This window comes from Hyaena hyaena, unplaced genomic scaffold, assembly GCF_003009895.1.
Source record: "Hyaena hyaena isolate Hyena2069 unplaced genomic scaffold, ASM300989v1 scaffold_243, whole genome shotgun sequence".
Lineage (NCBI taxonomy): Eukaryota > Metazoa > Chordata > Mammalia > Carnivora > Hyaenidae > Hyaena > Hyaena hyaena.
The window spans coordinates 1,940,974-2,064,176 of record NW_024080872.1 but is presented as its reverse complement, the minus strand read 5'-3'; the positions used below and the strand labels follow the sequence as shown (position 1 = coordinate 2,064,176).

The 123,203-nt window shown below is 41.2% G+C and overlaps 1 protein-coding gene across 3 annotated transcripts; it reads right to left on the bottom strand.

The window, feature by feature from the left end:
- Positions 1 to 1,554: 1,554 nt before the first annotated feature.
- On the bottom strand, positions 1,555 to 86,836 carry WDR44 (WD repeat domain 44). Of its 3 annotated transcripts, none has more exons than XM_039244399.1 (20): positions 86,379 to 86,836; positions 53,362 to 53,395; positions 46,691 to 46,765; positions 41,149 to 41,785; positions 40,309 to 40,439; positions 38,893 to 38,988; positions 36,861 to 36,997; positions 35,512 to 35,595; positions 32,480 to 32,586; positions 31,574 to 31,725; positions 28,973 to 29,111; positions 27,542 to 27,606; positions 16,729 to 16,842; positions 12,734 to 12,856; positions 8,459 to 8,650; positions 8,173 to 8,274; positions 7,838 to 7,953; positions 6,875 to 7,002; positions 5,713 to 5,847; positions 1,555 to 2,669 (listed from the first exon to the last, which is right to left on the bottom strand). In XM_039244399.1, exons 1-20 carry the CDS (start codon positions 86,453 to 86,455, stop codon positions 2,575 to 2,577), a joined length of 2,739 nt encoding a protein of 912 aa, XP_039100330.1. In that variant the 5' UTR covers positions 86,456 to 86,836; the 3' UTR covers positions 1,555 to 2,574. The 3 variants fall into 3 exon arrangements, with proteins under 3 accessions (XP_039100330.1, XP_039100331.1, XP_039100332.1); XM_039244400.1 differs by lacking the exon at positions 86,379 to 86,836 and adding an exon at positions 85,399 to 85,421; XM_039244401.1 differs by lacking the exon at positions 46,691 to 46,765.
- Positions 86,837 to 123,203: the final 36,367 nt, after the last annotated feature.

The window sequence follows — 123,203 nt, the reverse complement described above, 5'->3', positions numbered from 1 at the left end:
CACTTATTATAGTGAGTTTCTAACCCTCATTTTAGGGACAAATATTGTTCAGTTTTTTTCTTGTATTTTTTAAACAAAAAAATTTTTTTTTACTGTTTATTTATCGAGAGAGTGGGCACGAGTAGGGGAAAGGCAGTGAGAGAGAGGGAGGGAGCCTGAATTCGAAGCAGGCTTCACATTCTGAGCTGTCAACACAGAGCCTGATGCGGGTCTTGAACTCATGAACTGTGAGATGATGACCGGAGCTGAAGTCAGACACTCAACGGACTGAGGCACCCAGGCACCCCAACCAAAAAACTGTTAACTTATTTATTTTTCAGAGAGAGAGAGAGGCAGAAGAGTGAGAGGGGAGGGGCAGAGAGAGAGAGGGAAACAAAGGATCCCAACCAGGCTCTGTGCTGCTAAACCGAAGCCTGAAATGGGGCTCGAACTCAAAAACAGTGGATCATGACCTGAGCCAAAACCAAGAGTCGGACGCTCAACCGAATGAGCCACCCAGATGCCTCTCTTTGTATATGTCTTGATTCTATGTTTTCAAATTCACTTTGTGATTTGTAAATTTGCAGTGTATTTATGCAGTGACAGCAAACATTTTAAAAACTAAATTGAGATACATCAGTGTTACTCTCTGAAACTTGCATCCCATGGGGCGCCTGGGTAGCTTAGTCGGTTAAGCGTCTGACTTTCGCTCGGGTCATGATCTCACGGTTCGTGGGTTCGAGCCCCGCGTCGGGCTCTGTGCTGAATGCCAGCTCAGAGCCTGGAGCCTGTTTCAGTCTGTGACTCCCTCTCTCTCTGACCCTCCCCTGCTCACACTGTCTCTCTCTCTCTCCTAGAAATAAATTAAAAAAACATTAAAAAAAAAAAAAAAAAAAAAGAAACTTGCATCCCAGCTATTTTTTGCCTTTTTGATTCAGAAACCACAGAAACCTATCAGGAAATCTTCATACGGCAACATGCCTATTATCCGCAGTTTTAATGATCAGCACCACAGCAGACTACAGGTCTTCAGGCAGAAGTCACGGAGAGCCAAGCTGTCTTGAAGAGTGGAAGACATCAAGCTCTTTGAGACACTAGACGGTCCCACGGCCACCTAGATCTTGAGACTAAAGAAACTGGTGAGCAAGCCGACGGGCTAACAGCTCCGTGTGCCCGGCAGCGTATGGAAGAGTGAACAGAGAGGGGCGGGAAGGAGGAGAGCATAGCACCGCAGAGAGGCAGGCAGCACGGGGGTGAAGCCAAGGCAAACAGCATGTACTGAACTAGAATATGCAGCACGCTCTAACACCAAGCTGATTAATAAGGGCACGATTGTGGCTCCCCGGCTTCTCACTTAGATACCGAAACCAAACGCAGTAAAGAACACACAGATGTTCAGATGAACTCAGAAATAGAAAAAAATCGTTTCTTAAAGGTATGTAGCTAATGCATTATAACTTAGGGGTATAAAATCTGGTCTTCTGCTTGCTCAAAATCAAAATCAAGACTTTGTTTTTCTTACATGGCTCAGTTTACCAAAGTCATCGGAAAATAAAGTCACATATTTAACAAGTGTCTGGCGACCAACTTTTAATATACATATTTAATTTTCAGAAACATATGCTCACCATCAACAACATGCTCGGGGTCCCATTGCCCCAGATGTTATTTCATTGGTACATCAATATTTACAAAGGCTTTCAAATTCAACAACACAAAACAAAACAGCTTAAGTTTTAAAACTACAATGCTTTAAAAAAATGTAAACAGTTCATTTTTACATTATTGTAAAAAAGAAGACTCACTCCTTAATGTGGCTTAATTTTTTTAAGTGAGCAAAGCCTGGTGCTCATGGATAAAGAATGAGAAAAATTCTTTACATAGAAACATTGTGCTCCAGTGTGGCGGAAAAAAAAAAAGAAAGAAAAAAGAAAAGAAAAAGAAAGAGAAGAAAAGAAAGAAAAGAGAAAAATGATATATATACAAAGAAAAGAATCTTAAGTCCACAATTTAGACCACAAAAAAAATCTTGTCTCCAAATTGAGAAATTTATAAAAGCCATTCACACATGGTTGTTGACCTATTGAAAACCTGTATAACATTTTCCAAACAGTAACTCAGTCAATACCACTTTTCTGAAAAATGAAATTTTGTGCAAAAGAAATCGTTTAAGCTGGAAACAAGACTCCCCCCCTCCCTGTAAGGGGCCAAAAGGGCCATTGAAATAATTTAACTCTGTTAGATTTAGTGCATGTAACCAAAAGGCACACACATGTGATTAATATATTAATATATTTTCATGCAGAAACCTGTGCGTGTTCACAATTATATAACAAAAACACAAATATAACAAAACGTAAAGCCTAACGTTTGGCAATGTTATTCTAGCCACATTTCATTCTAATCTATCAGTCCAGGGTTTATAGCGCATTAACACCACCTCTCAAAAAATATATTATATTTGAACAACTTCCAATACAAATTAAAAAAAAAAAAAAAAAAAAAAAATGTTAGCCTGAAACACTATAATATCTTTTTTCAGTTCTGATACACATAGAAACTTACTGATATGTTTATTTTAGATGTCATTTCAGATTACGACATAATTTTCCTTTTGTTAATAAACACTTTGATAGCTCCAGTGAAGTCAGCAGAAAGAAGAACTTCTGTATTATCTGTCTTCAGAATACCTGAAAAGCATAAAAAAAAAGATTTTAGTTGATTTTAAAGGCATATAAAGCCTGTCGTTATAAGTGTCACATGACCATGACCCCACACCTTTTTCCGTTTTTAGCCTCTCTTATTTTTTCCCCTCTCAAGAGTTTCTTTTTAAGAAATCTCTTCACCCAATGTGGGGCTCGAACTCACAACGAACTCACAACCCCGAGGATCAAGAGTCACATGCTCTACCGACTGAGCCAGCCGGGTGCCCCGGGGTCTCGCTCCCAGCTCGCTCCTGTAACCCTTTCACTCTCCTGTACTCTCCTCCTCTGTGAGGCTCACTTCCCCCTACCGGATCTTAGCTGATCTTTCCCTGGACGCCCAGGCCTCGAAACTGCCCAGTGCCTCACTCCATGGCAAGAGGCCAGTGTGCGATTCAGCGCCAGGAACAGCATGCTGGCAGCATGGGATCCGCTGGGCAAGTGTGTCACTAACGGGGGTCTCTAAGGAGGTGGACAGTGAGGTTCCTTGTCCAGCAGACACACTGACACGGCCAAGAGATGAAGTGCATACGATCGCTCTGGGAATGCACACAGCCACTTCTGCCTCCGCGGTTTGCACTGCAGAGCCTAGCAGCTATGCTCAATGGCAAAATGCTTATCACCTCTTCAACATTTGCCAGTGAAAAGCTTTTAACAAACAAAATTCTCAACGCTATTACACACAGGCAAAAACTGTAGATTTATGAAGGACTGATCAACAAGGAAGAAAATAATCTAAACTTTAATTGGAAAGTTGTGTACGGAACGAGTTAAGACAAAATGGCTTCACTTAAGATTTGCTAAAAACATGTCCTGAGCCTGCGAATGTTCCTTCCCGGCCTTTGGCATAACTCAAAGCTATGCGGCGGCAGCAGCAGCAGCAAAGGACTTGAGATATGAGACATGAGAAAGGCTAGAGAAGAAAATAATTCATCGTGTACAGATAACTGCTTTCTAAGATACGACGATGATGAAGACGATGTCTCCTACACACCAAGCACTTTGCTAGATACTTTATATAGTCTCTTTACCTCTTATCACAACCTTATAAACCAGGTTTATCACTATTTTCTAAAGGAGAAAAAAATGAAGTGTAAATTGCCAACTATGTCAGAAATGGGGCAATCAGATGTATTTTATGATTTCATACCATGAGTTTCAGAGTTTATTGTTAGATATTACCTCAATAGGGACAAAACAGCAAACACTAATCTGAGTATGACCCATTAGAAGCTGTGCCTCTTTAAAAAGGACACAGTAAGTTAACTGAACCTATTAATATGGTGGAGATTTTTTTTTTTTTAAGTTGGCTTCATGCCCAGCACGGAGCCCAATGAACTCACGACCCTGAGAGGTCAAGACCTGAGCTAAGATCAATAGTAGGACTCTTATACCGACTGAGCAACCCGGGCGTCCTAATATAGTGCAGTTTTGAAAAGGTTTTTAAAAACCTTTTTGGGGGGTGCCTGGTAGTGGCTCAGTCAGTTAAGTGTCGGACTCTTGTTCTGGGATCAGGTCATGATCTCATAGTTCAGGAGTTCAAGTCCCATGTCGGGCTCTGTGCCGACAGTGCGGAGCTTGCTTGGGATTCTCTCTCTCTCTCAACAAATAAACATTTAAAAAAAAAAAAAACAAAAGGCCAGAAAAATCAGTGAAATGTGTACAAGAGTTATATAGAGTTTATATAAAAAGGTATCACTGGGAGAGAAAAAAAAAAAAAAAAGTAGAAAAACCCTGAATGACTCACAAGAGAACACCAGATCTGATTCAGAGGAAAAAGAAAAGAAATATTTCCAAACAGGCATGTAGTAAAGGTAATGGTGACTTGGTTCCTTTTTAAATCTTGTGGCCGAAGGGAGCACGAGACGAAGTCCATCCCCGCTCTCAGCCAGGAGAGGTCACGTGCTCCGTGCAGTGCGCGGGGCACCACCACACAAGGGAGATCACTTGAGATGCAATGAAGTAAAAATACTTGAGAACTCTGAAGTATTCATATACTTTTAGAAGCCCCGTTTGTGCACTGTATCTTTTGTTGTGGCTTTAAAACTCTCTAAAAGGCCTAGTTGTAGGGCGTAGAATGACCAAGAGCATTTAATAAACTATTCTGGAACTCGTTTGAAAAATACAGATTTGTTAACAACTGGTCCAAATTTATACGGTCTCACCATACTCTTAATGACTAGCAGGGACCGTTTTTATATAATTGGCACTCGATACTACTTGTTTGTGCTTTCTTTATCCTTCCTAAGCTGATCATTTTATATAACTGGAATTACTCCGCATTTCTCTAGGCGATTGCTGCAAATCGCAGGAAAGCACATGCTTGTAAACAGCTACGTATCTGAGAAGTTACAAAGCTATAGATTTGTGGCCAGTGGAAAAAACACTGCTTTCATTTTGGTTTAGTTCATTTGTTCAACACACGCTTCTTAGGACTGAGCGGAAGCAGGTGAGCACTGCGCCGGCCCCGGCAGTCCGTCAACACGCAGGCTGTAACGAATCTCCACCAGAAGAGACAGGGGATAGAGTAAGTTTGTATTTGTATGTCTTGTTTGCATGTCTCCAAGGAAAACAACTGCCCTTAAAAAAATTACAGGGGCGCCTGGGGGGCTTAGTTAAGTGTCGACTTCGGCTCAGGTCATGATCTCACGGTTTGTGGGTTTGAGCCCCACGTCGGGCTCTGTGCTGACAGCCAGCTCAGAGCCTGGAGCCTGCTTCAGATTCTTTGTCTCCCTCTCTCTCTGACCCTCCCCTGCTTGCTTGCTCTCTCTCTCTCTCAGAAATAAATAAACATTAAAAAAAAAATTACAAACTTTCAGAATTTTCATTTTTAATTCCCAGATAAATTTAAATGGAGTAACACTTGTAAGAATTAGGTTACTGAAACAGTCAGAAAGGGCTACTCACAACCATTATGTTGTAAACAATATTCTTTATACTCATGAAAACCTCCTAATACCCAGCGTAGGTCCCCGAGGCTACTGAGTGCTAGCTAGAGAAAACGTAGGGCAAATAAAAGAGGAGTCCCTACCAGAGGGCATGGTATCCAAAACTTCAGCATCTTCACCTTTTTCGTTCCCTTCTGGTTTTTCAGACTGCATGTCCAAACACAACATCAAACTTGGGTTTGGAGCAAAGATGGCTGACGTAACAACTGCATTATGTGCTGGGGGAAAAAAATGTACTTCAGGATAACTCATAAATTTTATTCAAAACCTCAAGACAAAAAGTCTCATATGCAAAAAATACAATGGCGTATGTTATGCTAATATCCTTTAATATAAAATATCACAAAAGCAGGGGCACCTGGGTGGCTCCGTCAGTTAAGCAGCTGACTCTTGATTTCAGATCAGGTCATGATCCCACAGTTCAAGGGATCAAGCCCTGCATCAGGCTCTGTGCGGACAGTGTGAAGTCTACTTGGGATATTCTTTCTTTCTCTCTCTGCCTCTGGCCCACTTGTGTGTGCGCGCTCTCTCTCAAAATAAATAAACATTAAAAAAAAAACAACCAAAAGTATATTCCCCCCTAAAAAATACATCATACAAGCATACCTCAGATATACTGCAGGTTTGTTTCAGACCATCGGGATAAAGCGAATATCCCAATAAAGCAAGTCAAATGAATTTTTTGGTTTCCCAAAGCATATAAAAAATTACACTACACTAAGTGCCTTTAGTCTATTAATGTACAGAATTAGGTTTATAAAAACACCATATATACCTTAATTAAAAAATACTTAATGCTAAAAAATAGTAACCATTATCTGAACTTTCAGTGAGTCATAATCACCGATCATTTCACCATAGCAAATATAAAAAAAGTCTGAAATATTCATGAATGTCCAAAATGTGACCGAAAGACACAAAGTGAGCAAATGCTATTGAAAAAATGGTGTTGACAGACTCACTGCACGCAGGGTTGCCTTCCAATTTGTAAAAAACTGCAGTACTGGCGAAGCACAAGAAAATGAGGTATGCCTGTACAAATTCTCAGATTCCATGACCTCCCACATTTTAGACAAGCACAGGTTCCTTCTTGGTGTAGAGAACTCAAACAAAGCCGAATACAAAGCAAAGGCGGTTACAGCTGCCGAACTGACTGGGAAACAGTGCCGACACAGAGTTGCTGGTAATACACCTCCACTTTAACTTTGTTCGCTTCGAAGACACACAAAGTAGGCACTTACTTACCTTTAATGCCTTCCCAAAAGTCATTACGGTCCCTCCTGACTGAAGTAAACTTGCTGAGGTCATGGTAAGTACTCCAGATATAAACATACTTATCTTCTGAGCCACTAACAAGGTAACTAAAATCATGGCTAGATTTGGGAAAGAAAGAAAAAAAAGCCTCAGTTTTGCGGTTTCTTTAGGTTTCCCTCTATCGGTGCTTCCTCCCTGAAAACACCTAAGCAAACAGCCAAGAGAGCTTGTTGAAATACAGACTCCCAGTCTCCCTCCAGAGGCTCTGAACGTGCGGGTTTGACACGGAGGCCAGAGGCGTGAGGACTGTCATTAAAGCTCTATGTGCCTGTGCTGCTAGTTAAGCCACACTGGGAGAACCGCCTATGTGCGAGACGGAAGAGAGAAGGAGGACACTTTACCAATTAAATTTCTCGGAAAAGGAGAACCGTTAAGAAAAGAGCGGAAAGGAAGAGGCCCTAAGGAAGAAGAGGCAGTTCTTTCGGGAGAGTCTCCAGACCCCAGATTAAGAGCTCAAACAATCATGTCCTGCAAATGCGTAAATATAGGGTACTGTACTTCAGGCTGTTAAAATGCTTTATTAGCCTCGCGACCTAAAAGGATAAAGACCATGGGTGGGTGGCAGACAAACTTCCTCTTAAAAAGCTTACATAATAAAGTACAAAAGCACCAATTCCGGAGCTGGGAGTCTTCTAATCCTAGCGCTGCAACTAATCAGTGACTTGAGACAAATTACTTAAGTTTCTGAGTCTGGCTTTCTTTGACTGTAGAATAGGGGCAATTCCAACGTTACCTACTAAACAGGAGGATAAGATAAGTACTGGAATGATAACAATAAGAGATATCAGTTGTAAAAGTGCAAAGAAACTAAACATAAGGCACAGATCAAGGAAAATATGGCAGCAGAGGAGAGATATTCTGATGTCTTTGGGGTCTTTCTCATTGCCGATTTACCTGAAACTTGCTTTGATCTGGCTGCTACTGTTGACGTAACCCTTATACTTCATGGACAGTGACAAATCTCTAAGATCATATAGTCTGATTCTGGAGTCATTTGAGGTTACCAGTATCTAAAATAAATTAAAGGACAAGTTAAAGATATCATCTTTTTATCTACATTAAGGTATAACCAAAAACGGTATTATATACACATATATAGCGAGAATATACCTCAAAACTAGATAATACTGTATTTCACATGAGAGAAAATATATTCTTAAGCCAAGATAGTAAGAATTTTCAGGAGCCTATATATAATGTGAAGAGAGATGGTTTTGAATACTTGTTACCTTATTTTCTCCGGGTAAAGGTTCAATGCCAGTAATTTTTCTTCCCACTTTGTTGCGTCCTCTGGTAGATCGGACATGTATTTGTGTGTGGTATTTCAAATGCTAAAAAAAAAAAATCACAAATTTAAGATATGAGAATAAGAAATAATCTCAAAGATCATCTGATCCAACTCGTAGACAGACATGGTATTATTTGCCCCAACTGATAAAACCCAGAGAGGATACACCAAGTTTATATAAACCACTAAGTATTCCATTTTGTAATTTATACAAGATAATCATTTACCTCGGTATCATAGAAAATACACCTGCCATCATATGTCCCGATCACTGCGTATTTGCCATTCTGACAGAAATTCGCAGCTGTGATCAATTTTGTTTGACCATCTACTTCATTCCACAAAGCCACTTTCTTGTCAGGTATGTTCCAAAGGCGAAGCTTTCCATCCAATGACCCACTCAGAAAATACCTGTCATCCTAAAAATGTGGCAAGAGAAAGCTTTCATTTTACCAGATCAAGAAAAATTCACTAGCGATTCAAAACATAATGTCTATTAGAAATAACGTTTAAAATGGGGCGCCTGGGTGGCTTAGTCGGTTAAGCGTCCGACTTTCACTTGGGTCATGATCTCGCGGTTCGTGGGTTTGAGCCCCGCGTCGGGCTCTGTGCTGACTGCCAGCTCAGAGCCTGGAGCCTGTTTCAGTCTGTGACTCCCTCTCTCTCTGACCCTCCCCTGCTCATGCTGTCTCTCTCTCTCCTAGAAATAAAAATTTAAAAAAAAAAGAAAAAAAAAAGAAATAACGTTTAAAATCCGTATATCCCATTGAAAAAATATTATTCTTCAAGCATTATTATTTTTTTAAGATTTTATTTTTAAGTAATCTCTACAGTCAATGTGGGGCCTGAATTCAAACCTTGAGGAGGCCAAGAGGGCTTGGCTGGTTGAGGGGCACCTGGGTGGCTCATTTGGTTGAATGTTTGACTCTTGATTTTGGCTCAGTTCGAGATCTCACCGTTTGTGGGTTTGGGCCCAGCAACAGGTTCTGTGCTGATGGTGCAGAGCTTGCTTGGGATTCTCTCCCTCTCCCTCTCTGGCCCTCCCCCACTCACACTCTCTCTCTCAAAATAAATAAACTTAAAAAAAAAAAAGGCTCAATTGGTTGAGGATCTAACTTAAAAATTTTTTTTGAATATTTATTTTTGAGAGAGAGAAAGAGAGACAGTGTGAACAGGGGAGGGACAGAGAGAGAGAGGAGAGAGAGAGACAGAGAGAGACAGAGAGAGAGAGAGAGAGAAACACAGAGGGTCTGAGCTTATCAGCACAGAGCCTGGTGCAGGTCTTGAACTCATGAGCCTTCAAGCTGTGAGATCATGCCCTGAGCCGAAGTCAGCCGCTTAACTGACTGAGCCACCAAGGTGCCCCAAGGATCCAACTCTTGATATCAGCTCAGGTCAGAATCCCAGGGTTGTGGGATCGGGCTCAGCATGGAACCTGCTTCTCTCTCTTTCTCTCTGCCCCTCTCCTTTGCTTGCTCTTAAAAAAAAAAAAAAAAAAAGCCACACAGTCCACCGACTGAGCCAGCCAGGTGCTCCCAAGCAAGCATTATTTTATTCACTGAAAATAACAATTAGAAACTTTAGTATTCGCTTTGGAGATTGGGCTTTCTAATCACTTTATCATATCTTTAAACTGTTGTCCCCAAGGTATAGATGTTACTGGATAATGTGTTGGGAGTGTATATTGTGTAGGAGAAGTAGTTCAAGTAAGTTTGAGAAATTCTGGGTTTCAGAAAGTTAAAGAGGATTCTCAGTTACCATGCATTCTCAGTCTCCAAAGGAGGGAGAAAGTATGCAGTGTTTTCCGGTTTATCTAACCAGGGACTTCTCTGGTGGGGGTGCTGGCTGGGATGAGGGAGTCAGGTAGGGACTCCAAGGAGCAGGCGCGGGTAAAACCCATCCTGTAATGATAAGTTTGTTCCCATCCCCCTTCTCTGGGACACACGTGTGTAAATACTTGGGTAGAAGAGTCATGCCAGTTAGCTCAGTTAGAATCAGTTATCTATGTGGGACCTTCGACACCGTACCAGTAGGAAATCCCTTCGGTATTCAAATTCTCAGTCTCAAAGCAGGGGTTCTCAACCTGGGCAACATGGTCCCACAGGGGACATCAAGCAATGTCTGGAGACGTTTTTGACTGTCACAACTTGGGGGGGCGGTGGTTACTGGCCCCTAGTGGGTAGAGGTTAAACGGTCTGCAGTGCACAGGACACACCGTCTTCCCTCTCCAACAAAGAATTATCCGGCTCACAGTGTCAGCAGTGCCAAGGGTGAGAAGCCCTGTTCTAAACTAAACCAGGCCTACCAACAAACTCAACTGGTCCAATTTTTTAGTGAGGTATCACTGACAATGTTGTATTAGTTTTAGGCATATAACATAATGATTCAATATTTGTATATGTTGCAAAATGATCACCTAAGCTGGTCTTATTTTTGATAACGTAAGAATTGAGAGTAAAATCATTGGGATGCCAAAACAAGAAACTGTCCCTTCTCTGCTCAAGGTTATTATTCTTACTCACCCTGGAGCCTGTCAAGACAGATCTACGCAGACCGGACATCTTTATGGCTATGGTATAGTACGATGTCTACCAGTAGAAGAGCTGAACAAGTATAAAACTTCATCTTGGTCTTACAATTCAGAATTTTATTTACATACACGCATACATAAATATGTGTGTGCACATGTGTGCGCGTGTGCATGTATTATCTTCAGTTTGCGATTTCTTTTGTAATTCTGCCACCCTCTTTTCAGGTAACATTACATAAGAGAGCCCTATTTCCTAAGAAAATGTCAACACCACACCATCCTTCCCTACCCCTCTTAAAAATCCTTCAAATCTGTAGATTTTTAGAATTAGGGCTTTTCAGTTTCCAAAATAAAACCAAATAAAACAATAGAAAACTTACTGGCTAAAGAGGAACCTTAATAAAAAGTATTACAAAGATAACCGTCACCACCACCATACCTTTCTCTTTCCATCCTGACACTTTATACTTAGAAGTGAGGGAAGGAGTTTGCTCACAGTTGCTGATAGAAGGAATAAAGCCATTCTTTTGTTGCACCCTTGCATGACAGGATGGGGGTGCTATTCCAAAAGAAGCCTCAAAAAGCTTGATGGTTGGGTGTCTGGGTGGCTCAGTCGGTTAAGTGTCTGACTTCGGCTCAGGTCATGAGTTCACGGTTCATGGGTTCGAGCCCCGCATCGGGCTCTGTGCTGACAGCTAGCTCAGAGCCTGGAGCCTGTTTCAGATTCTGTATCTCCCTCTCTGACCCTCCCCCCCTGCTCACGCTGTCTCTCTCTCAGAAATAAATAAAACATTAAAAAACAAAAAAAGCTTGATGGTCAAAACTGATAAGGTATCAAGAGAGACTAAGCATTTCTAATTTGCCAAAGGTCTTTACCAAAGTCTTCTAAGGGCTCAAAATTATTACTGTCTCCATATCATAAGCCTGCCCAGGGAGGGAAATTATACTGAGGAATAAAAAAAGTCATTCTCTCCTAATCTGGGGAAAAAGGGGAAGAAATGTGAATATAACTGAAATGTTGCATTCAGATGGCAATGGGTGTTAAACATAGAGATGAGGACATGAAAAGAAATGCTGACTGATACATCAATGTAGGGGAGGGAAAATGAGGTCAGCTCAAGTCTTCCATTTATTTCAGTCTAGCTAGTGGAGCAGCACCAGTATGGGACTCCCCTTGTGCTTCTAGTTGCAAAGAGCAAAACTCATTCGGTGGCTCTTTCCTACAAGAGCATAAGAGAGGTCAGCAATTCCATGATGAATTTTCCTCCTTTTATTAAAATCATATGAAATACTTCCTTTTCAAAAAGAAAGATAGTGAGGGATTTTCTACATTGAAAATGAATAAGGCTGGATCTCAAGGTTAACAATATTTCTAGGGGCGCCTGGCTGGCTCAGTCGGTAGAGCAATGTGACTCTTGATCTCGGGGTCATGAGTTCAAGCCCCACATTGGGCGTAGAGCATACTAAAAAAATAAAAAACAAAACAAACCACGAACTCCTCCTGCAAACACACACACACATTTCCAGACATTACACAGGAATTCAGTATATCTATAATGAATTCTGGTCTTTGCCTCTTTGTCTCTTCCCACCCCCCACCCCCCACTATTCTTGCCTGTATGCTTCCCTATCTTACTTATTCACCTGCTGTCTCCTCTTCTTCCTCTACCTCTAATCTCTCTTGCCTTTAATAGGATACTTTATTTCTTTTTTTATACCTTGCATGTCTCATTAAAGATTAAGGATGACTTTTCATTCTTGTAGCTAGACTATAACACTTCCAGTTCTTCTAATACAGATGAACAAAATATTTCCTCTCTCATTTTTAAAACAAAATGAAACACTAAATTAAGTTGTCCTTAACTATGTGGCTATTCATAATTTTTTTCCTGCAGTCTAACTGTCCTTCAGAGAAACCAGGTTCCCTCACCTTCCTTATAGTACAACAAAAAATATATAAACAGTTACTTACTCTTGGATGGAAAGCTATGGCAGTCACAAAATCTATATGCTGAAAGCAGCAAAGGCATTCTCTTCTGGAAATATGCCATAACCTGACCGTTTTATCCATCGAAGAAGAAAGCAGGAAGTAGTTCTATGGAGAAATTGACATTGATCATTTCATCATCCTATGAAAAAATACTATGTACACAACAAAAGCAAACTTTCGGTTTTATCTATCTCAATAATTTTGTTATATTATTGTTATATCTAGCATCAGAAAGAACAGAAAGATGATCCACTTCATTTGGAAGATCCCATTTTTTCCAGTTAAATACCATATTCTTTTGATTCTAAGACTTTTTTATATTACCTGCTCTTGAAATTACAATCTTATGAAGAGACCTGCTAAGCACTAAGAGAGGACTAAGGTGTGCCTTAATTATAATCCGTACACGGAAACTTAGCTATGAATACAAGGCATCTATTCATTTGATTGTCACTTCAGTTTAGTTACCCTGACATTGGCAACACTGGTGAATTTTAACTCCCAAGAATTCCCTAACTGTCACTTAAAATGCCTTCAAAATGATTACCCTATAATGCAGAATGCAAATGAAAAGTTATTGTGCATCCATCACACGCTAGGCAAGAAAATGAGAGGAGAGAAATCGTTAAACGTCTCAGAATAGATCATGGAATTTTCAAAGCTAGAAGAGGGTAGTGTAACTGCTTTAGGCACTGTGATGGCCCATCACCTGGGAACCAGACATCTGTCTGCCAAAAGCTTTAGCTGGCAGAAGGTCTTTAACTTTTCAACATAATCTATTTAAGGAGAGAACTAGGAGTTATACTGTATGAGGAAACCCAAATGGGACCCTAGTATTCTTTGGTACTAAATACCTCAAGGTGCTAAAGAAATCAAAGTAATGATGACTTTTATTGAGTACTTGCAATGTGCTAAAGACTGTTTTTAACACTATATTATGAGGTAGGTGCAGGACTGTGCCCTTATACACATGAGGACACTGAGGCACAGAGATGTTAAATAATTTGTCTAAGACTACACAGCTCATCAGTGGCAAAACAGATTTAAACCTAGGTAGTCTGCCGTTAGGTCTAGGCTCTAACCACTACACTCTTCTGCAGAGTGCTTAAGTAGAACACATGTTAAAAAAAGCAACAAGATGGTCCATCATTTGCTAAAAGTAATGTAAAGAATCCTTAATCTTTGAATGTAAAAAGACTACGTGCCAATACGGATTTGGATAGGTCTCTGCAATGATAAATACATGCAATTTGGGGCTAGTTTTAAAAGTGTACACTTTGTGTAGTATGCCTGGTTTTTTAAATGTTTATTTTTGAGACAGAGACAGAGAGAGACAGAGACAGGCAGGGAGACAGGGCACGAGTGGGGGAGGAGCAGAGACACTGAATCCGAAGCAGGCTCCAGACTTGGAGCTGTCAGCAGAGTCTGACGCAGGGCTCCAACGCATGAACCCTGAGATCATGACCTGAGTAGAAGTTGGATGCTTGACTAACTGAGCCACCCAGGAGCCCCCAGTATGCCGGTTTTTAAATAGATCATGTAAGGTACAATTAAATAATTGGATTTTGAGGGGTGCCTGGGTGGCTCAGTCAGTTAAGCATCCAACTCTTCATTTTGGCTCAGGTCATGATCTCACGGTTCCTAAGTTGAAGCCCAGATGACGGCGTGGAGTCTGCTTAGGATCCTCTGTCTCCCTCTCTTTCTGCCCCTCTCCTTCATGCATGCTCTCTCTCTCTCTTAAAATAAATAAACTTTAAAAAATTAGACAAACTCAAGTTCTACCTATAACTAGTTTTGTGGTCTCAGGTGGGTCAGAGACCCAGGCTCCTCATCTACAAAATGAAATATCGTCGGGGTTCCTGGGTGGCTCAGTTGGTCAAAGGTCTGACTTTGGCTCAGGTCATGATCTCACGGTTTGTGGGTCTGAACCCTGCACTGGGCTCTGTGCTGACAGCTCAGAGCCTGGAGCCTGCTTTGGATTCCGTGTTTCCCTCTCTCTCTGCCCCTCCCCCACTCATATTCTTTCTCGCTCTCTCTCTCAAGTAAACATTAAACAAAATTTTAAAAACGAAATACCATCTACCTCACAGGTTACTGTAAGAATTAACAAGGTAATTCTCATTACCTGGCACAAAGTAAGTCTTCAACACATAGAAAACCCACTGTAAATACTGATCACACTAGATTCTGAAGAGAAACAACAGTAATATAAAATCTGGTCTCTACTCTGGAAAGTCTTAGAATCTTGTTACAAATAATATCTAGAAAAGTACATCAGCAAACAGGTAAAAAAGAAAGTTAAAGAGAAGAATATCCAGACAGACAGATGAAGGCCTTAAGAACAAAACGTTTCCTGGAGAAGAAATCCCGCCGTAAGACTCCAGAGTGACTCCTGCTGAATTTCTACCTGCCGGACTGCCCTACAGATTTCAACTTGGCCGCACCCACAGTTGAGCGATCCAGTTCCCTAAAATAAGTCTCCTGATGCACGTGTGCCCGCTTGACTGCGTTACTCTGGAGAACCCTGACGGAGAAGTGGGCAGTGGAGATCTAATTTCTTCTAGTCAGCGTTACTGGACGCCGTAAAAAGGAAAATATATTGAGTTGCTTTTAGAAAATAAAAGGACTGCACAGTTCCCAAGCATGGGCTCTGTACTTCTTATCCCAGATGAATATGGTTATCAGATTAAGGACACTGCAGATTTCCAGCTCTGCCAACTCAGATGTCCCACAGGGGTGGGGAGGAGTGTAAAGACACGATTAGGGCTCAGTTTAAAACCAGACTGCTGGGTGAGGTCCAAGCTTCTTCCAAGTTAGAGAAAGACGTTATGACAGATGGTTTTTGAAAAGCATCCAGAATATGTAAGCAAGTGTGACGGGAGCAGTAGTTTGTAAGTGGAGTGACTCAAAGCTGGGGCTCCGCGAGAGCCTGACCTGCCTACGGACACCAGCAGCAGCTTCGTGCTACGTGAGGCCCCCCGACACTCACAGTGAGACTGTGTGGGCGACATTGGTACCTCTGATAGTATTCTCTTCACTCTGTTGACTTTTCTCAGTTTAAGGCTTTTAAATATTATTTTGTCCCCCAAATTCTAAATATATTGTAGATCCTGACTACTGACAAATGTTAATACAAAGGAAATACAAGGTAGTATGCAAAAAGTCCAAACACTGTTTCATGCTCCAAACATGCTCAATATAATTTAAAGTATCTCTTTAAATTTCTGCAAAACTGCTAACATATATGTTCAGTGGGAAAACAGGCCATCTACTTGTGAAATAATTTTGCTCTAAGGAAAAAAAAACACATAAAATGATGACTTGTCAAAGATTCATATACTTGTAAATTTAATGGCTTAATAAATATAGCAGATTAGTCAAAGCAATCTTGATCAGATAAATCAGACTTCACCTCTGCAGCTGAAGTCAAGTCCATTTTGCTGAGAATAGTTACTTTGCAAAATTACCTTATTTTTTTAAAAAATGTTTTCATGTTTTATTTATTTTTGAGAGAGGAACAGAGACAGCGTGAGCAGGGAAAGGGTCAGAGAGAGAGAGGGAGACACAGAATTAGAAGCAGGCTCCAGGCTCTGAGCTGGCAGTCAGCACAGAGCCCGACGTGGGGCCCAAACGCACGAACCATGAGATCATGACCTGAGCTGAAGTCGGACGCTTAACCGACTGAGTCACTCAGGCGCCCCCAAAATTACTTTATAAAAGAAGCAAAAAGTACAATTATATAGACAGATCCAGACAGAAGCTGCTAAGTAATATAAACATTTTCTTATTTGCCTAATCTGATGTTTCTCTTTTTTTGGAGGTTTCTCCTCTTTTGACCGATTATTCTGTAGGTAACTTCCATGAAGTATACATAACCAAACACCGAGAGTGTGACAATCGTACCGAAAAACATTTGTTTTTATCCTAAAGTCATAGTTGCATAGAATTCATACACACTTCAACTAAGAATTTCTTACTTTAGACCATGAAAGATCAAGGAGATCAGCAGTGTGTCCTTTGTATTTGCAAAACGGCCGCTGCCGAAACGGCGCGTTTTTATCATCAGGGTCTTCGTCAGCTCCGCCGCACACCTATTTAGACGTAAAGACAAATGTTAAAGGTGGAAAAACAAAAGCTTCGTACTCGTCCCACCCCATCCATCATTTTGTATGCTGCTGACCGAAACCTCCATCTACCAAAAACAGAGTCCCCTTTCCGCTGAATGTACGTACTACTTATCACTCAGTCACCACCTCCCTGTCCTAATCGGACGGGATCGGCCCTGAAGACACTGCTATCACCGCCTTTCCCTCCCTAACAGAGCCCCTGCCTTGTCCTCTTCTGAGCATCTGCTCCTTCAGGAGAGGTGGGAGCCAGCACCAGGGCGTGAATCGTGCTTGGTCTGAGCCAATCACGGTGAGCTCATTCCCTTTCTCAGTGATGACTGGTTTGCGCATGGGCACAGGCTACAATTTTTGTTAAACGACACGAGGGTGAGCTTACTGGGGAGTGAGGGGGGAACACAGGGGAGGCTTCTGGAAAGATTTCCTCCCTCTTAAAAAAAGGGGCGCGCTAAAGGGGCTCTCCTTCCTCTGAACGCTGCTGTCTGTGCGACGCCTGACACTGTCGTTGCCGCCTTACCACCACGAGGGGAGCAGACCCAAGAACGGCCGAGCGAGAAGAGCAAAGCAGGAGTGTGGCAGAGCCCTGTGTCCCTGACGACATTTCTGAGCTGTGCAATGAACCAACCCTGGAACCGCCTTACCTCCAGACTTGCTTCCTCATTGTTTAAGCCATTTTCAGTTGGATTTCTGTTATTTGAAGTCAAAAGCATCCTGACAGAGGTAGGTAGAAAATAATGCCATACGTGTGTGCCACACATTTAGTTTACAACATGCTTTTGTATTCATTACCTGAGTGAATCCTAACGACTCTGTCAGGGAGGTATATTGACATTATGAAGATGAAGAAATTAAGAAAAAAACCTGAGGCTCAGGTCAAAATAACATATTAAAGGTCACACAGCCACCTGTAAACAGCAGAACCAAAGCCGAAATACAACTGTTAAGTCCAAAGACTGTCCCTCAAATGTTTTAGGGGATGTAGCAGGAGCCAAAATACGGAGCTCTTAGCCAATAAGCTGTGCATACTCAGGGAAGGGGGGGGATGACGGGGAAGGAGGAAGAGTGAGTGCAGATATGGCATGGGATGAGAGCGGAAAGGTACTCTGGGAGCAGGATGTAAAGAGCCTTGTATTTGTGGCTTAAAAGTTCAGACATTCTAAGGCGATGGAGAGCCAGCACAGGTTTCCGAAAAGAAAAAAGTAACATGACGTAACTGCCGCTTTAGAGCGAGGAAGCTGGGCGAGAAGGTAAAAGATGGTATGGGGAAAGGGCGGGGGCAGGAAAGGCAGTGGGTAAAGTGTGCAGAAGATCAACGAAGGCCTGAACTAGGATGGTGGCCATGGGAACAGATAAAAACTACCACTCCTGTGTGTCTAGAACTTTATGGTGTATAGAAACATCTTCCTATCTGCCGTGGAGGTACCGTCAGGCACCCCCACTCCTGCCGACTCCAGCCGCGCCCTCAAATACGGAACACTCGACAGCCTGCCCTATTGCATACAATTCAGCATTCTGCTTAATTATCATTTCCACTTCATGAACATCTCGGCAGAATTCCTCTAGCAGTGACTCCAGATCTTATTTTTCTCCTCAAACGTCCACTTTCTTCTCCTTATACCCTGTATGGTTTTTCCAAACGACTTAAGTAAGTTTTTTGATTAAGACATGCCCAATGTAGACGATGCAGAAAGCACAGGAAGTAGAAAAACTAAAAACAACAATCTGCTAACATTCTGATTGCCTTCATCTTTCAGTTGTAAAAAACATTCACTGAAATCAGTGCACACACCATCCAGTGTCTTCTTTTTATATCGCGAGCATCTTCAGTATTTCACTCTCTGAAAACATTTACTAGCTGCATATACATGTGCAATAATTTAATCATTCTCCGATTTGTTGGTCATTAAGACATTTCCAGCTTTTTGCTAGCATAAGCAGTGATTCAATGAATATCCTGGAACATAAATCTTTATCCTGATTCTATTATTTATCCTAATACAAAAGGTATGAATGGCCGAAAGGTTTAAACCTGAGACTTTTACAGTACTTTCTGTTGTTTTATTAAAAGCAGGTCTATTCACTAAAAAATTTTTTAGAAATACAGAAAGTATAAGGAATCAAATAAAAATGACCTAAAATCCTATCACCTAGAGATGACAACCAGTAATGTTTTGGCATATTTCTTTTTTTTTTCCCCCCAAAGATTTTATTTGTAAGTAATCTCTACGCTTAATGTGGGGCTTGAACTCGCAGCCCCCAGATCAAGAGTCATATGTTCTACCCACTGAGCCAGCCAGGCGCCCCAAATTTAGTGTATTTCTTTGAAAATTTTATCTGTAAATATTTAGATATTTTAGTCAAGTTGGGACAACATTGTATTCAATTTTTCCTTCTGCTTTTTTCACTTCACATTTTGAATATTTTTTAATGTTATTAAATAGACTTTCAAAACAATCTAAGGACTGCATAGTATTCTACTTTAAGGATTATATCATAGTTTTTATTTTCCAACTGTTAAAGGTTTAAGTTGTTCAAGTTTCTGCTATTAGAATACTAAGATGAAATCCTTTTATTTATATCCTTGAGCCTATCTGATTACTTCCTTTTTTCTTTTCAAAGTAAGCTCTAGGCCCAGTGTGGGGTTTAAACTCGTGACGCTGAGATCAAACATCACATGCTCTACTGACTGAGCCAGCCAGGTGACCCTATCTGATTATTTCTTTCTGATAGGTTTTTAAAGGTAGAATTATTAACAGCAGAATCACCAAGTAAAATGTATTTTATCTATATGTATACATCTCTATAGATACCTACAGTTAGAGAGAGATTTAGACCTCTAAATCACTATATATTCATGTTCCTATATAAACATATATGAAACTTTATTATGACCATTTCAAATATACACTGAGCCAGAATAATGTACGAAATGGTATAGCGAACCCACACATCCATCACTTGCTTTGATGATCACCAGTATTTTACTCCTGTTGTTTTATCACTCCCACTTTGAAGTTTTATTTTTGCTGAAGCACTTAAAGCAAGACCTAAACTCCTCTGTTACCAGTAAATGCTCATGCTCTTTATGTATTTCCAACTAATAAGCCCTCTTTTAAATATAACTACCACGTCATTATCACACCTCAAAAATACCATTCATATCATCTAATGTCTAACCCACATTCAAATATTCTAGTGATCTAAGCATGTCATTTTAAAGCTGGACTGCTATGAAAACCTGTAGGCCTTTTGATATTTATTACGCTGACTACGTAGCAGATACCGTGTGAATTATCTGAGATAAAATAAGACACTTCTTATCTTCTTATAATCTAGTCTCAGTATTTAAAAGCCAGATATCAGGGGCGCCTGGGTGGCTTAGTCGGTTAAGCGTCTGACTTTCGCTTAGGTCATGATCTCGCGGTTCGTGTGTTCGTGCCCCGTGTCGGGCTCTGTGCTGTTTGTCAGCTCAGAGCCTGGAGCCTGTTTCAGTCTGTGACTCCCTCTCTCTCTGACCCTCCCCTGCTCACGCTGTCTCTCTCTCTCCTAGAAATAAATAAAACATTAAAAAATAAATAAATAAATAAAAGCCAGATATCAGATTATGTCATTCTCTGTTCAAAGACCCTCCGCTGGCTTCCATGTCTCTCCAAGTAAAAGCCGAAGTCCTCGCATTGGCTGGCACATCGACTGCCCCATCCACACCTTTCTGACTTCATTTTCTACTACGTTCCCCATCGCTCACCAGCTCTGGCTACCCAGGCTACTCAGGCTTCAGTGCTCTTGGGTTTTGTTTGCTTATTTATTTATTTATTTTTGTTTAAGTTTTTACTTTCATTCCAGTTAGTTAACATACTTTGTTATATTCGTTTCAGGTGCACGATAGAAATGATTCACCACCTCCTGACATAATCCGGTGCTCATCACAACAAGCACGCTCCTTCACCTCCATCGCCTATTTCACCCGTCCCCCCGCCCCCCAACAGTGCTATTTCCTGAACACACCAGAAGTCGTTTGCCATTCCCTCTACCTGGAATGCATGTCTCCTTCAGACAGCCATGATCACTCCCTCACTTCTTTCAGATTCTGCTCAAATGACCACTTGTGGGTGAAGCTCTGCTCACCCACCTTATTTATTCCTTGTTATTCCACTTCACCTGCTTTATTTTTAATCCATGAAACTTGTCACTTCCTAATAATTACAAAACTACTTATTTTGTTTCTGTCTCCCACCACTAAAATTTAAGCTTCATAAGAGGTACTCTTTTCTCTTTTGTTCACTACTATATATCCTCAATTTCCTAAACACTGATTAATACATAGGAAGCACTCAATAAATATTGGTGGACTAAATGAAGACATAGTGCTAGACCTTACAGTGACAATTAGTGGAGCATAATGGTTAACAGCATAAGTTTTTCCAAAGACAGGTCAGAGCTGGGTTCTAATTCTGACGCTGTATCTACCAACTGTGTGAAATCGGTGAGTTGCTTCACATCTTTAAGCCTTCTTCATCTGTAAAACAGGACTCTTAACAGTACCTCACAACAGTACCAGGGCTACTGTGAGGTTAAACGAGGCAAGGTATAAACCACTCAGCAAAGTACAGGGCACAGAATAAGGGCTCATCAATCATTAGTTGTTGCTATAGAAATTGCTATAGTATATAGTGAGTGCCTTTAACAAAAATCTGAGCAAAGTACCAAGGGGACAGTGAGCAAGCATAGGAATACTTATGCACTGGGTAAAGCAAGAAATGCTCAAGCAAGGAGACTTGGGTCTTAAACGAATTGGCCAGGCAGGGCGCGTAGTGAATATATGCCATCAACCAAGGGGTTGACAGTTTTGTTGGGGCAACAATGAACAACCGAGTGGTTCCGAACATAAGGTTTGGGAGAGGCAAGGGTGAAAAATACGAATGAGAGATGAGGTCAGGCTGATCTCTGAAAGACTGAGGCAAGCTAAGGAATTTGGACTTAAAGCTATAGGAAAAAAAGAGAGAACTAAAAGCAGTATTTAAACAGGAAAGGAACACGATCAGATGTGTTTTATAGGAAAGTCATTCTGTTAGCAATGAGGATGAAAGACTGAAATCTGGGAGAATAACTATTTTGGTCCAAGTAAGAGATAAAGGCCCAGATTATAGCAGTGGAAATGAAAGGAATGGCTAGATTCCAAAGACATTTCTGAGATCAAGAGGGCGGAATTTGATGAACGAGCAAACGTTGTAGGGAGAGAAGAATAAAAAGTGATCACAGTTTCGAACTCAGGGGATGGTACGGGTGTTAATTAACTGACATCAAGCGCACCGTCAAAGGAGGGGCTATCTAGGGAAAATGATACCTAATTCTGCTTTGGACATATATTGTTACCATTGTGCTGGGTTTTCCCATGAACTGTCCATTGCATCTTTATAGTTTCAGTGCCTAACACATTGCAGAAAAGAATTGTTGTTGATGGAACCAAATCTAAACCAATGCATATTTTTTAAATAAAATGTTACACATGTACAGTTTCACAAAAATTACCTTTCACTCCCCCTTAATCCAAGTTTTATGTCCAAATGATCTTGAAGGAGATCAGATTGTGTGACCCCAAAATACTCCCTTTGCATAAGGATTATTTTCTGCTGAAGGCAACAGAGAAGAAACAGACACAAGAAAAGGTCCCTGCCCTCCCCGCCTCTACCTGAAAGCATAGCATGAAATCCTCTTTGCGAAGGTGTCTCCCCTTCACCTCTTCTTTGCCAGGAATGGCAGAATAAAGCTTACCTCTGGAGACAGTACTAAATAATCTTCATCTTCCGTTAGTTTCCCCCAATATTTTTACCTGGTCACAATTTACTGTCCCTAACGCCCAACCCCTCAGCCCCTTCTTTTGTCCTCTCACTTCTCCACAAACTCACTGCTTTTGTCAAAATGCTGTATGAGCCCCGGGGTCTAACTGTTTCTTTAGGTGTTCGCTGTTTTTCTAGGAAGGCCTCCATATGCATATATAATAAACTGTTTGTCCTTCGAATCTGCCTTTTGTCAGGTTATTCATGGATCCTAGCTGCAAAATCCTGGCTGTAGAGGCTCAGAGAGTAGAGCGAGTTTTTCCCTCCCCTATAATCTCTGAAAACTTCAAAGCAGCGGTTAAATGCTATAACACCCATATTGATGTTCCACTAATCAAATACACCAAACACAGAATGAACCCAAGAAAAGCACCCATCTCTAGGTAAACCGCATAGTTACAGCTTCTAGTGTTAAGGGGACATTTTACAAAATCGCCAGCATCATGAGGCAAACTAGGCATGCGCTCTCCCTTTCTTCCTTACATGAACTGAGCTACTTTTGAAAATCACCAGGAACGGAGAGCACAAGAGGCAGAATGCTAGGCTCGGCAGGACCAACGCGTAGACGAGCGACGCTGGGCGTGTCGCTCTGCGTGCCCGACTGCACAGCAGGTGCTCTCAGGTAGTCTATGTTACGTGGATGCTAACAAAAACAAGGATGCAGTTGAAGAGATAAATATTATCACTATCATGAGAAAAGAAAAAAGAACGCACACATCAGGAAAATAAATAAATGAATAAACTACGCCTTGTGTACTGCCTTGTGCTGCAGCTAAGGCTAAGTTCAAAGATAATACCAGACACCACACTCCAAAGGCCTATGAAGTAGAAGCTCCTTCTAACTGTCCCCAAATAGAATGACCAAAGTGAAGGAACACCAATCTCTTCCTATTCAACTACCACAGGAAAAAAGCACAGTACTCCAGGGGGGTCACTACTTTTTGAGTCAAAGGACTACTGCACTCTTCATTTAAAAGGCCTGTGTTCAAACACGATTGGGGGTTACTCAGGTTTTGGGGGTTGGGGTGGGGGGGATGACGTAGTTAAGAAAGTCAGTAGGGTTGTTGAAATAAGCATAACACAAGATGGTGCAAATAGTTCCCATTTTTAATAGTAATCAATGTCTGGAAACTTTATGGGGAATTAAACTGATAAAAGCAAACCCTTTTCCCTAAAGCAAAGTGGTTAAAGTTTGTACCTCTACATCAGTCAGGGAAAGCTTTCTGAAGGAAGTGGACCTTCGAGAATGGGCAGGCTTTGAACAGAAAGAAGGGAGAAGCGCAGGCATCCAGATAAAGGACAGGAACAAAGGCACAGAAGCAGGAATCCAACACCGATTCGGGCCCACCGCAGTAAGGCCCTGGGTCAGGTTCCAAGGACACTAATCTGTGAAGTACAGCGTTTTGCCTTCATTCAGCCTGGAGTCTAACCGGTGAGACAAACTGCCCAAGACCTGGTAAGCAGTAACAGTGTCGAAGCACCTGTGATGTTCTCTTGGAACACAAATGAGGGACAATTCTGCCTGCTTGACTCAGGGAAAAGAATAAGAGAAGAAGATACTTGAACTGAATCTGTGTGTGTGTGTGTGTGTGTGTGAACTGAATCCTGAGGGATGAGTCGGGCTCTGCCCCGTGAAGAAAGGGGCCAAGGGAGGGCACTGCCGGCAAAGCAGACAGTGCAGGTGAAGGAGCAAGAGTGACAGAAAGGTTAGGGTACAGACAGACCCATGTCCAGCACGGCACGGCGAGCAGGATGCATAGGCACCAGGGAAGTAGAACCGAGTTAAAAAGGTAAGACGAGGCAAGATCAGGAAGGACCTTATTCTGTAGGTGACAAGGAGCCATCAGAAGATTTTAATCCGCAAAATCCCATCAGATCTATTATTTTGAAAAAAAGCTGGGGACAGTAGAGAAAGTCAACTGGGTACAGACCAGAGACAGAAAAGCAATTAGGAGCCTACGGCAAACATTTAAATGGGTGTTCAGGGCCTAGATAACGCGAGTGACAATGGGGAACGAGGGAACGGATTCCCCATTTGTGGGTGGAGGCAGAGTGGATAGAAATTTATAACTAATTTGTTATGTGGGCAAGGAAAAACAAAAAAGTAATGGAGTATTTTGTGAATGAATTAAAAAAGAACTTATGGATGGTGATACCATTAAAGAAGGCTCAAAAGGGGCACCTGGGGGGCTCAGTTGGTTAAGTGTCAGACTTCGGCTCAGGTCATGCTCTCACAGTTCGTGGGTTCGAGCCCTGTGTCGGGCTCTGTGCTGACAGCGGAGAGCCTGCTTGGGATTCTATCTCTCCCCCTCTCAAAAATAAACTTAAAAAAAAAAAAAAAAAGAAAAGAAACAAAGACGAAAAATAAAAGAATAAAAAAAAAGAAAAAAGAAAAGGCAGCTCAAAAGAGAGAAACAGGGCCGTAGGTAGGTAATGCAGGTATTTCCATGGGCGACCGTCCTAGCCAGTTATTCAAGCCAGACAGCTGGCACTCATCTTCAGCTACCATCTGCCTCCCCAGCTAGTCTGTCACCTAGTGCCACAAGTCTGACTTCTTTCACGTCTCTCAAATTCAGCTCATCTTTATGGTTTCTACATCCAGTGCTTCATAATCGAAGTCCCGTTCCTCTCTTGGGTGGTCTCCCTGTCTCTAGCCTGGAGCCCCGATCTAATCAGTCCTTTCCAGTGCTTCCAGAATGCTCTTCCTGAAACAAAATCATTTTTAAAAAATGTTTACTTATTTTTGAGAGAGAGAGAGACAGAGTGTGAGCAGGGGAAGTGCAGAGAGAGGGAGACACAGAATCCGAAGTAGGCTCCCGGCTCTGAGCTGTCAGCACAGAGCCCAGTGTGGGGCTCGAACTCACAAACTGTGGGATCATGACCAAAGCCGAAGTCAGATGCTTAACCGACCGAGTCACCCAGGTGCCCCTCAAATCTGAACATTTTAATTATGCTCCTGATCGAAATCACTCAAACCCCTCTTTCCCCAGCAGCCTGCAGGACAAAGTCCAAATGTCATTAACACACAAAAGGCCATGGGAAATCCTAACCCTGCCTGCCTCTCCAACTGTCACACAGGCCCACTGCTGCAGCCGCACGGAGCTTCTGGTAGCAGCGTTCACATGCCGTGCCGTTTCAGCCTCCAGGCCTTTGCACTCACTGTTCACTCGGATGCACCCCTTCCTTCCTTCTCTTACACGGCTAACTCCTGGCTCCCACGCAAAGCCTCCAGGAAGCTTTGTCTCACGCGCTGATTCGTAAGGATACCTCCCATACTTGTGTAGTGCCCTCCGCGGGGTATTACGGTCCAATACTAGAACTGTGGGTATACACCTATTTCACGAGTCGCCACAGTCCTTGAGGCCAAAGACTAGGCCTCATTTGATTTGCAGAATCTAGCAGCGTCTGGCACACGTAACAGGCACTCAAACAACATTTGCTGAGGGAGTTCAGTCTTAATCTATTCATCGATGTGCTTGGTGAATATGCTGGAGAGATTCTCTCTCTATATATTGTTACGTGAAAAGGGCAGCATGCCCAATAAGATCTCATTCTTGTTTAAAAACCATACAGCTATTAGAAGGAAACAGGAATTATGAAGGTAAAGCCAGTTCAGGACTGGAGGCAATGAATGTCAAATAAGGATAGCTAAGGACATGACCCTAAGAAACAGCAACACTTAAGAGGGAGGAAGACGAAGAGACAGCAAGGGTATAGGAAGAGACCGAGGAAAAACAGAACGAGAGCAAGTGGAGAAGAGTAGGTTTAGAGTGGGGAATTAACTAGTGTCAAACACTACAGAGCCAGTGAAACCCCAGGAAAATACCGCTGAGCAGGTGGACATTTAAGTTCTTTGCTTGTATCTTTCCTGTCTAGACCAATACACACAAAGCACAGGGCAGAGCTCAGGATAATACTTCCATTCTGCTTTTTAGGTTTAAAATTGGTTATATTTAACCTTCCAGCTCTGAGACCAAATGAAAATCATTATATTTTTAAAGCACCTGAAACTGTGACAAAGCATTTATTAAAGCAAAAAGGTAGAAAAATTTAAATAGTTCAGTATCTTTTTTTCTTTTCTTTATCAAACCTTATTCAGTATCCATTATTTTTAAAAATTCTAACATGGATTTGAGGGGAGGGGATTTTGGTTTTTTTGTTGTTGTTGTTGTTTGTTTTCAATTTTATTATTTATTTATTTATTTATTTTTACAAATAGTTTATTGTCAAATTAGTTTCCACATAACACTCAGTGCTCATCCCCACGAGTGCCCTCCTCCATGCCCACCCCCCCTCCCCCCCACATCCATCAGTCCTCAGTTTTTGTCAGCATTCAAGAGTCTCTCATGGTTTGCCTCTCTCCCTTTCCCCCACCATTTCCCCCCTTCTTCTCCCCCTTGGTCCTCCATCAAGTTCCTCCTAATCCTCCTATATGTGCAAACATATGATATTTGTCCTTCTCTGCCTGACTTATTTCGCTCAGCATAACACCCTCAAGGTCCATCCATGTTGCTACACATGGCCAGATTTCATTCTTTCTCATTGCCATGTAGTATTCCATGGTATAGATAAACCGAGGGGATTTTGTTTTATTTAAGTTTGCATTCGCAGTTTGGTAGCTCGAGTAGTATCATTCACTGTATGACAACTTTAAATATCACAATTTTTCATTTACTAATTCCAATAGAAGAAACTTTAGTTTCTAACATATCTTAATTTTAAATTAAGTGCTTTCATGAACTACAATTTCTGACAGACAATAAGGTACTTCATGGTAAACAATCAAATCATAGTATTTAACGTCAGTAACTATTAAATAAAGAACGTACCCCTGTATCTGTGTCAGACTTTGATGAATTCAGACTTTCCTGAGAAGGTGACGGTGACACACGTCCTAAAAACATAATTTTAAAAAGACATATATGCATACACACACACAAAACATCAGAAATAATGACACAGTAACACCTAATTAATAGTCGTAGAATGTAACATTCTGAAAAAACACATTTTTAAAAAATAGGCTCCACACCCAATGTGGGTCTTGAATTCTCAACCCTGAGATAAAGAGTTGCAGGCTCTACTGAATGAGCCAGCCAGGTGCCCCCCAAAAATACATTTTCGAAATAAATGAAGCCTGGACTCTTTGGGCACCAAAATACTAGTTTTTTTTTTTTTTTAAACCTCTTTGAATTATAAAATCTTTATAAATCATATTCCCAATTTAATAAAATACTGGTAAACCCGCAATATTCATAGTGAACAAATAAGATGAACAATAAAGGGGCACAAAGGTTCTGGACTAGTAGAAGTCTCAAGGGCCGCTTAAAATAGTCTTTCTGTTCCAGGCAGGGCAAGAAAAGGCATGTATTGTAAACATAGCTTAACTTTTTATCAACCTATTATCTTCAATTATGTACTATAACATAATGCAAGCAATACCCACAGGGCTGCTAAAGTATACAGGGCCTTGCTGGCCAGTTAAGTGGCTCTCCCTAGGTTTCTATGGTCCTCAAATTGGTGCTTCAAATGTACTCTATACTCCAGCCCATGGCCACCAAGTCTCCTTTCTCCCATCCCTTAACTTCTCGTTTCAGCCTTGGTTGACTGGGGTAAGGACGGGAGTGGAAGGGAGGGGTGTGTGGAGAAAATGTACTGCAGTTAAATAATTACAAGAAAAGAATCCCATAAACGTAAAGCTTCTATTTACATCGATCCTACATACTTTCCTGGTAAGTTACCAATATACACAAATATTTCACAGGTGTGATCATTGTGTACACACATCGTGTTCTGAGGTTTCTCTTTTCCACTTAACCTTTTCTCACAGACCCTCTGACGTACTGACAAATCACATTTACTTTTCACGGCTATGTCTCATATCTTCCTTTACTTATTGGATGGATATTATTACTCTCATTCTTTTCCTAGAGTTATCAGGTATTTCATTTTAACCCAGGATAGAACTAAAGACTGTCAGAGGGAGAAACCAAGTAACCTTGTTCTCAATAGTTGATGAAATAAATAAATCCTGCACTACACCTTAAAAGGGATCAAGTCAAAAGCTTTGTGGTAGCATTTTTCAGAGGATTTAGATGATTTGTTGGTGTTGGCTTCTGTCCTACTTTTAGGTTTGTGGCCATTATGAAAAGTAGTGATTGCTTCAAATGCTTGCCAGTTAAGAGGGCATTATTATACCTAAAATGTAAAAATACCAGATGTCTCTAGAGTTTTAAAGCCCACAAATAAGTGAAAAATACCTTCAGTATTGTATTTCATTCGCATATTGTTGAAATAGTCAAAAGCATTTTTTAAAGCCCATATTCTCACTACATTGTCTTGTCCAGCTGAGGCAAGTAATCGGCCACAGTGAGAAAATTTCATGGTCCAAACAGCTCCCTATGAAAAGAAAGGAAGGCTCAAAGTTATTACTTTAAAAGTTGAAACATATTTTTTTTTGAGATTTTTTTTTTTTAAGTTTATTTTGAGAGTGAGAAAAAGGGAGGGGTGGGCAGAGAGAAGAGGGAGACAGAGAATCCCAAGCAGGCTCCACACTGTTAGCACACAGCCAGATGTGGGGCTCAATCCCACGACCTGATCATGGGTCTCACTCACCCATGGAGTGAGATCATGATCTGAGCCAAAACCAAGAGTTAGACACTTAACTGACCAAGACATCCAAGCACTCCTCAGATTTTACTTTTAAGTAATCTCTACACCCAACATGGGGCTTGAACTTACAAACTTGAGATCAATGTATGCTCTACCAACTGAGCCAGCCACAGGCCCCTAAGAGCTGAAACATATTTTTAAGCCAAAGTAAAGCATAAGGCTAAATTACACATACTAAGGTAATGTTCACATTTCTAATGCCACTTAAGGCCATTAGTCCAGTGATGCCACAGAAGCACAAAGAGGAACTTTTAGGAGAAAGGCAGGATAAGATAGTAATTTACCATAACCTAAACTAACAACTTCAAAACCCCAAGCCATGTCCACATATTAACGGAAATGGAGCTCTGAGGTGGCCAGAAATCACTGTAAAAACAAATCCTGGGGCGCCTGGGTGGCTCGGTCGGTTAAGCGTTTGACTTCATCTCAGGTCATGATCTCACAGTTAGTTCACTAGTTCGAGCCCAGCATTAGGCTCTGTGCTGACAGCTCAGGGCCTGGAGCCTGACTCAGATTCTGTGTCTCCCCCTCTCTCTGCCCCATTCATGCTCATGCTCTATCTCTGTTTCTCAATAATAGATAAATGTTAAAAAAAAATTTAAAAAAACCACACACACACAACAAAAACAAATCCTGGGGTGCCTGGGTGGCTCACTCGGTTAAACGTCTGACTCTTGACTTTGGCTCAGGTCATGATCTCATAGTTCATAAGATCGAGCCCTGTGTTGGGCTCTGCACTCTCAGCGCAGACCCCACTTGGGATTCTCTCTCTCTCTCTCTCTCTCAATAAATAAACATTAAAAAATCCCTACAAATCTTAGTTTGGATCTGTCTCCTAGCTGAACTTAAGGGGGAGAGTGGGATCGGAAGAGGCAGAGCACTCAGGATAGCACTAACACTCCTGTTCAAGGCTGAGGGAAATATAAGGGTCACCTTAGCAGGGACCTTCATGGCATTGGGCATTTATAAGTATTGGAATGCTGTGGTCTCATTCCTGTTTTTTTCCCCCCGAAACAAGGTTTCAGAGTATATGGCTAGAATTCCTAGATACTGCTAACAATAGCGGAGTGTGTGTGTGTATATATGTGTGCATGTGGTGGGGGGTAGTTAAAGAATATAAACCCTTAAATTGGAAAAGCCAAATGCTATTACAAGAAATACTGTTATAATTACTATTACAACACGTATCTATACAGATCAAAAAGATTATTCAAGTTATGGGGCGCCTGGCTGGCTCAGATGGGAGAGCACGTGACTCTTGGTCTCGGGATCGTGAGTTCAAGCCCTCTGTCGGGTATACAGATCACTTAATAATAAAGAAACTTAAAAAAAAAAAAAAAAAGATTTTCCAAGTTAAGAGGCAACAGCTCATTTACTGGAATGATACTGATTTCCACAAAATTCAAGTATATTAAGAAATTTGTTATTTGGAGCCTACTACAATAAGATTTTACTTAAAACTGGAAATAATGAAAGTTAATCAAAACAGTACAAGGAAATTCCTTAAGCACATTACTATATTCAGGTCAAACATTTCATATGTAGCACCAAAGTTTAAATTTCAATCTGGCTGCCATCTGATAGGCTTAAGGTTGCTTCCTTCCAGTTGAGCCAAATTTTGGATTTAAAATCTAAATAGATAGGTAGATTCCCTAATAAAGGAGCCATAGCATCATTCGTCCAATTCTGAGTTCATGACCACCTTCCCTGTGTTCCTAGCATTTTTAAGGGGTAACTGCAATATAATTTGTACATTTTATACCTACTTGGGTACATTTTAACTCTGATAGAAATCTTGTACCTCTCTCTCCTGGTTTTAGCTGCCATTTTACAAAATACATTGAACTACTAAAGTATTTGTTAATTACTCAAAATATACCCAGGGAACATTTTAAATGTCTTCCAAAGTGACAGGCCACCTTGTAAATTTAACTGCTCTCAAGTTTGGTACCCTAACATAGCTTTCTTAAAGATATGAGCTTAGAGATGACTTATTCCATAACTTTCACTTCTTAAACAATAATACAGAGAGAGACTATGCATTACCTAATCATTAAATCATTAATATCAATTTATTCTTCTTGAGTCAATTTGGGAAAATTACATACATAAGAAGAGACTGCCCTTATAAAAGCCAAAGTACTCCTCTCAATGAAAACAGAATCCTGAAAAGTAAAAAGGTTTCTTACCATATGCTCACCACTAAGATCTTGCACCACTTTGATCTGATCAAAATCATAAGGTCCTTTGAAACCATGCGCTGCTTTGAATTTGACTGGTCTCGTGTATGGCATTCCCTCGTCATCACTCGATGAAGGATCATCTTGATCAGTGTGAAACACTGAATAGAAAAGCAATATAGAAATCACTAGCTAACGTAGATACATAGCTACTATCATATTTTCATACCCACTGTTTACCAAGAAAATTCATTAAATGGGAAAGCAAAACCTGTCTGTTACTAAACAGCATCTCAGTTAAGAGCATGGGAATCTGGTGCCAGCTTATCTGGGTCCAAATCCAGCTCTGTCCTTTATCATCTGTATGGCCACAGCCAAAGCATGGGACCTTTTTGTGCCTCGGTTTTCTCATCTATAAAAGGGGGTAGTAACAGTACTTACCTCTTAGGGCTTTTATGAGGATTAAATGAGCTAATATAGGTGAAAATGTTTACAACACTGGCACAAAATAACTACTATATTAGTGCTCATTAAATAAATCAAAGGAGTACAATTACAACAAAGGCACAGGAAGTTAAGATCTGCGCATTTCAGAATATTTACCTAATTTTGAAAATATTTATAAAACTTAAATGGCCTTACACAACTGGTTTACAACTCATTACTGCAACTCTTCCAGACTGCCACATTCACAAAGTATGTACAAATTCATGTTTAAGATGCACAAATTTATTTTTCTTCCTGTTCATGAAATTAAGTGATATCTAGAGTAACATGATTTACTGAAATGTTAAGACAGTAGCTATAAAGGCTCATAACTTTCAACAAAATAGAATGCTTCTTATAAACTACAGGCTAAATATGGACAATTACAAATCATTTAAATATTCAGCTGCAATGTTCTATTTCCCTTACCTTCATCTCTAACGCTTTTAACTTTATTGACAGCACGTTCACCATATTCCTCTGCAAGGTGCTTTGCTCTCTTTACTGATTTTCCTAAGAACTTCTTTAGTTGAGTCCTTACCAAAGTTACAAAAAACCAAAATTATTTCTTATTAACTAACTGTAAAAATTCAACAATTCACAGATAATATCATTAGCTGTGACTAGTATATTATTTTGAAATAACTCCTTTTTAACGTAAATACCAGGTCTTTGAGTTCCTATATCCCTTGTCTATGGAATACATAGAAGCCAATATGGCTACAAAGAAAATACAGATACTTCTTCCCAACGTACAATATCCTACTCTAGAGCATTGGTTTTTCAATGGTGAATGATGAATTGGTGGGGATGGGGTAGGAGGAGAGCATTTAAAGTGCATGAACTTGAGATCCATCTGTAGATCATCTGATTTAGAGGGTCTGGGGTGAGGCCATGAATCTGCAATGAGAATTGCTTTGAGAAGACAGTTTTAAAGAGTTATCCTTAAAAACACATTTTACCAATAAAAATGAGCTATAAAGAAGTGTTTATTTATAGAATAGGATGTTTGGTACCCTATGATGGCCCTTTATCTCTTCTCTATCACTTTGGGTATTTGCATGCAATACAGTTAGGCTGAGCTTTCCCTGGAGGTAGTCCCAAATACAGTGCAACGGAAGTATGCCTCTCACACTTCCATAAATAGGACTTATGTATTGCTTTTTAAATAATCTCAGTCTCAAATTTCATACATTAAGATTGTAAAAAACAAAGCACAGTACATAAACGATATTTAAAACCAAAGCAATATTTACAGGAGTAAATTTTCACCAGTTCATGGGAGCTCATGATTTTAAGGGCAGTATCTGAAAGACTTGTGAAGCTATATATACAAAGATGCTCACTAAAGCATTGTTAACAAAGTGTAAAACGTAGAGATTTCTCACAAAAGCCCTCCTTGAGTCTTTAGAGCAGGTTTTCCTGTTTTGTACTCCCACAGTACCCCATACATTTCTTTTATTGCAATTACTACAAATGTACTTAGATTTATCTGTGTAATTATATTTAGTATCTGTTTCTCTTATTCAGCTGGAAGCTCTATGAGGGCAGAGGCTATGATTATCTTCTTAACAATCATATTTGCAGCACCGAACTCCCATATTCGGCTGATAAAAAGAATACAATAAATTTACTACTGGTACTGATATGAAGATATGTCCATTACATATTAGATATTTTAAAAAAGCAAGCCAACAGGGGTGCCTGGCTGGTTCAGACGGTAGAGCATGTGACTCTTGATCTCAGGGTCGTGAGTTCAAGCCCCACGTTGAGCATGGAGTCTACTTAGGAAAAAAAAAAGGCAAAAGAAGCAAGCCGACAAACTACAGACTCAGTATTGTATTATTCCCACTTTCGTGAGGGAAAACATTCTATGGAGAATACACCTAATTATGGACACAGATTATTTCTGGGGGTGAAAGTATGAAAGACTTTCATTTTCCATTTTACATATTCCTGTATTCATTTTTTAAAATGATTATTTACTCATTTTCAGAGAGACAGAGAGAGCACAGGCAGAGAAGGGGCAGAGAGAGAGAATTCCAAGCAGGCTCCGCGCTGCCAGCGTAGAGCTCGATGCAAGGTTTGATCTCACGAACTATGAGATCATGAACTGAGCCAAAGTCAGACACTTAACCGACTGAGTCACCTAGGCGCCTCCTGCAATAAAAATATGACCTGACATTCTTATGTGTCGACTTACATGTTGTCACAGTATGCTACTTCTATTTTGCTGGGAGCATAGACACCAGATGATCAGATCTTTTAAAGTTTTATGTAAAAAGTAAGTACAGTAGCTTTGAATAAATCTAAGGAGCTTTCCTTTTAGAAAAATAATGAGCTTTGAGGTGCCTCTCTCTCAAATAAATAAATAAATATTTTTAAAACTTCTTAAAAAAAAAACAAAAAAGAAACAGAATGAGCTTTAATGAACAGAGTAAGTGACAGCTCTCCCGGATGTTTACCTACCTATCGCCTTCATAATTCCTAATCTTCCTATTCCTGCTAGTTGCCACTGCTGACAGTCAGGTTCCAGACACTGAGATTTCATCCTGCACCTGCCTTGTGGGTAAATCTTTTCTAAGAATTCGCAGTGCTTTCTTTGATACACTTTCCACACTAGGAAAAGATCAGACTACAGTGGAGAATTTGCTTTAAGCCTTAGACTGAATGATTGTCAAGTAAGTGACTGGTGTATAATCAAGCAAAATCTATATACCCACCATTGTCTTGATGTTTGTGAGAGAAACAGAGGGAGGGCATGATCACAATCCTTTTGCAACAGAGGATTTAGTTATTTAGCCTCCACCTATCTTGTTTTTTGAAATCAGAAAATAAAATAACATAAAATAAAGGGAAAATGTAAGTTATGTAGACTGTTGATGCCACTGAAATTGAGAAAAGCAAATTTATTATGAACCGAAGAAGTTGGTTAGGAAAACCTGTGTTAGGTGGGTTTAAAAAAACAAATAGGATTTGATAGCAACTTCAAGGACAATCAATCATGTTCTTCCACAAACACTCCTCGTATCTACTGTCAGAAAAATAATGCCGGCATGATGCAAAATTTATTGATCATTTAGTATTTGTCAGATACTAGAGAAATGACCAATAATAGAGCCTCAAGCAACTCATCATCCATTGGCTGGCGGTAGGAAGTGGTGGTGGAAGATGGGACATATAAACTAGATTGGGCACAGATTTAAAGTGGTAGGCCAGCGGCGCCTGGATGGCTCAGTCAGTTAAGCCTCTGACTCCTGATTTCGGCTCAGGTCTTGATCTCAGTTTGTGGAATCAAGCCTCATGTCAGGCTTTGCTCTGACAGAGAGGAGTCTGCTTGGGATTCTCTCTCCTTTCTCTGCCCCTCCCCCACTCACTCTCTAAACAAACAAATAAAATAGTATGGCAATTCTCATAATTTTTAAATAAAAGCTTGGAATAAAGGAAAAGGTTGTACTCACGTTTTCTGTTTTAGCCTTCCACCATCAGTATCTGCTGTTTGAGATTGTAGCTTCTCTTCGTCATCTGACTGTGCTGCGTCATTACTACAAGAAGGGGAAGAAATTATTTTAAAAGAAGCCATTTCTCCACCACCTCAAAAATCTCTATGTATACTTACTATGTACTCAGGTACTCAGAATAAAAGAAAGACTACGTTAGCATACTTCTTATTAAGTTTAATTTAAATGAGGATGCTGAGAATTCAGATGTGAGAGATCAAAGAATAGAATCTCTAAGCATGGTATAATGTACACAATGCAAGTGAAAGCAATTTAGGAACTTATGGAAAACCTATGACCAATGAGGCTTTTTGCTGGACAAAATTTGCTGCACAGAAATGACAAATTAACTTTCTAACTCTTCAGGCACACCAGGTATTGCACTTTATTAAGATTTACTTTCAAAATAATTATTCCTTTGGGGCGCCTGGGTGGCTCAGTCGGTTGAGTGTCCGACTTCGGCTCAGGTCATGATCTCACGGTTCGTGGGTTCGAGCCCCGCGTTGGGCTGTGCTGACAGCTAGCTCAGAGCCTGGAGCCTGCTTCAGATTCTATCTCCCTCTCTCTCTCTGACCCTCCCCTGCTCACGTCGTCTCTCTGTCTCAGAAATAAATAAAACATTAAAAAAAAAAAAGATCTTTGTAAAAAAAAAATTATTCCTTCGATCGACACATATCACACAGTAAAGTCAATCACCTCCCTCTGAAGACAGTTTGTAACCTAAAAAGATAATACAATTACTTATAAAATTTATGCTCCTTAAAGCAAGGTTTCAGAACACCAGGTGTTCATTCTGAATGCCTTTTTACCTTCAACATGTTTCCATCATGTCTCTAGTATTATATAAATCATTTTAAAAGAGAAACTAAGGGGTGCCTGGGTGGTTCAATTAAGCATCCGACTCGATTTTGGCTCAGGTCACAATCTCACAGTTTGTGAGTTCGAGCCCCGTGTCTGGCTCTGCGCTGACAGCACAAAGCCTGCCTGGGATTCTGTGTCTCCTTCTCTCTCTGCCTCTCCCCTGCTGGCACATGTGCTCTGTCTCTCTCAAAAATAAATAAACATTTTAAAAAATATATAAGAGAAACCAAATACTATGAGATTTAAGATATATACTATTTTCTCCAAATAACTGTATGGTCTTAATAGAGAACGATGTTGAAGAATACATACATTAACTAATTCTATTTTGATTCCAAATTTAAAAAGAGAAGACTGAATGAAACCACATTAGCGACTGTTATAGTTCATAAATGAGAAATCGCCACCACTCTGAAACACCACAAATAAATAATAGCAGTAGGCCATACCTTACATATTCCTTAGTCCTTCTCATGATGTGCAGAGTAAGAGGATTAATACCTGTCGGCAGTTTCTCTTCCGCAAGACTCAAAGGTATTTCTTCGCCAGTATCCAGGTTTTTAATCATGACACTGGCTAAAATTTCCTGAGGTAAAGAAGAACACCAAGAGGACCTATAATTTAATTACCTTTTTGAGTCTGTGAAATCCTCAAACGTTTAAGCTAAGGACTTCCCAGATACCTTCAGCACTGCGCACAATACTCTTTCACCTTTTTAGTGAGATACAATTCACAGGTTGCAAAATGCATTCACTTAAAGTGTATAAAATTCAGTGGTGCTGCGTCACATCAGAGCCATGCAACCATCACCATTATTTAAGTTTAGAACATCTCCACTACCTCAAAAAGCCACCCCATAGGCATTAGACATCATATATCATTCCCCTTCCTCCCAGCCCCTGGAAACCACCAATCTGCTTTTTGTCTCTACGGTTTGCCGATTCTGGACACTTCATACAAATCAAATCATACAGTATGTGGTCTTTTGTGACTGGTTTCTCTCACTTAGGACCGTGTTTTCAAGGTTCATCCACACTGCAGCATGTACCAGAACTTCATTCCTTTCAATTGCCAAAAAAAGGGCCATATGCACGTGTTGGGACCAGCGCTGGGTGTTATATGTAGGGGATGAATCAATCACTGGATTCTCCTCCTGAAATCATTCTTGCACTATATGCTGACTCGGATGTAAATTTTAAAAACAATTTTTTTTAAATAGTCCATGTGGATAGGATATACCACATTTAATTTATCCATTCATGAGCGATGAACATTTGTGTTGTTTCCACACTTTGGCTATTATGAATACTTGCGTTACGTTTTTTTTGTGTGGACACATGCTTTCATTTCTCTTTGGTGTATACACAGGAGTAGAATCGCTAGGTCATGGTAACTCAGTGTCTAATGTTCTGAGGGACTGCCCAACTGGTTTCCAAAGTACAAGAGTTTTTTTTAATGTGTTTAAACGAAATGAAAACTGGGACGCCTGGCTGGCCCAGTCAGTGGAGCCTGTGGCACTGGATCTCAGGGTTGTGAGTTTGAGTTCCACGCTGGGTGCAGAGATTACTTAAACTTAAAAAAAAAGAAAAGAAAAAAAAAAACCTCTAAAAAGAAGAAAAGAGGGGCATCTGGGTGGCTCAGTCAGTTAAGCATCCAACACTTGATTTCAGCTCAGGTCATGATCTCAGTTTGTGAGTCTGAGCCCCCTGAGCCCCGTATCAGGTCTGCGCCGACAGCAAGGAACCTGCTTGGGAATCTCTCTCCTTTCTCTCTGCCCCTCCCCCGTGCTTTTTTTTTATCAAAATAAATATAAACTTGAAAAGCAAAGAGACATGAAAGCTAAGATTTTGCTTCAAAACTTCATTCGGAACAAACTGGCCAATCGACGCATACTAAATTTTCATGGTAAGAAGCACGGAGTCTGTACTGTACATCACCTAACAGGTACAAAAACATATAACTATAGTTAATATCAAGTCCTTTTTAAGCCCACCTGCTATAGAATTTGAGCCTTGTTTTCAACACATTTATTCTATCATAAGTATATAAAAAGGCAAGTTTAAGTTAGAGTTGCAACCCATACCACATGAAAGAAACAAAACATGGGGTGCCAGGCAGTAGAGCATGGACTATTGATCTTGGGGTTGTGACTTTGAGCCCTGTGTTGGGTGTAGAGTTTACTTAGATATAACCACATAAATAAATAATTTCTTAAACTAAGAAAACCATCAATTTTCATTTTTTTCTTCTACGTAGTTTTCTGCTTAATGGCAATAAACTTAAAAAATGTTTAATCCTGGTAAAAGAAACATAATATAATATCTACCATTGTAGCTTTTACTCGTACAGCTCGGTAGCATTAAGCACATTCACAATGCTGTGCAACGTCACCGCCACCCATCTCAAGAACTTCTTCAACTTCTCATTGTGACTATGGCAGTTTATGTTTCTAAGAACAACAACAACAAAATCTAATTATACCTCATCAGTTAGCTCTCTCCCAGAGTTGGATCTAGGTCTCTGAGGGCCCATCACTTCACCTGCTATGGTCTGCCCATCAGGTGCTTTTCCATTTTCCTAAAATTATAATTTCATAAAGAGAAAGTAAATGGACTCAATTTCTATAAATACTCAATTATTCATTACCACATACAGTTCTAAAGAATTCCAGAATTCAGATAATGGAACCTACTGAAAATTTAAATGAAACACTACATTTCAGTCCTTTACTATTCCCAGCAGGCTGAAAAACATTAGGTATCAAAACCATTGCTGCCCATGAAACAATGTCTTAGTAGTCTTGAAAGCAAATAGATGTTCTATTTGAACCTGACCCAAAAGCAGTTCTCTACTAGCAGAATGCCAGCACTAACAACGCCATGAATCAAGGCTATATGTTTGCTTATCTCAAAGGCAGGGGTTGGCAAACATTTTCTGTAAAGAGCCAGATAGTAAATATTTCAGGCTTTTGCTTCACATATACTTTCTACCATATACTTTTTTTTTTTTTAACAGCTCTTTAAAAATGTAAAGCCTGGGGCACCTGGGTGGGTCAGTCAGTTAAGCGTCTGACTTGGCTTCAGCTCAGGTCACGATCTCATGGATCGTGGGTTCGAGCCCTTGTCGGGCTCCATGCTGAGCCTGCTGGGGATTCTTTCCCTCTTGCTCTCCGCCCCTCCTCTACTCACTCTGTCTCTCTCAAAGTAAATAAACTTAAAAAAAAAAAAAAAGTAAAGACCATTCTCAGTTTGGGGACTCTATAAAAATAGGCTACAGCCACCTCTGCTCTAGGGCTAGAACGAGCCTGAAGTGCCGGATCTCCGAGTCTGCTAACCTGCCCCAACCACAGCCACTACGGAAGTAAGCCTTGAGTCCCAGAAATTGGCTGTGGTAAAAATACATGCTGTCAGGCCCTTTCCTAGTGCCTCATATATGGATACACAGCCTAGTATATGCAGTTTCTGTTCATGATTAGGTAAAGGAAATTATAAATAAAAGTCCTCAACTTTGACCACTATAGGTCAGGTAAGTGAAGACTGTAGTTGGTATTTATCAATATTATAATAACATCACCAAATGCAGCATTCTTTCATTATTTGGACTGCCTACTGAACGCCAGGTGCTTGGCACACATTAGCTCATTCCATCCTTGTAAGCCACCTTCAAGGAAGGTTTTCGCCTCATTTTCTCACTGGGCCATCTGAAACTCAGATGTTAACACAGCTTACTAGAATCACCGAGCTATGGAGTAGCAGAGCTGGCAAAGGCACAGAAGGAGGCCCGGTTTTAGGGGCAAGGAAGTATTTTGCCTGAAGAAAGAAGGCTCAACAAGCAACACACCAGCCAGCTGCAGAAAGTTGTTAGAGCTTATATCAAACACAACATGAATTCACCAACCTGGGCAGTAACTATTTTATCTCCACTGGTAGCACTTGCCAAATCAAGAGAAGGCTGAGAATCCTTGACTGTATTCTCTGAAGCCATGTTCGTACTTAGGAGAGTATCAGATGGAATATTCTCTTTGGGAACTGCAATGATGATGATGATAATAATGATGATGACGACAATGGTAAGAACTAGTATTTATATAGGACCTTATATATAGCTTGAAAAGTGCTTTAACCTTTGATTCTTAACGACAATCCCATGGGAAAAGTGGTTTTATTACTGTCATTTTATATACAGGGACACCAGGGTTCAAACAAGTTATTTAAATTCTTCAAAGCTATGGGGTGCCTGGGTGGCTTAGTCGGTTAAGCGTCCGACTTTCGCTTAGGTCATGATCTCGTGGTTCATGGGTTCGAGCCCCGCGTTGGGCTCTGTGCTGACTGCCAGCTCAGAGCCTGGAGCCAGTTTCAGTCTGTGACTCCCTCTCTCTCTGACCCTCCCCTGCTCATGCTGTCTTTCTCCTAGAAATAAATAAATAAATAAATAAATAAATTCTTCAAAGCTATACAACTTACACATGAAGAGATCTAAGTCTTGAATTCAAATCTTAAGCCCCCCGCGGAAACGGATTTGCAAGCTCAAAGTCTGCTGAAATGTTCGAGTATAGTAATGTAACTTACTACCAATGTAAAACACTGTCACTTTTTATTACTAAAATGACTTTTAGAACTTGGTCATGGTCATCAACATGGTTGTACATAATAGCATAACCCGAAACAAAATTGGAATGTTAAAGAGTTTCAATTCTAAAATCTCTCCACCAAAAGTTATTTCTCAGTTAATACTTGCCATCGAGATCAGGTGTTTTAAGGGCCTCAAACTCCAGTTCGCTTTTCTTTTTTCTCGGTGGTGGAGCAGGCCGAGACGGAGGCGGGGGTCTGGGAGGAGGGAAATTGGCTGGAGGGGGAGGGCGTGCAGGAACAGGCTTCTTGGTGCTAGCCACGATGTCAGGTTCCGGGGTAAGCTGTCTTGGGGGTTTGGCAGGGGCCGCCTCTTCCACGGCGGCAAAATCTTTAGCAGATAAAGAGTTCGAGGACACAGGTTCTAGAACATCACTTCCTCGGACTTCCACGGCTTCCTTGTTCGATACTTCTGCTTCGCTTTCAGGCACGTTAGGCTGCTCAGCTGAACTTATTTCAGTTAACTTCGTGATTTCATCTACTGACTTCTCACAGGTGTCATCAGAAGGAAAACATCTTTTCGGTTCTGATTCAGTTTCGTCGATTACACTTGGACTCTCTGCCTGTTTAGAATCTTCCTGTAGGACTTGATCTATGGCTAACAGTCCAGGTATGTTGCTAAGATCTGTTCCAGCTACAAGAGGACTGGCAGTAGCCTGATCTGAGTGTCTTTTTCCTTTGGAATCCAAAGAGTCATCTTCAAGCTGTAGTCCTTTCTGACTCTCCTCAATAATACTCTCAATAATCTGGTGAAAGGTTCAAAAGCAGCTTTTAAAAACTGAAGCTATTTACAAGAACATAGTAACAGCTACTCATTTACAGAGTACTTAGTATCTGCCAGGGAACGTTCTTAACACTTTACACGTTTTCATCTTCACAATAACCATATGAGACAGCACTCTTAATGTCATTACACAAGTGAAGGAACAAAGGCATAGAGGGATCAAGTGATTTGTCCGGGGTCACAGAGCAAGTAAGTGATGAAGCTGGCAAAACTCCAGGGAGTTTGGTTCTGAAATCTGTACTCTTAACCATCATACAAGGGAATCTGTTAGTAGGTACAATCACAACAGTTCATCCAGCCCTGTAAAGTTCAAACCTAAATTTACATTCACACTCTTGATGTCACAGTTCATTTACATATTTATGTCAAGTGAGTTTCAGTAACAACCAGTCGCTTTGAGTCTAGTTAACAAAACCATGAGAATCAAAACCACCTAGCACAAGAATTCAAATTGTGTAGCTCTTACTCAAGACTATGACAGGATTTCTGTATCTTCTACTACCATTTAGAAGAAAAGACGTTTTCTATCCAGCCCTGTCATTATTACCACTTAAAACCCCCCAGTTTGCGTATCTTTCCATCATGCCCAGCCATGGATGACTTCCGCTTTCTCAATTCCTTGGCTCCAGCAGGTTAACAGAACGTGTCACAGAGCCACCCTGATCTGGCTTGCCACAAATTCACGCGGACTTGAACTGGAGAGGACTGCTGCTCAACAGGACTCCTCCCTGATCTCCCACACGGTCCACATGTTAATTTTTCTCAGCCTTCACGTTTTCACCCTCGTCTTACCACACTTTTACCAGAGGGACATTAACTAGAGTCACCTACTTTGTCAATTAGGGCATTACTGAGCACTGAGTACCGTAGCGGTAACAGAAGCCAGTGGGCTGAAGAAAGAGTAAGAGGTGACAGCAGAGATAGCCAGCATGGTCTAGGTTTCAGAAAAGCTTGGCTGTAAGTGGAAGAGGCTGCAAGGTCACCACCCAGCATTTGTATAAGCTGAGGGGAAAGAGCCAATGGCAAGTCAGCTAATGAGGTTCTGGAGAAGGAAGGGAAAGGTCTCTTGTGTATTAGACCAGTACACGTATTTTCCATTTAATCATCATATAGGCCTTGACGTAGCTGGATTATTTCCCTTCTACAGAAACAAGAATCTGAGGTACAGGCATTAAGAATTTTGTCCAAGGTCCCACAGCTAGTAAACAAAGTAAAAACTGAAATCCAGGTTTTTCTCAAAAATCTAGTGGTTTTTTTTAAATGTTTATTTTTGAGAGACAGAGAGGAAGAGAGAGAGAGAAAATGTGCAAGCAGGGGAGGGGCAGAGAGAGAGGGACACACAGAACCTGAAGCAGGCTCCAGGCTCCCACCTGTCAGCACAGAGCCTGACGAGGGGCTCGTACTCACCAACGGTGAGATCATGACCCAAGCTGAAGTGGGAGGCTTGACCAGCTGGGCCTCCCAGGCACGCCTACTGTTTTCTGTATTATACCATACTACTTTGCATAAGAAAACAGCTACTACTAAATTCTCAGACTTGAAAAAGAGGTAAAAGATGAACCCAAGTTTGAAGGTAAGGGGAGTAAGAGCAGACGAAAAGGAATAAATTCAGGCCTCTTAGCCTCTGATGTCTACACGCAGCAGCTTACCTGCCGAGAGTGGGCATGACACAAGCGGGCACAGTGAGCGTGAGAGGACTGTAAAGGCCGGAGATAATCACTATGCAGAATGAAAAGACGGATGCCAGGAGAGGGGTTAAAATGAGGTTGAAAATCACAGGTCTTCCCTAATCCCTTAGGAGACCAAGTTCTCCCTTGACTGAACTCCATCATTCTTACCATTCGCTACAGTGTGAACTATAATATAAACACAAGGTAGTATATGGGCTAGCTCTACATAAATACTTCTCCAGGGCAGATAAATAGTTCTTAAAAAACAAAGCCCATGTTTTCCTCCTCTTGATATGCCCCCAAAGCACCTATTTACAGTCCCAAGCTCTGTATTTTCTTTTTCCTGGGTTTCAGGAGGTAGCGAACAGGGGAAAGACCAAGAGAACAGGGAGAATCAAGGCCAACATAGAGATGATTGTGCTAAGGCAACTGTGCGCTTCCTATCACCTCCGTGCTTCAGAAAACTCACTGCTTTTCCAGTGACTGTACAATGGAAACCAGATGTGTTAGTATGACATAAGAGGCATTCCCCTAATTTGGCCGTAACTTTGGTCTCTATTCTCATCTGCAAACATGCTGCACATTTCTCTTCTCCATGCCTTTGGTTATGCCTTTCAACTCTCATCCTTGCCTGCCCAAATCTTAACCGTTCATCCAGAACCAGCTCAGATGTTACCTCCTCCACAAAGTCTTCCTCATTCCTATCCTCAAGCAGGAAGTCAAGTCTCCCTTACTGTTCTTATAACAGCTTGTCAGTTTACTTGAACACTTTTTACATCTTTTGTGTTTATCTAATTTCCTCTACTAAAACGTAAGCTACTGGGGACAGGGACCGTGTGATGCCTGGTGCAGTGTACATCCCATAGCCCTTATCATTCATATGTGATACTTACATTGACTGAAAAGACTAGAACTTAGACAGTGAGACCTAGTCCTGAGCTTCATTCAACTGCTCCACAAAGTTTACTACTTTTTTCAGTTTCTAAACTACTTAAAAATCACTTTTTGGTCACTATTAGTTACCCATTTACATCTTAATCCTAAAAAAAAAATTCTTAAAAAGGAAAATAAAAACTCTAGTGGAAAAAATAGAAACATTTCAAGTTTTCAACAATAAAAATGGCTAGATACACTGTAATATATTTGATACAAACGGACACATAAAATAAAAAAACTGAATATTGAGATTGTGTGTGATGAAATATGAAAACGAATAATGGTAAGAGGAAAAGGTAAAATATAAAATTCTATCAACACTACAATTATGCCCAAAAAAAAGAAAAAAGAAGAAAAAAAGGCATGCAAATGGTGAAAAATTATGACAGCTGTTTGTTACAATGTAGAACTGTAGACAATTTCGGATTTAAACAGAGAAACATGGAATCACTCTTGTTATCTTATTTACGCTGATACACAATACATTTCTTCCAAAAAAACTCCTTTTAAGGGGAAAAGTATGATCCCTATTGAAACACAGAGTCTATTAAATGTATAAATTCCATAAGGGTAGAACAATGAGTCTTCACAGAGCGTGATTTTGCCCTGCACCCTTCCCCAGACATTGGGTGGCATCTGTGAGACATTTTTCATTGTTGTGATGGAGTGGGGACAGGGAGGAATCTATTGACATCTAGTGGGTAGAAGCCAAGGATGCTGCTAAATATCCTACAATGCATAGAATAGTCTCCCCTTCCCTCTGCAACAAAGAATTATTCAATTCAGCCCAGGGGTGCTTGGGTGGCTCAGGCAGTTAAGCGTCAGACTCCTGATCTCAGCTCAGGTCTTGATCTCAGGGTCGTGAGTTCAAGCCCTGTGTTGGGGTCCACGCTGGGCATGAGGCCTACTATTAAAAAAAAATTTATTTAGGGGCGCCTGGGTGGCTTAGTCGGTTAAGCGTCCGACTTTCGCTTAGGTCATGATCTCGCGGTTCGTGGGTTCGGGCCCCGCGTCAGGCTCTGTGCTGACTGCCAGCTCAGAGCCTGGAGCCTGTTTCAGTCTGTGACTCCCTCTCTCTCTGACCCTCCCCTGCTCACGCTGTCTCTCTCTCTCCTAGAAATAAATAAAACATTAAAAAAATTAAAAAAAAAATTTATTTAACCCAAAGTGTCACTTGTTGAGAAATGCTGGGATAGAGAATGTGTCATTTTGCTGGTCTCCAAAAATCCACTGGCTAGAACAGGGCCAGGGGCACAGAAAATACTCAAAAGTAACATAACTGAATGAACACACAGCATCCTTTCTCCTTGGGTTTTATCCTGATACCATGAACTACCCATCGTCAAATTTTTTACCTTGTGTTCAGTCCCTTCTAGTAAATCAAGCTCTGAAGCTTTAGTTTTGTTTTTTTTTTTTAATGTTTGTTTATTTTTGAGAGAGAGACAGAGCACAAGCAGGGAGGGGCAGAGAGAGAGGGAGACACAGAATCTGAAGCAGGCTCCAGGCTCCCAGCTGTTAGCACATAGCCTGACTCGGGGCTTGAACTCACAGACTGTGAGATCATGACCTGAGCTGAAGAAGGATGCTCAATGGACTGAGCCACCCAGGCACCCCCAAACTTGGAAGCTTTAAAGCATCGTTCTATAAAAGGTATTGAAGGCGCTATCAGAGGAACGACTTCTTATAACCTCTAACTCATAAAGACATCAGAATTTGTTGCATTGAGCTTTTCAATACCTTTAACTCTTGGTAGCAACCTCAAAAAGAGGTATTCTGGGGCGCCTGGGTAGCTCAGTCAGTTCAGCCTCCAACTCTTGATCTCGACTCAGATCACAATCTCACGGTTTGTGAGATGGAGCCCCGTGTTGGGCTCTGCACTGACAGCGTGGATTCTCTCTCTCCCTCACCCTTTGCCCTTCCCCCAATCTTTCTCACTCAAAATAAATAAATAAACATTAAAAAAAAAGAATAGCTGTTCTAATAACAGGTTCTAAGAACAGCTTATTCTAATACAAATACAAGCATAAAAAATAAAAACACATTACATTTTTCAAAATACTGTTCCAAGGAAAAATTATCAATTATTTCGATTATAAAATGACCTCTAAAAAGTGTGATGTGTCTTCAATCAGAAACCCAATATGCAAGGAACATTTACAAGTACACAGCACTATACTAAAAGAATACAGAAAACTTTTCCACTTTAAATATATCATATAAATAGAATATCTTCTAAACTACTACTGACATATCTTACTAACCTTTTTAGACACATCTTGTTTCAATTCTTGTACAGGAGACTCATTTCCAATTTTGTATGCAGTGTTCTCAGTTTCCTATATTAAAAAGAGAAGAAACAGAGACCACATGATGACTGCCTTTCTTTAAAATTCTGTTTAAGGGGCGCCTGGATGACTCAGCTAAGCGGCAACTTCAGCTCAGGTCATGATCTCACAGTTCGTGGGTTCAAGCCCCACATTGGGCTCTCTGCTCTTAGTGTGGAGGCCACTTCAGATCCTCTGTCTCCCTCTCTCCGCCCTTCCCTCGCTCGCTCGCTCTCCCTCAAAAATAAATTTAAAAATAATAAAATTCTTTTTTAGATGGGTACAAATTAGAAAATATAGCATTGATAAAGCAAAGGCCTATAAAGGGCTTAGATGTTTGTATACTGAAGACGACCCAGAGATTTTATGCCAACAGGGACAATGGGATCTGTGTAACGTTACCAATCAGCAATTTTCTACTTTCCTACAGCAATCAGATATTTTCCTTTAAATGTGCCCATCTTTATAACCTGAAAAATCATACAGGAACATAAGAACTACCAACTACCTTGGTAGCTTAAAAAGATTAAGGACTTAAGCCAAGGGTTGAGTCAGAATTGCTCTTCTCCCCAGAGTATTGCTCCATAAATATGTGTAAATATAAAAATACATAATGCAGAAAACCACAGAGAATAGTTTTCTTGAAAGCTCTACAGGCTTTAATGAAAGCAATCAAGACAAGAAGTTAAATAAATCCCCCACAAACAGTAAGAGATGAAAAAAATTAAACCCACCAAAAATACATATATATCTACGTATACATTCATATACACATACGTACATATATATATATATTTGGGAGGTTAGAGATGGTAGAAACACATACAGTTTTTCTGCTGGAAAAAAAAATTCTGGTAAAATAAGACAATCATACATTTGCAAATGTAACACAGTATTCGTTTCCAACCTCAACTGTCATTACATTTACAAAAGTATAGCAATTTGAATGCTACTATAATAAAAAGATATCGAGGAAAAAAACTTTTCATAATTTTCATACACATCAGAGTTAGAAAAGGTCGCTATAACCATTTTTGACAGATAAGTAACCTAGGGCACATAAGAATGTATGTAGTATCAAGGTAGCACTTACACAAGTATTAGGGTATGCCCATGATAGGTGCTGTGATAAAATTACTCCAGATCAATAACAGTGCTAAGATTTAATGTGCTAGAGAAATTTACATAGAACTTCTGGTATCTTCAAGCTTAAAAGTTATTTCAGGGAATTTTAAGTGTCAGGTAAAACCCAAGCTCTATCACAGCTCATGAGGGCCTACATCTTTGACATCTCTATTTCTCGCCTCCCTTGTCCACCACAACCCCACAGTTACACTCTGGCCAACTGGATGGTTCTTTACCATCCTTAGAGTGATAGCTCAAGTGTTATGACGTTAGAAAAGCCTTCCTTGGGGTGCCTGGGTGGCTAGTCGGTTCAGTGTCTGACTCTTGATCTCATCTCAGGTCTTGATCTCAGGGTCCTGAGTCCCACAGGGGACTCTGCGCTGGGAGTGAAGCCTACTTGCGGGGGAGGGAGAGCTTTCCCTGACCACCTTAAAACAGCCTTACCTGCTTAACTTTCTATCACATTATCATATTTTCTCTTTCTTCACTGCACTTATCACCATCTGAAACAACCAATTATCACCATCTGAAACAACCTTGTTTACTTGCTTATTATTATTATTTTTTTGCCTCTTCCCTGCCCCACTAAAACGTAAGCTCTATGAGAGCAGTGACTTTTTTCTGTCGACCACTGCATAGCCAGTACCTAAAAGAATGCTGGGTAAAAGTAATCACTTCCTAAATGAATGTTGAATTACACATGGCTCTGGCTTTTCTTCAGTAACTACACATATCTTAAGTTTACATATCCTTTAATCAAATCCTGGTTTCAGACTAAAAAGGAACAACTCTAATCAAAACCAATTAGTAAGATGATCTTGACAAGATGAGGGAGAGAGACTACTTGAAAGCTGATGGTCATTAAGAACAGTTAATGCATATTAGAGAAACACCTTCAACTATCCTACGAATTTAGTTATCCAATTATCCTCCAATAATTGTTCACTAGTAGGAAAATCAGAAGCACTGTACAACATAATCCCATGAGTATGTTTCCTAAATTAACCAAAGCAGAAATACATGCTCATAATTCCTGTACTTCGATTTGTTTTAATTAAGTCCTTACAAGGATCACAGATTAACAACATTCTCACACTGATCAAAACTGCCAAGCAGTGGGGGCACGTGGGTGGCTCGGTTGGATACGCGTCTGACTTTGGCTCAGGTGAGGAGTTCGAGCCCTGTACTGGGCTCTCTGCTGTCAGCACAGAGCCCGCTTTGGATCAGCTATCCCCTTCTCTCTCTGCCCCTGCCCCACTCTCAAAAACAAACAAAACCAAAACAACAACAAAAAAACCCCTGCCAAGCTAAGCAGCGATTACACTACTGTTTTACTTGGCTTTAAAAAAACTCTCCTGTACTTTGAACCTTTGAAAGCTATCAAACTCTATAAGGTAAACTGTGATTAAGTCACAAGTTTAATGGAGTGCCTACCAGAGGATCTAATCTCTAGAGAAGTTAATCAGAAGCTTTCTCAGTAAAACTTGATTTTGTGTTCAAAAATATAGTCATCTATGATCCTCAGTGGTGTGTAAGGTCCAAGTCCTTCCCCAAGCATCTTGATCAGGCTTGGGAGACGGAGCAGTGAAAGCTGAGAATGTACCTGCAGACAACCAACTCCACCTTAGACTTCAGACACTCCTCACTTAGGACCCCCTTCTGGACATGGGCCTGCCGCATTACTAAAGCTCAGGGCCTACTGAATCCCAGCTTCCCACCATCAGGCCATTTCTTTAACCCCTGCCTATCACAACCTCAAAACACACTTCCTTAGAAGGTATGGTAGATGGTTCAGTTTCTAGTCATTCACACCACTGTTTCCTTCCACGTCTGTTGGATATTAGAGAGCTGCTTGTACCCTCCTCACACTACTCAGGTCTATGACTTGAGCTTTGAATTTTAATAAGCACATCCAACAAAAGACTAATCATTTTCACAAATCATTTGTACTAAAGTAATCTATGCTCAAGGAAATCTTCGTTACTCTCTACTAAAGAAAAGCCAGCCAAAAATGCTAGTTATTGGGGCATCTGGCTGGCTCAGTTGGTGGAGCATGCGGCTCTTGATCTCAGAGTTGTGAGTTCAAGCCCCACGTTGGGTGCAGAGAATGTTTAAATAAATTTTGAAAAATTCTTTAAAAAACTAAATAAAATAAAAATGCTAATTACTACAAAATTCAGGTCATTTCTAGTTTTTAGTAGTGAGGAAGAGGAAGGTATTAACAGTGACTAAAGTGAAATTTTATTTATGTTTAAAAATGCATTCATTGGGGCGCCTGGGTGGCTTAGTCGGTTAAGCGTCCGACTTTCGCTCAGATCACGATCTCGCGGTTCGTGGGTTCGAGCCCCGCATCGGGCTCTGTGCTGACTGCCAGCTCAGAGCCTGGAGCCTGTTTCAGAGTCTGTGACTCCCTCTCTCTCTGACCCTCCCCTGCTCACGCTGTCTCTCTTTCTCTCCTAGAAATAAATAAAACATTAAAAAAAATGCATTTATTATTATTTTATAATTTCTACCCCCAACATGGGGCTCAAACTCAGGACCCTGAGATCAAGAGTCCCATGCTCTTCCAACTGAGCCAGCTAGGTGCCCCAAAAATGAAAATTTAAAATATGTTTTAGAGATGTGACCTCTACTCTTTTTTTGCTGAGAAGAGTAAAAACAAAAAAAAAAAAATCCAAGAAACAACTCTTAAATAGTGGTCATGTCCATCCATTGACTCCTATCAATGTGATCCCTTTGTCCAAGTCTCAAGTCTTGACATCCTAACTGCCTCTTAACAGCTCTTTCTGCACTTAGTCTCTTTCCTCCAAACTGTCTCCCACCCTTCCACCCCTTATTTTTCATTAATTCCCCAGTAAAAAGAACTCTGAAGAGCACATCTGTAAGATGTATAAAAACTGACTTTTAAAATGTCTTGCTTCAAAATTTTAAAGCCCCGAGTTCTTAACCTAACATTCAAGGTTGATCGAAATCTGGCCCCACTTTACTTCCCAATCATTTTACCACTGAAACGTTTGCATCGGTCATACCAGTTTTTCAATGCTCCCAGCAAATTCTATACTTTTGCATACTAATGAGCTCATACTACTACCTAACATACAATGCTTTCCCAATTTTTCTCAATCAGCCTGTGCAGATTTCTCCCAATTTTCAAAGCCCGGCACAAGTTCTACCTCTTCCCTGAAACTTTCCCCTGATACTCTAGGTACCTGTGCTCTTGTGATTGTTCTATCTTTCCTTTCTCCTCCAAACTCATTGTGGCACTCACTTCAAGTCTTTCCTATTCTACAAATCACCAAAAATCAGGACTATACCAAATTTTTCTTTGGATTGCTTAAAATATCAATAGATATGCTGCTATACATGATATGTATTCAACAGTTTGAGTACATTCAGACCACAGACTACCATTTAACAATAAAAAAGAATAAACCGTTGATACATGCCAACAACTTAGATCTTAAGCCTTTGAGCCAATCTCAAAAGGTCACACACTATATGACTGAAGTTATAGGACATTCCCAAATGACAACATTACAGAAATGGAAAATAGCGGGGCGCCTGGGTGGCTTAGTTGGTTAGGCGTCCGACTTTCGCTTAGGTCATGATCTCGTGGTTCGTGGGTTCGAGCCCCGCGTCAGGCTCTGTGCTGACTGCCAGCTCAGAGCCTGGAGCCTGTTTCAGTCTGTGACTCCCTCTCTCTCTGACCCTCCCCTGCTCACGCTGTCTCTCTCTGTCCCCTAGAAATAAATAAAACATTAAAAAAATTAAAAAAAAAAAAGAAATGGAAAATAGCTTACTGGCTGCCTGGGGTTAGGGATGATTTGAGGAAGATGGCGGGTGTGACTTTATAAAAGGGTATGGCTCAAGGGAGAGCTTTTGCAGCGGTCAAAGAGATCTGCATTTTGTGGCAGTAGTTATACAAATATACATATGTAATAAACTGAAACAGAACTATATACTCATATTGTACCAATGTCAAATTTCTGGTTTTGATATTGTACTACAATTAAGATATAACCACTGGGTGAAATGGGTGAAAGATACACAGGAGTTCTCTGTACTATGTTTGCAGCTTCTTGTAATCTATAATTATTTCAAAATAAAAAGTAAAAACGAATACTATCCAACTTCATGTTTATTTACTAAATATGTATATTTTCTATCTAACTTCATTCAAGTTGAGCACAATCTATAATTACTGAGATAAAGTAAATTTCCCAAACGTATTTGTTACACCCTAAAAATATCTTAGAGCTAAGTGGCTCTTAAAACCTACAGGCATAAACAGCAATTGTCTCTGGATATGGGGACTGGGAGGTGGATGATGAGGAATGAGAGGGAAGCTACATTTTCAACCATCTACTTTTGTTACTAAACAAATTTTAACCATGTCCATGCATTATTTTTAAAAATTGTTTTAATCAAAAAAATACAAGTGAATTTTTACAAATAGAAGGAATGAAGAATTATGAAGTAACTTTTCTTAAGCACTCAGTTTAAGAAAAAGAATATTACCATTAGCTTCCAATCTCTTGAGTATCCTTCTCCATTTTCATTACATTTGCTCTCCCTCAGAGATGACTGATATCTTCAAACTTTGTGTTTATCATTCCCTTGCTGTTCTTTATAGTTTTACTATGTTTGTATCTCTAAACAATATATTCTTTAATTTTGCATGGTTTTGAACTTAATGTAAACAGAATATTACTCTATGTATCTTACTGTAACTTGTTCCCCATCCCCCACCCCAATGCTGTGGTGCTGAAATTCATCTATGGCATTGTACGTAATGAATCCGTTCATATCTACTGCTGTAGAGTATACCATATGAACATGCCACAATTTGCCAAAGAGATCAGTATCCAATGTGTATAAATAGACGGTAGGGACACTGGTTCTAAAAAAATTTTTTTTTCAGCACATTTGATTATACGTATATTGTATACAGACATATACAAACATACATATACGGTATATAGTCTATTTGATGTAAATAGTTCTGTTTGGTGATGTTCTTGGACCTAAAATAGCTCTCATTGACACAATATCTCATAATGTCTCAATACCAAATTCCTTTGCTTGGATATAAGGCTGGTATTTCTTTTTATATATAATGACGATACCAATGCATGTGTGCATAAGAAATATAAGAGTGTTTTGGTTATTCCGCATTTTTGTCATGCAAGTATTACTTTTTCAATTAACATACATGTATTTTATAGTACTGTTTTATTCTAAAAATTATAAAATAAATATAAATTAGTGGAAATCCAAAACATGTACAATCCTTTCCTTATAGCACAATATTTGTTACATGTAGAGCACCCAATGATACCTAGTAAGATACAGTGACAATACTATTTAGCAAAAAAAAAAAAGTAACAGGAAAGCAAGAAAATTTACATAAAATAGAAAAATGAGTGAAAAGTTGTACACAATTTGTAGAAACAGAAACAGAGCTCTCAGAAAGCACAACTTACCTTTAATGTTGAAATCCCAACCTTTCCTGGAGACCTGTATAGAAATAAAAGGAAGAAGGTATTGAATAGTGGAGGCAAGAAGAGAAATACATCTACATACTTACTAAAGACATGCCCACATTTTAAAACATATATATTTTGTGACTGAGAAAAAGTCTTCTGTGCACATAGAAAATGTAGGAAACAAAAAAGGAGAGAAGAAAATTAAAGTGACCCATAATCCCACAACATAGAGATTTGAGTATGTACCTTTTGTCTTCCCAGATACATATGGTGTATAATACTATAATAAGTATCCTTGTAAATAAAATTGGGGCACCTGGGTGGCTCAGTCAGTTAAGCATCTCTTGGTTTTGGCTCAGGTCATGGTCTCATGGTTCATGAGTTTGAGCCCTGGTCCGGCTCTGCATAGAGCCCATTTCTGGGATTCTCTCTCTCCCTCCTTAAATTTCTTTCAAAATAAATTAACTTTAAAATAAGCATCCTTCATAAATAAAATTGTGCTCTTCTATGATAACTTTTTTTGTTTATCTTGGGAGAGAGTACAGAAGGGGCAGAGGAGAGAGAGAGAGAGAGAGAGAGAGAGAAAGAGAATCCCAAGCTGGCTCTGTGCTGTCAGCACGGAGCCTAATGATCCCACGGAACTGTGAGATCATGACCAGAGCCGAAACCAAGAGCTGGACGCTTAACCAACTGAGCCACCCAGGTGTCTCCATGATAAATTTCCTTAAAACAAATTTTCTAAAAGTGGAATTGCAGGTCAAAACATACACATTTTTTAGCATTTTGAGAAACTTTCAAATTGCCCTTCAGAACAGTTGAACCAGTTTATACTCTCACTGCTCTGAGTGCCTGTTTTTTAATAACCCTGCCAAAAATGAGTGTTATTTAAAAATATTTACAAATTTGATAAGGGAAGTATCTCATCATTATCTTTAAAAAAATTTTTTTAACGTTTTATTTATTTCTGAGAGAGAGAGAGAGATAGCATGAGCAGGGGAGGGTCAGAGCGAGAGGGAGGTACAGAATCCGAAGCAGGCTCCAGGCTCTAAGCTGGCTGTCAGCACAGAGCCCCACGCGGTGCTCGAACCCACGAACCGTGAGATCATGACCTGAGCTGAAGTCGGACGCCTAACCAAATGAGCCACCCAGGTGCCCCTCTCATCGTTATCTTAATTGCAATTCTTTGATATGCATTAGACATTTACCCTGCTTTTGAAGAGAGGTACCCATTTTTGTTTGCAGCTCATTTATCTATTGGAGCAAAACTATCTTTTTTTTTTCCAAAAAATTTTTAGTGTTTATTTTTGAAAGAAAGACAGACTGCAAGTGGGGGAGGGGCAGAGAGAGAGGGAGACACAAAATCTGAAGCAGGCTCCAGGCTCTGACAGAGCCTGATGTGGGGCTCGAACTTGGGAACGGCGAGATCATGACCTAGGCCAAAGTCAGATACTTAACCAACTGAGCCACCCAGGCGCCCCAGTAAGGGACACTTTTAAATGAATACTAATATGTTATTTCTAAAAGTTTTTTTTAAATGTAATGATTACAGATGATACTTTATTTTAAAGGGTCCTTCAACATTATCGAATCACATAGCCTCTTTTTACAGATAAAGAAACAGAAGTGCCAAGAGGTTAAGTGAGTTTCCCCAAAGTCATATATTTAGGGATAAACCAAGAGAAGCATCAACTTCAACTACCATGCTCTTCAAATGGCAAACTGAGTAATCCATATTTGCTGGAGCAATCTTGGACCTCTAATCAAAACTTAGGGTTATTAAAAATTATTTTGGTCACTTAATAGAACATCAACCCCTTTATTTAACAAACACTTATGGAATATCTCCTATGTACCAGGGACTAGAGATATGAAGATGAATAAAACATAATTCTAGTTTGGGAGGTTTTTAAAGCTCGTTTAAAGAACAAAAAGGGGTGGGGGGGCGCCTGGGTGGCTAGTCGGTTAAGCATCCAACTTCGGCTCAGGACATGATCTCATGGTTCGTGGGTTCGAGCCCCACGTTGGGCTCTGTGCTGACAGCTAGATCAGAGCCTGGCGCCTGCTTCAGATTCTGTATCTCCCTCTCTCTTCGACCTTCCCCTGGTCACGCTGCCTCTCTCTCTCTTTCAGAAATAAATAAAACATTAAAAAAAAATTTTTTTAAATAAATAAAAAACAAAAAGGTAGTAGGGGCACCTAGGTTGCGCAGTCAGTTGAGCATCTGACTCTTGATTTCAACTCAGGTTATGATCCCAGGGTCATGGGATCGAACCCCACATCGGGAGCAGAGAGCCTGCTTAAGACTCTCTCTCCCCCTCTGCCCCTCTCCCTGGCTCATGCTCTCTAAAAATTAAAAATTAAAAAACAAACGGTAGCTATATAAAATAGTGCTAACCATTCAATTGTAGTGCCCAGACAATATAATTTCATGTTAACAAAGGACAACTTCCAGAAATGAAAAATATATTCCCAATTATTTGGCTTCCCTGGCAAACAATACAGTTCTGGTATGTAACAAAATCCTCTTTATCCAGGGGTGATTAGGACCAAAGCTACTCTGATTTAAAAAAAGAAAGAAGTGTCCAACTCTTGATTTTAGCTCAGGTCATGATCTCACTTTGCGAGTCTGAGTCCCAGCACTAGGCTTTGCGCTGACAGTGTGGAGGCTGTTTGAGATTCTCTCTCCCCCTACCCTGCTCTCTCTCAAAAGAAATAAACTTAAAAAAAAAAAAAAAAAAGAAAGAAAAAGAAAAAAGAGGGGTGCTTAGGTGGCTCAGTGGGTTGCTTCCAGCTCTTGGTTTAGGCCCAGGTTGTGATATTACCGTTTGTGAGTTCAAGTCCTTCGTTGGGGGCTTTGTACTAATAGCGCAGAGTCGTCTTTGGATTCTGTCTCCCTGGCTCACCGCCTCTCCCTCTCTCCCCCTCCCTTCTCCTCTCTCTTTCGTGCGTGCGCAGGCACTATCTCTCAAAACTAAATAAACATTAAAAAAAGAAAAAAGATTCTACAGAAAGGATGTCTAAATGTAAGTGGAATCAAAAGGACAAAATTAAAAACAAAAAAACCTCGAAGGGGACTGAATTTCTGCATGGCACATATCTGACTGCCAATTACAAAAAAAGATAATAATCTGCCTCAGAGGTATAACAGCAAGTGGAAATAAGATTTAAAAAACCTGAAGCCCCAGGTCACTTGGGTGGCTCAGTTGGTTGAGTGTCCGAATTCCGCTCAGGGCATGGTCTCGAGGTTTGTGGGTTTGAGCCCGCATTGGGGCCTGCTTCATATTCTGTGTCTGCCTCTCTCTGCTCCTCCCTTGCTTGCACTCTCACTCTCTCAAAAATAAATAAACAAACAAAAAAAATTTTTTTAAGACCTTATAAGCCCCATATGAAGTAGAGAGTAGGAGAAAAAGAAAATCTGCCTTCCCCGTGACCCTCATCACTTCAAGAAATCTGACCAGGTTTTTTATTTTATTTTTTTCAAAGTTTATTTATTTATTTTAAGAGAGAGAGAGAGCACAAACAGAGAAGGGGCGGGGTGGAGAATCCCAAGCAGGCTCCATACAGTCAGCACAGAGCCCAATGTAGGGCTTGAAGTCACAAAACGTGAGATCGTGACCTGAGTAGAAGAGTCAGATGTTTAACCGACTAAGTGACTCAAGCACCCCACCCCCCACCCCAGCAGGTTTTTTAGCTGTCAAAAAAAGAAAAAACAAACAAGCAAACAGAATGGGGAACTACATTTATCTCTTGTATGTAACCGATTTAATATATAGCACTTTCCGGCTATTGATTCACAGGATCTCAATTATGAACTAATTGTTGACACACATGGAAATATTCCAGATTGGTTCTAACAGGGCTTTACCTATACGTGTAAAGACTATAAAGAGTCTATAAACTATAAAGAGTAATTTATTATTTTTGAGAGCCAAGGGGACAGAGTGAAAAGAGCAAGAGCTTTCTGGCATATGGACCCTGCTTAAATATTCCTCCTACCATTTACTCTATGTGTGATCTTGATGAAATCATTTAATTTCTCCAAGCCTCAATCTCCTCCTCTGTAAAAGAGGGCAAAAGCACTCTACTTCATAGACCTTTCTGTAAGGATTAAATGAGAGCACACGGGGCACACACGGCAAGTGGTAGTTTCTTCAGCAGCTTTAAATTGCTTCATCGAAATTCACAAATGATGAGCTTCAGCAAGTTTTTCTAAGGGACTTTAGCAGCCTGTTGTTGGTAGTGGGGAGCTTGAGACCAATTTCTTAAACACAGAAATGATACTCCTCAGGCTGTCAAATTCCAGCTCACCTACCAAGAGGGAATATTAGAAAAGCCAGATTATACTGAGCTGGTGATTAAAATGGGATACGGCTTACGTTTTGTGATGGCATTAAACAAAAAACTAATAACAAAAGACAGTCACGTTTGAGACATATTGTAAATGTTACAAAGTTGTTATGATCTTGGTAGGCAGTAAAACAGCTTCTTCTAGGCTCATCAAGCCTAAAACTGTCTTTAATAGGGAAGCCTATAAGACCAGGATTCTTTTGTGATATATTTTTTTTGATCCATTTATAGAACACTGGCCTCTAGTAAAAAGTGAAAGTGTATATATAATTTTGTAAAGCTGGCTAAAACCGTTTGTATGATTTGTGTCATGTACCAAGACGAGAAAAGAACAATTCGTTTCACGCCAAGAAATAGTAAATCATAATTTAGCATTCCCACAGGAAGTTTTCCTGATGGGGCACTATAATAACAGAACAGTGGCCATCATTTATTACGCATGTGCCCAAAACCTTGCTAAGACTTGACTTTGTTTTAGCTTCTTTTGTCCTCACACCTTTCCTGTGAGGTAGTGTTATTACCTTCTCTATTATACACAACAAAAGGATTGAGGCTTGGGTCAGATTAGGTCACCTAAATTGCACTGCTAGTAAATCGTAGGGCCTGAATCTGACCCCAGGCAGTCTGAATCTAAGAGCCCACTCTCTCAAATACTTTGCGATATTGCCTCCTTTCCGGGTAAGGTCTTAAAAGATGATTATGAAAACACTATAATTGGCGCTATGAACACCGAAGTAAAGGCAATTAGTGCTGTTTCTTGGGTTGGACTAGACTAAGTCAAAGGCTCTGAATCCCAGTCTGCCTTTATCAACTACAATGAACACCTGACTGATTTGGCACTGTTAGGGAATACAATAATGAAATGTTCCATATATAAAAGTTCAAGAGTGATGAAGCTTCTCTTTTAGTGCCAAACTTCTGAAAGTATTTTAATTATTTTTGAATTTTCATTTCAAAAGCAGCTTGTAAATAAGTACATTATAGGCTAAGCCTTGCCCTTTCAGTAATCTTTCCCTTGAAAATACCTTCTTAAACAAAGGATATATAATTTTCCCTTTCTTACTGACCTGGAGTAATTATGCTCAAATACCACACTACATTTTAATATAGTAATGCCCTCCAGAGACATTTATTTGCAGGGAATTTATTTGCCTTCACAATACAGGACCCTAGGCTATTATGCTTGGAATGTCTGTGTTTGACAGTTTTGCATCGCTTTCCTCTTTAAGTGGTCACCTTAACTGGTCACTTCTTACAGTTGGCCATGTGCCTGTCTTTAAAAGCTTCCCTCCCCTCCCCCTCCTAATTTTTGCTTCTAATCTGCATTGAGCTGGGAAACCAGGTTTTAAAAAATGGAATTGTATGGTAAAGGGAGAATCCAGAGATTCTGAGTAGGAGTCTCCCCTACTCAGAGGGGAGAAATTTTTTATATGTGAGATTATTTTTTTATACGACTTCACTGTGGATTTTGTGGCACTTTTTTTGATTGGTCAGAGGCTGCTTAAGCGATTATTTCTTATTTTTAGCTGTACTGGAGAATCTATCACCAAAGAAGTAGCTGTCAGGTAAGCAAGGTGTCACTAATCTTTGGTAACCCTGGACAACCACTAAAGTCTTCTCTCTCAGTTTCTGACTTCCAAGTAAAGATAAGAACATTATACTATTTCAAGGTGATTATGTGCCTAAAGAAAACAACTATTCATGTTCAAGTTTGGGGACAGGAGAAACGTGTGTCTAGAGGTCTAGAAAATTAATTTCTATTCTAGGTTTTCCCAACCAACTAGCTACATGACCTTTAAGCATGAGTTTTTAGAGTTCCCATAATTTTAGGAAATCTTATATTAAGACCCTTCATTAGTTTGAGACTGAAGGTGTTAATTTATACCATGATTAATGTTCTAAATTTTATACCCTGATATCTCTTAAAATTGAGAAAAACTGTAGGAGACACTGACATATTCCAACACACACACACACAGACACACACACCCTGAAATGCCCAGTAATATTTTGATACAAATAGTTAACTAGAAAAATATTCCTTCAAAATTTCTGTAGATACTAATTATAGTAAATTAGATTCCTCCTTTTTACAGGTTAAGGTCAGTAATTTTCCCCAGAAGTCCAAATGCCTATATAGAATAACTTTTATTGCACCCCATAGAAGTGAAATCTTGAAGAAACTCTGAAGTGGGGCACCTGACTGGCTCAGTCAGTAAAGCATGAAACTCTCAATCCCAGGGTCCTAAGTTCAAGCCCCATATGAGGTATAGAGGCTACTTAAAAAAACAAGAAGAAAAGAAACTCTGAAGTAACAGACAGATATATTTAAGTATTGGTAGCATACCCCACTTAAAACCTAACAAACCAAAATGAAAGCTTCAAAAGTTCATTTTTTCATTTGAAAAATTTTTCTCGGGGCGCCTGGGTGGCTTAGTTGGTTAAGCGTCCGACTTTCGCTTAGGTCATGATCTCACAGTTTGTGGGTTCGAGCCCCGCGTCGGGCTCTGTGCTGATTGCCAGCTCAGAGTCTGGAGCCTGTTTCAGTCTGAGACTCCCTCTCTCTCTGACCCTCCCCCGCCCATGCTGTCTCTCTCTCTCCTCTAGAAATAAATAAAACATTAAAAAAAAAAAAGAATGAAAAGTTTTTCTCGTAGGATATTTTTAAATGGAATATTTTCAACACATTTAAATATCTGATTGATAAAGCTTAATTTAAATAATAAATGCGCTTCTTATGAAGTTGAGCAAAAATACAAAGGACTAAACTTCCTTGATTACATAATAGCGTAAGAAAAACTCCCAACATACTAATACTAGTTACAAACACAGAAAATCTTTGATTTTGTAGCAGTTTCTGAAATTGAAGACATGTCTACCAATTGTACTATTAAATTTAAATGTGAAAAACAAGCAATTTCTAAAACAGCTTCAAAATACAGTCTGCTTTAAAAAAGTATTGGTGAGGGGCGCCTGGGTGGCTTAGTTGGTTAAGCGTCCGACTTTCGCTTAGGTCATGATCTCACGGTTCGTGGGTTTGGGCCCCGTGTCGGGCTCTGTCAGCTCAGAGCCTGGAGCCTGTTTCAGTCTGTGACTCCCTCTCTCTCTGACCCTCCCCTGCTCACGCTCTCTAAATAAATAAATAAATAAATAAATAAATAAATAAATAAAACATTAAAAATAAAAAAGTATTAGTATTCTGGAGTGCCTGGGTGGCTCAGTCAGTTAAGCGTTCGGCTCTGTGCTGACAGCTAGTTCAGAGCCTGGAGCCTGCTTTGAATTCTGTGTCTCCCTCTCTCTCTCTGACCCTCCCCTGCTCACGCTCTCTAAATAAATAAATAAAACAGTAAAAATAAAAAAGTATTAGTATTCTGGGGTGCCTGGGTGGCTCAGTCAGTTAAGCGTCCAACTTCGGCTCAGGTCATGATCTTGCGGTTCATGGGTTCGAGCCCCATATGTCAGGCTCTATGTTGTCAGCTCAGATCCTGAAGCCTGCTTCTGATTCTGTGTCTCCCTCTCTGTCTGCCTCTCCCCTGCTCGTGCTCTGTCTCTCTCTCAAAAATAAATAAAGATTAAAAAAAAAAAGTATTGGTATTCTACTAAAAAAACCCCACACGGCTTACAGATCAAAATTATTTTTAGTGTGGTTTCCACTCAGGTTTTGAATATAAAAGCAATTTTCAAATTAGTACTTCAGTAACTTCCAATAGATGGCATATCTTAATTCATTACACCTTGGTTTCTATAAGAAAGTTATTTTCATGTACTTGCTATGTTGAGTTTACACTAACAAAGCTCATGTTTGAATATAAAATAATGTGTGACAGAGGCTTTCTCAAAGTCCCTATCCATTTAGCATTTTAATTACACTTTTCCTTTTGCAGCTAGGGTATTTGTGTTTAGAACCAATTCATTTTAATATCTGCACATTATTTTTAAAATTTACGTGGCTTCAAAACATTGCTTTGGTGATTTTACAAGACAATATAGGAATTGTTTTTCTTTTATAAACTCTGACCTGATCCAGCGATAGCCTTCACATACCTCAAGCAAAATTTCCTCAGAATAATAAGGTCACTAATCCAAAGGTAGGTCCTGGATTTGGATCTGATGACATGGACTGCAACTTACCTAAAAGGGTGCCCACCAAGTTTCTACAAAAGCATGTCAGATCCTTTATAAACTCTGACATAATAATACTGCATTCAATACAATTTCAGTGAAAGCTAACAAATATGGAAGCAACGCGTTTCATTAACCCTCTTAGCTTTTTTGGAACTTGCTAAACCTGACTCTCTAGTAATGTCGAGAACAGTACTCATTTACTCATTTAGAAAAACAAACTCAATCTCACAGAAAACACATAGCACTAGGCTATTTTCAAGAGATCTGGATGCACCGTAACTGTGGGTTTTCTGTCACAGGTGTTAGAAGGGAGTATACTATCAACTGATGTTACCTAGAATTAAAGAAATTTACAGTAATTCTTCTCAAAATTCTAAAAGGACTTTAAAAAAAATCAGTCAGAAAGGAAGAATAATTTTTTTAAAGTGTTTGAAGGTAGCTTAAGAACCATTTAGACCAGGACGCCTGGCTGGCTCAGTGGGTAGAGCATGCGACTCTTGATCTCAGGGTTATATAAATTCAAGTCCCACACTGGGTGTAGAGATTACTTAAAAATAAAATCTTAAAGGGGCGCCTGGGTGGCTCAATTGGTCAGGCGTCTGACTTCGGCTCAGGTCATGATCTCACGGTTTGTGGGTTCGAGCTCTGCATCAGGCTCTGTGCCGACAGCTCAGAGCCTGGAGCCTGCTTCAGAGTCTGTGTCTTCCTCTCTCTCTGATCCTCCCCTGCTCACATTTTCTCTTTCTCTCTCTCAGAAATAAATAAAACACTTGAAAAATTTTTTTAAATTAAAAAATTAAAAAAAAAGGGGCGCCTGGGTGGCTTAGTCGGTTAAGCGTCCGACTTTCGCTTAGGTCATGATCTCGAGGTTCGTGGGTTCGAGCCCCGCGTCGGGCTCTGTGCTGACTGCCAGCTCAGAGCCTGGAGCCTGTTTCAGTCTGTGACTCCCTCTCTCTCTGACCCTCCCCTGCTCACGCTGTCTCTCTCTCTCTCTCTCTCCTAGAAATAAATAAAACTGTGACTCCCTCTCTCTCTGACCCTCCCCTGCTCACGCTGTCTCTCTCTCTCTCTCTCTCCTAGAAATAAATAAAACATTAAAAAAAAAAAAATTAAAAATTAAAAAAAAATCTTAACAACCATTTAGACCAACGATCTCATTTCACATGAGGAAAAGAAGCTAAAAAAGGTTAAGTTACTCCATTCATTTAACATTTACCTACTGCTTACCACGTACCAGGATGTAGGCTGTGCTAGACACTAGGTGTAAAACAGTGAACAAGGCTGACATGATCCCCACCCTCCTAGAGCTTAAGCTAAGATCAAAGGCCTATTTAGGACTAGGACTCAAGTCGCTTTGCTGATTTTAACAACCCATGCACCCTGTGAACTCATCCTAATAATTCAAAAACCCTGCATGGTTTCACATGGCTAGGTAGCCAATCAAGTAAAACTGGCCATTTATTAAAAGCCTTGATTATCTAAAATACCACCACAAATTTCCCGGGGAAGACTTGGGGATCCCAGAGACTGAAAGGGCAACATGACATCAATGACATCAATGTGGAAGTAGAAGGACTATAAACTTAGCTACATAGTATTAAAAAAAAAAGCAAGAGCTGGAATCAGGAGATCTGAGTTTTAGTCCTGAATCTGCTAGTAACAATGAATGCGACTATAAAAATATATTCTGGGGGAGTTTTTCCAACTTTTAATTATGGCCATTTCAAACATATACAAAATTGGGAGAATATTATGAACCCACATGTACAACATATCGACCATGTTCAATAATGATCACTATCAATACTCTTCCCTCCACACCTCTACCATATTATTTTGAAACAAATCCCAGAAATTCTTTTATTTTTACCCATAAAAATGTCATTTGTATTTAAAAAAGATTTTTCTTTAGAACATAACCACAATATTATCATCAAATTTAACAATACCTTATTATACACAGTCATGCTTCATTCTGACTTTGATACACAATTCATACTGCCCAGATTGTCTCAATTATTTTTTACAGTTGGTTCATTTCAATTAACATCCAAATAAGGTCCATGTGTTACAATCAGTTGCTATGTCTCTCTCAATCAGTAGGTTCCCCTTCAATCTCTTTTATTACTTGCTGTTCATGTGTTGAAGAACCAGGTTATTCATCCTGAAGAGGATTTTTAGGGCAGTGAAACTACTCTGTATGATACTATAATGAGGGATACACATCATACATTTGTCCAAACCGGTAGAATGTACAACACCAAGTGTGAACCTTACGGCAAACTATGGACTATGTATGGGTGAGTATGATGCATCAGTGTAGCCTCATTGACGGGTGGAGGATACTGATAATGTGGGAGGCTCTGCATGTGCGCCTGGGAGGAGGTGAATGGGGAATCTCTGTACCTTCCTCTCAATCTGGCTGTGAACCTGTAACTGCTTTAAAAATATAGTCCTTAAAAAAAACTCAAACAAACAACAACAAAAGGAACGAGGTTGTCCATCCCGTATAAATTCTCATGGTCTGGGGGCGCCTGGGTGGCTCAGTCGGTTAAGCGTCCGACTTTGGCTCAGGTCATGATCTCACGGGTTCGTGGGTTCGAGCCCTGCGTCAGGCTCTGTGCTGACAGCTCAGAGCCTGGGGCCTGCTTCAGATTCTGTGTCTCTCTCTCTCTCCGTCCCTCCCCTGCTCATGCTGTCTCTCTCTCTCTCAGAAATAAAGAAAACATTAAAAAAAAAAAAATTCTCATGGTCTGAATTTTGTAGGTTGCATCTCCACCATGTCGTGTCACAAAAAATATTTTAAAGGAAAACCTTCACAAGAGACTGGAGGGATGGAATGGGCGTATACCCAAAGAAAACTGCAAACACCTATAAAAAAAAAATCAGAAAGATGGGTGCTTAGAATATGCTCGGATTAAAAAACAAATACCAGAGGGGCGCCTGGGTGGCTTAGTCGGTTAAGCCTCCGACTTTTGCTTAGGTCATGATCTCGCGGTTCGTGGGTTCGAGCCCCGCGTCGGGCTCTGTGCTGACTGCCAGCTCGGAGCCTGGAGCCTGTTTCGGAGTCTGTGACTCCCTCTTTCTGACCCTTCCCCTGCTCACGCTCACTCGCTCTCTCTCTCTCTCCTAGAAATAAATAAAACATTAAAAAAAAAAAAAAAAAAAACAAATACCAGACCCAGCTTTCCTTTATTTTAATTTATATTCAGAACAAGAACAAAAGGCATGGGTCTGCTTATATGTAGACAAATAGTATAGTATAAAAGGTTGCCCCCCTCCGGGGCGCCTGGGTGGCTTAGTCGGTTAAGCGTCCGACTTTCGCTTGGGTCATGATCTCGCGGTTCTTGGGTTCGAGCCCCGCTTCGGGCTCTGTGCTGACTGCCAGCTCAGAGCCTGGAGCCTGTTTCAGTCTGTGACTCCTTCTCTCTCTGACCCTCCCCTGCTCACGCTGTCTCTCTCTCTCTCTCCTAGAAATAAAAAAAAAAAACAAAAAACATTAAAAGGCTGCCCCAATTCTTTTTTTTTTTTTCCCCAGTTAAGATTACTGATAGTCAAACCAGAAAAGGAAAAACAAATCTTAATGAGGAAATTGAATCCCAAAGCATTCAAGGAGATAAAAGTATCTAGATAATCTAAATGAGTTCAGTTCTCCTGTCCCAGACAAATTATATCCCAGCATACCCCAGAATGTACACAGCTTACTCCCTATCTAAAGGCTTTAAAGAATCAGGTAGCATAAAAGAGGAAAATGAGAAAAACAATCAATAGTCAACATTGGAAAGTAGGTAAATGCTAAAAGCTATAAACAGATTTGCTTGATGTCAATCCCAAACAAACAAAAAAAAATTTTTTTTTAATTTTTTAATGTTTATTTTTGAGAGAGACACAGACAGAACGTGAGTGGAGTAGGGGCAGAGAGAGAAAGTGATGGAATACACAGAATCCGACGCAGACTCTAGGCTCTGAGCTGTCAGCACAGAGCTCGACGTGGGGCTCAAACCAATGGACCAAGATCATGACCTGAGCCGAAGTCACCGCTTAACCGACTGAGCCACCTAGGTACCCCATTCCCAAGCAAAATTCTTAATTCTTAAGCACACTGTTAAATGGTTTGGGACCTAGGCATGGGTAAGATAATCATTAAGAGTCAGTAAGCATTCAGGACTCCTTGGGTGGCTCTGTGGGTTAAATGTCCAGACTCTTGATTTCGGCTCAGGTCATGATCTCACAGTCTGTGAGATCGAGCTCTCTCTCCTTGTCTCCTGTTTGCACATGTGCTCTCTCCCTCAAAATAAATAATAAATAAACTTAAAAGAAAAAAAACCCACCTGGTTTTAAAAAAAAGAGTCAGTAAGCATTCACAGAAAGCCTGTCATACAAGATTAACCTAATTGTCTTTTTTGATAGGGTTACTGGCTTTGAATATAAAGGGAATACTGTACACATGTAAAAAAAAATCTGGATTTAAGCACTCAATTTTATAATACTCTCACTGATATCCTTTCTTCTTTTTTTTAAAGATTTCAGTTTTTAAAAATTTATTTATTTTTGAGAGAGAGGTAGAGCATGAACAGGGGAGGGGCAGAGAGAGAAGGAGACACAAAATCTGAAGCAGGCTCCAAGCTATCAGCACAGAGCCCGATGCAGGGCTCGAACTCACAAATCTGGGAGATCATGACCCGAGCCGAAGTCAGACTGAGCCACCCAGGTGCCCCAAAGATTTTATTTCTAAGTAATCTCTACACCCATGTGAGCTATGAACTCACAACTTTGAGATCAAGAGTCACATGCTCCACAGACTGAGCCAGCCAGGCCCCTCACAATATCCTTTTAGACAACAAGGAGATATAAGCTAGAATACACTTAGGTGGGTTTGTAACTGGTTGAACATTACTCAAGGTATGCTGATTAATGCATCAATGAAAAACCATAAGGAACTATCAAATAATTTCTACTGCACTCTATCCTATTTATTATTTTTTAAAAGTTTTTTTGATTTTTAAGTAATCACTATGCCTAGTGTGAGGCTCGAACTTATAACCCCAAAATCAAGAGTTGCACCCCCTACCGACTCAGCCAGTCAGGAGCCCCTATCCTACTTATTCTTATTAATGTCTTGCATGTGGACACTGATGGCATAGCTGCCAAATCTGCAGAAGACACCAGGTTGGGAAGGATAGGGAATATACTAGCTGACAGCACCCAAAAATACATGAAGAGGTTATAACAATAAGCCAAATCTTAACAGAATGCAATGTAGTAGGGATAAATGTAAAACGCATGATTGGGGAGATGGGACTTAATAGCAAACCACGTAAAAACATTCAGGTATTTTTGTTGATTGTTCAGACACAGTAAAGGCTGGGATATGGCCACCGAAATAGCTAGTGTAATCTGAGGAACTATTATGGCCAGGGCAAGTGGAGTGGTTCAATTCTGCTCTACTTCTCCCTGATAAGAACACATTTTAAGAGGAACGCTGATGAAAGAGAACATATCTGAAAGAGAAATCGATTTAGTGAATGTTCTAGAAACCAAGCAGAATGATATACAGAACTAAGGATGCTAACCTGGTGAAGATAAGGAAGCAATGAATCCCTCTTTATTTGGGGGATCTAGGGTTTATTTTGGTAAATACAGGCAGTGAAACTGTGCAGGTAGTCTGATTTTTTCATTGCAACCTATATATATATAACTCCTAAACTTATATTTTACACTTGATATATAGCACATGCATGTAATTATGAAGCATAACAAATAACATGAACTGTGATTCACCATGTCACCTGGGAATGAGAATAGCATGAAGACCAGGACAGCTACTGTGTCGCCCTATTCCATCTGCTGCCTTTCTCTTAAAGGGAACCACTAGCCCAGATTTGATTTACTGTTCCCTTACTTTATCATTTTAAAAAGATAAGGTATCCCTAAACAATGTATTGTTAAGTTTCGTTATTTCTGAGCTTTGTTTTCACTGATGCATTTCCAAAGAAAAAAGTGTTGGACTCCAAAATAAACATGGCACTCAAAAATCTTAGTATTCCTGTCAGAGTACAGGCTACCTTTTATCACTGCACACTCTAGCTGTATTTAAATCTCATAAGGGTGCCCATGCCCACCAGTCTTCTGTTTCTCCCCCACCAAGGGCTGCCAGATTTAGCAACCAAAAATGTAGGCTGCCCAGTTAAATTCCAATTTCGGATAAACAACAAACACATTTTCACCATTAAGTATGTTTATCCGAAATTGGAATTTCACTGGGAGTCCTGTATTTTATCTGGGAACTCTACCCCACAACCAAGTTAATTGAGTGGGCAATTAATCCTATGATCTGTTACTATGCGATAAAGGGACAAAGTGGGAGGAATCACATGGCCAATGTCATTGTATAAACATTCATCTTAGTATTCAATCGTGTTCACTGACCAGGAAAAAAATGATTTGCACACGTGTGAATTCAGTCAAAGCTTTGCCAGACAGTGCGTTCTGTGTGTATGCCCAGATGCAAATACCACTGTATATGTGCAGTTAAGGACATTTTTCAGAAACACTCAGTGAAGGGTAGGAAAACCCAAATTCTCTAGCTATGTAAATTGACTTATAACCATTATGTAAACATATTCATATCATTTGTAAGCTGTCCTCAGAATGTTCAAAATGAGGTTAACCTATATAGGTTAAATAAACATCAAGCCAACTTTCTAGATAAATATCAATTACAATTATGTTGGCATTAAAAAGGGATTCAAGGGGTACCTGGGTGGCTCAGTTGGTGGAGCATGTGACTCTTGATCTTAGGGTCATGAGTTTGAGCCCCACATTGAGTGGAGAGATTACTTTAAAAAATAAAACCTTTTAGGGGCGCCTGGGTGGCTCAGTCGGTTGGGCATCCGACTTCGGCTCAGGTCATGATCTCACAGGTTGTGGGTTTGAGCCCCGCATCGGGCTCTGTGCTGACAGTTAGCTCAGAGCCTGGAGCCTGCTTCAGATTCTGTGTCTCCCTCTCTCTCTGACCCTCCCATGATCACGCGGTCTCTGTCTCTCAAAAATAAATAAAAACATTAACAAATTTAATAAAATAAAATAAAACCTTTCGAAATAAATAAAGTGGGGCGTCTGGGTGGTTCAGTGAGTTAAGCGTCCCAGTTTGGTTCAGGTCATGATCTATTAGTTTGTGAGTTCTAGCCCCACATTGGGTTCCCTGCTGCCAGCACAGAACCTGCTTTGATCCTCTCTCTCTCTCTGCTCCTCCCCTGCTAGCATGCTCTCTCACAAAAATAAACATTAAAAAAACGTTTTTGTTTTTGTTTTTTAATAAATAAAGGGATTCAGTTACCATATATACAAAACCACCTTCAGACACTCTTCACTTTATAAAAAGGATACTAGAAACAGTTCAGATACATTATTTGTTAACCAGAAAACTGATGAGCCTTCTGCAATCGGAGGTAGAATTTGTCTCCCATGTTTGTCAGTACATAGTCTCAAATTCCTTCCACAACCTGAAGAACTAATAGCTCCTAGACTTGAACGGCAATCACTACAGGTATGTATTAAGAACCTACAGAGATTAGATTCCCCACACAGAAGCCCGTTCCGTGCACTGGTCTGCCCGGCTTACTGCAAAGCTTAGCTTTTGGGACGCGGTATGGACATGTCCCACTGTATAGGAGTCTTAGTTTATCAGAGCTGCAGCAAGCGGTTTCTCTCCAATCACTGGATCACTTTTTCCGATTTTAAACTTAAATCTTCATCACTCATGTGCTATGGATTTAGGGCAATCAGGCCTTAAAATCACGGTGCAAGTGCTTAAGTCTACTGTCAAAAGAACACTGCATGCTTACGGTTTCAAAGAGCCAGATCCCATAAAGCATCCTACCTCTAGTTTCTCACCCTTCAGCTACAGACAGATCCTTCTGCCTTGTGGGCTCGGTGTTTCTTTACCTCTTACCTGAGGGTTCTGTGAAAAACAAGCACACACAATCTGTAAGCCTTCTGAGAGCAGGCAGGAAGAAGACTGCAAACTAAACCTACATCTGCCACCGGCTTCACAGTCAACTGAACAACGAGGAGCTCAAAGACCCACCTCCTAAAGTACACAAAATATTAAGAGCAATCTCCCACTTCACATTCGTGTTTCCAGACTTCTTACTGCACTGGGTGAAAAGAATATACCAAAATAATCTGGCAGCACACAGAAAGACAGACGAACGAAGTATTTTCCTGTAAGAGGACGCACCTTTTTTTTGGCTCTGAGAAAAAAATTTTAAAAAGGAGGATGGCTCTGAAGAAGCCTCTTGTCAGGTTGCAAAATTCCCGACAGACACCTGAAGAGGTAAAGAGAAGCAATGGCATGGAGGGAGGGAGGAGAGTGAGTCAGCTGGAATAAAGCTGGTGGCCTGGGAAACACTGTTCTTCTAGGAAGGTGACTACCAAGGGCCAGCAGCGAATTACTCTACAGTTTGATTTTGTTTTTATCCTCCTCTTTTTTTTTTTTTTTTTTTGCCTTTGCCATTAGGAAAACGAAAAAGTAAAATGAGCTTAAACAGTTTGTCAAGGAACTGAATCAAGCAGAACAGAGAACAGCTTTCCTGTACAAAGAAGGTGCTGAAGACTCTAAGGCCCTTGAGGTGAACAGGATATGAGCATAGATAAGGCCTTAGCCAGTCATTAAACTCAGCAGATAATTAGAAGAGTTTTGCCTTCTAAAGCCCAGTCAACTGAATAGGAAATAGTTTGCTTACGGCAAACTAAGACCAACACGAAAAGTGCTAAATCTAAATTCTGAATCAGAAGGGAATCTGGTGATCAAAAACCCTGACATAAAGATTTTCTCCCCACTAAGGCCAGACAGAAAAACAACATCAAACACAAAGCTAAAAACAAAAACAAAACCCAAATCCCAGGTGGAACAAAAACTGAAAACAGTTCAAATTTAGATAAGATACTGTTTTACTTTTTAAATCTTGCTCTAAGTGCATAGTTTTTAAACTTTGGTATGCAGTATTGAAGTGTACTTAACTGATTTTATTAGTTGCATTATTATGGTAAATTTTACTAATCATATGCGAAGCAATAAAGCCACCCACAGAGAGTGGTAAGTCAAGTAACACCTTCCACTAACCACAGTACTCAAATTAAAGAAATGAGATCTAAGAGAGAATCTTTTGCTGGCCTTTCAAAATCAAATCATTTGTGACAGTATCACACCCATTCCCAAAGCTCTATTTTAAGTTGGTTACTACCAAAAGTGACAATCCCAACTAAACCTGAAAAGTCTAGGAATATCAGGAAAAACATAAGTGCTAGGCAATCACAAATGAGTCTTATTTTCCTAGTACAACCTATCATGTCATGTTTTCACTAGGCAGTTGAAAACAGGACTCATTCGTATTTCCCTAGATACATGACAATACTGACTAACAAGATTAATAAAAAGCCAAGAACATAGTTATAATTATCAAACAGGGAATTAACTGAATCCTTCAAGATGTGAATTACTACTGCTATTATTCTTTGAAAGGCCATTTCGTTTTAAATACTATGAAAGCCAAGAAGACTATATCTAAAATACCTAATAACTGGGGCGCCTGGGTGGCTTAGTCGGTTAAGCGTCCGACTTTCGCTTAGGTCATGATCTCGCGGTTCGTGGGTTCGAGCCCCGCTTCGGGCTCTGTGCTGACTGCCAGCTCAGAGCCTGGAGCCTTTTTCAGTCTGTGACTCCCTCTCTCTCTGACCCTCCCCTGCTCACGCTGTCTCTCTCTCTCTCTCTCCTAGAAATAAATAAAACATTAAAAAAAAAAAATTAAAAAAAAAATACCTAATAACTATTTTATCAATGATATTAATGGGAATAGATGGTGAAAACTTTGGCACAATGGCTGTTTTTTAAAAGCAGCTTTTGTGGCAGTATTTACAAATGATCTTTAATAAAATAAAACTTCATTAAGAAATATAAATCTAGTCACGTATAAAGTAATTACAAACTTAAAATAGACTCTTTGGCAACTGTGCGTATTTTCTCTAAAATGACAACTTGATTTTTCAAAATTGATTTACATAATTTATATAGTTTTATGCCATATTCCTGAAAGAATATCTTGATAATCTATTTACTGACAAAAATGACAAAAAATGGCCCAGGGCCATTCCCTGGGCCCACTCAAGAATTCTAAATTAAAAACATTCTACTTTGCACATTTAGGGCCATTCAATAAATACCCACATTGAAACAATAACTCCAGAAGACATCTATTTCACAATGTCCCAATTTGTCAAAGTGGGTTAGTTAAAAATCAGATCTATTAATGACTTAAAGTAATTTTTAGAGGATGCCTGTGTGGCTCAGTTGGTTAAGCATCTGACTCTTGATTTCGGCTCAGGTCATGATCTCGCAGTTGTGAGGTGGAGCCCTGTGTTAGGCTCCTGCACTGAGTGTGGAGTGGAGCCTGCTTGAAATTCTCTCTCTCTCTCTCTCTCTCTCTCCCCCTCCTTCTGCCCCCCTCCTTTGCTCGCTCTTGCTCAAAAATACACTAGGAAAAACAGTAATTTTTAGGGGTGCCTAGGTGGCTCAGTCGGATAAGCATCTGACTCTCGATCTCAGTTCATGTCTTGATCTCAGAGTCGTGAGTTCAAGCCCTGAGATGGGCTCCACTCCCAGAGTGGAGCCTGCTTAAAAAAACAAAAACAAAAACAAAAAAACAACAGTAGGGGCACCTGGGTGGCTCAGTCAGTTAAGTGGCCAACTTCAGCTCAGGTCATGATCTCACAGTTCGGGGTTCGAGCCCCGCGATGGGCTCTGTGCTGACAGCTCAGAGCCTGGAGCCTGCTTCAGATTCTGTCTCCCTCTCTCTCTGACCCTCCACCACTCACACTCTGTGTCTCTCTCTCTCTCAAAACTAAATAAACATTAAAACAAGTAATTTTTAGTAAAATCATAACAGAAACAGGTAACTAAATTCATGACTGCCTGGAGAAGTTAATACTAATGCAGTCATGCTAAATCACTTTGTAATTTATTTTTTTTAAAGTAAACAAACAAGAAATTGAGCTACAAGCTGTATCAGAAGTGTTACCAAGTTAATGTGCTAATGTGATTCTGTAAATTATCTAAAACACCCCATAGTGTACTAATCTTAAAATGTAAATGCCCAGGGTGCCTGGCTGGCTCAGTAGGTGGAGCATGGGACTCGTGATCTCGGGGTCGTGAGTTTGAGTCCCATACTGGACACAGGGATTACTTAAAAAAAAATTTTTTTTAAGAGTAAATGCCAAATGCGGCACCTGACTGACCTATCTGGTAGAGCATGCGACTCTTGATCTTGGGATCATGAGTTCAAGTTGAATGGTGGGCACAGAGCTTACTCAAAAAATATATATACACAAAAAGTAAATGCCAATAACTTCTAAGGTCACCCGATATAAAAATTAGAGTTCTGAAGAATGTGTCACACTCCCTCTTTAAAAACTTTACATAAATCAATTCTATGATCAGTGAACTGATTGCTCAGGCTTTGAGATCCTTTGCTTTTCTCCTTCTGAGTTTACTGCTCAACACCAAAGATGGGTAGAGGAACAACGATAGCAACAACAACAACAACAACGAATCAAAGCAAACCGTTTACTTTTCAATTTTTAAAAAAAATCTACTGCTATCTGTGATAAAAGGTGTGATGGGAAAGGAAGTTGTAAGCTAATGACTGAACTGAGGTTTTGGTGTAAATGGTAGCTTTTAATTATTCATGTTCTCCCTCCATATCATGAATAATAGAAAAGTGAACACATTTCTGTACATTTAATATTAAGCATTTTATTTTTAAAAATTGTTAACATTTATTCACTTTTGAGAGAGAGACAGTGTGAGTGGGGGAGGGGCAGAGAGAAAGACACAGAATCCTGAAGGTGGGGCTCGAACCCATGAACTGTGAGATCGTGTGTGACTTGAGTTGAAGTCAGACGCTTAACCAACTGAGCCAGCTAGGCATCCCAAGCATTTTATCTTATAAATTTGATACTATGCTTTACGTATCTGAATTACTACTTCTGTATTCTTTAATGCAGTATGTACTAAATACTTGATAGATACTCTAATCTCAAATTACCTCGAATGCTTACCTACATAAAACACTGAGTGGCAAGTTTATTATTTATTATAAAAAAGGTTATTCAATCTTATTTATATCCTAAATAGTAATTACTCACAGTGTAAATTTTCTAATCACTTAGCTACTAGGAATGCATTTTTCCCATTAATTTGACAGCCAAAAGAGGTTTGATTAGGTGGAAAATATTAATAACTACCACATGCATTCATTGTGACTGCTAGAAAACACCTTTGAAGGGGAAGGAAAAAAAAGAAACATGGTGTTTCCAATTAGTGGCTTGTAGCCAAAAATATGAATCAGTTATACTAAAAAAAAAAAAAAAAAGAAAGAAAGAAAGAAAGAAAAAACCATAAAACACTGGCCTAAATTAACAATTGACAACAATCTACAAAACAAATACAGGGGAAAAAAAATCTGGGATCAAGACATTTTGATGAGGCACAGAACACACAAGCCCCATCAGCACGGGCTCACATCTTGAGGGGTTTTCCCTTAGGAACAAAGCACATACACTTTGAAATGCAGTAGCAGTATCTGGGATTCCAGCTCTTTCTAGGTCAGAAAATGACCTTGCTACTGTACCATAATCAATTCCATCAATGCTTAAAAAGAACATTAAAAATACTGCTTTCTGGGATGCCTGGGTAGCTCAGTCGGTTAAGCATTCTACTCTTGATTTCAGCTCAGATCATGATCTCATGATTCATCAGCTGGAGCCCCGAGTCAGGCTCTGCACTGAGCATGGACCCTGTTTGGGATTCTCTCTCTGCCCCTCCCCTACTGGCTCTCTCTCTCTCTCAAAATAAATAAGTAAACTTGAAATATATATATTGCTTTCTCTCAAAATAAATAAGTCAACTTGAAATACATACATTGCTTTTTTGGGGGGTGCCTAGGTGGCTCAGTAAGTTAAGCTTCTGACTCTTGATTCTGGCTCAGGTTCTTATGTCCTGGGTAGTGGGATCAAGCTCCACAGCGGACTACCTGCTGAGCATAGAGCCTGCTTCAGAGTCTCTCTCTCTGCTCCTCCCCCACGGACACTGGCTGTCTATCTCAAAATAAACAAACATTAAAAATATACTTTTTAGTGGCACCTGGGTGGCTCAGTCGGTTAAACACCTGACTTTGGCTCAGGTCATGGTCTCACCTAGTGAGTTCAAGCCCCACATCCGGCTCTGTGCTGACAGCTCAGAGCCTGGAGTCTGGTTCGGATTCTGTGTCTCCCTCTCTCTCTGCCCCTCCCCCGCTCACCCTCTATCTCTTTCTCTCAAAAGAAAATAAACATTTAAACAAATTATATATATACTTTTCATTGTTTAAATAAATTATACATACCCAAGCAGCAGGAGGGTTAGTCTCATCATTCTAATAATCCATATTTAAAATACAACATCACAAATGTTTATAGTTTAGAAAAGTACGGAGAAACCTAATGTTTTAGATCTTCATTCAAAATCATCATCTAATTACCACAAAGTGGTTAAGCTCCACTTTTGCTGGCTGGCCCTTATCTACCCTGAGCTGAGTTTTATTTGCAAAATCAGAATAATAACTGTCCTACCGGTCTCACAAAAATTGTCCTTCTGTCTCACAGAACTGCCCGATAATCAGAAGAGGTAATATAACTAAAAGTACTTTGAAAACGAATGCTCAGGGGCGTGTGGGTGGCTCAGTCAGTTAAGCATCCGACTTCAGCTCAGGTCATGATCTCACGGCTCATGAGTTCAAGCCCCACATGGGGATCTGTACTGACAGCTCAGAGCCGCAACCTGTTTCAGATTCTGTGTCTCCCTCTCTCTCTGTTCCTCTCCCATTCATGCTCTGTGTCTCAAAAATAAATAAATGTTAAAAAAAAAAAAAAAAGAATGCCCAACACTGGTTGACAGTATGGTATTATTCTTTACAAGTAACAACATGTAGGACTATAATACTTCTTTCTCACTGTGAACACATTCATCCCTAGAACAAATAGTTGGTAACAGGGGAATGGATATATGGCTGTGGGATAACAGGCAACACCTCCCAAGGCTTCACTCTTAACACTGAATATTTGCTGAGTACAGGATGCCCTCAAGTTACAAAGGTTCCATAAATCCAAACCACTGTCCTTACCTCAGGCCCCTCCATTTCCTCCCTCTTTGCTCTTAATAGGAACTGGTGTGGGGGTGGGAGTGCAGATTTGAGAGAACCAGGAAGTTCAAAAGTAGAAGAAAATGTGAAGAGAAGTGGAACACAACAGAGCATGCCTACTCACCATCCCTATCACCATCTAGACCTTTCTTTCACTACCATACATCAGCTGTGGACATCTCTCTATGCTGGGAAATAAGGCAAAGGTTAAAAGTCAACAGCCAAGAGCTATGACGTGGAACAAAAGATGGATAGTAAAGTTCACTTAAAGGAAAAACAACTGATCTCAGTCATTAGCCATAATCTCTAAAGCCAACCCAATAAAGTAAAAATACCAATTGCAAATTATTGACAAACTTACTTTCATTCACAAAAGTATTAGTGGGTTTTTAAAAGTTTATTATTTTTTTAAAATTAATCTATACACCCAATGTGGGGCTCAAACTCAGAACCTCAAGATCAAGAATCACATGCTCCTCCAACTGAGCCATCTGGGCACCCCACAAAGGTACTAGTTTTATTAAGCTATTTATTCATTCTGCTCACTTATCTTCGACTAACCCAATAAACTTACCCTCACCTGCGACGCTAACCAATCCCACTTACCAATGCATTCACTATATCCAATTTAACCAATCTTTCCCTTGCTTGTTCCCAAAGATCCACCCATTATATTTCAGCCATCATGGTCCCTTCTCAGTTGTAAGGGACAGACAGTAAGTTATTGAATCTCTGTACTAATGACATTGGGTAAGCAAGGAAGGAGAAAGCTGGGGGTAAGTGGAGTGGAACTGGGCCTGGAGATATGTTCAAACAACCTGCCATTTCAGTTTGACATGAGTAGATAAGCATATTTTAAAAGAAATTTTTAAAAAACACACAAATTGTTAACAGTACTGCTAATAACCAGAAAGAAGATTCCCTCAGTCTCCCAATTTAAACAGGCTTTCAGGAACAAATTTAAAAGAGAACTATGGATATTAAGTTCATCCATGGCTAGTTTTTCCAGTTCAAGAGCAATGCCAGAAAAAACACTCCCACCTCTTCTTTTGAGCCTATTGAGTAACCAGTGGGTTTGAATACAGTTCTACATTCTATTTACTGGTTCTCTAGAAAGTTTGACCTGTAAGAATGCCCAGAGTTCAATGAATTTGTACTGGGATAGTCTGTGACAATTAGTACCGGTCAAGTAGGTTTTATAGAGGGATGGCTTACTCTGTACAGGCTCCCTACTGGAAAATATTGTTAACATTTTCTGTCAGGAGTTTCCAAAAATTTTATGCTTCACGCTTGGCATTTAAAAAAAAAGCATTTTATATCCCCCCCACTTCTTTCTAATAATTTAAGGATTGGGGCCCTATGAAGAAAGTAAACCTTTTACTGACCTAAATCTATTTGTGCAACTAAAATAAAGTTCTCCTTGGAGCATTAGCAGAATTTAACCACAGTTTTGATTAGGATATACTAGTCTTAAAATGAAACCATTATAATCACAATTTCAATAAAAATTCAAACCAGGAAGATTTAATCATTTCATAAACTTACAATCTTACAACATAATCCTTTATTTAACAAGATAAACACTTGGGGCATCTGGGTGGCTACGGTTGAGTGTCTGACTCTTGATTTTGGCTCAGGTCATGATGATCCCAGGGTTGTGGGATAGAGCCCAGCATCACCTGCTTAAGATTCTCCCCCTCTACTTCTCCCTCCTTCTTTCTCTCTCTCTCTTTCTTCCTCCCTCTCCTCCTCCTTCCCCCCTTTGTGCACATACAGAGCACTCTCTCAGGCTCTGAGTTGTCAGCACAGAGCCTGACAGGGACTCAAACTCACTATTGGTGAGACCATGACCTAAGCTGAAGTCGGACACTCAACTGACTGAGCCACCCAGGAGCCCAGGCCCCCTCCCCAAATCTTAAGACTAAAATTCTTTGATCTTTAAAAGAACATTATTTATCATTAGGTATGGAAATGGAAACTAATATTTACTAAACCATTAACACATTACGTGTGTCAGTTAACGTCAGAGATTAATTGTGCATATTTAGAAGTCACTACTGGGGTGCCTGGATGGCTCAGTCCGTTAAGCTCCTGACTTCGGCTCAGGTCATGATCTCAAGGTTCGTGGGTTCGGGCGCCGCGTCGGGCTCTGTGCTGACAGCTAGCTCAGAGCCTGGAGCCTGTTTCAGATTCTGTGTCTCCCTCTCTCTCTGACCCTCCCCTGCTCATGCTGTCTCTCTCAGAAATAAATAAAACATTAAAAAAATTTTTTAAAAAAGTCACTACTACACTCTACAATATTAACAAGCATGAGCACTAAAAACACTAACACAAACACTAGTACATAAACCAGCAGATAATATATATCCTAAATATTTCTTCAATACACTTTTTTATTTGTTTTTGTTTTAAGTAGGTTCCATACCCAGCGTTGAGCCCAACTTGGGGCTTGAACTCACAAGCCTGAGATCAAAACCTGAGCTGACATCAAGAGTCGGTTGCTCAACTGGCTAAGCCACCCAGGCACACCCCCACCCCTTCTTTTTTTCTAAGTAAACTGTATGCTCTACGTGGGGCTGGAACTCACGACCCAGAGATTAGGAGTTGCAAGCTCTACTGACTGAGCCAGGCAGGCGCCCCTTCAATATCCTTGTTTTTAGTAAGACAAGTAAAGACTTATGGTTCAAAACTATTTTATTTACCTGAATTCTGAGGTTTTTAAGAGATTAAAAAATGCACTTGTCAAGTAAATAGAAAGACTTCTATTCTAAAGACCCATACAATAATTCAGTCTTTACCTTTCAGAATTTTCCTGTTTATTTGAAGGCTGCAAAGGAAAGATAATCTTTCCTGTTAAATTTCTAAACAATTTTCTCAAATTAGAATGAATTAGTCTAAGGGCCAAACATTCTTTCTACAACCTACAGAAATCATTTTTGTTAGAAGCCAGATTACTTATTTGGTAGTTGCTGATAAATCAAGGTGCTTTTAAGTCACTTCATTTAGTGTGGGATGATACCAAGTCTAAAATCACATTTACAAGCATATTTCTTAAATGGTCACTCTTGACCTTGACATTTATTCTAGCTTGTATTACAAAAGGATGGCCATCCATGTCAGTGGTGCAATGTACTCAATATTCAAGACAATGACTAACAATGGAACTGAGAACCGTAGTATGAGGAACTGTTGCCTAAATGCATTCTTGTTAAATTCTGTACGCTTAAAATGTTTGGAGACAAAAAGGTTTTGTGGACTTAAAACTAATTGACCCTGATGGAATGCCAAACTGTAAACTGCCAGACAGCTGCAGCTGGTAATAAAATGCTAAGACCTGAAGAGCTTTAGCAGAACCTGATTATATGGTAATCCTAGTAGCTGAGAGAAAGCAAAAGAGCTATAAGAATAACTGATAGGCTGGTTGCTATGGTAACCATGATAAATTTGTATACAGACGGGGGGGGGGGAGGAACATTGGGATTGCCATCAGGTATGAGGCCCACACTATGTCTCACGTGCTTTTTTTTTCAATTTTGAATCACAAGATGACAAACTAACACAAAGACCGCTCAGTTTGAAATAAGAATAGGGTTCCGCTCTGAAGAGTCAGGAAAGCACCCAATTAAAGGTTTAGCTGTTTAGCTGCATAATATCTGACAGACAGCTAGAGGGGGAACAGACCTTGTGAACGTTTGTAGAAATTGGTTGAGCTCTGGGTAGAAAACAGAAATGTAGGTTATTTATCAATTCAAGTTAGATATCAGGAGGATATCATAAAGTACCTACAATTTCTGTTACCTTAAAGTTTGTTTGGGGTTATTTTTTATAGGCTATTAATCTTTTACAAAAAGGATTATTTAATTTGCACTATGTAGGTCAGAATCTAAAACAATACTAAATGGTGTGCTTTGTTTTATCTCAGTTATTTACACTCCAGGAAGCAGACTTAGGACCTGGTTTCTATTCACCACCTCTACCTCGATCACCACCACCCTCAGCAACCAACTCTTCCTCCACCTACACTACCACGGAAGTAATTACCAGAAGTGCAGGCAGAGTATGAGAAGGAAACATACAGTGTCTTCAAGGGGCTTGCTTGGCAAACTGACTTGACTTTATCAAGTTAAAACAATGAAAAGAACACATGGATGGTTGTGTAACGTAGAGGTTACACACTTAAGTCTCAAATACCAACAACTAGAAATCATTTTCTGTTCTGTAGGGCCACAACTGAACTGTCAACATCCTATAAGTGTGTAGGTTTTCAAGATTTTATTTATTTTAAATGTTTTATTTATTTTTGAGAGAGAGAGACAGAGACAGTGTGAGCAGGGGAGAGTCAGAGAGAGGAAGATACAGAATCGGAAGACAGGCTCCAGGCTCTGAGTGAGCTGTCAGCACAGAGCCCGATGCGGGGCTCAAACCCCATGAACAGTGAGATCATGACCTGAGCCGAAGTTGGACGCTTAACCCACTGAGCCACCCAGGTGCCCCGGTTTTCAAGATTTTAAAAATTAAATTTTATCTACCCTATTTTATGCAGTTATCACAAGAACAAAGTTTTCAGGTTATAAGAGTTTGTACAAATACAAATTGAGACCCCCCAAATTGCCATACGGACTGTCCTACCTCCATGAGTCACCAATTAATAACTGGAGGCCAGTAAATTTAGAGCCTGAATTTACCTTATATGTAGATTCCCCCCCATACACTGCAATACAATGTTACATGGGTGTGATAAACAGCATTTACAAATATATTTCTATCAATCTACAAAGTCAAAAACAATCAAATATAATCCATGATTTATAAATGTAATCTGATTAAATGCAACCCACGAACGGCCATTTTTAAGGAATCTTTCCTAAAGTAACCCATATTGCACAAAGTTTTTTTATTTATTTTATTTATTTTTAATGTTTTATTTATTTCTAGGAGAGAGAGAGAAAGAGACAGCGTGAGCAGCGGAGGGTCAGAGAGAGAGGGAGTCACAGACTGAAACAGGCTCCAGGCTCTGAGCTGGCAGTCAGCACAGAGCCCGACGCAGGGCTCGAACCCACGAACCACGAGATCATGACCTAAGCGAAAGTCGGACGCTTAACCGACTAAGCCACCCAGGCACCCCGCACAAATTTTTTTTTATTGAAACTTGCATCAATTTTCCCTCAGAGAGAAATGCTTCTGATGCTTAAGTGAGAAGCTGAGTTTTCAACAAAGGCAGCTATGCAACTTTTTGCATTTAGACTGAACAACTCTTCAGGATACTTTGATCTCAGTTCTCATGACTTAAAAATCAAGATTTCACCATTGCTTCAATCTAAAATGATAGTCCGGTGGGGCACCTGGCTGGCTCAGTTGGTAGAGCATGCAACTCTTTATCTCAGGGTTGTGAATTCAAGCCCCACAATGGGCATGGAACCTACTTAAAAAAAAATAGGGGCGCCTGGGTGGCTCAATCAGTTCAGTGTCTAACTCTTGATTTTGACTCAGGTCATGATCCCAGGGTCTTGGGATCAAGCCCCTCGTCAAACTCCGGGCTGAGCGTGGAGCCTGCTTAAGATTCTCTCTTTCTCCCCCTCTGCCCCCTACCCTTCACTCTCTCTCTCTCTCATAAAAGAAGAAGAAGAAAGATGGGGCTTAATACTAACCAGACTCCTTTTTTTTTTTTCCTTTTTCTTAAGTAGACTCCTGAAACTGAACTAAGTAACAATCACTGTTCTTAGATCAACCTTTTCCCTGCGACCTGTTTTCATCCTGATTTGGAGAAAATTAGTGGGCAAAAGTTAGACTCCTAAACAGAACAGTCCATGTCCTCTGACAGCAGGGCATGAAAAAAATAAAAATGAAAACAAACAAACAAACAGAATCACGGTAGACAGACCATCTTAAGACCCCACTGACAGGGTAAGGGCCAGTAACCTAGAGCAGGGACAGCAAGCCGTATTTTCCCTCCTTCCACAGACAAGGCAACATGGTAGAAATGAGGAATCAGGAGACCTGGATTCTAGTTTCTAGTCTGTTACTCATTAGCTGTGTGTTGCCTTCCCGGCTCACTGAGCCTAGGTTTCTCTTTCAATTAAATGGGAGGGCTAGACTGAATGATCTCTGATCCTTTCCTATTCTAAAAATGTTACCATTCTATCCTTCCTTCCAAGGCCTCAAAAATATTTTGGTTGCCATTAAAAAAAATTAAGAATGCTCAAAATGTCACATTTATTTCTATAACATGTTCCCACTGCCAGCCTTTAGTATGTGTATGTACAATCCACACAAACTAGCAGGAGCATTCACCTTATATACAATTTCCCCAGCAAACATCGAACTTAAAATCAGTGGGTCTTGAATCATGTACCAAATACCATCAAGTTTGCTAAACTAAGAACTTTTTAAAAAAATCATGGAAAGGGGCGCCTGGGTGGCTTAGTCGGCTGAGCGTCCGACTTTCGCTTAGGTCATGATCTCGTGGTTCGTGGGTTCGAGCCCCGCGTCGGGCTCTGTGCTGACTGCCAGCTCAGAGCCTGGAGCCTGTTTCAGTCTGTGACTCCCTCTCTCGCTGACCCTCCCCTGCTCACGCTGTCTCTCTCTCTCTACTAGAAATAAATAAAACATAAAAAAAAAAAAATTTAATAAAAAAATCATGGAAAGATTTCCCAAGACCAAAAGCTTATCAATAAAGGCAACACGATGACAGACTTTTAGAGTTGGAAGAGTTCTCAGAGTGTAATCTCAATATAAAGATGAGGAAATGAAAGGACTCAGAGTCCAGGGCTTTTTTTCTACTATACCGCACTTCCTCCTCCCTTTCCTGCTTTATCAAGAGACAGCAAAGTAGCAAAAAGAACGCTAGACTGTGAGACTGACCTGGATTCCAATCCTCATTGCCATTAATTTGCTGTGGCACCTTGGACAAGTCATTTCCTCTCTTTAGGCTTTGGTTTTCACAGTATTTTATATGAAGAAATTTAACTGTATGCTCCTTCTACCTCTAACATGCTAGGATCTTACTGAACTCTTATCTGATAAAACAAAATACATATTCCTGAAAGCGAAAGTGGAAATTTCAAGCCAAGAGAACCGAAAAGCGGGCTGTTGCTTTTAAACAGATGCATCAGTTCAATTCAGCAAGCTGGTCCTAAAGCAATTTACTCCAGAATCTCTTGGAAGATTCCCCCCCCCCCTCGATACACACACATGCGCGCGCGCGCACACACATGCGCGCGCGCGCACACACACACACACACACACACACACAGTGAGGCAGCTATGATGTACTGGGGGAAAAAAATACTGGACTACGAGTCTGAAGAACTGGCTTCAAATATCCCAGCTGTCACTTACAAGCTGTGTGTCTCAGAGACCAATTCATTAACCTCTCTAAGCCTAAGATTCCTCATATATAAAAATGGAGAGAACAAGGAAATCTGACCTAAAATAGCAATCAAAATAAAGCTTTACAGATGCGGTGCATATTGCAAAGCTGGGCAGGTGGAGAGGATCTGCCACTGTGGAAAAGTAGGCTGTACTAGAATGAAGTCTATTAAAAAGCAGGGCTGATTTTTAACTTACTAAATTTGCTTTCAAAGAGAAGGACAACAAAGCTGAAGACACCACCAGAGGGGAACAGAAGAAGTTAATTTTAGGAAATGGACTGTGTATTTGGATTCTGATTAACAAAACATACGAGATAACTCTCGAGTGCCTAATCGGTTCACTACAATGTGGTGAAATGGTCGGTGTACTGCGGCATCCCCAAAAGCAAGGGACATTTCTTACAGTTTGCAAACTCAGTCTGTTAACCTCTTAGAGTTTGTATGGTACGCCACTCCAATTCCTCTCAAGGGACAGAAGGTATTTCTGATAACCAGATACCCAGGGACACCATCTGTTTCCACAAATCAAGATTTCTCACTGCATTTCTAGGTTGTTAGTTACCCAGCCAAGTCTCTTCACAGTACGTTATGCAAAAGACAAAACCTGTCACAAAGGACAGAGGAAATGTTAATGATGCCAACCTTTTTCAATCCTCCCGGTACTGCTAGTTCTTTTCAGATTCAATTCTCCAGATGAGTCTGATTCTCTTCCAAATTCCCCCCACTAATACAGAATGAAACCGTGAAATGCATAGGCTGACACTATGGTTTTATCCCTACAGCTCAACACGTTGAATATTTGGACAGGTTAGAGTTAAAATTAGAAGGTTGGATTCCAAGAGACGTTTTGACTCTTCACCTACTAGAGAAGGATCAAAGTGCTTGAGAAACTCTATTATCCCAAGAGGCAAGAAGTGATTCTATTAATTCTATCAAAATGACTCACTGGGTTCCAATAAGTTAAATAGCTCCAAGGTCTGCAGAGTTCCTCCCAAAGTAAACACTGCATGAAGTTAAATTTGTTAACTCCAAGAAAGGAAGACGAAGGGAATGGACATTTGGGTTCCTCCTCTGCGCCAGGTACTAAGCTAGATAATCTACACTCCTGATATAACTGCCCTTCAAAATTAAATGTTTCAGGGGCGTCTGGGTGGCTTAGTCGGTTAAGCGTCCGACTTTCGCTCAGGTCATGATCTCGCAGTTCGTGGGTTCGAGCCCCGCGTCAGGCTTTGTGCTGACTGCCAGCTCAGAGCCTGGAGCCTGTTTCGGAGTCTGTGACTCCCTCTCTCTCTGACCCTCCCCTGCTCACGCTGTCTCTCTCTCTCTCCTAGAAATAAATAAAACATTAAAAAAATTTAAAAAAAAAGATGTGCAAAATTAAATGTTTCGTTCATTGAAAAGGAACTATACTCACATATTCCTAAATTGATTACAACCATATACAATTATTTCCTCCCCCCACTCCACACAAACACATTCAAAAGCACTGAACGATTAAGTCTGTCTGTCTAAGTCTGTCTGTCGTTTAACCTCGATCAACAGTTCGTTACTTTGAGGGGAAAAGCGCAAAAGCAAAAATTTAAGGGGATCCAATGCAATTGGTAATCCAAAAGTATTTTCAATCCTCCACCGTCTAGCTATGAACTTGTTTCAGACACTGAACTTGAAGGATCCTCAGTGCCATCTCAAGATTGGCCACTGCCCCCCAAAAATCTTAGAACAGTGGTAGGAAGGTTGGTGGAAACACATCCGCGATCTACCAATGAACATTTCTATCTAATTCTCGTGCTGTAACTTTTGGGGTATATATCATATAGAATATATGTTAGGCTTTAGCATGTCTTCTAGAAAGTACAAATAACTTTATTTGCAGCCAACATGGTATTTTTTCCGTGGGGATAAGCCTGAGAATTGGAGGCAGTTGAACTCCTGTAACCACATCAGCGTCTACTCACATTAACATACGAAGTTTACCAATCCTCCAGTGCTTACAGCATGAAAACGTATTTCCCTGCTTCTGCTTCCACACGAGCCCGCAGAAGAGTTGGGCGAAATAGCTTTAAATCCCGGTTCAACTTTGAGAAGAGGAGTGGGTAAGAAGTCCCAGGCGAGCGAAGCATTCCAACGACTGCACTTCCTTACTCAGAATCTCCCATACTAATCATCACTAAAACATCTTGCAGAATTCGATAAATAACACAAAGCTGTGGCTCTCCTTCCAACCACCAGATTACTCAGCACTTGTTTGTAGCTCTGTAGCCCGTTGTGTACAAGTGCGTCCGGCTACCCTCGTAAGACAGCGTAATTCTCCCGAATGGTAAGGACCTTGTCGTCTTCGATCTCCTCTGCCTCATCCGTAAGGTGCTACTTTAAGAAAACCCGGTGGATCTAGAGCACATCAGCCAGAGGACCTCCCGAAGTAAATACCCAACCTTTCCCCCCCCGCCGCTCCCCCCCCCCCAGCTCCTTCTCTTTCTCTGCAACGAAAAAAGAGGACGGCAACTAGTTACGGCCACCTCTGAGACGCACAGGCAAGTTAGCGGCACCAAAAAAACAAGAAAAGCAGTTTCTCCTGCTACTGCTCCTTTCATCTGTGGTCCCCAAGGCCAAAACGGATGCCTCGGAGGTAAAGCGCTCAACCCCACAAACACAGATCGCCGGCTCTCGGGCACGACAACTGTCCCACCTCGAAGAAAGCCGGACCGGACGAGAAAGTGGCTCCGCAGCCCCAGGGACCGCTCGCCAGGGAGCGGAGGGGGTTTGGCCGAGGTGGGCGATCCCCCCTCCCCCCGACTCCCTCCGAAGTGCCCGGGCGAGACACCGAGGAGCGGCGGTGGCGGACACAGCGGGACCCGGGAGGGGTGCGGTGGGAAGGCACGGGGGAAGCCGGGGGACTGGAGCGCCCGGCTTCTGGGCCACAGCTCCAGTTACTTACCCTACAAGGTAGCCGCCCCCTAGGTGCACATCTTCAGGGGCATCAAAGAATTCCTCGGTGTCGCTTTCCGACGCCATTTATAGGACACACCCGCGGGTGAGGGGGCCGACGCCGCCTGGAGGGAGGGTGACTTTCGTCTCCTCCTTGTCGTCCTCCACCCCGGCGAGGCCGTGGGGAGGTGGGTCCCGGGCGAGGACAGGGACGGAGCGGACTATCTAGAGTGAGCAGCCGGTGAGAGGCAAGGGGCCGCCGTCCGCTGCCGGGCTGCGGGGATGACCGGCCGAGCAGCAGCCTGAGGAGGCGGCGGTGGGTCCAGGGACTGTTGCTGCCGTCGCTCCCGGCGATAGGTGCACAGGGAGAGCGAGAGAAGAGGCGGCGGCTCTCTGTGGGGGAGGGCGGGCGCGCCGACGACAGCAGCTCCAATTTCTCCCGCAGCAGCAATTACAGCAGCTGGGAGAGCCAGTTGCCCGCAAAATACGGACGCGCACCTAACCTCGCGAGATTTCGGGAGGGGCCGGTGAAAGCGTGGGCGGGGCGGAGAGAAGGCGGGGGCGGTTCCAGAACGAGAGCGCTCAGATTTCTTCCACCCGAGAGGCCTATCAAAACGGCGCAAGCGCGATGAGCGCGTTCGGCGAGGGCCGGAAGTAGCCGAGGAGGGCGGTGAAGAGCCTCCTGGAGGGAGGCGCTGAGAACCTGCGCAGGAGCGGCGGCGTCTTTCGTTCGTTCAGGGAGAGCGCCCGACGTGGGTGCGGTCCGACAGGTCGACTTGTCCCCTGACTCCGCATTTCCAAAGACGGGCATCTTCAGAGGGGTGATCTTGAGTCCCCTTTTTTCCCTTGTGAGGAAACAAGACATTGGCATTGTGTCATCAGCATTGACGTCGTCTTAAGGTATCCAAGCCCAGAGTGTCCCACCACCTGTAGTACATAGTCAAGTCCACCACCTCTAGTGTTACGGAAATAACCTGCCCCGTATACTACAAGATTCCTAATCGAGACCCCTAGATACGACCCTGGCGACCAGAGGGTGGGGTCCATGAGAGCTACTTGGGGAGCGTACCAGTTTTACGGAGTAATTGCTGGAGCCGCGCCGACGTAAGGCCTCCAGTTACGATTTCTCTGTGACTGTTTGGTGCCCCCCACACTTAACGTGAGGGAAATTCTCACAGACTGGCCACGATGTGCATCAGTCAGGTGGTAAATAGGTATCGAACATATACCGATGGCTAAGAATCCGTAACTTCATTCTGATCCTCGATGGCCCGATGACCAGCAATGAAAATAGAAAAGTATTTTTTTCCAAGACCAAGGTGCTCTTTCTGAACGGATCATTGACCACCAACTTGATAACATTGACTTTCTCCTCTTAGATTGCTGAGACATTTCGTTTCCCATTGAGGTCACGGCAGGAAACTTCGCCGAAACCGTCAGCCTCAGCTAACTGCTCAAGATGGCGGTTGGGAGAGGCGGGGTTGGGTCTGGGCCCATGGCCTTGGAGGCTAGAGTGGGGCTCTAAATTTCTCCTTGTGAAGCAACCAGGAAAAGACCTGGCGTTGTCTGCCTTACTTGAGTAGAACCAAATGCCGTACACTGTCACTTCTGTAACGTCCCAGGGAGTTCAGGGGAAACACTGCATATTCAAATATATGTTTTTTTTTGCCGCAAGCCACACGATTATTCGGGGTAAAGGAATACCTGTAAATAGCCTCATTCAGTTCAGGTCAGATACTTCTGCCAAATAAGTTTAGGGTAGATCAATTTGACTGTCAAATAACTTACTAAAAGTACAAAGCAAAATGTTTAGTTTCCAGAGCGTTTTGGATTTCAGAATTGCAGACAAGGGATTTCTGGGTCCTTGTGAGGATGTGACTTTTGTCACGATCGAGTAATTATTAGCTTGTATGTGTTTTAAACATGTTAATTTCCCAGGTATAAAACTGTATCTCCAAATACTTTTTCTTTTGTTGCTCACTTGGGAAAGATAATCCTTTTTTCCCTATGGGTTTTGGAAAGATAAAAGTAAATAAACGACCAGAATTTATTCTCTTCCTAGTCATCTAATAGTGAATTTATGTTTGCCTTAAAGATTAAGTTTGGTGTTGGCATGCCTGAATGGCTCAGTCAGTAGAGCATGTGGCTCTTGATCTTGGGGTCATGACTTTGATCCCCACCTTGGATGTAGAGATTACTTAAAAAAAAAAAAAATGAAGATAGTTTAGTTCCTGTCTTCCAGGAGCTCACAATCTAGCAATGGATCCAAATATGGATTCCTAATTCGGTACCTTTTTTCACTATAGCATATTACCATATCACCTCCCTTGGACCTTCTTTTCTCTCTCTTTCTCTCTCTCTCTCTCTCTCATGGGCATTTTTAAGATACGTTAACATTATACTTAGAAAAAGTCAAAGTGGAGAAATGATTTGCTGAAGCATTTTTAGAGCTATTAAAATTGTCTGTTTAAATCCTCTTAACAGTTTGTGGGCAGGTGAATTTCTGGTAACATGAAAACACATGTGGACTGCACGTCACAATATTTTGTATAAGGTTCTAAGTAATCTCTACCCCCAAGGTGGGGCCTGAACTCACAACCCTGAGATCAAGAGTCACACCCTCCACCAACTGAGCCAGCCAAGTCCCTCCCCTCCACCCCACCCCAGCCCCACGTGTCATAATTGTAAAAGATGTTTTGCCTGAGTCATCTAAAATTTTAAAGCAGCAGGTGTTAGGTTTAGAACAAGGCAGTAGTTTTAAAGCTTTTCTCCTTATTAGAAATGAAACTTTTTTTTTTTTTTAGAGTTTATTTTGATAGAGAGAGAGCAGGGGAGGGGCAGAGAGAGAGAGGGAGAGAATCCCAAGCAGGCTCGGCTGTCATTACGAAGTCCAACACAGGGCTCAATGTCATGAACCATGAGATCATGACCTGAGCCAAAATCAAGAGTTAGACTCTCAATTGACTGAGACATCCAGGCACCCCTAGAAATGAAACTTTTTAATCAAACCTAATTTCATGCAAAAGTCTACTTATCATAAAAATAATAACTTCTCCAGTTGAAGCAAGTATAGTTCAGGTCCCTGCCCACGTGGATTTCCCTGAGGTGACGGAGACTGCCCCAAGGAGCCATCAAAAAAAAATCTGAAGGCTGTTGGTCCAGAGCAGGGGTTGGCAAATTACAGTACGCTGGACAAATCCATCCTACCGTCTGGTTTTGTAAACACAGCAACTCCCCCTTATCTGTGGTTTTGCTTTCTGCACTTTCAGTTGCCCAAGATCACCTGTGGTTCAGAAGCAGATGGTCTTCCTGACGTATCTTCTAACAGTACATCAGAACACCCACATCATTTCCCTCACTTTATTTCATCACACAGGCATCTTACCATTTCATGTCAGCACAAAAAGAGGGGTGAGTACGGTAAATAGCATATGTTGAGATAGACCATATTCACATAACTTTAATACAGTATATTATAATTATTCTATTTTATGGTTAGTTACTGTTAACATTTTGCTGTGCCTAATTTATAAATTATACTTTTTTTAAGTTTATTTTTATTTCTTTTGCGAGGGAGAGAATAAGTGGAGGAGAGGCAGAGAGAGAAAGGGAGAGTGAATCCCAAGCAGGCTCCATGCTGTCAGCACAGAGCCTGACATGGGGCTTGAACTCACACATCGTAAGATCATGACCTGAGCTGAAATAAAGAGATGCTTGAGCCACTCAGGCGCCCCTATAAATTATACTTTATCATAGGTATGTACGTATAGGAAAAAACATAGTATATATAGGGTTTGGGACTATCTATAGCTTCAGGCACTGCAGGGTTCAGTTTCACTGGGGGTCTTAGATTCCCCACAGATAAAGGGGGGCTACTGTAAAGTTTTATTGGAACACAGCCGGGCCTGTTTGTTTACATACTGTATGTCTGCTTTTAGAGCAGAATTGAGTAGTGGGACAGAGACTGTATGGCCTACAAAGCCTAAAATATTTACTATTAGGCTTTTTGCAGAAAATATTGCCCACCTTTGGTCCATGGGATAGTATTTTCTAAGGTACCTCAGAACTGAAAGCACATGCGTATTAAATGGTATTTGAATTCATTTCACAACGGAATTGTATAATGCCATAAAATTGTATGTACAGATAAGAATGAGGATAAAACCTTTTCCCACCTGACTCGTTCCTAGTGACTTTAGAAACTACACAGGTCTAGGGTGCCTGGGTGGCTCAGTTGGTTAAGCGTCTGACTTCGGCTCAGGTCATGATCTCACAGTTCCTGGGTTCAGGCCCGGTGTTGGGCTCTGTGCTGACAGCGAGCTCAAAGCCTGGAGCCTGCTTCAGAGTCTGTGTCTCCCTCTGTCTCTGACCCTCCCTTGCTCACGCTCTGTGTCTCAGAAATAAATAAAACATTAAAAAAAAAAAGAAAAACTACACAGGTCTAGTGGAAACTTTTCATGCCTCCTTATCTGTACAGCATAAACTCTACTTAGGGGTTCCAGAGGTGAGAGGTCCCAAACCAGTGCATGGAGCAATTTGTCTGTGGGATGCTCACTCTCTTTTCTTGGCAAGAATAATACAAACTGGCAGTATACCTGGAGCCCATTTTTCTGCAACCTCAAGGGTAATCACTGGGAATATCAGTGACAAGACTGTCATGGTATAGACTTTTGTTACAAACAAGTGGTAACTCAGGGAAAAACTTTTTTCTTTTAAGATTTTTTAACATTATTTTATTATTTTTATTTTTTAAAAGATTTTAATGTTTATTTTTGAAGGGGCAGAGAAGGAGCAGGGGAGAGATAGAGGGGGAGACACAGAATGTAAAGCAGGCTCCAGTCTCTGAGCTGTCAGCACAGAGCCCGATGGGGGGCTTGAACCCATGAACTGTGAGATCATGACCTGAGACGGAGTCAGACACTCAACCTACGGAGCCACCCAGGTGCCCCAGGGAGAAACCTTTTATATACAGGGTTAGATGATTTGAGAAATGATATTGATATGATCTGATTTCATATTGTAATCTCCATGAGAGTTTTTATGGATTTTGAAGTGTCAGAATCCATAAAAGAAAATCATTCTGAAACTGGCCAAAATTTCTCAGGGGCAAGATGAGATTCTGTAATCATCAACCTTCAATTCTGTTTGAAAGGTCAGCTGTGATCCAGATAATGATGGTAAATATTTTTTATTTTTTTATTTTTTTTTTTTTTCTATTTTTTTTTTTTATTTATTTCTAGAGAGAGAGAGTGAGCAGGGGAGGGTCAGAGAGAGAGGGTCAGAGAGAGAGGGAGTCACAGACTGAAACAGGCTCCAGGCTCTGAGCTGGCAGTCAGCACAGAGCCCGACGCGGGGCTCGAACCCACGAACCATGAGATCATGACCTAAGCGAAAGTCAGACGCTTAACTGACTAAGCCACCCAGGCGCCCCAATGATGGTAAATATTTTTTAAAAAATCATTTCTCTTTGGCTTTGGAGTCCGTCCCACCTTCTTAATGATGTTTTGTTTGTATTAATATTAAAATGACTTTTCAACCTCTGAGCACATAAGAATTGAAAGTAAAGAAAGGTGGTCTAGAAATTTGTTAAGAGATGCAGAAAAGCCAGTTTGGGATTTAAATTGTGTTCTTATTATGTAATAGAATACCAAGTAGCCATGTATTACTGTTCAAGACTCTGGAATAAAACTAACTGGGATTATCTGAAACACAAAAAGGGACTTTATTCATTTGCACAATCAAATACAGACTGCTATAACACTTGTCTGTCCCTTTGCGATTAACATGTTAGAGAGCAATTTGAGCAGAAGGTGAATTTTGAATTTCCTCATGTGTGATTTTGTCAGCCGGAAGCACTAGGCGAAAGCAGAGAACTACACCCAGCTGAATCAAGTCACGTAGGAATGCACAAAATACACACGCACATACGTCAAACAACGACCAACCACCTCAGTTCGTTGTGTGTGTTTTTTGAGTCCCACCCATCCATATCTAAGTGTTACGACTTTCTGTCAGAGTCTGATTTCAGATCACCCTCCTTCTACCACCTCACAATAACTCACAAGCCCCAACCCATTTCCACAAGAAGCAAACTTCAGGTCTTTTTAAAAATAAAGGGGCGTCTGGGCGGCTCACTCGGTTAAGCATCTGGCTCTTGGTTTCGGCTCAGGTTCTGATCTCGCGGCTTCGTGGGTTCCAGCCCGACGTTGGGCTCTGGGCTGGCATCGAGGAGCCTGCTTGGGATTCTCTGTCTCCTTCTCTCTCTACCCCTTCCCCACTTGCTCTGTCTCTCTCAAAATATATTAATTAATTAAAAAATATTTTAATAAAGTGCCATATTTATTTCAGTATTTGTAACCATTTCTTAGGTGTAAAACTGGACTACCATTTTTATTAGGTTTGTATCTTGTGTACATGTCACTGGCAAAGGTTTTTGTTTTTAGTTTTTGGGGTTTTTTGGGGGGGTTTAAAGAGCAGTTAGCTATTATTCTGTTTTCATAAACACATAGTATTTTCCTGGTATAGTTTTATTTTATTTTTTTTATTTGAATACAGTTGACACAGTGCTGTGTTAGTTTCAGGTGTACAATACAGTACTTTAACGTCTCTGTACCCAATGTTGTCCTTCTACCCCCATTCTCCACAGAAACCCTGGGGGTTTATTGAACAACTTTGTGCAGTAAGTGATTGTGAGGAAAGCAGGGCTCGAACTCACAAATCGCAAGATCATGACCCGAGCTCAAGTCAGACACTTAACTAACTGAGCCACTCAGGCGCCCCTGATCTCTGCTGCTTTTTGTGCTTTGGCTTCAACTGTCCTCTCATAGGCAGCTTCCTTCTTGAATTCAGTGAAGAGGGCTGCAGGCAACTTCAGTTTATAATGTCTTAGTAATTCTCAGTGCCAAAGGAAGTGACACTTCTTTTGTCCCAGTGGTCATATATTAAATCTCAGATGATGTTTATTGGCCTGAGGAGATTTCTCTAGCTAAGGACAAAAAGAACTCTTCTCTGTCAGGCCTGGGCCAGCTGATTCCCTGCTACACGCCAGGCGGGGAGAGACTTCCCTGAGTGGTCCAGGACCACATGGCATAGCCATGGTTGTTGTTTTCCTAAAGAGGGTACCCAGCCGATAGCAACAATGTGCTGACCACAGTTGTTAATGGTTCAGTCTCTGTATTCTTCGACATGACAAAGGCTTATGATGTGTTACTTGAAAACAGATGTTATGAGGGGCACCTGGGTGGCTCAGTTGGTTAAACGTCCGACTTCAACTCAGGTCATGATCTCGCAGCTCGGGGGTTTGAGCTCCACGTCGGGCTCTATGTTGACAGCTCAGAGCCTGGAGTTGCTTCAGAGTCTGTGTCTCCCTCTCTCTTTGCTCCTCCCCCGCTTGCTCTCTGTCTCTGTCTCTCAAAATAAGATAAAGACATAAACAAAAATTTATAAAAGAAAACAAATATTATGAAATACCACATGTGAGGAATAATCCCATTTATGTAAAATCATTTATCTGTGTATGTGTGTATGTAAGCATAGAGAATTCTGGAAGAATGTTCACAAATGATTGATAGTGATTGTGTTTGGCTGCTGATTAATGTAATAAGACATGTGTGCCTTATTTGTACCTTGATATGATGATTGAGTTTTCTACAGTGAAATATATATTACTTTTTATTTAACTTTTTATTTTCTTTACATTTTATTTTATTTTATTAAAAATTTTTTTCCATCTTTATTTCTGAGAGAGAGAAAGAGAGACAGAGTATGAGCGGGCAGAGAGAGAGGGAGACACAGAATCTGAAACAGGCTCCAGGCTCCCAGCTGTCAGCACAGAGCCCAGCGTGGGGCTCTAACTCACAGACAATGAGATCATGACCTGAGCTGAAGTTGGACCCTTAACCAACTGAGCCACTCAGGCGCCCCTAGATTTTATTTTTAATTAATCTCTATACCCAAAGGGAGGTTTGAATTTACAATCCTGAGATCCAGAATCACATGCTCTACCGACTGAGCCAGCCAGGCACCCATATTACTTTTTAAATGAGGAAGAATAGTAAAAGAAAATATATAACCAACCATATACAAGGTAGACTTAAATACAAACTAAAGACCTGAAATTCATTCCCCATATGGTACATGAGTATGAGTCCTGGGACTATTGTTAGCTTCTGGAACATTTCAGTAAGTACCACTAAGAAGCTGAACTTGGACAAAATACCCACAAAGGAAATCTTGAAATGTAGTCAGTCTACCAATGAAAAGTACTATTTTTTTTGCACTGTAGGCCAGACACACAAAGAATGGTAATGGGAATTTCCAAAGCAACTATGAAACGATGGCCTGATGTGAAGCTTCTAGAGACAAAGTGTGACATTAGAGCTTATGAACTAAACATGATTTTGTTTTTCAAAACACTAAGCAATATATATGGTCTGATCTAAACAGGGATAAATGAAGACATGAACTTTATGCTTCAAAAAATTATTTCACTTCAAAAACTAGAAATTTTTTTGTTTTTCTCCTGTGACATTACATATATTTAAAAATTTTTTTTAATGTTTATTTTTGAGAGAGACAGAGCATGAGTGGGGGAGGGGCAGAGAGAGACACAGAATTGACAATAGGCTCTAGACTCTGAGCTGTCAGCACAGAGCCCGATGCGGGGCTCGAACTCACAAACGGTGAGATCATGACCGGAGCCCAAATCGGATATTTAACCAACTGAACCACCCAGGTGCCCCTTTCATATGTATTTTTAACTGCTAAAACTGAATCAAATGGCAAACATTTGTATAGAAATGTCAGTCATCAGGCTAATACACATGTGTGTATGTACACACATACTCTCAACAGCAACAACTAGAATTTCATGGACTCTTACAATTGGAAGGGACTTTAAAGATTGTGAGTCCAAACCTCATATCTGATACAAGAATTCCTTTTAGAAGTTTCCCAGATAAATGGTCATTCAGGGACCCAGAGCTGACTATTTACCCGATTTGCTTTTTTTTTTTTTTTTTTAACTATTGTTCTTACTTTATTTTATTTTATTTTATTTTTTAATTAATCTCTGCCAAACACGAGGCTCAAACTCATGACCCCAAGATCAAGAGTTGTATGTTCTACTAATTGAGCCAGCCAGGTGCCTCTACCTAATCCACTTTTTGGTAAATGTTAACAGATTTCTTCATTGTATTTAGTCCAAATCTGCAACTGCATTTTTTTTTGTTTTTAAGTTTATTTATTTATTTAAGTAATCTCTACACTCCACGTGGGGCTTGAACTCACAACCCTGAGATCAAGAGTTGCATGTTCTGACTGAGCCAGCCAGGCGCTCCCCCAAGTCTGCGTTTCTAATTTACATCCACTGGTTATAATTCTGGCTACTGAATCCATACAAAACCTTTAATCTATTTAAAGATGGTTATCAGTCCTCTTTATATTTTCTATTTTTTTTTAAAATATTTTTATTTATTTCTAGGAGAGAGAGAGAGACAGCGTGAGCAGGGGAGGGTCAGAGAGAGACTGGAACAGGCTCCAGGCTCTGAGCTGGCAGTCAGCACAGAGCCTGACGCGGGGCTCGAACCCACGAACCGCGAGATCATGACCTAAGTGAAAGTCGGACGCTTAACCGACTAAGCCACCCAGGTGCCCCTATATTTTCTATTTTGAGAATAGACAGTGATGTATTTACACTAAATGGGTTCAGAGGCAAAAACAAATGGGAATTTCAAATGCACAAATGTACGTTAAGTATGGGGTAATATGTATATGTGCTAAATATGTCCACCTATATATGGAGCACCTGTGTAACAGTGTGCTCTCTGTGTACCTAGTAATGCTGTATTACATTAGAATAGCTCTTTTTACTTTCTGAGACAGCTTCACATCTCTTACATCGTTCAATAATAAAATAACAATAACTGCTATCATTAAGTTACTGCTAGGTACTTTATTAAGTACTTTGAATATGTTATTTCACTTAATCATTATAATATATGAGGAATATACTATTCTCTAAGTATGGAAACAGGTCTGAAAGAGTTAAGTAACTTGCCCAAAGTTTCACAGCTCACATTTAGTGGTCAAGATTTGAGTCTAAGGTCACACTTTTATTTTACTTTATTCTATTCATTTTCTCCCCAGAGTTTGCTGTAGTTTTAGTAGCCTGTAGTAACTGAGCCATGTTAAAGAGTGAAATATCTGAAATAATAATATTACTACAAAAATTTAAAGCAATTGGTTAATACTTTTTTTATTTTGTAAGCGTATTTTTTAATTTACTTTGTAAAAAATTTTTAATGTTTTTTTAAATTTATTTCTGAGAGAGAGAGAGAGAGAGAGACAGTGTGAGAAGGGGAGGGTCAGAGAGAGGGAGACACAGAATCTGAAGCAGGCTCCAGGCTCTGAGCTGTCAGCACAGAGCCCGACATGGGGCTCGAACCCATGAACCGTGAGATCATGACCTGAGCTGAAGTTGGACACTCAACCGACTGAGCCACCCAGGCACCCCTTGGTATTTAAAAAAATTTTTTTAATGTTTATTTATTTTTGAGAGAGAGAGATTTATGAGCAGGTGAGGGGCAGAGAGAAAAGGAGACACAGAATCCAAAGCAGACTGTAAGCTCTGAGCTGTTAGTACAGAGCCTGATGCCGGGCTTGAACTCACAGACCGTGAGATCATGACCTGGGCCGAAGTCAGACACTCAACCAGCTAAGCCACCCAGGTGCTCCTGTAATGGTATTTTTAATCAAATGAGTACATCTCAACACTGGAGGTTGTCATAGGCAGAATTTTAAGATAGACCCCAAAATTTCCTAGTTTCTAGTATACTCACACTCCCTCCCAGTTATTCAACACTAATCTAGGTGCTGCTGGGAAGGAATTTGGCAGAAATCGTTAAAGTCCCAAGAAATCAGTTGACTTTAAGATAGGGGAGATTATACAGGTGGATTTGACCTAATCACATGAGCCAGAGTTTTCTCCAGCTGGGGGGGAAGAAGGCACTCTGGCTGGCCCGGAGAAAAGCAAACATGCCGTGAACTGCGATGAGGTGTGGAATGTGGCCTCTAGGAACTGCAAATAGGCCCCTGCTGATAGTCAGCAAGGAATCAGAGACCTCAGGTCTTGTGGTTCAGGGAACTGAACTCTGCCAACAACCTGACTTTGTATTTTTTAAAGCCACGAACTTGTGGGTAATTTGTTATGAAGCAATAAAAACTATTACAGGGAGCGGGCACCTGGCTGACTCAGTCGGTGGAGCATGTGACTCTTGATCTTGATTGTAAGTTTGAGCTGCACGGTTGGGTGTAGAGATTATTTAAAAATAAAATATTAAAACAAAAAAGACAGATCTAAGTAGGTCATGGTAACACAAGTGTAACTCACCAACAGATGCTGTTTGCTTTCTGAAGTGCTTGAGTACACTTGGGAATAAATGTAACTGGAGTGAACAGTAAGGTATAATGTAACAGAAGAGAAAAACAGTGAATTTAGAAAAAATAACCCAACGTGCATTTAAAATATGAAAGAAATCTCTTGCTTCATATACACTCACTCACAGACCACAAGCGAGATTCAACTCCCTTTGCAAAATATCCCGAGCCTAGTAATCCTGTTACCCATGTGATGTTAGGGACTATCTGAGCCCCTGCTTCTCTGGTCTTTCTACCATCGAGTGAACCTGCTTGCATTCAGAATTTGGGCTTAGTTTCCATTACTCTTACTACTGACCTCCTAGTATTGTTATCAGACTTCACTGTGGTTGCTTGATCATCCATTCGTTCACTCAACAAGTGTTTATTAAGGGCTTACCGCGGGCCAGGCTTTGTGTCATATAGTAGGTTAACAGTGGTATGGCCCAGTCCTTCTGGGTTGGGCTTTTCATCCTTGCCATCTAAGCTCTTGATTTGAGCTCTGACTTACAGCTTTAGTACTCTGCTCCTGAAATCTGGCATATGTGACCTACATCATTTGGGAATGGGGCTTCCAATAGTCGTTGCTCAGTCCCCGAATAACTAAGTCTCTAGCTTTTCATTTACGGTGTTTGCCTATCTTCCTTATCTTTGAAGCCTAAACTTCTGGACATCAGCCTTTCCTAGTTTGGGAGAAGCCTTGACCACAGTCTTCCTTTGTTCCCTGGCTAGGGCTAAGTTATGGACTGGAAATCTAGCTTGCCCTGCCAGAGCCTTTTCTACTGTCCACCTGAGTCTCATGGGCTGGCTGTTCTGGTTTGTCAATATCTCTTCAATCCTTAGACCCGGCTTGCCTGTATACATCTTTAGGTTGAAAAACAGTAGGTATAATTTTAGCTTTTCAAATTTTTTAACAAAGTTTTAAACCCCAAATGATCATTTTGTCGAGAGTCGATAACTTGTGGGGTGCCTGGGTGTCTCAGTTGGTTAAGTGTCCAACTTTGGCTTAGGTCATGATCTCGGGGTCTGTGGGTTCAAGCCCCGTGTCAGGCTTTGTGCTGACAGCTCAGAGCCTGGAGCCTGCTTCCGATTCTGTGTCTCCCTCTCTCTCTGCCCCTCCTCCACACATGCTCTGTATCACTCTGTCTCTCAAAAATAAATAAACATTAAAAAAAAATTTTTTAAAGAGTAGATAACCTGTTTAAAAACTCATCATCAGGGCACCTGGCTGGCTCAGTCAGTAGAGCATGCAACTCTTGATCTCAGGGTTGTAGGTTCAAGCCTGACGTTGGGCATAGAGCTTACATTAAAAAAAAAAAAAGTAAGGCGCCTGGGTGGCTTAGTCGGTTAAGCGTCCGACTTTCGCTTAGGTCATGATCTCGCGGTTCGTGGGTTCGAGCCCCGCGTCAGGCTCTGTGCTGACTGCCTGCTCAGAGCCTGGAGCCTGTTCCAGTCTGTGACTCCCTCTCTCTCTGACCCTCCCCTGCTCACACTGTCTCTCTCTCTCTCTCTCCTAGAAATAAATAAAACTTAAAAAAAAAAAAAAGTGAAAAACCCCCACAAAAACTAATCTTTGATCTGACCTCAGTCTTGGGCAAAAGTTTGAAAGTCATGACCTAAGAAGAGGAATGGGGGATGAAAAGAGAATAATCATTTGTTCTATACCAATGATCTGGCAAGCATTTTACATTTTATCTCAATCATTCAATTTTCCAACCTCCCCCCACTGTGTTTTTATTTTTATTCTATAAGTGGGGACCTGAACCCAGAAGCAGGGTCAGAATTTGAACTTAGGTGAGCCTGGCTTTTTTTTTTTTTAAGTTTATTTATTTATTTCTGAGAGAGAGAGAGCACACAGAAAGGGCAGAGAGAAGGAGAAAGAGAATCCCAAACAGACTCTGCACTGTCCGCTTGGAGCCCCAATGTGGGGCTGGAACCCAAGAACTCTGGAATCATGACCTGAGCCTAGATAAGGAGTCGGATACCTAACCGACTAAGAGAACCTGGTGAGACACAGAACCACCGAGGTGTCCCTGAACCTGGCTTTTAAATGTATGCTTTCTCTAGTATATCTCACCAAAATACTATTTTATTTCTGCTTTTCCTTTTGGAGGTCACAGAATGGCCAAACTAGGAGTTAGAATTAACAGAGCTCACCCATCAGATATCACTTCGGACCCTGAAGGAATGGTCTATATTGACTATATATAATCTCAGTTCTAGCATTCTGGATACACACACACACACACACACACACACGCAGACACACACACACACAGACACACACACACACAAATGTGGGCTTTTTCAAGCGTAGAACTACACTAATTGTCCTTTGTTCCTTTTGGGGATGAGATATGACTGGATACCTCGCATAGGTAAATGAAGGGTTGGCCTTAGCCTGTTAAGTTTAGTAGACAGAGTAAGGGTGCTACTTAAGTGTGGCCTAAATCTGAGGGTTTGTTTATTTCACAAATTTTGGAATGTCCTCAGCCATTATCTATTATGTATTGTCTCACTTCTGCTTTTTTATAATCTTTAAAAAATAATCTAGGGGCGCCTGGGTGGCTCGGTCAGTTGGGCGTCCGACTTCGGCTCGGGTCGTGATCACACGGTTTGTGGGTTCGAGCCCCGCGTTGGGCTCTTTGCTGGCGGCTAGCTCGGAGCCTGGAGCCTGCTTCAGATTCTGTGTCTCCCGCTCTCTCTGACCCTCCCCTGCTCATGCTGTCTCTTTCTCTCTCAGAAATAAATAAAAAACATTAATAAAAAATTTTTTTAAATAATCTAAAAAAATAAATTTCTGTACCCAACGTGGTGCCTGAACTCACAATCCCAAGGCCAAGAATTACATGTTCTAACCACTGGGCCAGCCAGGTGCCCCCTCTCTCTTATTTTCTAATAATAATAAGATGACCACTGTCAAGGTCATGACACCTAAAGTAAACAGAGCTATGTAAGTAGCATATCTTACTGCAATGATTGCAATGATTTTCAAACTATATACTCACCTGGGAAGCCTGTTAAAATAGAGAGACTTTACCCTAGAATTGTTGAATTCTGACCTCTGAGAAGGCCCTGGAATCAGCATTTTATCTATTAATTTAATTTATTTAAGTAAGCTCTACTCCCCACCTGGGGCTTGAACTTACATCCCCAAGATCAAGAGTCGCATGCTTTTCCAACTCAGCCAGCCAGGTACCCCTATTTATTTTTTAAGTTTTTTTTTTAATTTATTTATTTATTTGGAGAGAGAAAGGGAGCAGGGGAGGGACAGAGAGAGAGCAAGAGAGAATCCTAAGCAGTCTCTGACAATGGGAGCCTGATGTGGGGCTCGAACTCACAAACCATGAGATCATGACCTGAGCCAAAATCAAGAGTCAGACACTTAACCGACTGAGCCACCCAGGTGCCCCGTTTTTAAAAGTTTAAAAAAAAAATTAGGTAATCTCTACACTCAACGTGGGACGGAAACTCACAACTCTGAGATCTAGAGCTACACACTCCACCAACTGAACCGGCCAGGTGTCCCTGAAATCAGCATTTTAAAAGGTTTCTCCCCACGTCCTTGGTACTTGAAATTCTCTCTGCCTCTCTTCTGCTTGTGTGTGCGCTCTGTCTCTCAAAATTCATAAATAAACATTTAAAAAATTAATTAAAAAGTTCCTCCCAAGTGACTGTGATGCAGGTGGTCCTTTGGCAACCCCTTAAACAAGGTTGATTTGAAGGAGTTTTACATTATGTTTTCATACCTAAGAATTGCCGTTTGGCCATTGGACTGAAGATTCTAGCCATAAATACTCAGAGACATTTATAGAAAAAAATGTCTTCCTTTCTCTAAGTGACTGTGACATTGGGGAGGGGAGGTCTAAAAAATAAGACTATTAAATAGTGCCTGCCAGGCACACCAGGACTATTAAAATATAAATATAAGAATGTTAAGTCTTTGTAAATGCTTGGTAGCAGTTAGTGTATGCGTGGGGTGCTTCTGAATTTACATGTTGTTCAAGCCTGAATGGGGAAAAAGATTAAACTAGAGGGAAGTAGGGAAAGCAGCCTTATATGTCGGTTCCAGTGATACCTAGGGGTTGACTTAAAAAAAAAAAAAAATCCAAAATTTGAAAGTATTTCTTGAAAAAGAGAGAAGAGACAGAAAGCATGTGGAGCTACCAGCATCAGGGATAGAAAGAGGCTTAAGAAAGCTGGGCACAGGGGTGCCTGAGTGGCTCAGGTAGTGAAGTATCTGACTTTGGGTCAGGTCATGATCTCATAGTCCCATGTGGAGCCCAACGTGGGGCTCAATCCCACAACTGTGGAATCAACCTGAGCCGAAGTCGGACACTGACAGTGGGGAGCCTGCTTGAGATTTTCTCTCTCTCCCTCTCTCTCTGCCCTTCCCCTGCTTGTACTTTCTCTCTCTCTCTCAAAATAAATACAGAAACTTAAAAAAAAAAGAGGGGCATCTGGGTGGCTCAGTTGGTTGAGTGTCCCACTTCGGCTCAGGTCATGATCTCGCAGTTTGTGGGTGTGAGCCCTGCATTGGGCTCTGTGCTGACAGCTCAGAGCCTGGAGCCTGCTTTGGATTCTGTGTCTCCCTCTCTCTCTGACCCTCCCCTGCTCGTTCTCTGTCTTTCTCTCTCTCAAATATAAATTAATTTTTTTTAATTAAAAAAAAAAAGCTGAGTACAGAATATATGATGGAAACTGGGTGGTGAGGCAGCCAGGGAGGCTGTGGAGAGAAGACAGAGAGAAACTGCAGACCAGTTAGGATGCTATCATCCCGGGCTCAGAGATTGGAGCACTGTGGGATCAGGGCCTCTGTCACAAGCAGGGAAGAGGAGAAACAGGGCATCCTGGGAGCAGCCAGAAGGAAACTAAGCCCTGTGAGTGTTGAAAAATGGTCAGGAAGTTAGTGCTGTTTCAATCCCAGAGCCCCAAACCATGTCTATTGAAGGCCAGATAACAAAGGACTTTGCTCCTCAAAAGACCAAAAAAGCTTATATTGTAATCTGAGATTGGAAGGTGAAAGGAGAGAAAATTAATTAGAAAAACTAGACTGCAAGGTCAGGGTCTGCTGACTATTGTGAATCCTCCGTACTCTAGGCAATGTTATCATGGCTACTGGAAGGCCCTAGTTAGTAGCTCAAGGTGTTGCAAAGTTGAGCAGTACTTTGCCATCACTACAAATGTAAATCGCTTTCCCCCTGAATTGCCTCTTAGTGCTTTAAGTTTACTTGCATCTGGAATAGACCCAGGGAGCTGGTCAGTAGAAAAAGGAGGAGCCCAGCTAGAGGGCAGCCAGGCCCATTTCATCCCATCAGGAACCCCGAAAGACCTTTCAGTTGAAGAACCAGATGCTCACCCTTTAAGTCCTGAGAAGAGGAAGAATGTTTGCCATTTTTTATCTTCAAACAGTCATCCTTAGACTAGAGCTGAAGCAACAAGTCTCCTGGCCGTCGGTAGCTTTAGCTTATGCTTCTGTGTATTTGATGGCCTTATCAAATATTCACGTCTCTCTGTTCGCTTGGAAAGGGATAATGGTCCTGGTCCACAGAAACCCTATGAAGGTCTAGGTCAGGTGAAAGGAGTTGAGAAGCCTATAATAGGACCCCTGTCAAAGCAGACTGCAGATTAAGAGAATGCATGTCTCAGACCCAGCTCAGGTCAAGCCTTCGCATTTCCCCATGGCCAGAGACTTCCAAGTCACGGTTGGGGGCTCCGACCTAGGACAAGGCCCGAGTTTTCTGGTATCTTCTTTGTTGTGGAATGACAACAACAGATGTCTTCTATTTCCATGGTCTCTCAACTATCTCTCTTCTAATCCCAGAAATATCTTCAGGTTCTTTGGGCTGGGTTGGTGGAGCTGTCCTTAGGACTTTTTAGCTCAGCAGCTGTTGATAAGAATGTGATGGCGTAGTGAAGGCATGTAGGGAAGCTGCTCTGGGGATAAATTGTCCTTGGTCCCAGGATCAAGTTCTATCTAAAAAAGAAAATTTTAGGTGGCTTCGTTGTACTCTGTGTCTAATACCAGGCCTTGGAATGTTGCTGCATGCTGGTAGTAAATCTATCCCCGCAAAATAGGACTAGCTAGAAGTATAAATATCTTCCAAAGACATTTATTAATTTACCTACAATGGTCTTATAATACATTATTACAGGGAGCTAGAATTATTATGGCTGTATCTTTGAGCGGATTGAGGTAGTTGTCAGGACAATCACATCCTCTACACTACTAGTAACAACAGTCTAAATCAGCAAGACTTCTTACACTCTTAAAAGGTAATGTTGCAATATATTTTAAATACATATTTTAAAGTTTATTTATTTATTTTGGGGAGAGAGAGAGCATGAGCAGGGGAGGGGCAGAGAGGGAGGGAGAGAGAGAGAGAGAAAGAAAGAATCCCAAGCAGGCTCTGTACCGTCAGCACAGAGCCTGTTGTGGGGCTTGGTCGCATGAACTGTGAGATCATGACCTGAGCCAAAGTCAAGAGTCAGACGCTTAAGCGACTGAGCTACCCAGGTGCCCCGCATCATATTTTTACAAAAGAGAACTGTATGTGGTTATAACAAAAATATTAATGGAGGGGCACCTAGCTGGCTCAATTGGTAGAGCGTGCAACTCTTTTTTTTTTTTTTTTTTTTACATTTTGTATGTTTATTTCTTTTTTGAGAGAGGGAGAGAGAGAGAGCAAGCCAGAGAGGGGGAGAGAAATCCTAAGCAGGCTGTGCACTAACAGTGCAGACATGAGGCTCAAACCCACAAACCGTGAGATCTAAGCCAAGATCGAGAGTCAGACACTTAACTGATTGAGCCACCCAGGCGCCCCTAGAGCATGCAGCTCTTTATCTCAGGGTCATGAGTTCAAGCCCCACATTGGGTATGCTGCCTACTTAAAAAAACAAAACAAAAAAACCCCAAAACCCCCCAAAAAGCAGGGGTGCCTGGGTGGCTCAGTCAGTTAAGCATCCATCCTCGGCTCAGGTCATGATCTCTTGGTCCGTGGGTTTGAGCCCCTCATCGGGCTCTGTGCTGACAGCTCAGAGCCTGGAGTCTGCTTCCGATTCTGTGTCTCCCTCGTCCTCTGCCCCTCTCCAGCTCATGCTCTGTCTCTCTCTGTCTCAAAAATAAACATTAAGAAATTATTTTTTAAAAACCCATTAATGGAAACCTGTGTTTTTATATTCCTGATAAGTCTTATTCACTCATTCATTCAGTCTCCATAGGATTACAAACTTGAGTAAGGCATCGTTTATTCTCTCAAAGACCTTAGCGTTTAGAAAGGAGGACAAATATGCAAAAAACTGGCTGAAACACTGTTGTAGTGTTAAAGGTATATGGTAGCAGTGGTTCTCACCTTGGACATATATGTCAGAATCACCTGGAGAACTGTGAAAGATTCTGATGCCTCTATGGCACCAGAGGGATGACCTTTGCCTGGAAAGAGAAGGAAACTCTGTGGCTGAATTTTGAAGGATGAATGGTTCACCAGGTTAACAAGAAGAGGAAGGCCTTATAGTCAGAGAAAATAGCACTTGCAAAGGCACAGATGAGGGAGCTGCAAGCTTGGAGATGTCAGATCTTAGTGTAAAAGAAGGAGCTATGAAAGATGTGTTTGGAGAACACAGGGGCCAGGGGCCAGGTCTTAAGAGGCCCTAAAGAGATATTTATTACCCATGGAGCCACTGAAGGGTTTTAAGCAGGGGACTGCCATGGTCATGGTCAGCTTTTCAGTTTTATTGGTTTTTTTTTTTTTTAATTTTTATCATTTTTTAAGTTTATTCATTTATCCTGAGAGAGACAGAGACAGTGCGAGTGGGGGAGGGGCAGAGAGAGAGGGGGCAGAGGATCTGAAATGGGCTCTGTGCTGATAGCAGAGAGCCCCACGCAGGGCTGGAACTCATGAACCACGAGATCATGACCTGACCAGAAACCAAGAGTCGGATGCTAAGGAGACTGAGCCACCCAGGCGCCCTGCACATACATAGTACAGTTTTAAAAAGTGCCTCATCTCAGTTAATGTGACCATGAAATGGATATTCAGAACCTTGGTTTGGTAATAATATTCTTGTATGAATATTCGAGTATTCGTTTGTGGTGGCACATCTATATGTAGCAAGGATGTCAGATGGAGCCTGAAGTTGTTCTTTATCCTAATTCCAGGACAGTCAGGAGGACTCGTGGCTGACCTACCGGGAATCTATTTAGATGAGAAGTCAGGGAGTCTTCCAGGACAGAATCTTTTTAAAATTTTTTAACGTTTTTATTTATTTGAGAGGGGGGAGGAGGGGCAGAGAGAGATAGACATAGGATCTGAAACAGGCTCTGTGAGCAGTCAGCACAGAGCCCTGATGCGGGGCTCGAACCGGTAGACCACGAGATCATGACCTGAGCCCAAGTCGGACGCTTAACCGACTGAGCCACCCAAGCGCCCCGAAAGAATTTATTCTGCAGCAGTGGTTGTCACCTTTGGCTATACATCAGGATCACTTGGAGTGCTTAAAAAAAAAATTCTGTTGCCCACAATGCATCCCAGGTCAGTTTGTCAGAAACTTTGAGGGTGATACCTGGCCAGGCATTAATATTTATTAAATTTCCTCAGGCAATTATTTGTGCAGCCAAGACTGAGAAGAGCTGCCCTAGAGGATGAGAGCATAGTGATACATAGGGTTGAGTCAAGGATATCGGTTGAAGCCAGAGAGGAGGAGTGGTGCTGGGTGCTGGGTGCAGCATGGGTCTACCAATCCAATTGCCCCTGGGTTCAGTCCCCAGGGAGTCCTACTTGTGACCATACCCGAATTGCCATACTGGACACCTGGGTTTAAGGAGCTATGAAAGAGTAAAAGCTAAAATGATGGTGTCCGCTAAAACTCAGTAGGACAGGGGTGCCTGGCTGGTCAGTTGGTAGAGCATAGAACTCTTGATCTTGAGGTTGTGAATTCGAGCCCCAAATTGGGTGTAGAGATTACTTAAAAAAATAAAATAAAAATCTTAGAAAAAAAATAAAATGCAGTAGGATAGTAAGAACATGAGGAGTTAACAGCTTTGGCATTGGCAACGACACTGGCAGTATTAGTGATGGTAATTCCTCCAGCAAAATTTTACTGAGAGCCTGTACTGTGTGCTAGACACTAGTCTAGGTGCTAAGGATACAGTGGCCACCAGGACTGACAAGGTTCTTTCTCTCTGGGATCGTGGATTCTAGTAGTTTTTGTTGATGGGGATGGATGAACAAAATGTCAGGTAGTGAGAAGTGCTATGCAAGATATCCAGTAGAGTGATATGATAGAGAATGAGTGTCTATTTCAGTTGGTAGGTCAGGGAGGTTGCTCTTTGCAGAGGAGACATTTAAAGTAACGTATGAGTGACAGGAAGGAGGCAGCCTTATGAAATGTAGGGAGAAGAGCATTCTAGGCAAGGGCAATGGCAACTATAATGACCCAAAGGCAGGAGAAGTGTGGCATGTTTGAGGAACAGAAGGGAGGCAGTGTGGCTGGACCGGATTGACTGAGGGAGAGAGTGGCACAAGATGAGGTTCTGATGATAGTCGGGAGGCAGATCATGTACAATCTAGTAAGTCATGGTAAAGTCTGAATTTTTGTTGTTGTTTTGTTAAGTTTGATTATTTTCTAAGTTTATTTATTTATTTTGAGAGAGAGAGAGAAGAGAAGAGAGAGAATCCCAGGCTGGTAGCACGGAGCCTGACATAGGGCTTGAACTCATGAACCATGAGATCATGACCTGAGCCGAAATCAAGAGTTGGGCGCTTAACCGACTGAGCCACCCAGGTGCCCCTTAAGTCTGAATTTTAATCTAAGGGTGATGGAGAGTCACTGAATGATTTTGAGCAAGGAATTGACAAAACCTAATTTATATCTTAAAGGATCATTCTTACTACTGTTGTGGAAAATATAGTGGATTGGCCTAAAAATGGAAATGGGGAGAATAGTTCATAGCGTATCTGCAATAGCAGAAATAAGATACGGTGGTGGCTTGGGTCAGGATGATAATAGTGAACTTGGCATAATTGAGATATGTTTTAGACGTTGAATCCATATGACTTATAGATAAATGGGACATGGGGGTGAGGGAAAGAGACGAATCAAGACGATGGTGATGGTGGCAGCAACATTGGCAGTGGCAATCTTGAGGACGGGGGTTCTTTCGAAAGTGGTACCTTCAGTGTAGTTGACAACCAGCATAGGTGCCCTCAGGTCAGACATCAGCTCATTTGGCCTTCATGGGCCTTGTTAGCAGGTGAGCCACTCTTGGGCATGAAAGAAACAGGAGACATCATTACTGGAGAAGAATGGCAGACCCCACATGGCAGCAAAGCAGACTTATTTACAGAGCATATGTGAGGTGGCCTCTGGGGACGTACTGCCAGAAGCATTTGGGAAGAACTTAAGAAGGGTTATTTATAACTTCTGCGGTGCAGAGGAAGTGGAGGCAGAGATACACTATTTTGTGATTGTGATCCCGTATTATCCATGATCTGCGTTGACAAAATGAATCTGGATTACTTGTAAAAGAGATCCCGGTCAAAGCTATCCTAAGTTAAGCATTATCAAATAAATTTTTTTGTAAAAATCTCCCCACTGACTATGCAAACATTAACATTTTATATCACAATTATACAAGATATCTTTAGATACATGCTTCTGAAGATTCAAATAATACAGAAGTTAAATGTTACAATTGTTTGTCTTTCTAGCTGTTACCTGGTCACATGCCCCAACGAGAGGTAACCACAACAGTTTAGAGTTTCCTTCAAAATATTTTTATTTATGCATACATAGTTTATTATCATATGTGTACAGATATATGAGGTTTTGATATGCTTTTTAATATATAAATGCATATATCATATATGTATTTTATCTTTATACATATATGAAAGCATATCAAAAAAGCATATATTTGTACACATAGGTTAAAGCATAGAAATATATTTTGAAGGAAAAACATATAGGAAAAAACATATTTAAAAACACACATATATATCGGGGGGTTCCTGGGTGGCTCAGTTGGTTAAGCATCTCACTTCAATTCAGGTCATGATCTTGTGGTTCATGGGTTTCAGCCCTGCATCAGGCTCTGACTGCAGAGCCTGGTTGGGATTCTCTCTCTCCCCCTCTCTCCTTGCCCCTCCCTTGCTTGTACTCTCTCTCTCAAAAAAAGCAACAACACAATATTTTAAAAAGCACACATAGGGGCACTGGAGTAGCTCAGTTGGTTACACATCCAGCTTCAGGTCAGTGTATGATCTCACCGTTTGTGAGTTTGAGCCCCACATATGACTCTCTGCTGCTAGTGCAGAGCCCACTTGAGATCCTCTGTCTCCCTCTCTTATCTGCCCCTTCCCTGCATGCTCTTTATCTCTCTCTTTCTCAAAAATAAAGATTCAAAAAACCATATATTTCATTTATATACATGTTATTTATTTCTGTACATTAACAGACACATATAGTTTTTAAATTTTTATTAAGATTTTATTTATTTTTTTTAACATTTATTTACTTTTTTTTAGATGTATTTATTTCTGAGAGAGAGAGAGAGACAGTGTGAGCAGGGGAGGGTCAGAGAGAGAGGGAGATACAGGATCCGAAGCAGGCTCCAGGCTCTGAGCTCGCTGTCAGCACAGAGCCCAACGCGCGGCTTGAACCCACGAACCATGAGATCATGACCTGAGCCAAAGTCGGACGCTTAACCGACTCAGCCACCCAGGCTCCCCAACATTTTTTTACTTTTGAGAGACAGAAAGAAACAGAGCATGAGCGGGGGAGGTGCAGAGAGGGAGACACAGAATTGGAAGCAGACCCCAGGCTCTGAGCTGTCAGCACAAAGCCCGATGCGGGGCTCAAACCCACGAATCTCGAAATTATGACTTGAGCTGGAGTTGGACGTTGAGCCAACTGAGCCACCCAGGCACCTATCTTAAGATTCTATTTTTAAGAAGAGGAGTGCCTGGGTGGCTCATTTGGTTAGCATCTGACTTTGGCTCGCGTCATGATCTCACGGTTCATGGGTTTGAGCCCCACATCAGGTTCTGTGCTGACAGCTCAGAGCCTGGAGCCTGTTTCAGATTCTGTGTCTCCTTCTCTCTCTGCCCCTCCCCCACTCGTGCTCTGCCTCTCTCTGTCTCAAAAATAAATAAAACAAACAAAAAAAATTTTAAGAGAAGAAAAATTTTAAACACTAAAAAAATAATAAAAAAGATTTTAGTTTTGGTAATCTGTACACACAACATGGGGCTCAAACTCACAACCGCAAGATCAAGAGTCTCATGCTCTACTGACTGAGTCAGCCAGGTGCCCCTAGTTTTTAAAAATAAAGTCATACCATTTTTAGTATAGTATATGTGATACTGAAGCAAGCACAGAATCATAACAAAAATGTTGATCTGCATGTTGGTTTCTTATTTTCTCTTTCTTTCTTTCTTTCTTTCTTTCTTTCTTTCTTTCTTTCTTTCTTTCTTTTTTTAGGCTTCATATCCTCTGTACCCCTCTCTCTGCCCTTCCCCTTCTTGGGTACATTCTCTCTCTCAAAGTAAATAAATAGACTTAAAAAAAAAAAGGGTCATTTCTCCACACGCTCATCAGTACTACTGAGTATTAACAAACATTTAATTGTTTTCTTTCCTTGTTCTTTTCTAAAAATTTATTTTCCTTTCTTTTAATGTTTATTTGTTTTGAGAGAGATAGAGAGACAGAGCATGAGCAGGGGAGGGGCAGAGAGACACAGAATCTGAAACAGGCTCCAGGCTCTGAGCTAGCTGTCAGCACAGAGCCCGATGTGGGGCTCGAACCCATGAACCATGAGATCATGACCTGAGCCGAAGTTGACGCTTAACCGACTGAGCCACCCAGGCGCCCCTCATGATTCTTATTTTTTTTTTTTTTAAATGTTTTATTTATTTCTAGGAGAGAGAGAGCGTGAGCAGGGGAGGGTCAGAGAGAGAGGGAGTCGTAGACTGAAACAGGCTCCAGGCTCTGAGCTGGCAGTCAGCACAGAGCCCGACGCGGGGCTCGAACCCACGAACCGCGAGTACATGACCTAAGCGAAAGTCGGACGCTTAACCGACTAAGCCACCCAGGCGCCCCTCATGATTCTTATTTTTAAAAAATTTCTGGGATATGCTCTTACAGATGAATTCTAGAATTTAACTTTTACAAAAATTTCTTTAGGTTTCTTTCTTTTTGTTCCTTTCTTTTTTCTTTTCTCTTTTTTTTTTTAATTTAAGTAAACTCCGTGCCCATTGTGGGGCTCAAACTCATGACCCTGATATCGAGAGTTGCATGTTCTACTGACTGAGCCATCCAGGCGCCCCTGTTTTCCCATTTCTAAAGATGTTCTTGGGGCACGTGGGTAGCTCAGGTAGTTAAGCATCCAACTCTTGGTTTCGGCTCAGGTCATGATCTCATGGTTTGTGAGTTTGAGCCCCACGTTGGGCTCTGTGCTGACAGTACAGAGCTTGCTTAAGATTCTCTCTCTCCCTCTGTCTCTGTTCCTCCCCTACTCATTCTCTATGTCTCTCAAAATAAATAAACTTTAGAAATAATTAAAAAAATAACGATGTTCTATTATGTGCTTCAGTGAAATTTTACGGTTTTCTTTTTATTTTATTTTATTTTTTATTTTGAGAGAGAGAGAGTGCATACGAGTGTGAGTGGGGGAGCAGTAGACTCGGGGCTCGAACTCACAAACTGTGAGATCATGACCTGAGCCAAAATCAGGAGTCAGATGCATACTAACTGAGCCACCCAGGTGCCACTTTATGGTTTTCTTGATATCAGTGTTGCACAGTTTTTCTAAGTATTTTATAGTTTTGTTTTTGTCAGGAATATGTTTTTTCATTCCATTTTCTAGTTAGTTATTATTATACTGAAAGAAATTGATGTTTGTATATTCATCTTTTATCTTGACTCCTACAATTTTATTTTATACTTTTCAAGTTAGACCATCATATTATCAACAAATAAGTTATCTCTTAGTTTCTAATATTTAACACTCAATCTTTTTTCTTCTTTTACCTGTTTACTAAGAGAAATGGGATGGAAGTGGATATTTATTTCTTGTCAGTTAATCCTGATAATGCCAATCATAGATGACTATTAAGCTTGCATCTCTTGGCATTTTATTTTAAAATTATTTTTATTATTTATATTTATTTTATTTATTTTTAATATAATTTATTGTCAAGTTGGGTAACATACAGCGTGTACAGTGTGCTCTTGGTTTTTGGGGTAGATTCCCGTGGTTCATTGCTTACATACAACGCCCATCCCAACAAGTGCCCTCCTCAGCGTCCATCACCCATTTTCCCCTCTCCCCTGCCCCCTCATCCACCCTCTGTTTGTTCCTTGTATTTAAGAGTCTCTTGTGGTTTCCCTCCCTTAACTATTTTCCCCCTCGCCTTCCCCCATGGTCTCCTGTTAAGTTTCTCAATTTCCACATATGAATGAAAACATGATATCTGTCCTTCTCTGACTGACTTATTTCACTCAGCATGATACCTTCCAGTTCCATCCACATTGCTGCAAATGGCATGATTTCATTCTTTCTCATTGCCAAGTAGTGTTCTATTGTATATCTAAACCACATCTTCTTTATCCATTTGTCAGTTGATGGACATTTAGGCTCTTTCCATGACTTGGCTATTGTTGAAAGTGCTGCTGTAAACATTGGGGTACATATGCCCCTGTGCATCAGCACTCCTGTAGCCCTTGGGTAAATTCGTAGCAGTGCTATTGCTGGGTCGTAGTTCTATTTTTAATTTTTTGAGGTATTTTTATTATTTTTAAATAAATGTTTATTTATTTTGAGAGAGAGAGAGAGCACGAGTCAGTGGAAGGGAGGGACAGAAAGAGAGGAGAGAGAGAGAATACCAAGCAGGCTCCAGGCTATCAGCATGGAGACTAACTAACACAGGGGCTCAATCTCACAAACTGTGTGTTCATGACCTCAGCCAAAATCCAGAGTCAGATGCTTAAACAACTGAGCCACCCAGGTGCCCTAGATATTTCCTAGAGCCTTGAGCTCAGCATGTCCAGAGTCAAATTAAATCCTAATTGCCCCAACCCTAATTGCCCCAAATCCATCCCTAGCACTCATTTCTTTATTTGTTATTTGGGTTCAAATGACTCAAGTGTTCTAGCCATTCAGGTTCAAAAGCTTAATCATCCTCAATTTTCTGCACTCTTTTCTTCCCTCTCACTACTTTTGTTCAGAAATTTCTCATGATTTGGTCTTTACCCATAGTTATAACACATATCTCCTCCTTTCAATTCTTAATGTTTCCCCTTCCTTCAATCTAATTTAACAAACTAGTAATTAGGGCTTTCAATGTTTACGTATCGACATGGAGATACAGATGCAAATAAGATAAAAGTTCCTGCTCTTGAGGATTCACAAAGTGTGGGTGATGGTTCTTAAATTCAGCTAACTATGATACCATGTAGTAGATGCTACAAGAACTCTATGCGCAGAGGTGCCTGGCTGGCCCAGTTGGAGGAGCATGTGACTCTTGATCTCGGGATCATGGGTTTGAGCCCCAGTGTTGGGAGTAGAGATTACTAAAAAAAAAAGAAATAAACTTTAATGTTTTTAAATGTTTTAATTTATTTTTGAGAGAGAAAGAGACAGAGCATGAGTAGGGGAGGGGCAGAGAGAGAGAGAGAGAGTGAGAGAGGGAGACACAGAATCGAAAGCAGGCTCCAGGCTCTGAGCTGTCAGCCCAGAGCCCAATGCAGGGCTTGAACTTGTGAACCATGAGATTATGACCTGAGCCAGAGTCGATGCTTAACCGACTGAGCCCCCCAGGCGTCCCAAGAAATAGACTTTAAATAAAAGAACTATATGTACTAAGAAATACAGTAGCTCAAAGGAGGAAATGATTATTTCTGCTTTATGCTGAGTCAGAATGGTTGACATTTGAGCTGAACCCTAAAGGACAGGTATAATTTTTTTAGATGGAAAAGGAGAGGGAGAAGAAACATTTCTGGTAGAGGAAACAGCATGAATATATGTCTTATATATTTATTCAACAAGCATTTATTGAGTGCTTACCATGTCAAGCATTTTACTACATGTGGAGGTTTAAGCAGCTCTGTCTTATGGGAGACACAGATACACGAACAGATAACCACAGTAAGACATGTAAAATTATATGATTCTTTTTTATTTTTTTCATTTATTTTTTATTAAAAAATTTTTTTTAAATGTTTATTTCTGAGAGAGAGAGAGAGACAATGTGAGCAGGGGAGGGTCAGAGAGAGAGGGAGACACAGAATCTGAAGACAGTCTCCAGGCTCTGAGCTGGCTGTCAGCACAGAGCCCGACGCGGGCCTCTAACCCACAAACCGTGAGATCACGACCTGAGCTGAAGTCGGACGCTTAACCGACTGAGCCACCCAGGTGCCTCTGTGATTCTTTTATTAATGTTTATTTTGAGAGAGAGAGAGAGAGTGAGACAAAAGGAGCATGAGCAGGGAAGGGGCAGAGACAGAGAGAGAAAGAGAGAGAGAGAGAGAGAGAGAGAATCTCAAGCAGGATCTGTGCCTGATGTGGGACTTGATCCCAGGAACTGGGAGATCATGACCTAAGCCAAAATCCAGAGTCAGCCGCTAAACCGACTGAGCCACCCAGGTGCCCCCAAGTGATTCTTTATTAGAACAGCCAGTTCACTCAGTGAAGGTGTCCTTTTGGCCAACTATTTGGGTATAGAAGCTACAGGTAGGCAATGCTAAAGAGTCTTAATCAAATTTGACAGATTTCACAAAATGTGTTTGTGACTTAGTTTGTGGCAGATTTTTTCCCCGCCCCCAAGGCATTTCTTCAGTGTTGGATTGGGACAAGCAGATTGGTTTATCAAGCAACTGATAGGACATAGTCCATTTCCTTGTTAACTTCATCAGCCAGCATTTATTGTAGGCCTATTGTGTACCATATGTTGTTAGACTTTGGGAACATGCGGAGGTTAACACAGTCACTCCCTTTAGAGAAAACGATGACCCAATGGGTTCACTGGCACACAAAAATGGAATTAGAATACAATGAACTAAAAACTGTGATGGAACTTTGCATTCTGTGTTAGGGGAAGATGTATGAGAGGTGCTTGTGAAGGCACCAGGGAAGATTTCCAGGAGGTAGTGGTGGTATCTGAGCTGAGTGTTGAGGAGCATGTAGGAATTAGGCAGAAGAAGGGGCTGGGGCTGCCTGAGGCATTTCTAGAGAAAAGAGCACCCACAAGTCAGAGAGGAAAGTACAAGTGGGGACTATATAGGCAGTTTGTCTTTCATGCAGAGATGAAATGCAAAGCACAGAGTGGTGAGGAATTGGACGATTGAAGTCAGAGGAGGCTGGACCATGGATGGCCTTGTGTGCCATGTTCAAGATGGAATTTCATCCTGCAGGCGAAGGGGAGCCGCTGGGAAATGCCATGATCGGTTGTGCATTTATAGTCATTATGTGCAGTATGTTGAGGATAGATTTGAATGGAAAACTTAAAACAGTTATACCAACAATAAAATATTCCCACCACCAAGATTGGATTGGCACGGAACCTAAAAGTATATGGTATTGAAGGGGTGCTGGATGAGACACCCCAGAATGTGCCACTTTGGCATAGAGATTATTTTGAGTTAAAAATAATCAGGGGTGCCGTGGTGGCTCAGTCGGTTGAGCATCCGACTCTTGATCTCGGCTCAGGTCATGATCTTGTAGTTCCCACACGTGCATAGGAGCGTGCACACATACACACTCTATCGGTCTCACTCAAAAAAAAAAAAAAAAAAAAAAAAAAAAAAAAAAAACCAAAAAAAAAAAAAAAAAAAAAAAAAAAAAAAAAAAGGAATCAAAGCCCAGACGGTGCAGGAAAAGCTCTCTGCCTCCCCCTCAACTGCCTAAATTTACAGTGGAAAGGAAAGCCTTACCAGGAAGACAGCTGTTAACTGAGACTGCCCTTTACCTAAGGAACTGATCTGCATAATAGAGCACCCTTTGTTTGTCCAAATATTTCCTGTCACCTTATTGCTATCCTCAGGGCCTTACCCCTCTCCTTAAGTCTTGTAAGCTTCTTGTTGCTTAATTGTCTTAGGAATTTCCTTGTCTATGTGGATTCCCCCCCCCCCCACCATGCCTCTTAAATTTGATTTTCTCCTATTACTCTGTCTCATGTCAATATGATACTAAGTCCAGCTAGAAGGACCCTAGGGCAGAGGAAGGTCTTCCTCCTGACAGTGTCTTTGGGGAATCGTTGAGTGGGGGCTAGAGTTATGCATTGAGAGAGACCTGGTGGTAAATTGCAGAACCTGAAAACAAAATAGATTGTGGCCAAATTGTGAGGGACGTTGGTTGTGAAGCTAACCACAGAGCTTGATTTATTTGGTAGGCACCAACGAATTTGAAATAAATTTGTATCATGATCAGATTTGTGTTTTAAGAACATGATTCTGCTAACAGCAAGATGAATCATAGCTTTAGGGAGAGCTACGTGATATTATCAATAGAGACAATTTTCCGGAGCATTTGGAAATTAAGAATAAGTAGGGGAGAGGCGCCTGAGGGGCTCAGTGGGTTAAATGTCCAACTTCGGCTCAGGTCACTATCTCGCGTTCGTGAGTTCGAGCCCCACATCAGGCTCTGTGTTGAGTGCTCAGCGCCTGGAGCCTGCTTGGGATTCTATGTCTCCCTCTCTCTCTGCCTCTCCCCTGCTCACACTCTGTCTCTCTCTATTTCAAAAATAAATAAACATTAAAAAATAAAAAGAATTTGGATTTGTAATTGGCATCCTGAGTTGATGGGGGCAGGGTTTGTTGAAACCTGCAGTTTGTATCCTCTTGGTCAGAAGCGCGGGGAACAACCTGGGCTCATGGCTGGTGTGTGTGTCTTGTGGGTGAACCCTTAACCTCTGAGATCTGATGTCTTCTCTGGGTAGATAGTGTCAGAATTGAGTTCACTTGTAGGACATCCAGCTGGTGTCTGGAACTTGGCTTGTTGGTGCTGTCGAGGAACACCCTGCACCCTGCCACACACACATTAAATTAGGGAGCAGAACCTTGAATAGGAACCCTTCCGGCCTTATGGGTTTATCTTACACTTTGTGAATCACGGTAGTGTGATCAACTTTATCATAATTATGTGTTTAATGTCTCTCAACCCTGACTATACCTTAAATCGTGAGGACAGGAACCATCCATGACTAGTTCATCACTGCAGCCTTCTTCTCTTCCCCCCCCCCATGGTATGTGGCACGTAAACAACACTCGTGGTCCGGGTACGGGTTTCACAAGTGTGGGTACAAGGGAGGGTATTTGGGGAGAATATTTTTCCAGGTGATTGGGAGTTACTTGTGGCAGAATCGCATCACTTATGTGTGGGCTTCTCTTGGACATACGGAAAGTCCTCAGGACAGCATATCTATCCTCCCGTTTGCTTTCCATCTCCCCAAATGAGGCCCTGGGCAGGTCTGGACCTCAGCCAGGCACTGCTTGACTTGATGTTCTTCTGCTTTCCCTATTGTATTGTAATTCCGCACGATGCTAGATGGACATAGTTTTTTAGGGCAGGAGATCTTTGGGGGTGGGGCAGCCTCGGAGACTCCCTGATATTCCGGCTTATGTGGTAGGACATCTGGTTAGTGGTCCTGCCTGTATTGGATATGAAACAAAAATATCTACAAATACTGTCTTCCTGATTTGTCCAAAACAGTTTTCTGATTTGCCAAGTTACTGGAGGCAGTGGTGTTCTAACTTTAGCATCCCAAGGATTTGAGGACCTTGAAGTAGTATGTCTACGGCAGCGAGGAGACTGGAATTTGTGTTTCCATACTTCCGTTCTCCACTTCAGCGAAAGCCAGATTCCTTAAGATGTAGATACAGGAGTAAGGTTGTATATTTCGGAGGAAACATGTGACTGATATCTCTCTGCAGAGAATTGAGATTGGTTTTAGTTTTTATTTTTTGATGCTTATTTTTCTTAAGTAATTTCTACACCCAATGAGGGGCCTGAACTCACGACCCCAAGATCAAGAATCATATGCTTTTCCAACTGAGCCAACCAGGTACCCTGAGTTGGAGGCTGGTTTTAATAACTAGGAGTATGTTGGGGTAGGGGAGACAAGGGGAGAGGCAGAGGTAAATGGGGATTTCAGTTGCTGGCATGTTGTGACCATGGCCAGGGGGTAGGTAAAGAAGCTTTCCTCCTTAAGAAGGTGTCGTAGTGGGGTTACGAGGCTGGTAGTGGAAAACTGGGGGAATTCCTGTAGTTGCTTGATGTCCTGAAGAGCTCAGGGGCTTTTCCACTCCCAAGGATAATGGTACTTGGTCCAGCATACTGAAGATAACTCAGCGCAAAAGAACTTGTCCTTTGCATGTCTAAGCCTTCTAGAATAAACGTCTCTGGATTGGCTCAGGGATGATGTATTGTGACAGCAGAGATACAGAGAGTTCTTCAAGACTAGGGAAACGCTGGCCAGGATATCGTGAGGCATCCCAGTGATTGGTCTTTGGAAAATGGTCAGGGCGTGCCACAGCAGGGCAGAGGGCATTATCAGCTCTTCTAGCTCTCGAAGGTATATCCGTAAGGTCCCTTTCTGTTTACCATGCTCACTCAAGTCCAGACATGTAAGTGCCTTAGGAGCTGGAACTGAGGTTAGATGTAGGTGCCTCAGAGTGGGTGTCATGTCAGAAAGTAAGTTCATGGTGGTCACTTACAGTTACTCCAATGAAGACATGGTGCCTTAGGAAATCAAGAGCACTATATTTTTCTTCTTTACAGAGAACAGCAGGACATTATGACAACTTGTTAATCATTTGGTGAAATAAAGAGCCTTCCCGTACGTCTTGCACCAAAAGACATTATGTACTTAAAACAGTAAAATGCATATTCATATAATATAGATGCATATTCATATAGTCAGTGTGTAGAGGCCTTTCTAAACATGAAGACAAAGAAAATATAAAAGGAATAAAATGATAGATTTGACTTCATAAAATTTTTAAAAATTCTGAGAACAAAAAAATACCATAAATAAAATGAAAAGACACACGGCCACCTTGTTAATATTTTTATGTGTAAGTGTAAGCAAACCAACATGAGCTTTGCTGCGTGCTGAGACAGAAACTGCACCTGGTTGCCTTGTCCCACAGAGAAAACTTTTAGTTGAAGTGAATGAGGAGAATCATGGGAAATGGCTTCCAAAGCTGTGGCTCCTGAGAGAGGGTGGATGGGTTCCTTTGTTTAGGGTTGGGGTCAATCTTGTCATCCTGTCTAGAGGCTGGCAGAAAGTCATGCATGCGCTTTAAGGAAACATACCTGTACCTACATTGTATGTTATGTAAATGAGGCCGAGGCTCCTCCTGGGGCAGAGATGTTAGTATTATAATGAAGTAAAGGTAACTGTAGGTCTTAGAGATCCCTTCGTGGAGGTTTAGCTCAAAAGGCCTGGGTGGTCTGAGCTAGTGGGCCGTCTTCTCAGGGCGCTGGCCACCATCACCTGGAGGCTGGTTTTGGGTTTCATTTGCTCAAGTCCAGAGGAAAGCCAGAAGGAAGAGCTTAGAGGAAAGTGTAAGACAAAGGTTAGTGAATACAAGCAGGCAGGCAGTAAAGGCCAGTTCTTGGGGTCTAGCTGGTGACATCAGGAGCTCTCCTAAATCTATAAGAAAAATATAAAAAGATGAGTAGAATGATGGGCAAAGATCTTGAGCCAGAAATTCACAAAAGAACAAATAAACGTAACAAAAATTGTCAGCCTCAGTAATAGTCGAAGAAATGCAAACTAAATAACGGGATTTTGCACAATGTTTTGGGCAAGTTTGGTGTCCACTGTTTAAGGACTATGATAAAGGGCATCTCCTATATTGCTACTGGGAGTTTAAATGGGCACTAAATTTTGTAGGGTAATTTGGTAACAAAGTATTAAGGCCCTAAAGTGTATGAGGCATGGATAATTTTTGAAATACTTGTCTACATGTTTCCTTTTATTAATAATCTGACTGCTTTCCATCATTAAGTCCCTGGGGAATGGAAAGAGTGAATGCCGCCCTGAGAAGGAGGGGACATTTTGTCTTGTCCAGATAGGAAGAAGTAAATTATAACCCTTTCTGGTTCCTATAAGGGCTGGGCTGGGAAGGAGAATGGAGTGATACCAAATATGTCTGAAGGATTCTTAGAGCAGTGGAGCCCATTTTTTGCATCCTCAAGTGCAGGCTGGGAAATTATAAGCTTCCCTAGAGAAGTAACATGTCCAACATGATGCTACCCAGATAAAAGGTTAAAAAGGACATGATGGTACAGGGAGTTGGAAGAAAGAAACAGTCATCCCCTAATTTCCCATGACACTGACACTGGCAGTGCTGAGACCTGGAGAAGGCTCTGGAAAGTTACTGGAACATGGGCCAGCTTACTCTCCAAATGACACTGGAATGAGATGCCAAAATATTAAAGAGTGTTTATCTCCGGATCTCGGGATTTGCAATGATTTTTGTATATTTTTCTTTTTTTAAATTTTTTAAAATGTTTTTTTTTGAGAGACACCGAGCATGAGAGGGGGAAGGACAAAGAGAGAGGGAGACACAGAATCCAAAGCAGGCTCTAGGCTCTGAGCTGTCAGCACAGAGCCCCATGTGAGACTCGAACCCACGAGCCGTGAGATCATGACTTGAGCTGAAGTTGGCTGCTTGACCGAGTGAGCCACCCAGGCACCCCTGTATGTTTTTCTTTCTTGATGAAACGTATTTTCTAATTTTCTTCTAATAAATGTATTTTGTGAAATTAAGAGGAAAAAAAGAACAAAGTCTTATCAAATCCTAGGTCCCTTGAAGTGGAGCTGGAGTGCCTGGTCGGCATATCTGAGGCAGTCGTTGGTGGATCTTGTGGGGAAAATGTGGTGGCCATGCAGGACTGCCGCCCTAATTGGCCGAGCCCCGTGCAAAATGAAAATGCTTTTTTTTCCAAAGCAAGAAAAAAAATTGCTGTTCAAGGTACTAAACATAAAGCTTTTTTTCTTCTCCATGATCTTCTTGGTTCATGTCCATGATCCACGGTCTCCTTGAAAGTGACTTATAACACATAAGTTCAAAGATAAAATTAAGAATTTCAAGATGACAACAGCAGGGCACTGAATCCAGCGCCTGGCCCTTGTGTGTGTGTGGGGGGGGGGCTCCCTGTGACTGCACAGACCCTGCACTCCTTTGAACTTGGCTTTGGGATCACAGGGGGAGGAAGCCCGGCTCCGGATACCATTGGCCAGAGGTGCTCGTGAAACGATGGCGGTGTCTCTTCCCGCCAGTTGGAGGACAATTTGGAGTGGCGTCCTTAGGCGGGATTCAGATCAGGCCCCTCTGCCCCGCTGTGCAAAGATGATTACTTACCTAATTGTGTATCTGGAATCCACTTCAACCTATCCAGACTTCTATAAAGGACTAGTATTTGTTAGCAGTATGGTGTTGAACTGGCCAATTCTCTCTCTCTCTCTCTCTCTGTATCTTTTGAGAGAGAAGGGTGGGGGAAGAGGGGCAGACAGAGAAGGAAAAAGATCCCAAGCAGGCTCCACTCCCAACATGGGGCTCGATCCTCTGACCCTGAGACCATGTCTTGTGCCGAAACCAAGAGCCGGACACTGAACCAACTGAGCCACCTAGGTGCTCCCAACCAGTTGTCTCTTTATTTGTGGGGTATGTGTCTCCTAACAGTGACTGTGATTGTATTTTGGACAGAAAAAAAAGGGCCCTGTCCTCCCAATGTTTAGCAAGCACTTGAGCTAGATCTGTCAACGTTTTCCTCCCCACTTTGGAGATAGTTCCTAAACTTTGACTTCAGCCTCATGCAGAAGTATGTTCTCAAAACCATGCTACCTTGCTAACTCAGCACTCCTTACCCCGGTTCTAGAACAGTCCATGCCAGTCCCTGACAAGCAGGATTAGAAATTCTCCAAGTCCAAGCAGCTAGTGGCAGCTTCCTTGGTCCACAGTTATGTCTCAACGAGATGGATGCAGGCTGGGGGCGCCTGGGCGGCTGTTGGTTAAGCATCTGAACAGCATCTTTCCGTTCATGAGTTCCAGCCCCGCTTCAGGCTCTGTGCTGACAGCTGGGAGCCTGCAGCCAGCTTCAGATTCTGGGTCTCCTTCTCTCTTTGCCCTTCTCCTGCTCACACTCAGTCTCTCTCTTTCTCTCTCTCAAAAATAAATAAACATAAAAAAATGTTTTAAAAAATGAATGCAAGCTGAGTACGGGATGGGAGGTAGAAATGACAGGTTGCTGAATTGAGGACCCCTAGGGTGAAGGTTCTATAGAAAGAAGTGGAGTGGAGGTAATAGAAAGCTGAAGAATTAGAACCAAGTTTAGAGAAAGGGAAAGGTAGTTGAAAATGGATATGTGAAGAGGAGCAAGGACTCTCAAGTAGAGAGAAGCATGGCCAATTTTATTCCTGGGGATATATTAAATAAATGTTGAACGAGGATTATAATTTTGGTGTATTTCTTTTTTTTCCAATATTTTATTTATTTCTGAGAGAGGGAGAGAAAGACAGCATGAGCAGGAGAGAGTCAGAGAGAGAGGGAGACACAGAATCCGAAGACAGGCTCCAGGCTTCGAGCCAGCTGTCAGCACAGAGCCTGACGCGGGGCTTGAACCCACAAACCGTGAGATCATGACTTGAGCCGAAGCCAGATGCTCAACTGACTGAGCCACCCAGGCGCCCCAAAATTTTGGTATATTTCAAGTGAATACATTTAACAGATTAATGTTTTTTCTTTTTTAAAAATATTTATTTTTGAGAGAGAGAGATAGAGCGTGAGAGGGAGAGAGACAGAGTGTGAGCAGGAGAGGGACAGAGAGAGAGAGAGAGGGAGACACAGAATCTGAAGCAGGCTCCAGGCTCTGAGCTGTCAGCACAGAGCCGGATGTGCGGCTTGAAGTCACAAACCATGAAATCATGACCTGAGCTAAAGTCGGGTGCTTAACCGCCTGAGCCACCCATGCGCCCCTAATGTTTTTCTTTTTTTAATACGGGCCATACTGTGCAGTATAATTGTTCAGAATAATGGGTTTGTATAAAATAAGGATTTGTGGTATATACACTATATAGGCATTTATTAGAAATGAGACAAAAAGGTTGAAAGTTATATGAAATACATATATTTAGAGTTTTTAAAGTAATCTCTAGACCCAATGTGGGCTTGAACTCATAATCCCGAGATCAAGAGTCGCATGCTTTACTGACTTAACCAGCCAGGCACCCCTAAAATTTTTTTAATTTAAAATATGCAGGGATGCCTGGGTGGCTCAGTTGATTGAGTATCCAGCTTCAGCTCAGGTCATGAGCTCACAATTCCAGCCCCGCATCAGGCTCTCTGCTGTCAGTGCACAGCCTGCTTTGGGTCCTCTCTCTCCCTCTATCTCTGTCCCTCTCCTGCTCACGCTCTT

Coding starts and splice junctions, on each gene's coding strand:
- WDR44 (XM_039244399.1), bottom strand. CDS start 86,455: ATGGCGTCGGAAAGCGACACCGAGGAATTCTTTGATGCCCCTGAAGAT. Junction 29,112..31,573: donor ATCTTAGTGGTGAGCATATG/GTAAGAAACCTT, acceptor TTCTTTTCATAG/GGAGCTGTTTGGACCATGAA. Junction 16,843..27,541: donor AGTCTGACACAGATACAGGG/GTACGTTCTTTA, acceptor ACGTCTAAATAG/GTGTGCGGCGGAGCTGACGA.